The sequence below is a fragment of the Ceratotherium simum genome, chromosome 16, assembly GCF_057802395.1.
Source record: "Ceratotherium simum simum isolate JZ-2026a chromosome 16, ASM5780239v1, whole genome shotgun sequence".
NCBI classification, from domain to species: domain Eukaryota; kingdom Metazoa; phylum Chordata; class Mammalia; order Perissodactyla; family Rhinocerotidae; genus Ceratotherium; species Ceratotherium simum.
Window position 1 is genome coordinate 58,843,155 of NC_141915.1, and position 107,727 is coordinate 58,950,881.

The 107,727-nt window shown below is 53.2% G+C and overlaps 3 protein-coding genes and 1 long non-coding RNA gene across 5 annotated transcripts; all 4 read right to left on the minus strand.

The window, feature by feature from the left end:
• Window positions 1–7,341: 7,341 nt before the first annotated feature.
• Window positions 7,342–58,720, minus strand: TIMP2 (TIMP metallopeptidase inhibitor 2). Its single transcript, XM_004432830.3, has 5 exons — window positions 58,289–58,720; window positions 23,498–23,598; window positions 21,319–21,427; window positions 11,704–11,828; window positions 7,342–10,261 (listed from the first exon to the last, which is right to left on the minus strand). The coding sequence occupies exons 1-5, from the start codon at window positions 58,416–58,418 to the stop codon at window positions 10,064–10,066; spliced, it is 663 nt and encodes a 220-aa protein (XP_004432887.1). The 5' UTR covers window positions 58,419–58,720; the 3' UTR covers window positions 7,342–10,063.
• CEP295NL (CEP295 N-terminal like) lies at window positions 35,841–42,542 on the minus strand. The gene has a single exon (XM_087441711.1). The coding sequence runs from the start codon at window positions 38,108–38,110 to the stop codon at window positions 36,422–36,424; it is 1,689 nt and encodes a 562-aa protein (XP_087297837.1). The 5' UTR covers window positions 38,111–42,542; the 3' UTR covers window positions 35,841–36,421.
• Window positions 58,721–66,654: 7,934 nt separating the features above from the next.
• LOC147915084 (uncharacterized) lies at window positions 66,655–69,245 on the minus strand. 2 transcript variants are annotated; one of them, XR_015554601.1, is made up of 4 exons: window positions 69,098–69,245; window positions 67,216–67,322; window positions 66,929–67,047; window positions 66,655–66,853 (listed from the first exon to the last, which is right to left on the minus strand). It is a non-coding gene; the product is annotated as an uncharacterized LOC147915084 (long non-coding RNA). The 2 variants fall into 2 exon arrangements; XR_015554600.1 differs by having other exon boundaries at window positions 66,655–66,856.
• A 21,314-nt stretch (window positions 69,246–90,559) lies between these two features.
• LGALS3BP (galectin 3 binding protein) lies at window positions 90,560–102,327 on the minus strand. Its single transcript, XM_004432831.3, has 6 exons — window positions 102,200–102,327; window positions 100,167–100,242; window positions 98,909–99,100; window positions 97,752–97,883; window positions 95,932–96,184; window positions 90,560–91,964 (listed from the first exon to the last, which is right to left on the minus strand). Exons 1-6 carry the CDS (start codon window positions 102,218–102,220, stop codon window positions 90,911–90,913), a joined length of 1,728 nt encoding a protein of 575 aa, XP_004432888.1. The 5' UTR covers window positions 102,221–102,327; the 3' UTR covers window positions 90,560–90,910.
• Window positions 102,328–107,727: the final 5,400 nt, after the last annotated feature.

Genomic DNA, 107,727 nt, shown 5'->3' on the forward strand with positions numbered 1-107,727 from the left:
ACAGATAAAAAAACTGAGTCTGCAAGATCCCAGCCAGCAAGTGGTGATGTGAGGTTTTAGATCCAGGTTTGTCAGGCTCCACGTTCACACCTTTAGCTCAGGGCCTCAGAGATAACTGGGAAATTCTTGTGAGATGACAAAGGAATTGCCTGAAAGGCCTGCTTGAGAATGTAATCTGAGACCTAGATGTCGGGAGGAGCCTTGGGGCACCCACATTCCCACGTCCTCCCCTACGGGGGGCCAATATAAAAGTCGTCCCTAAGGTGCTCAGTCACAAAAGTCACCAGAGAAATGTAAATTAAAATCACAGTGAGGTACATTTCACACCCTCTGGAACAGCTAAAATTAAAAAGATCACGTGTTGGAGTGAATGTGGAGCAAAATAGACTCTTTGTAAGACCCCTGGGAGTGTAAAATGATGCAACCATTTTGGAAAACAATTTGAATGTTTCTTTTAAGTAACACGAACACTCACCCTGTGCGTGCATCCACTGCTCTGGCACTGCAGCTACTGCCTGTAGGCTGGTCAGTTCCAAATGTACAGATGCAGATGGCTCTCCCCCTGGTCTTTGGAATCATGGGTCCAGTATGTGCCTCCTGGACATCTCTCCCTGCAGGTCCCATGAGCACCTCAAACTCCCCATGCCCAGAAACGGGTGCATCCGCACTCTCCCCTAAGCTGCCTCTCCATTTCTGCCCACTTGGGTTGGTGTGCTGGAGCTCAGACCTAATTCTTGTCCTTTTCAGCTCTTTCCAGACTCCCTTGTGAACTGGTTTCCCCATGGGGCTGGCCCCAGGGGGGCACTGGCGAGACTGGAGGGCAGGAGAAAGGAGAGGTGGGCCTTTCTCCCCCTCCCTCTCTGTTTTGAATGGAGTTGCTGGCAGTGGCTCAGCTCCATCCAGAGAGGCGCACTGTGGCTCCAGCCTCCCTGTGTGTCCTCTCCTGGGCTCTTGTAGGGCAGGCAGACTCCTGCCTCTGCCCCTCCACCCTAGAGGTGCTAACAGCTTCCTGCTGTTCCCTACTTGGCTTCTCTGGAAGTTTCTTCCATCAGGATGTAACCAGTCCCTCCATTAATCTCCTCTGGTTTAAAGGCTCTGCGGAGTGGTTTTGGGGTTCCTGGTTGGACCTGGACTGATACAGACAGTAACCCCCACATCCACCTGCCTGCCCGGCATCCTGGGCTCCTCTCTCTCCCTCACCCCATGTAAATCATCAATCAACAAATTTTGCTGATTTTACCTCTCAAATATTCCTCAAACCATTCCCTGCCTCCATCCAGCTGCCCAAGTGAAGCCCCTCGCCATCTTCACCTGCATTATTGGAATAGCCAAACCCACTGCTCAAACTGCCAAATAGAATTGGGCACCTGCCTGAAACTCTTCCCTGCCCCCCAAGGCGGATGGGAAAGCCAAGTTCCTTAGCATGGTCTCTATTGGCCCCTGGGGGCTGGCTCCTGCCTGCCTTTCCGCCCTCAACTACAGCCACTGCCTGCCCTGGGTCCTGCAGCAGAGCTAAATCTGAGTGCCCCCCAGACCACAATCAGGCTGTCTTTGCTCCAGGTTCAAGCTGGTCTTGGCCTAAAATTCCCTTTCCCACTTGCTTTTCAACCACCTCCACTGGCACCACCTCCTCCGAGAAGTCTTCTTGAATTCCCTCCATTCCTGCCATTAGGTTGCTGCTGCCTTGGGCAGACCTGTACATTCCACTTATACATTAATTGGAATGTTTTCTGGACTTCTCCCTCCCCCACCATGACTCTTCAGAGCCAGCACTATGTCTCATTCATCTGTGTGTCCCTGGGCCTGGTGCATTGGAGGTACACTGTGGATAAATGATTGTGAAACCCAACCAAATGGAAAATGAAATGCTCAAGATGAGACAATTGAATAATCTCTAAATCCTGAAAGAGAAAAGTAGAGAAACACTGAAGATGAAAGGATAAAATATTCTCAATTTAAAAAAGGAAAAAAGCTGTAACTAAAAATCAATCAAATTAGGGGCCGGTCTGGTGGCATAGCAGTTAAGTGCGCGCGCTCCACTGCGGCAGCCCGAGGGTCTGTAGGTTCGGACCCCAGGCGCACACCGCCACACCGCTTGTCAAGCCGTGCTGTGGCAGCGTCCCATATAAAGTAGAGGAAGATGGGCACAGATGTTAGCCCAGGGCCAATCTTCCTCAGCAAAAAAGAGGAGGCTTGGCATCAGATGTTAGCTCAGGGCTAATCTTCCTCACACACACAAAAAAATCAATCAAATTAGAATTTACCTTAAGAAAAAAGGTACATTGACAGATTAACAGTATTGTTGCCCAGAAGAGGTCTGGGGCCTCCTTGCCTCGGAGGTCGAGGTAAAATGGACTCAACTCCTCCCCTAGTTTCATAGCCGGTAGATGGCCAGAGATTTGTGCTAATTTCCTGAGAGACCTACATGGCATTTCTAATTGTAAATTAACAATTCTTCTGACTTTCTATGTCAGTCCTTCTGAGTTTTGGTTCCTGTGAGCTGCTCCTGCTGGACCTGTGCAACCCTAACAATTTCCACTTCCTAGAAACTGCCAAATTAAGATCCAAACCCTGTCTTGTTGGACTCACCGAGGAAAAGCCACGTGGTCGGGCGCCCGAGCTGTGTTTGAGACCTTCTCTCCTCTGCATGTAAATGCCTACAGTGGAACTGGGCCCGTGAGGATCTTACTTTTTCATGGATGTGTTGGTGGTTTGGCCGAAAAGTAGCCAACAGGCCTTAAATGCCTGTGCTGGCCGTGGTCACTTGCCCGCCTCCTCCTTCCCCTCCCAGGCGAAGTTTCCTCTCTGAAGAGACTAAGCCAAACATAAATGCCACAGGACTGTGCTTTCCTTGTGTGTTTAGGAAGAGCTACCCCCAGCTGCTGACCCTGAATCCGGCTTGAATCTCTACAGAGCCATTTGTTTCCCGTGGTCCTCAGAACACCTCCCCCAAAACTCTCCCACAGTGCTGCTCCCTTTATTCTTTTGGATTTTATTCATGCTGCTGGGTTTGGTTTGGTTTGGTTCCCTTCCTCTTAGGCCTCTCTGGTTCTCCTTTGTAACACAATGTTACTTTGCACTGCCCTGTTACTGCTCTTTTCAAAGCACCCCATGTGTCGATGTTTGGCCTCAGGACTAGGTTATATAAGCTTTTCAAGAATGTTCAAGACCCTGTCTTTTAAGTCCTAGCACCACTTTGCTTTTGGACGCTCCGCCCTCCACTGCTACCCAGGGTGGTACAAGTGCTAGGCCAATTAAACTTCCGCTCCTTGCCGTGTCTGGGCCTGCCTGAGAATGAGGTGGGTAGAGGCAGGGGGCCATGCCGGAAGCTGCCTGTAGTGAGCTGAATGGTGCCTAAGCCAGTCCAGTGCCTGGGAGAGGAGCTGAGAGACAAAGAGGCTGAGAATTTGCCGTGCCTCCTTCCCTCCTCTTTATGGCTGAAAACAAAGGACTCGGAGGCTCCAGAAGGCAGTGGGGACGGAGGGAGAGAGCGAGGGTCCTTGAATCACCAGTGGGAGGTCACCCACTGAACGTCCCCGTTGGTCTTGGCAAGAAATGAACTTGGTTTGTGTTAGCCCCTGAGATGTTGGGTTTATTTGCTACAGCGTCCAGTGCTACCTCAGCTGGTACTTCTTTGTGCCTAGATCACAGGAAGGCAGGATTGTGGGGGCTGTGGAGGTTGTGGGGGTGCTGTGTCCTACGATGAGCCCTGGCATCTGGGACAACAGCAGAGGGGGATCTGATCTACCTGGTGTTGTTGGGGAAGGGGGTCCCACAATGACACCACATCTTGGTTTGCTTGGGACAGTCCTGGTTTACCCCTATTGACCCCACTAATTGTTAATAGCAGCCCTTTTCTCTCTCAAAAGTGTCCCAGTGTGGAAGATAATTATATAGAGATGAATTTTCCAGATAGTTGAACTTTACCCTTTTTTAAGTTTAGAAATGACAACTTGTAACAAGGTATCTTGGTGTGATAGGTGTCTTAACCAAGACTAGGATTTTGTTGTTCTTGTTACTTTAAATCTCACGAAAGGGAGATGAATTTGCCTTTGGTCTGAAAACAAACACACAAAACAAAAACAAACCACTACAAGGCTCTTGGTGTGAATGTGAGGCAAGGGTCCCACCTGCTGCTGGGTGGGAGACAACCTGCGGGAGGGCCACCTGCTTCCACCTGAGCCACATCTTTGTACAACTCCTTGGTCCTTAGAGGTGCTGAGGAAGGAGGGCGGGAATGTGCGCTACTAAAGAGCTGAGCCCGGGAGTCCGCCTCCACAGGGCTTCAAATCCCAGCGCCAGTGTTTGGTGGCGGGGGGCCCCGGTAACTCAACATCCCTAGACCTCGGTTACCTTATCCATCAAATGGGAAGGTGAGAAGACCGACTTCTCAGAGTTGGCAAGCATTAAATGGAATAATGTATGTGCAACCCTTAGCACAAATCCTGGCGGGGGTAAAGGTTAGCTATACCTGGAATTATTAGATTTACTGAAATGATTTCCTAAGCAGTTGCCCTTGGGAGTTTAGGAGCCGAGTCTCTGGAGCCGGGGGAAAGATCATGAAAAGGAAACAGACAGGACTTGTATGTGACAGAGTTACCGCAGCGGGCCCCAGCCTGCTCTCCTTAGGAAGGCCCGCTGACGAGGTCGGTGTCTGGGAACTTGGATTTTGGGAGAGTTTCCCTATTCCCTGATGAGAATTGCTCATGTGCCTCAACTATTTGTTGATGCTGAATACCTGCCTTCCTTCCAGGGGTCTGGGATTGTGCTATGTAACGGGCAGAGGGTGCCTGCAAGACCAGCACCCAGTGAAAACCCTGGAGACTCAGCCTCTAAAGAGCTTCCCTGGCTGGAATCTTGCTCCTGGTCCCCCTACCCCAGCCCCAACTTCGCTTGAAGGGGCAAAGCAAGACATGTAGATTGGCCTAAAAATGAAACTTAAACTTTCAGCTTTCTTTATGTCTAGGTAATGTATGCAGCGCTACACCCCATCTTGGATCCCATCCTCAAATCCTCCTTGACACTTGCCCTTTCTCTGATTCTGATCCCCACCTGATGACACCCCACCATTCTGCAGACTCCAACTGGATCTGTCTCATGTTTTTGTTTCGTTTAGTTGGAAGGAATATTCCTCCCTGTTGTTACAGAATGAAAATGGGCAGTTATCTCATGTTTCTGAATGTCTTTTTTTTCAACCATCAATTTGTTTCTCGGAGGAGAAAATCTGCTATTAGAGCTAACTGCTTCCCCCAAATCAAAGCACCGCCTTTCACTGCAAGATGATTCGAGGCAAGTGTGTGCGACAAGGTGAGCTGTGGGTCACCTTGAACCTCGGCTAGACAAAGACCTGTTCATGAACTTGAGTCTTCATGCAAAACCTATGGTAACAGCAAATTGCCCGTAATAAAATTGATCCTAGTAAAATACCTGTAACTCCACTGTTTAGATTTTTCTTTAAGTTAGATCAGGCAAACATATCCGTCAATAATTAGGTGCCACTCAAACTTCTAAAGTATTTTAACCAGTCCTGGTAGCTCTTCCCCACCCCCCGCCCCCACCTCCCATGGGCTCCTGCAGTGTCTGTGGCTGCCTTTCCATTTTGAACCCACATGTGGTTGCCCTCAGTTGTCCCTGTTCTCTTTCCTTTCACAGAATGAGCAAGCTGAAGGGAAAAATGGCGGCTGGTAAAATCCCTAACAATCTGGTTACCCCATATGTAAGTCTTCAAACTGGCTTAAAATTGTTTGCAAAAATCAAGAAAATGTGGATAACTGTTGAAACTGGATCATGGGTGCATGGAGTTTATTATATCATTCTCTGCATTTTTGTATACGTTTGAAAATTCCCATACAGAGAAGTGTTTTTAAAATGTCACATTTGACCTAAATACATAAAATAAATGAAATGGGTAGCAATTGTGTGGTGTGTTGTTTGCTAAAACCCCAACTGTGACCTACAGATCAGGACGGGCACAAATGCCAAGTCAGGTCCTTTGTAGGACACGGGAAGCTTTTGTATTCTTACTCTATATGCCGCTGAACCATCTTCCCCATAGATGTCACCATATGGAAAAAATAATACAGATATTTCTGCAGAAGGTGATATTAAAGGGATGGCATTTAATGTTTTGTGACAGCCTTCAGGTGCAAACTTTGTCCCACTACCTCCTTCCTGCTTCAGAACGGCATCAGTAAGTTTGTTCCTGCTGAGTAGTGCCAGCTGCACAAAATGGGAAATATGGATCTTCCGGCTTGTCCCTGGAATAAGAAATTCTACATGTGGGCCAGAGGTCGGGCAAGTGTTCAAATACACTATTAAAGAATTTTCATGTGATGACTTGAAGTAATATGAGACTTGGATACAGTTTAAATTATGATGGGACCATCTTTCCCAGCATAGGAGAAAGGAAGGGGGAGAGGAGGGAGGAAGGCAGAGAAAGGTGGGGGGATCCTGTAGAATAAGAGACTTGAGGGAGCCACTGCAATGTATGGACCTTATTTGGATCCTGATTCAAACCAATAAACCATAAAAAAGCATTTATGAGACCATCAGAGATGCCTTAACAGTGATTACATGTTCAATGACATTAATGGATTTTTTTTTTATAATTTTATTTATTTATTTTTTCCCCCAAAGCCCCAGTAGATAGTTGTATGTCATAGTTGCACATCCTTCTAGTTGCTGTATGTGGGACGCAGCCTCAGCATGGCCGGACAAGCAGTGCCTCGGTGAGTACCCGGGATCCGAACCCGGGCCACCAGCAGTGGAGCGCGCACACTTAACTGCTAAGCCATGGGGCCGGCCCACATTAATGGATTCTAATTAAGTTTTTAAGGTGTGACAAAAGCATTTTGGAAATGTTTTTTAAATCATTCTTATTTTTTAGAGATCTGTACTGAAACATTTACAGATGAACCTGTTTGATGGCTGGATTTTTCCCTTCCTGATAATCTCAGGCAGGGTGGTTGGGGAGTGGCTTCGGGCAGAGAAGGAAGAAGACCATGAATTGCTGTCGAAGATGCAAGATGGGTACAGGGCTCTGCTTTTCTGTGTGTGTGTGTGTGTGTGTGTGTTGGAAAGGCTCCATAATGGAAAGGGAGACAGATGTATGTGCTGAATGAATGAAGGGGCCCCTGTCCTGTGCTCCTGCCTCTTCGCCAATTTAACAAAACCACGTTCACAGTCGTCTGCCCCAGTTTCTGCCACATCCCATGTAGGCCTCCATCACCCAGGCCTCGGTTCCCAAGGGGACAAAGCGACCCACCCCCACCTCCCACTCCCCCTCCTTCAGCTAGAGATCGGCAGCTCTGAACATCGGCTACAAGCACACGGAGAGCCAGGTTCTCTTTGATAATACTGTTTATTGTCCACTGACCGAGCGATCACTCAAGAATGATACAAAGCATCGGAGACATGCGCAGTCTGCTTGTCAACTTTCAACAACTCTCACGTGTTCCCAGCACAGGGAGGTCTCAGATGTCATATTCCAGCAAAAACACATTGCCCGAAAGTTAAAAAAAACAAAAAAAATCCAAATAAAAACAAAATCAACAAAGCTTTAAATTACGGCAGCAAGTCTGATATTTCTTAATACTTATCAAGCAAAGATTTGAAAATAACTACAATGTAAACTTTATTTTAAATATTTTGCTTGCATGAAGAGAGGGAGCAAAGAGCAGTTGAGAATATAACATAAATTAATGCCAAATGGAGAGCCTTCTTAAACTATATATATACTGCAATTATTTACCGTGAAGGTATTTGAGTGGCTGCTTCTGTCGGCTGCCACTGGGTGGTACTTCTTGATTTTTTTGTTTTTTCCTCCTCAGCATGGCTACAAGACCAATGTGTGTGGATTGAATATAAAGGCCATCTTTTAGAACCAACCTACTCAAAGATCCTTGACTTTGTAATAATTTGAACCAGAGAACAAAAGATGGGAGATGGAAAAGCAACAATATTCAAAGAACTGAAGAAAAGATCTGAAGGAATCCACCCTCATAGGCTAGCTACATGCCATGCTCTCCACTCTGGGTCAAATGCTTCCACGATGCAGAGACCTTAAAAAAAAAAAGTGCAAGTCTAACACCTACCAAGGGTAATAAAAGACACAGCACAGGAATGATTACAACCGATGTCAGAAACAAACCAAAACATTAAAAACGTCAGCAGAAACAGGAGTAAATGTTACATATGATAACACCGTACAGGAAGCAAATGGGGGTGGGGTGTTATATTGATTGGAGGGGTCTGGTGCTCTTGTATATACTGAAATCACATGGACTGGTCCATTATGACATCTTACGAGCTTTACAACACTGTACAGCATGAAAGTGCCCTTGGAGCAGGGGCTGGTTTCTGGATATTCTCCTAGTCTGCCCTAGAAAGGGAAGTCATCAAAATCTACGCTGACCAGGTCCCGGGCGGGCATGGGGCTGCGTGCCACTTGGGGGTCAGGAGTCTTACAGGTGCTTTGGGGTCACGAAAGAATAGAGCAGGCTTAGAAGATGGTGACTTTGGAAGCATTTTGCAGAAGGACCACTCGCAGGCTGACAGACTTCAGTTTCATTGTGTGTGTGTGTGTGTGCACATGTGCATATATGTATGTCTGCATAACGTGCGTGATGGAACAGTTTATCTTTACAACAAAGTAGGAAGAAAAAGGAGATTATCTTTACTGTTATTGAGAAATTTCTGCCTACATTAACCCCCATTTTACTGGCATCAGAAAACTATTTTTACGGAAAAGTTTCCCTATGAAGTTTATTAACTGAGAGATCTTTGTAATGTAAGAAAATAAAAGCAGAGGCTGGTATACCTGCAACTTGGGGAGAATTCATCTTTAGAAAAATGAGATGTCTCAAAGTTGGCCACAGTGTCTTGGAGGCCCAGAAAGAAATGCGAGTTTCACTGAAGCCACCTATCTCCCAAATTCATCTTTTCCCAGGTAGGACTACATGATACGCTTAGCTCGCCTCACTCGCGGAAATCCAGGTACAGCACAGTGCCTGACAGCCCTGGAGGGAGGCCATGCTAAACCTGCGGCACCTGCTCAGGTGGGGCTCCGAGGTGTGTTGGGGGACACAGTGGGACCCAGCTTCTGCTGTCCTCAGAATGTGCAAACAGAGAGCACAGCCAGCTCACGCCACTGCCACACACAACCCCGTGCAAAGCCAACCGTGCAACTCCATCCAGATGCCAGGGGCCAGAATGAGGAGGAAGCTCGAGTGATTTCAGAAGCTCAGGAATAAACAAGGGCAGCCAAGTGCCCCCCAAACGTCTGCCCTCAGGGCAGAATGTCATGGACTCCCCCCAATCTTTGGGGTGTGTGCGGGCAGGGTGGGAGGATGGGGCTAAAATGACTTGGCTAAAGCTGAAGCTTGTCACTCCCCATCTCTGCGTGGCCCCGGAGGGGGGCTCCCGCTGGAACTCTGCAAACTAATAGAATCGGGGCTCCTTCAAGAACAAGCCACCGGTCCAGGGCTGCTCCTGGACTTACAGGAGTCACAGGGGCTAGGAGTCCATGGTGGGCCCAAGGGAGATGAGGTGGGGGGGTGCACTTGCAAGGGGCAGGGACTGCACCCTGGGGCCAGAGGTGTGGAAGCTGCAGGAAACGAGGGACATGCCCCTCTCAAGATGAAAGGGACCTGGTAGGCCTGCTACACAGTCTTGCAACGACCCTCAAAAGTTTCTGCAAAATGCACATTTCCAGGCTCTGCTCTGACCAGGTCGGGGGGACCCCTAAGTGCTGCCTGCTCAGCGTCTGTGACAGTGTCAAGGCTGGGCCTGGGAGGGAAGCCTGTGTCCCCCATCCCCCACACCCCAGGTTTGAAGACTGAGATGCACAGTGCCCAGGCTGGTGGATGGAATGTGGGACCCACCTCCCCTCTAGACCCACAACCATGTTTAAAAGGAAAATGGGGGCGGGGAGGAGAATCACACTAATTTAGACCCACTTAGATGACTGTTTTATTCATGCTGTTTCCAGGAAGGGATGTCAGAGCTGGACCAGTCTAAACTCTTGGAGGCATTTCAGTTGGCCACAGGGGTCCTGTTGGCCTACTTATGGGTCCTCGATGTCGAGAAACTCCTGCTTGGGGGGGGCCGCTCCGCGGTACCACGCACAGGAGCCATCACTTCTCTTGATGCAGGCGAAGAACTTGGCCTGGTGCCCATTGATGTTCTTCTCCGTGACCCAGTCCATCCAGAGGCACTCGTCCGGAGAGGAGATGTAACATGGGATCATGGGGCAGCGTGTGATCTAGGAAGAGGGACACGGAGAGGAATGCAGTCAGAGACCGTGGCCGCTCATCTCCAGAACCTAGCAGTGCACCTGGCAAAGGCGTTCAAGGGCAGTGTATTGAATGAATGACTAGTAAGTCCAGCAGGGAGGGAGGGAGCTGGGCCTGAGTTGAACCTGCTCCCCATCAGTAGCCTTTCCTGAGTCCCACAGTCTCCAAACAGCAGCAGGCAGCCTGCCCCAGGAGGCTGGGGTCTGGGGGAAGCCTGTGCACACAACCTCTGTGTCCCCAGCTATTGCAAGGGAGCCTCTGCTGTGGGCCATCTGGTCTACCTTCTCTGAGCATGACAAAATGGCATCAGCTTAGCCCTGCCCTCCTGGGAGTATCATAACAACAATAAAGGATGTCAAATTTCCTGGAGATAGGTTCAAGTCAAATAAAAAGGCTGGTGTCTTGCTCTCAAGCATGCATGGGCTTTGTGGGGATCAACAAGCAGCATTTTGGTGAAGAAACCTGAGTCTACAAGAGGGTAAAAACCTTCACAGCCATGTAAAGAAAAAAGGAAGAACGTGCTTTTGATTTCACATGGGGCACAGAGGAGTTTGCTCAACATCCACGACATCTACGCATAGCTGTAGGTTGGAATTCATGTTCCAGTGAGCTTGGGGACAGGCTAGTGACACTCTATCAGGTCGGGCAGGAGGGCTGCACAAATAGTGCTGACAGGCACAGGCCAAACCCTGCAGCCTCACCACAGCGCCACGCTTGGCCCAGCATCACTTCTGGTGACACAGAGGGGCGTCTGGTCCCCAGCAGTGCTTCCTGTGCTAGGGCCAGAGGGAGGGGCAGTGGGGATGGGAGGGGGTTAGGAGACACCAGGATCCAAGCCAAGGAGCCGAGGAGGAGATCGCACCTTCTAGGGCTGCATGGAAATGTTAGCGCTTCCGTAACTGCTTGGCACCACCTCTGGGCCGCTTGTAAGAAGGGGGGCTGGTGTTTCAGGCGTTCTCGACATACAGACCCCACACTTACAAGGACCCGTGCATGGAAATGGCCAGAATGTTGGCAGAAGTGTAACACCTGGGACGTGCCGTCACAAGACACTCAAGTCCTTGCACTTGTACCTTTGTAGAAAAAGACTCATAGGACCATGTCCTCCCCACAAAATTCTTCCTCCTAGAAGGCTTCCCTTCTAGAAGCTACAGGCCACATAGCCCGATTCCCCTTACCTCCCAAGTATCCCTCAGCAGAGGTGGGCCTCAGGGATCTGCAGGGACCGGGGCCCAATGGCTCTGTCCCCAGCCAAATAGCCTCACTCCTGGGGAGGCCACATCTCCCCAGAGCCCTGTCCTAAGGACCCCGTGAACTGAGAGGCCCTGGAAAGCCCCGGATCAAACCCCGGCTGTCCACGTGGAGGCAGCAGTGATGAGGTGAAGCCCTGAAGGAGGTGGCACGGGCTTACCTTGCACTCACAGCCCATCTGGTACCTGTGGTTCAGGCTCTTCTTCTGGGTGGTGCTCAGAGTATCCCAGGGCACGATGAAGTCACAGAGGGTGATGTGCATCTTACCATTCCCCTCGGCCTTTCCTGAGTAGAGACAGGGATCACAGGCTCAGGGGCAGTTACGGGTCCTCCTCCTTCTGCCCACCTCCCGCATCTGGATGTGGGTCGGGCGTGTGGAGATTTAGTTCTAACACCACCATATATTGTGGGCTGAGCTGTGTCCCCTCCACAATTCACATGTTGACGCCCTGACCCCCAGCACTCAGGATGTGACTGTACAGTCATGTGCCATAGAATGACATTTTGGCCAAGGACACACTGCATATGACGGTGGTCCTACAAGATTAGTACCATAGAGCCTAGGTGTGTAGCAGGCTGTGCCATCTAGGTGTGTGTAAGTATACTCTGTGACATTTGCACAATGACAACATTGCCTAACGACGCATTTCTCAGCCCGTCATTAAGCGATGCACGACTGTATTAGGAGACAGGGTCTTTAAAGAGGTGATTAAGTTAAAATGAGGTTGTTAGGGTGGGCCCTGATCCAACAGGACTGGTGTCCTAATAAGAGGAGATCAGGACACAGACACACACAGAGGAAAGACCACGTGAGGACACAGGGGCAAGACAGCCATCTGCAAGCTGAGAAGAGAGGCTTCAGGAAAACCAGCCCTGCTGATGACACCTTGATCTGCGACTTCCAACCTCCAGAACTGTGAGGAAATAAACTTCTGTTGTTAAAGCCCCTCAGCCTGTGGTATTTTGTTATAGCAGCCTGAGCTAATACACCGTGGATTGTTTATTCTGAGTGTAAAAACAACGCATGCAGGAAAGAATAGACAAAAAACCTCCCTGTTTTCGTTACCTAGAGCTAATGTTTTGATGCATTTCCTTCCAATATTCTTTTATGCACGTGTATTTGCACACAAAAGATCATGTGGTATGTAGATTATATTGTTTCCTGTTGTATTTTTCACCAAATATTTATTCACAGGCATTTCCTCCATTTGATGTTGAACTTGTAATTCTGATTTTCCCATTATGAAGAGCAAAAACCTGGAATTTTATAAATTTGGAGATGTGCCCTGAAGTCCTTTCCTTGGGGACGATGAGGCGCTGTTTGTCTCTCGTACTGTAGGCTCCTGACTCAGCTGCCTGCCTTCCTTTGCTGAAGAGCTCACATTGGTGACAGGCTTGGCGCTAGCCAAGCAGGAGAGAAAGACAAACGTGTGTATTCTGGTGAATGACAGAACCTAACGAGGGCTGGGGAGGTCAGCGCAAGTCTCATTCCTTCTGCCACAATGGCACCTTGTCAAGAGAGACAAATGCCCAGTGATGAGCCCTGGAGCCTGGCAGAGAGTGACAGGCGATTCCCCAAGAGGCAGACAGGAGCCTCGGGCTGCACCTGGAGCACCTCCACTGGACAAAGCTCCAGTCTATCCAACTCGATGATCTCGGGCACAGCGCTGGCTGTGGAGAATTCACTGATGGAAACGTAGCTCCGTGAAATAATAATGCAGCCTGGTGACTCATCCTCGTCATGAATAAATGAATCTGCCATCTATGGCCAGGGGAATCGGCTTGCCTGAGGCTGTGAGCAGGCACAAGTGATGCCCTTTGTGCTGGGCAGGTTGCGGGAAGCACTCCCTGGACGTGAATTCTTGTTCTCTTACTCCTGTTCTGATCGCTCCTCTCACCTCCGGGAGCTCTGTGTGTCCTTATACCTGTTTGGACTTGTATAACACTCCAGGTGAAGAAAAGGATCAAGGAGCAGGATCACTACCGTAGCATTTATTCTGAATCCTAATAACTAAAACAGATAAGTGTTCAGGTAGCCTTAAACACTTCAAAAATAGATATCTGACTTTTTTTTCTAGTCCTGTAGCCATTTCCTGTGTGTTCACAGGAGCTAAGGAAGGAGCATAATTGACAGATGGCAAGTAACTCATTCCTCTATCCTGGTTTCTGCTGGCATTAACCACCCTGTACAGGTGGACCGCAGCCCCTCCCCTGCTCAGCTGGTCACGCACCACAGACAGGCGGAGCGCCTGCCAGTTGCGCCCTCCAAATTGTATGGCGAAGTCCACTGTATCACTTCACTGGCATCAACGTCGTGCTGTATGCTGCTCTTTGCCTTTCTTATGAACCTTGATCCTGAACCAGATCAGAAGCAGGAAGGGTAAGGGCTGTGTCTTAATCCTTTTTTTATCTACAGTTCCCTGCACATAGTAATTGCCTGACATTGGTATTTGTTCTAACAATTTGCTTCATTACCTGTCTTTTTCTGCTGTCTTCCCCTTTGACCTTGTCACCACCCAATTCAAGTTTCCGCAGAGAGTAGGCAAAGGCAGGATGTAGAGATGAAATGCAAATTGCATCTTTTCAACGGCCCTAGTAACTGGGCTAACGTGAACCCTGGACGTCATGTATAAGCGGTGCAGCATCTCAGAATGTTGAAAGGAGACCCTGTTCAGTAGCAATAATCAGGACTTGGTTGGGCATGCATGACGTGAGCATCTCTTACAACATTCTACTTATGCCTGCCTTGGAAAAAAGCAGTCTTTCTTGAAAAACAGGAATTAATTAAAATTTGTAACTGAGGGTTGGGTGTTTATTTTTCCTTTTAGAGGAAAGGACTGTAGAAGAAAATTACAGGGCCAATTCTCTAAGAGCTCCCGAACATGAGCGTCTCATAGTGCCCAGCTCGACATGTGACGCTGAGTCATCCACCCGAGAGGAGGTGGGCTGCCTCGGGCCGTGTGGTCACTCATGGGGCCGCAGCCGATGCTGCCTGAGTGGTTTCCTGTGCCCCGTGATTCTGGTTAGCCCGTCCTGGCTCCAGAGAACAAGATCTACATTCTGTGCTTCAGGAAGTAAACACCAGATTTGTTCCGGAGCAGGCTCAGTGAGCCTGGGGAAAGAAGTTGGATTAGCGAGGTTCCTCTGTACCGCCTGGCATGAGTCAGCCACCGCTGGAAGTGCCTTTTATCGATCTCATGCTCCATGGCCAGTTAGGAAACTAAAACGTGCCCCATGCCACTTGCTTGCTTCCAATATCTAATGTGAAGGAGGCTAAGACGGCAGGCACAGTTACCAAGTGCATGTCCCTTCAACGTCTTTAATTTTTATTACATGTGGAGCTACGGCTTGGCTGGTTTCAGCTGTGGTGAGCTGACAAATGTGCGTCCTGTATACTTGTCTTCTCATTCAGACTGGGGACAATTTAGTGGGCCTGCGTGGAGGAACAGCACAGGACACACACGTGTCATGTGTTAAATAACCTTTGATGGCAAATATGAACGACTGAGCTTCTGCCCGAGAGAAAACATCAGCGTCAACAGAGAGTCACGGAGAGTATTCGGCTTTCTGCGTTTGACCCACAGGGCTTCATGTGGACACAGGAGCCTCTCTCTTTCAGGGGCTGAGCAAAATAGATTCTCCTGCCACGTCCCCCAAAAGAAAGAAAACAAAGCAACCACCAGCAAAATAATCAAAGTCGTGGTGCAGCCTCCGCCCGTGGCTCTTGCTCTGGGCCAACGCCTTCTAAACAGCCCTGTGGTCCCCTCAGGCTCTTCTGGGCAAGTGTGACAGGGACAGAACTGGAGCCACGCCGGGGCTCCTGCTAGACCTGCCCGCCTCCTGGGCTGTCTTGCCCCAGGACCCACTAAAGGGCACTGTGACCTGGACTGTCCACCTCAGGGAATAGAGAGCAGTGCCAAGGTCCTCAGGCTATCAGGGCAAGAGGCAGGTCTGACTGACCATTACGTGGCCCCAGAAGCGAAAGTAACGTCCAGAGAGTCCCTTCGCAAGGGAGGTGACTAACCTCAGCTGCTGGGCACAGCCCTCCTGAGGGTGTGCTGACCTGCTGCATGCTGTCTCTGCAACAAAAGGTCTCAGACTTGACCTCAGACTTGACTTGGACCAGGAAAGTTCCAGTTAGACACTGGTTCTCAGTCATAGCTGCACACTGGACTCTCCTGTGGAGCTTTAAAAATGCTGATGCCTGGGTCCTACCCCCAAAGTCTGCTTGAATTGGTCTGGGGTGCCGCCTGGGCATCAGGATTTTTACAAACTCCCCGTGGAATTCCAATGAGCAGTGCAGGTGGAGGACCACCGGGTTAGACGCTGGGGCAGGGAGACTTCTAAAACCTGGACAAAATGAAGCAGCAGAATGTCATGGACCCAGGAGTCAGGAAGACCAGGGTCCAAATTCTGGCTGCACCCCTCCCTGGCAGGGTGACCCAGGCAGAGGTGTGCTGAGAAACGTCTAACAGCCGGCTTTCCTGGGAGGAAAAGCTCCAGTGTGTGCATTTGCGATTTCTATGGTGTAAATACTCCCACGCTGTCTGATTTCAGGCTACTAACATGTCAACCAAAATTTAACAACTGGCTTGTGAAAGTGCATTCAGGCACACACCACCAGACCTCGGGCACACTGCTCCATCTCTGTTCCTCAGTTTTCCTCATCAGTAACATGGGGGTCACAACAGCACCTTCGTCACTGGGGGCTGCGAGGATTAAATGGAGAACGTCAGCACCGGGACAAGGGCACTCCATTTCTGTTAACAGGGAGACGCCGAGGCTGGTTGTAGAAGCCTTGAAGACAGAGCGAGTCCCAGTTTGGACAAGGATTCAGCTGTGTGTGTCTGGAAACAGGTGCCGGCCCAGACCAAGGTCACTTTACCACCCAGGAGCCCACTGGTGATGGGAACCCAGCCCTCCCTCCTTAATAAGCGCTTCTGCAGCTCTGCAGTTTGGCCAGACAGCCGCTAGAGGGCGGTGTGAGGAGCCTGAGCAGAGGGCCGAGGCTCTCTTTTTTTTTTTTAAAGATAACTTTTTTTAATTGATGTCTTAACAGTTTATAACATTGTGAAATTTTTATTGTACATTATTGTTTGTCAGTCCCCATATAAATGGCCTCCCTTCACCCCTTGTGCCCACCCCTCAACCCCCTAGCCCCTGGTAACCACCATACAGTTTTCTCTGTCTGTGTGTTGGTTTATATTCCACATATGAGTGAAATCATGTGGTGTTTGTCTTTCTCTCTCTGGCTTATTTCACTTAACATAATACCCTCCATGTCCATCCATGTTGTTGCAAATGGGATGATTTTCTTTTTTTATGGCTGAGTAATATTCCATTGTGTATATACACCACATCTTCTTTATCCAGTCATCAGTTGAGGGACACTTGGGTTGCTTCCACTTCTTGGCTATAGTGGATAATGCTGCAATGAACATAGGGGTGCATAAGCCTCTTTGGATTGTTGATTTCAGGTTCGTTGGATAGATTCCCAGTAGTGCGAGAGCTGGATCATAAGGTATTTCTATTTTTAATTTTTTGAGGAATCTCCATACTGTTTTCCATAGAGGCTGCGCCTGTTTGCATTCCCACCAGCAGTGAATGAGGGTTCCCGTTTCTCCACAGCCTCTCCAGCATTTATTGTTTTGTGTCTTGGTGATTATAGCCATTCTAACAGGCGTAAGGCGATATCTTAGTGTATTTTTTTTTTAGTTTTTTTATCTTATTTTTTATTTTGTGAGGGAGATCAGCCCTGAGCTAACATCCGTGCTAATCCTCCTCTCTTTGCTGAGGAAGACCGGCTCTGAGCTAACATCTATTGCCAATCCTCCTCCTTTTTTTCCTTCCCCAAAGCCCCAGTGGATAGTTGTATGTCATAGTTGCACATCCTTCTAGCTGCTGTATGTGGGACGCGGCCTCAGCATGGCCGGAGAAGCAGTGCATCGGTGCGCACCCGGCATCCAAACCCGGGCCACCAGTAGCGGAGCGCGTGCACTTAACCGCTAAGCCACTGGGCCGGCCCCTTAGTGTAGTTTTGATTTGCATTTCCCTGATGATTAGCGATGTTGAACATCGTTTCATGTGCCTGTTGGCCATCTGTATATCTTCTTTGGAGAAGTGTCTGTTCATTTCATCTGCCCATTTTTTTTTTTTTTTTTAAAGATTTTATTTATTTTATTTTTCCCCCCAAAGCCCCAGTGGATAGTTGTGTGTCGTAGCTGCACATCCTTCTAGTTGCTGTATGTGGGACTCGGCCTCAGGATGAACGGAGAAGTGGTGCCTCGATGCGCACCCGGGATCCGAACCCGGGCCACCAGCATCGCAGCGCACGCACTTAACCACCAAGCCACAGGGCCGGCCCTCCTCTGCCCATTTTTTGATCGGGTTGCTTTTTTGGTTGTTCAGATGTGTGAGTTCTTTATATATTATAGAGATTAACCCCTTGTGGGACACACGGTTTGCAAATATTTTCTCCCAGCTGGTGTGTTGTCTATTCATTTTGATCCTGGTTTCATTTGCCTCGTAGAAGCTCTTGAATCTGATGAAGTCCCACTTGTTTCTTTTTTCTTTAGTTTCCCTTGTCTGAGTAGACAGGGAATTCGAGAAGATTCCTTCATGACCAACGTCAAATAGCGTATTGCCAAGGCTCTCATTTTAACGGGCGGTGCCTCATGGACCAGCATAAAAAGAGGATGCAGAAAGCTGGAAAGCTGGAAGTCGTCGATTTGTCAGGGTAACAGGTTCCCTGCACCATGGGAGGTTTTGTTTCCTTTCTCTTCTCTCCAGATTTTTCTGATCATAAAAGTAATAGATGTCATAATTTGTATAATTTAGCAAATATAGGAAAGTAAGAAAAAAGAGACATAACCAGCGCTAACATGCCGGCAAGTTTCCTTCCACACTTCCATGCACACACTAAAGTGGGCCTCCAGCCCCTCACCGGCGCCTGCACCACCGGCCATGCACCACGCGCCCTCCACCTTTGCCGTCTCTGGTGTTACTGTGATGGCGCAGTCAGGCTGTAAGTCCTCTGCATCGTGGATGTTGTCTCCTTACCCCTCTCTCCAGTTGATTTTATCTTCCTTATTGTCAAAATGGTAGATATTGCAAATGTAAAATGGTGTGGCTGCTTTGGAAAACAGTCTGGTAGTTCCTCCAATGATTAAACATAGTGTCACCATATGTCTGGCAATTCTACTCCCGGGTGGCTACCCAAGAGAAACGAAAACACACGCTGACGCAACAACGCAGACACAGCTTTCACAGCAGCATTATTCACAACAGCAAAAGGTAGAAACAACCCCAGTGTCCGTGACACGATGAATGGGTACACAAGATGTAGTCTATCGATTCAACAGATTACCATTTGCCATAAAAAGAGCAAAGTTCTGACATGTGCTACCACAGGATGAACTTGAAAAACATTATGCTGAGTGAAGAGGCCAGACACAAAGGGCCACATGTTATATGCTTCCATTAATATCAAAGTCTGGAGTAGGAAAACCTATAGAGTCAGAAAGTAGATCAGCGGTTGCTGGGAGCTGTGGGTGGGGGGAGAAGTGGGGTCAGGAAGGTGCTAGCTAAAGGGTCTAGGGTTTCTTTTTGGCTGTGGTGATGGCTGCACATCCCTATGAAGATACCAAAACCACTGAATTATACACTTTAAATGGGTGAATTGTACGCTGCGTGAATTATATCTCAATAAAACTGTTAAAAAATAATAGATGTTCATAACAAAACATTTAGGAAGTTCAGAAGTGCCCATAAAAGAAAAAAATCTCCCATCACCCCCAAGGAGAGGGACACAAGTCCTGATGTAGCAACACAGAAGCCAGGGAAGCAGATGCTGGGGTTGAGCGTCTTGAGGAAGGGAGGGAGGGATTCCCCAACGGGAGATTACAGGAGCCTCCTCCGACCCACCCACTCCGTTGCGTCTCCCTCCCTGTGACGACCTCCCATGCACAGCCAAGGCCAGCGCCTTCTCCTGCCACTGTGTCTCCTGGACCCTCACACCTGCTCGGGGCTCTTCTTCTTTGTACCTCTCCTGAGCATTCACTCAGTATTCACCTCTCCCTGAACACAAAACCTATCTTATTTTCTCTAATTTCTTCTCCTGCCCCCCTACCGCACTGTGCGAATGTGTGCGGCTTCTTGAGAGCAGGACTCCAGGGCTTGGCACCTAACGGGCACTCGCTAAATATGTGTTGATTTTGAAGATTCTCAAGGGAAGGGAAGAAAAGGTACAAATAACCTAAACGGAAGAAAATACCCCAAATCATGGAGATTTGGATTCAGAATTTATTTTCATGATTAAATTTGGATTGTGGAACAAAATATAATGTCAGTCTAGTGGAGCTGTCCTTCCTATCTCTTCTTTTTTCTTAAGTTAGGAAGAGGGCAGTAATGTTCCTTAACTGACCGAGACAGCACAGGCCAGTCCCGTGGCCGCCAGCCACATGTAGCTGCTTACATTTACATCCATTGATTAGAGCTCCCGTCCTCAGTTGCACCGGCCACATCTCGACTGCTTGGTAGCCACATGTGGCAGGCGGCTGCCACACTGGACAGCACAGATGAGAGCATTTCTATCATCGCTGCAAGTTCTATGAGACTAGTGAGTCTCAACTGGGGGCAGTTCTGCCCTCCAGGGGACATGTGGTGATGTGTGGAGACCCCACAACTGGGGGGAGGATGTTATGGCGATTAGTGGGTCGAGGCCAGGGATGTGGTTCAATATCCCTGAATGCAGAGGACAGCCCCCACCACCAAGCATGATCTGGTCCCAAGTGTCAGTAGTGCTGAGGTTGAGAAACCCTGCTCTGGACTCCTGGGGTGCAGCTTAGCTTGGCAGGCAGAGGAGGGAGGAGACAGAAGTAAAGGGAAATAGTTTATTTAAGAATGAAGCATTCAAAAAGCAACGCAACAATAAACAAAAGGTGCTCTATCCACACAATGCAATGTTAGTCAGCCTTTAAAAGAAGGGAAATTGTGACACCTCCTACAACATGGATGAACCCTGAGGACAGTATGCTAAATGAAATCAGCCAGCCACAAAAGGACAAATACTGTGTGATTCCACTTAGATGAGGTTCCTAGAGTGGTCAATTCCATAGAGACAGAAAGTAGGATGGCGGTTTCCAGGGGTTGGGGGAGGAATATGGGGAGTTAGTGTTTAACGAGGACAGAGTTTCAGTTTGGGAAGATGCACGAGTTCTGGAGGCGGATGGTGGTGATGGTTGTGCAATAAGAATGTGCTCAATGCCACTGAACTGTACTCTTAAAAATGGTTAAAACTTTATGTTATATATATTTTACCTTAATAATTAAGGGAGAGATGATGAACAAAGAAAGGAGCCGGGTGAGTAGCGTGCATAATAATATCAACAGATTTACAACAAGGTTTCAACTCTCCTTCCCGCCTCCTGCCCAGCCTTGAGCGTTCCCAGCATCCTGCCCTCTCCTCCCTTTCAAGAACAAAAGGCAAAAATTTTCACCTCTTTGTATCCACCTGACCTCAAATTTCCCATGAATACTGGCTTACTTTGTTTCCTCCCATCAGGTCACAGTGGTTCCATTGTTCTAACCAGGAAGAGTGTCACCAACAGGTAGGTGACAATTCACTAGGAATTCTCGGCCAGGAGAAGGCAGAGAAGCCCTAGACTCCCAGCAGCACCCTTGTGGCGTCAGGGCCCTGCTCCGCCTCCCACCCCAGAGCCGGAGACAGACCCGGACAGATTCCCAGAATGTTCCACGCCCACGCCCAAAGACACACCTGCGATGAGGTACTCCTTCTTCCCTCCAACATCCAGTGAGACCCCGCACACGGCCGAGGAGGGGGCCGTGTAGATAAACTCGATGTCTTTGTCAGGTCCTTTGAACATCTGGCAAGACAAAGATGAAGAAACATAAGTGGAGATGGGCTGCACAGCCACGGATTCTGTTCCCACTCAGAACACCCCAGGACAGCCCAACCTACACCGTGGCACTGCCAGCACAGGACAGGGGGACAGAAATGTAGCAATGAGACAGATGAGAAGATGACCATTCCTACTGCAAAGTCCTTCTCTGGAGGTATTCATCGCTTAGTGTGGCAGCTGTCAGCAGGCTGGACACAACGTTGTCACCTGGAGGGAACTGTCTCGGACAACATCTGCTCTCCCTACTGCCAACGAGCTCATTTCAGAATCTCTGGGGAGGGACCTGTATATCGCCAGGTCATTCTGACCCATCGTGGAGGACCACCACCTCTGTACATTTCCAGGAATTTTGATCAAGCATTGGCTACTTGACAGGGACCAGGGCAGAGGCACCCCTGCAATTAGGAGGTAGCTCCATGGGCAAGTGGGGTTTGCCTTCTCAACTTCTGATTTACTTACAGCCTTCCGGGAACACACCTGCTGCCCAGGTGAAGGGATGTGTTGTTCCAGCGCCCTGGCAGGAAGTGAGAAAGCTGCAGCCCGGGAGTGCCTGCTGCCCCAGTGGGGATGGGAGTGTAGACTGAGAACAGCCCTCCAGCCCAGTTTTGGGGGCAGGGGAGAGTGGGAAGGGGAAAGCCCACACATGCTCCAGGACCACATGACAAGGAGCTTGAGCGGGGGGTGTGAACGTAGACACCTTCGGGCTCTGCCATCCTACATGAGCCTCACAGGACTCTTGCAGTGGCTAAACCAAGGTTAATGGTGTTGCAGTTTTTTTTTTGGAATTTCAATAAACAAACCCAAATGGAATGGGGTCATCTGCAATGTCACGATGCACCAGCTTCCTAAAAGCTACACTCCCACCCATACCAAGACAGGTCGCGCTGATGGCGACAACGTGCTGGGTTAAGTGACTTCTTACACCAGAGGGCTAAAAGTGCTTGCTTGGTGTTAACACCGGCCTTTTCCAGACCCCTTAATGAGGTCGTGAGAACAGAGAGATTGTCTGCCCCACTTCACAGAGACTTAGGCACTGAGAGGCTGGGTCAGCTCCTTACATGACACAGATGCAATGAATAAGCATTTCATTGACCTTCTGATAACATTTATCTTCCACTACTTTTTTCTTTCGTAACAAAATGAAATACAGATGGCTACAACTACCACCGTGTGACAAGGCTGTCCCTCCAGCCAGAGCCTAGAATCTTCTCTCTTGTAGACCAAGTTAGTATTGTCAACAACTTTCTGCCAGCGCTGGTCCTGTCCTTCCAACCTCCCCCGTGTCCTTCCTTCCTCTGTCTCCCTCTCAAACATGGGCTCCTTGCCACACGCCCTTGAACAGGAACAACCTTCTGAACAAACTAACACCCCACCACCTCTCCTCGGTCTGCAGTCCCTGACGTCTGCCCGTCCCTCTCCCACTTGGCGAATCATCTTCTCCGGCACCGGCCAGGCTGCCATCTCCATTTCTTTCCTCGCTCCCCTATTCCAGAAAGTGGCCCCCAACCACGCCTCTTCACAGCATCCTCCTTTCCCCAAGTCCCTCTTCCTCGTAGAATTTAAAGCTAACCGGCCAAGACTAAACCCCACACCACTGTTTGGGGGAATTAGGGCTCCCAGAGGGAACAACCAAGTTCTTGGTGCCTTTGAACCTCACAACAGCTCAGCCACCGACAGGTGCTCACGGAATATTCCATAGAAGCTATGGTGAACTTGGTAACTTAACGCTGAGGCTATGCCACCAATTTATTATCCATTGAAAGGAAGATAACACATTTCTGAACTAAGTTAGTTGATGGGAACACATCCTGTCCACACAACTTTTCAGGCATTTCAGATGCATCAAGGAAAATTGCATCGACTTGTGGCTTGATGTCCTTACTGTCTGCTCCATGGATGGTTGGACCACGCCCCGGGACCCAGTAGCACCTCAAGACAGCGGGATGCTCCCTCATGGTCTCTGTCCCCTGGAGGACCCAGTCTCACTCCCGACCCTCCTGCAGCTCTGCCCCACGGAGGAAAGGTCACTGTTACCTTTATCTGCTTGATCTCATACTGAATCCGCTTGATGGGGTTGCCGTAGATGTCGTTCCCAGAGTCCACCTCCTTCTCACTCACCGCTTTGGCCCTAATCACTGCCAAACAAAGACACAGAGATGAGCAAGCTCCCCGTGAGACCGCCCTGGCTCCGAGGAGGAGGCAAGGGGCAAGATGATCCAGCCCCCAACACGGCGTCAGATTCCACACAAGCCGAAGGGGCTGACCAGGAAGTGAAGCTCCAGGACTCCCCCCAGTTCCAGGATTCTTCCCCAAGAATCCTCTGTGGACGTCTGAACAAAGCTCCCTGTAGAGGTCAAGCCTGCGTGTTTGAGGCTGTTTTCACTCTCTCCGGTGTGTATGTACCAGTGGCTGGGGAACAGATAAGCCCACCAACCGGCCTGCCGTCCTGACTCACGCAGTTGAGGACGGGCAGACGGATGCCCGCCACCGCCCTCCATCCATAGCCTGTCGGCAAACAGCTTTACAGGCTGAAGGCAGAGGGGTAGGTACCCGCCTTAAGGAGGCCCCATCATATTTAGGTTTGGGGTCTTACATCTAACAGGTCCATCCTGCTACCCTCCTCTCTGTCCTAACAGTTTCCCTGGAAAATGTCCTGTGGATGATTCTTTGCAACAATACATATTCTCTCAGGGGCTGACAGAGGACAGGTCAGGGCACTTTAACCCAAAGCTCACGGAATCAGGTGAGGAAACGCCCCTATGGCAGAACTGCGGGACAGATGCTGAGGGAGGAGGTCAAACAGAAAGAAAGATGATTCCAGATGGCGATGCAAGATGAAGCAGAGGGGAAGAGGTCGGGCTGAGAAGGTTCCAGAACGTTCAACGAAGCCTGAGGCTCTCAAGGGCCATGCACCACAGGGCCTCCTACTAGCAATTAAGCCAGGACTCGGCTCCGCCCTGTAACCTGTCAAGGCGCAGATCAGCGGTTCACTCTGTCACTTGGGCAGAACCCTCCCTTTTTTCATTTCCAGGCTTGTCAGCTGCTGGCACGGCCTGTCTTAATGGCTTTAAAAGCTTTGCCCTCCAAAATTCAGCCGTGCAGGGTCGCTCTGGGTGTCGTGTTAGTGTGGATGTGAGCAAAATAGAGAAAGAAGGAGCAAACAGTGCCAGGCTCACAGGAGCCTCCCACCTCCACCCTGAGTGGGCAGCTCGAATCTTAGAAACCTCTGGACAGGGCTGTTTTCTCCCACAGAGCAGAAGGGCCTAGGCACACGGATCCCCCATTGGTGCCCATCCCCTTGGACCCCAGAAATGCTCTCTAGATCCCAGCCTGGCACCAGGGCCCCGCACCACAGCCCCACCGCCCCACCCCGGCCCAAACCCCATTCTTGTCTCTTCTTCTGTTGGAGCTGAGTCATGACTGGCAGAGGCCACAGGTTCCTATTTCCCAGGCTAAGCCAGGCCCTAACCTGCAAGGCCATATCTAGGAAATGCCACCTGGTGGGCTACCCCAGAACAGAGGATGTGCCCTTGGTTTCCAGCGTCTCCTCCCATCCTCAGCACCAGTTGTCTTTTTATAGGCCCATCCCGTCCAGCTCAAACATCTTCCTTGGCCACCCACTTCCCTCGTCTGAAACAGGAGACTCCTTGCGAGCTGGTGCCAACCAGCGGCTATTTCAGTTGCCTTAGTTGCTCCTGCTCTTGCTGTTCCACCAGTCCATAATAATCCCCTGAACCTGAACCTGTCCAGGGTTGTCCCCGCTTCTGGACAGGCAAGTTCCTTCTGCCCCAAATGCCATCTCCCCCTCCCTGCCTGGAGAACTTCTATTCATCCTTCAAGACCCAGCTAAAATACCCCTTTACCGTCTTGTTCTGGGAAATCCTGTCCTCCTGTAGCACTTGGTACATTCCACATCTCTTGTCCATTACACCATACAGGTGTAAACACCTGTACACCTGGGGCCCTGGGAGCTTCTAACGGCAAAGGCTACATTTTAACCACAGAACAGTCAGTGTTCTCTAAGTGTTTCCCAGGTGGAACTGAGCTGCACCTGAGAAACTTGGGATGGCAGCCCAGGCGAGGTTGACTTTGGTCCCTTTTACTACCTGCCTAAGCTACACTTGATCGCAATGCTGCAGAGAAAAAGCGTTTATGCCAATCAGTAACCGTGCCAGATCAACCCTGGCGTAAGTCTGCTCTTCTGTAGTATCGTCCTCAGTCACGATATGAGACGAACCAGGAACATCTAAAGGAGACAACGGTTCTAGAAGGGGCAATGCTGCCAGGTTTTACTACAGTACGCCCAATTCTGCGTGCTTTTGGGACCTGCTTTTCAGAGGTCCACTACTCTGCAGTGTTTAATGCACAACAGGTGCTCCATAAACACACCGCTGGTGATCAGAAAAGCAGCAGCAACTACCCCCAAACAGGATTCCAAAAGGTTCCATTCCATTCCACATGTTAAGGTCCATGCATTTTTCTCTTACAAAAGCCCCTAAGGCTCCCAGGCAGCCTGAGTCCTTATTTGAAAGGGGCAGCAGGGGGGCGACATCCTGCTGTAGGCCCCTCCGGCGTAGTCTCAGGGAAGTTCCCGGACCTCGCTGAGACACAGCTGCTCACATCTGACACGGAGATACCCCCCGCAGTACCTGCGCCCTTGTCAGGTGTGGTGAGGACTGAGAGCTGTTGTGTGTGTGCCGTGCAGCGCCTCGCACACGACGTACGGGGTCTGGGTCAGGACGCCAGAACCAAAGCAGCACTGCTGAGAGGTGTGGCACCAACTCCCCGACCCCGGGGGTGAGGGGCTTGGAGAGCTGCATCCCGCTGACTGCTGGCTCCTCAGGGCCTGTCCCGGTCAGTGTGATCCCCGAGTCTGGGTCTCATGCAGCTTCTGGACGTGTCTGCTTAGCTCTGGGACTACAGACTATACAACGTCCTTTTTAAAACTGTCCGAAAAGAAGAGAATGGTTGAATCCAGGGTCCAGGGTGGACCTGTGGGGTTAAGACTAGACCATTAACGGGTACTGAGGCCGCCAGTGGCGTGCTGGGAAGTGGGGGTGGGGAGCCGGGAGGCTCTCCAACGGGGCTTGTCCATGCAGAACAAGAACTCAGATTCTTCAGGGTCTCTCTGAATTCTGGGGGGAACCTCCTCCCCACTTTGTAAAATGAGAGATAATTCGAAGGAAAGAAAAGTGAGAATCAAGAGAGGCAGAGAAGGGCCAGTTCTACAGAAACCTTCCCCAAAGCATCAACACCCTCCGAACGTGAAGGAGAGATGCTGGGCATACACCTGCCCACGAAGATGCGAGGATCAACACCGCCGACCTGCTCAGGGCAGCGGGTACTGTCTGGGCTCAGCACTCTGCAGAGGGGAGGGCACACGCAAAACTTTGGCGAATGAACTCATCACTGCCAGAGGATCCCACGGGCAAGCTGAAGGCAGGAGACCTGAGGGGAAACAGGACGGATGGGCCCCATGAGGAGGGCAGGCTGGGGTGGTGTCACAGTGGACCCCAGCCAGCTCTGGCTGCAGATGTTTAGACCCTCAGCCTTCTGCCCCGGCACCAGGCCAGAGTGGGGACTGTCTTACATGCCAAACTCAGAGCTCAGGGTTAGGCTGCCTTTCAAGCGCGAACCCTAAAAGCATGGGGCTCCTCCTGTTGCCTAAAGGAAGAAAGAAGTAAGGTGTGGGAGGGTCTTCAGTAGCAGATCTTGCCAACGTGGGCACGAAGACAGATGATGGACAGGAAAGCGGAAGCACACAGTTTTCCAACTGCCAGTGGCGGACAGGGAGGAGGCAGGGAGGGCTCTCCAGAAACGCGTCTCCTGCACCCACGGCAATGGGCATCACCCTGGGCCAGAATGGAGGCCACTCCAAGGGAGGGATGGGCCTCTCTCAGTCCCCAGCCAGCAAAAGAACAGGGCTGAGGAAAAACAATGAGACCCAAAGAATCTGGGAAGAAAATAAAATCCAGGCACGGACACACTTTACCAAACACCTACACTGTGCTGGGCCTGGTGTTTGGCCCCGGGGAGGGGAATCAGCCCAGCCCTGTCCATCCCCTAGGAGTGGGCTGCTCTGCTCCACTACCCCGCCCCTCACAGTAGGAACCAGGGGCAGCGGCAGGAGGGAGAGTCTTCATAAAGAGTCTTGTTCTAACTTCTTTGCGCCCAAAAGTGATGGCCTCTCCCCAGGCTGCTCAGATTGTTTTTCCTTCTTTCCCTTCTGCCGTTAACACAACATCTGGGTTTGAGATCAAGGGTGATACGCTGCCTGATGAATTCACCGCCAGATGTTGGCTACTGGAATGCACAACTGTAGACTTAATTCAAAGCACACGCAACCACAGAGCCCCCGCCCCCACCCCTCAGCCATGGACACCACATGATGTCACTTCCCCCTGCTAGGAGCCTGCAAAAACAATCCCTAGGACACCCAGCCAGATTTGGGATGGAAAAGAACTGGGCGGGTGGAAAGTCAAGGTCACGGACAATGATCCAAGGAACACAGGCTGCGTTCAGACTGGGAGGGATGACAACCTCCCAGGGAAAGCCAGTGGAGGCCAGACTGTCCCGCTGCTGTCCTGGGGGAGGGGACAGAGAAGGGCCTTGCGGGAAACCTTGGATGTCCCCAGCACACGACGTGGCCTGGGCCAGCCAGGAGGTGCAACACACTCCATCAGCCTAGGCTGAGGTTCAAGTCCCCTCCCACACTCCACCAACATCTTCTGAGCCCTACTGTGTCCATGGATGTTCCTGGGGAAGCAAGGGAGGAGAAAAAGCCGTGCACATAATCTATGGGGGAGCCAGACCCTGAAAGAGAACTGCCTCTGAGAAGTTCATTTATTTCACACTCACTGAATTATCTTTATTACCTTGTCACGGGTCCAGCTGCTCTCTGGAGGAATCCCATATCCATATACAGCCACGGCTGCATCATGACATTTCAGTCAATGAGGAACCAAATATACTGTGGTGGTCCTGTAAGATCAGTACCACAGAGCCTGGGTGCGTAGGAGGCTGTACCAGCTAGGTTTGTGTGAGTACACTCTGTGACGTTTGCACGACGACGAAATCACCTAATGATGCATTGCTCAGAATGTATCCTTGTCATCAAGCGATGCGTGACTGTATATGAATATATCCTATAGGACCTTCCCCAATGGGGCTGCTCTGCCTGGGCATGGGCTCCAACTCCGGAGCACAGGTAAGTCTGTGGATATTGAAATGTGACTTTTAGACATTTACAGCCTTGTCCCAGTGCACTCGACACACTCTAAGTCCCGAGCCCCCAGTGTCTGCTGAGGCAGAACTTCTGGCTTAGGAAAAGATCACCCGTTTGCCCGGAAGAGGTGTGGGAATCGCCAGGATTCAGAAAAACATCCGTCAACATGTGAGGTCAAAATCCAGTCCTGAATCATCTGAGCCTTACGTGTGCACTGACTCAGACTGGCAGGGGTGGCTGGCAGTGGCAGTGTCAGCAGAGGTCACTGTCCCCTCCCAGCCCAGTCCACCTATTGCAGCCTCCAGCTGGGACCTGGGAGGGGCCTAGGGAGACGGGCATTGGCAGGGACAGTGCTGCTCTGTTCTTCGATCTTGCTCACAGCCCTATGGAAAACGCCCAGTGGTCCCTCCAATTAGGGGCACAGCTCCCAATGCCATTCACGGGGGAGAGGGGAGATGGGGGCCTTCGACTGGCTAGCACATTTGCCAAAGACCCTACTGGCCTCAATCAAGAGTGGGTGGGGTTGCTCTACTGCTCTGACTGGAATGGGGGTGACCCAAGAGCACTGTGGTCACTGGTGTGAGAGCAGCAGCAGCTGCAGGCGGTTACAGGGGACTAGCCGCAGAGACGGATGTTTCTTAGATGCAAAGGGGGTGGCTACAGCCTGAGCTGCAAACGTCCTCCACGGGTCACTGGGTCCATTTCCTCGTCTCTGGGTAGAATTACATGCCAATCATTTCAGAGGAAGCCCAGCCCCCACTTACTCCGGGACGGGCCAGGCCAGGCTGGGCGAGGATGGACAGGCTCTCTAGGTGTGTTCGGTGGCCCCCTGGGGCAATCAGGGAGGGCTGCAGGGTTCGATGCTTTTGTCTACGCTCTCCAAAAAAGGGGGCACCCTGGGTTTAGACGTTTACGCCCTCACATCACAGATCTACTAAAGTGCCCACTAATGCTTGCAACTACAGCCTGCGGCTGCCACTTGGGCTGAGAGCTTCTTGTCCCTTTTGGGTGGACGGAGTGACGCCAGATGGCTGGTCGACCTGGCCGAGGCCACTTGACCTTTGGATTTTGATGAACTTGTCCAAAACCCTGAATGAGGGTGGACCCAGGGCACCTCCATCCCAGCCACCCATTAACCTTCAAGGTTAGAGTCAGGAAAGTGAAGGGGTGCCCCACTTCCCATGTCTACACTTGACATATGCCCACCATGTCTATACCCGTGTTTATACCCAACAGAGCCTGCAGCTCTGCCCTACGAAAGCTGCAATGAGTTTTTTTTTTTTTTTTTGCTGAGGAAGATTCACCCTGAGCTAACATCTGTTGTCAACCTTCCTCTTTTGTTGCTTGAGGAAGATTAGCCCTGAGCTAACATATATGGCAAACTTCCTCTAGTTGGTATGTGGGTCCCTGCCACAGCACAGCTGATGAGTGGTGTAGGTCCGCCCCCAGGATCTGAACCTGTGAACTCGGGCTGCCAAAGCGGAGCACGCCAAACTCAACCACTAGCCACGGGGCCAGCCCCAAAAGCTGAGATGAAATGATTATATTTTTCAGGGCCTTGCCCCCAATTACTGTGGATCCCTAACTGCTTGTGTCTAACTAAACCATCCCAGTGGGCTTGGGGGGCAGAGTAAAGACGGTTTTGAATGTCTCCAATGGGACTGCATCTGCTTCTTTAGCAGGTGGGCTGATCTCACCAGCTGGAGGGGCAGGTGCATGCAGACGGTGATCTAGAAAGTGGATTGTGCTCACATGGACTGCAGACTTGCTCTGATGTCCCAGGTACCGAGGCCACGCCCCTCCCCACAGAGCTGTACATGGAAACGGGGTGTGGTTGAACAGCCTGGGAGATGTCACAAGGAACGCATGGCGTCAGCGCTGGCTCTGCACCTGGACGTCCATGGGAGTGTTCAGCACCACCTGCCCCTCCGGCCTCACTGTCTGCCCAGCCCCCACTTTCCAAGGTGCCCCTCAGTGGACACGGTCATGGGGGCTTTTCCCTAAACACTAGCTCTGCCTGCCTGGCCTCAATGCCTGGCCCCTTTCGGTCAGTGGTTGAGCAGACCTCCTCCAAGTTCGCTCCTTTTAGGGAAATGAGAAAAAAAAAAAAGGGCCTGTCATTTAGTAATTAAAAACAGCCCTGTGGTGCTGGGAGGGAACCCAGGGCTTCTTCCGTCCCTGCAGCAGCTGTGAGAGACCAGACGCACCCTCAGGTCCCTCCAAGCCTCCCCATCCCCAGCTCTGGAGCGGGGCTGTGCCTGTCCAGGGTGAGGGCAAGATTTGGCCAGCATGACTCAGGCCAGGGTTAGAAATGCCTGGAATGACAAGTGCTCAGAGCAGATGTGTTTTGTGGGAGGCTGTGGGTGGGGCAGGGAGACCGATGGGGTGCAGCTCCCATGCTGCACCATGAGCCTGGTCCCTGGGGATTTGCCAGCCCTGCCCAGTGCTGTTCAAGATTCAAGCACATACACGTGAGCTGCTGTCCGCTGGATGCCCCGTCTCCATGGAGACCAGCTCTCCCATCTCTGTTTCCTGTCCATTCGCTGCGGCTCCCCTCGGGAGCACGAAGGAAACAACACCTTTGAGAGCTTCAGCTGTGCAGAGAAAAGCTGCAGCACTAGCTGCCCAGCTTCCCAGCTGCCCTCCTCAACCCCCAGGACCCCCAATTCACGCCCTGCCACCCTTCCTCCCTTCTCCCTGTGGGCCCAGTGGGATCTCATGCCAGAGGCCTTGGTCACGGTTCCCGAAGCCTTGGGCTCGGCCCTTCCCATTCACGTGCTGCTGAATCATTTGAAAAAAATGCATCCCGATCCTGGGAGGATTTGCTGAGAACAGTGCGGCTTTGTGGAGGGAACTGCTGCTCTGCACTTTCTCCGCCAAGACCCTGAGGAGGAGCCAAGCTCAGCCCTGCAAACCCCAAGCCTGGAGCCCAGAGTGGGGACAGGAGCAGGAGTGGGGCAGGGCAGGAGGCAGAGGGAGCTTGGAGAGGTGCCGAGGGAACACCCAGCCACCCCTCGCAATCCCTTCCCACCCACAGGCTGAGACGGACACAGAGCGGCCAGAAGGACAGCACAGAAGCGAGGGGCAGCAGACGAGGGTCCTGTCCTCACGCTGCCGCTGGTGGACTGTGACCTCGGGCAGGTCTCTGTTCCTCTCCAGACTGCCTCCTTTTCGGGAGCAAATACACAAGGGCTGGGCCCACGGCCCTGGCCCCCGTCAGTGTGGACAGTGCAGCAGCAGTGGCCCTTGCGTGGGACTCAGAGGCATGTGGTCTGAGGGCTGACCCCAACCCACTGCATTTCTCAGGAGACAGAAACAGGGATGTAAAGGCTGGAATCCTAGGGCCCACACACCCAGCTTCCAACATGGAGAGAGCCCAAGCAGTAGCGCTGGGCAGTTCATGCCCCTCCTCTTTCTCGCTAGCTTAGCCTGGCAAATAAGACCCGAGGTCAGCCTACCTGCCCCTCGAAGCTGGTAGCAAGTGGTGGTGTGCAGTCAACCCAGCCCTCAGTTCCCGCCTGGGACGTGTCCTGGGCCGTCAAAGGACCTGTGACACTGCTACATCAACCCTCCAACACGTTAGAGAGTGAGGAGGGCAGAGGCAAGATGCCGTCCACGTATCGTGGCCACCTTCCGCTCACTGGAAGAACTACTGCAGATCAGAGGGGGTCCTCTGTGCCCCCAACTTTAAAAATCTTATTTTTGCCGTTATTTTACATTTCTGAGGTTCTGGATGTTATCACACACACTATGGCCATGCACCTGGCTGGCGGGGGAGGGGAGAGGAGTGAGGACCCTCAGAGCAGCACACATGGAATATGGGGCCACGTCCAAAACCAACGACGCCTGCTGGCCCAGCAAGTGCAGGAGCGGGTCACACCATCACGGGGTGAACTGCTGGTCCTGCTGCTCTCGTCCAGGCAATTGTCAGACACTGCCGGCCTGCCCCCGCCCATGGACAGGGGACCTCGGCAGCACACATGACCAGTGCTGCTACTCCCCTGCAAACCCCTGGGGCACACACGGGGACCTGTCCACCACCAGGGTGGCCATGGAGGTCTTACCAAGTCCCTGCGGTCTGGGTGGGGAGAAAGACTCACAGGCAGGGCTGCAAGGAAGTGACCAGATGATGATGGTTCTAGTAAATGCAGAGTCAAGACGAGAACAGGGAAGCTGCCCCCAAATGTGGGGGCAGAAGCACAAACCCAGTGGAAAACTCCCGAAGACAGTGTTCAGAGCGGGAGAACCTCTAGGGGAGAGAGGGAGGCCCCCTGGGGGAGGACACCAGAAGTGCTATAGGAGGATGAAGGCACACACAGCCATGGTGGCAGGCGTCCTTACTGCCACCTGGCAATACTTCATGGAAACCTTCCAGGAGCCCCATGCCCTTCCAGGTGGTGCTGTCCTAGGGCACTACAGTCCAGCTGTGTCAAAGTGACCAAGAAGACAGGGTCTGCCGGGACCCCAGCCCACCCTTTGGCTACCACTGAGAGATGGACGATACCCATGACATCTCCACAGGGAATCATTGGAGGGTCATCTTTTTAGGGTGGGGAGGGGTCCTGGAGGGCTATTTCCCCGCTACTGGCCTGGGCAAAGAAGTACCTCATCCCCCTTTCACCTTCTGCAGGACAGGTGGGAAAGGGCAGGATGTCTTGTCCTGCTGCCAGGGGACAGTGTAGGTATGACCATCTAGGCAGAGATGAGTCACCCTCCACCATGTCTCGCTGCCCATCCCCTACACTTACTTTAGCTCAAGTGTAGCCAAGAAGGAGCAATTCCTCACCTAGAACACATGGAACACAAATACTACCTTTGAAGGTGGAAACAAAAATAACCCACTCAAAGGCAGGCTCGTCCATTCATCAGACTATGGCTTCCAGGCCGAGTCAGGACAACCTCATTACTCAGGGTTTGGGTCCTACCGTGGCCACGGCTCTAAACCTGGTGATCCCACAGCCCTCTCTCCAACCTCCCCGACCAAGGTGACCCTTCAGTGGCAGACAGGAGCTCTCCAGATGATCTCCTTGTGACACACAATGCTGAGCATCTACAAAAAGCCAGAGCCCCTCCCCCCATAATCCTCAAGTGGCCTGGGAGTGGCACTGTCCCCCTGGCCACAGAACTTCTTTCTTATACATGTTGGGCTTGGATCAAATTGTTGAGTTGCTTTGCAGCCTGACCCATGACATTCCGGAAGCAGATGCCAGAAAGAAACCTGGCTGGGAGCAAACATTCTCTCTACCTCAAGTAGAAAAGCCACAGACAGACGATGGAGACCCATAGGCTGAAAACGTGAGATGGGAGAAGGCTCCTCACCCAAGCTACTGATGATTTAAAAATGAAACCAACGGGACTGGCCTGGTGGTGTAGTGGTTAAGTTTGCGCGCTCTGCTTTGGCGGCCCCGAGGCTTGCAGGTTCGGATCCCAGGTGTGGACCTATGCACCGCTTATCAAGCCAAGCTGTGGCGGTGTCCCACATAAAGTAGAGGAAGATGGGCACGGATGTTAGCCCAGGGCCCCTCTTCCTCAGCAAAAAGAGGAGGATTGGCGAACGGATGTTAGCTCAGGGTGAATCTTCCTCGCCAAAAAATAAATAAATAAAAAAAATTAAAACAAAACCAGCAAGACTCGTTGAACTTTATAAAAAAGTTCAACACTGACATTACTGCCCCATACAAATGGCACGTTTGGGGTTCTGTGAGCTCCAGGGAAGCTCTCCAGGGAAGCTCTCCAGGGAAGCCTGGCTCAGGGCTCTCAGGGACATGTAACTGGGCGTCACTCAACATCTCCGGGGAATCCCACCATTGCCACCTGTCACTGCACATTTACCTATTACCTGTATCCTCCACTAGAACGTAAGCCCTGTGATTCCCAGGTGTGTTGTCCACTGTTCATGTCCAGTAACTGGGGCAGTGTGTCTCACTCAGTATTTGTCAAGGAAAAATAGTATAAGATTACGTCAACATTTTCCAGGGCAAAAACAGAAAAGGTGAAAATGGGAAAGAGAAGGAGTGACAGGACCTTTCCCACACTGACATCCCACTTAGTGTTCAAACTTTTTGATGCCTGGCCTTTTGATCCAAATGCACTAAGGACGTAGTTCTCTTTTTGGGAACAGGCATAAAACAGAGAAGAAGCTATGATCCTGGAAAGAAGGCTCTGATAGTCACATGATGATATGACGCTGCAGCGAAAATAAACAAATCACACCTATGTGTGACATGGAGGAATTAACTATGCCAAGTCCAAAAAAAGCTTCCAAAAGACCACACACGGTATAACATCTTTTTTATAAAGTTCAAACTCAAGTAAAACTAAATAGTGTTGTGTATATAAATTTTTACACACACGCACACACACTTGAACATATAATGAAAGGTAGGGACCACCCCCAGGTTCGGCAGGCATATAGCTAAGGAGGAAGAGGGTGCAGAAAGGGGAAGCAGCACACAGGACACAGACAGAAGCTGGCGTTCAGCAAATATCCCAGATTTTGGGTTTGGGTGGTGGGCTCACAGTTGTTCATTACGTTGTCTAAAACGTATATCTAAGATAAAAAAGGCCATTCAGGGACCAATGATACAAATGTGTCATGACCGAAAACGGTTGATCCAACTCAGTGTATCTGAGTCCTCGGAAGGGAGGGAAGGAGGCAGGAACCATCTCCTTGATATGCTAGTCCAGGGTCAGCTAACTATGGCCCAGGGGCCAAATCCAGCCCCCACCTATTTTTGTAAATCAAGTCTTGTCGGATCTCGGCCACGCCATTCATTCCTGTGTTGTCCATGGCTGCGTTGAGCTGCAACAGCAGGGGTGAGCAGTTGCCACGGAAACCGTATGGCCGGCAAAGCCTAAAATATGTGCCATCTGGCTTTTTGCAGAAAAAGTTTGTCCACCCCTGTCCCAGTCCCTAAGTATGCAATTGGCAGATAAAACCCAACCCAGTGTAGGGTCTCCACGGCTGCCGAGTCAGAGGTAAAGCTGGGGGGTAGGAAACTAACCAGACACCCAGGTTCCCCCCACCACTGCCAGCCCTGAGGGAGTCACCTATCAGGGCTGGGTTGCTGGGAACCATTTCCCCTCTTCTCTCTCTCTCCTTCTGTCTTTCTTCCTCTCCCTCCTCCTTCCCTCTCCCTCCCTTCCCCTTTCTCTCTCTCTCCCTCCTGCTTTCTAATATTAAAGCTACAAGAGTGTTACTAAGTGATGTCCTATTTAGTGATGTTGGTTTGAAAGACTGGAAGAGGTTTTTGTTAAATCTCTCCATTTATGTCTCAGCCAGTGGCTAAGCAACAGCGATGTCTCTTTTGACACTGTGCCTGTCTGACCTTGGATGCCCGAAAGTCTAGTGTTTATTTGGCTAAAACATCTGAAGTGCTTAATTTACCTGGAGTTTCCATCTGTGCTTGTGCACATGAAAACAGCTTGGCTCTGGGAGACCCCTCTGTGCTACGCTGGCCAGACCCACTTACTGCATCCCACACGGGCTCCTGTTTTTGTGCTAAGAAGCCTTCCTGAAGAGGACTTAGTTTTAAAGGCAAGATTAGAGAATAGTACAATTCCTGCAGAGGAACTTGCTCCAAAGCATGGCAGAACGATAGATGACCCATTTTAAAGAGGCCTATCAGTTTCCCAATAGACGACGCAAAGACAGATCTCACAGACTCAAGGACCAGTTCAGCATAACGCAGTCATCAGCGATGTATTTATCACGGATGGGACTTTCCCTTTTATCATATTCTCTGAAACTCTCGCAAGCGCTTCCTGGCTTCTTCAAGAAACTGCTTGTGCAACTGGTTCGCCTCTAAAATTTGCTGCTGAAGGTCACAGATCATCTGACTGTGCCCGTCATCGTCGGTGGTGCTGGCGGCCGAGGCGGAAGCAGCATCGGGCCCACACCCTCCTCCCTCCTCCCGGTCTCGAGGGGAGGAAGACTGCAGACGAGCCAGGCGAGCTCTTGTCTGCTCCGGTCTCTCATCCTCACGCTCTGTCTGGGAGTGGGCTTCCAAGCTCATCTGCGGGGGTTCAGCTTGTTCAATCAATTCCAGCTCCTTTCCTCTTCTCGCTTCCATCTCCATTTCCTGCTGTTGCTTTGACACCACCAAGCCGACCCTGCCCGCCTGTCCTTGTGGGTGAGGCCACGTGTCCAGCGTGTCGGGTCTGGGCAGTTCTCGTCCAGGTTCCGTGCTGTGCAGGAGCGGGTTCTCATCATTGACAAATGTTCCTGCCTCAGGAGACAACAACCTTCTCTCATTCTGAAATGTGGGCTTGGCCATCCGACGATATTTTTGGTTCTCAAGCTTGCTTAGTAACTTTTCCAAACTGGTTCTGGATGGTGTCTGGTGGGCGTCCACCTCCGCTGGACTTGCGGATTCCCGGGCAGGCACCATTTCCATTTCTGCATCTAGGGTTTTCTTCTCTCGTTGGGTCTCACCTCTCCGTTCTTGCCTCTCTGAGAAGCCCTGTTCTTCACTGGGGTTCTGATCCATCCCGGGCCTAGCTTCAAGGTACAAGCTCAGGTGTTTTTTCAGCTTCCTGTTTGTGTTAAACAACTCTTCGAAGGCAAACTCGAGCTCTCTCTGCCACTTGCTCTTGTCACCGCGCTCGCACTGAGATGCCTGCGGCGCAGCTCTCCTTCTGCAAGTCGAGCCGACTGGCCACAGCTGTTCCAGGTCTCTCGCTCTGCCCTCGGGACTCTGATGCAGAGAGGTGTTTCTCAGGCCTTGAACAAGATGAGCTGACCCCTTTCCCAGCTGCCTCCTCCCCTCCCGGGTGATTTCTTTCTCCCTTTCCTCCAGGTCCTTGGTCTTTCCTGCCACAACCAAGAGCTTTTCCACATCCAGGCCCTTGCTCACTCGAGGGTCCACAGGACGATGGCCACCGCTGGTCTTTGTGGAAGGCGCTCGTTTCCCCTTATGCTTCTCGGGCGGGCTCGGGGGCGGAGGAGTCGGGCCCACAGCCTTGGTCGCTCCCTGCTTCTCCAAACCCGCTGCTCTCCTCTGAGGCCTGGTGTGCCAGGGCTGCTGTCTCATCAGCTCTTCTTTGCAACTCTTCTCTTCTCTGACGGCTGCTCTGTGCTTCTCCCTGGCCCTTGGTGGCCGGGCTGCTCCTCGCTGGGCTGGCAGCTCCAGGTCAGGTTCATGATCCTTAGGCTGTCCTCCTCCCAAACCTAAGAGATGCATTAAATACAGCCTCTCCAGACCTCGGACTCGCTGGCTGGGGGCCCCCTGCCACTCTGTCCTCAACTCCTTGGCCAAGTGCTGGAGCTGCTGGCTTTTCCACCACTTGAGATCTTGTCTTCTCTGCAGAGCAAGGTCTCCTTTTTCTCTGACTTGTAGCAATTTGTGCTTCTGCCTCAAAAGCAAGGCTTCATCGTCAGGGCTAGGACTCAGCCAAGCAGCTCTGTGTGTGTTTCTTTTCATGTTGGAGACCTCTGCAGACACAGCTTCGGAGGGAAGATGGTGTGAGCCAAGAACGGAGGTTCAAGGGCACCAGGGGCTGAGGAGCCACAGATGCCACGGCTGTTCCAAGTCAAGCCTACAAGGGCAGGACACGTGCTGCTCAGAGCGTCCCGAGGAGAGTGAGCAAGCCCCTGGAGACAAGGCACGTGGGGCTCTGAATGGATAAGTTCTACAACGTGTCCCTCCAGCTCTCTCCCCCGTCACTTGCCCGTGAAGGCCCACTCTGTCCCCGGATTTCTGTCTTGCTCACCTTTAACAAGATCCTGTAGGGCAGCTGTTTTCAACAGGGTGTGGTTTTGCTTCCCAGGGGACATATGGCAATGTCTGGAGACATTTTTTATTGTCATACTGGAGGGAGGTGGTGCTACTGGCATCTAGTGAGTGGAGGCCAGGGATGATGCTCAACATCCTGGAGCACACAGGACAGCCCCATGACGAAGAGGGATCCAGCCCCGATATCAGGAGGGCCGAGGTTGAGAGCCCCACCCTAGGAGACATGCTAGGGTTCAGGTGGGGGGGACGGGTGCAAATGCTTTGCCCTCTGGAGGGAGAGCGCCTTATAAATGAGAGGAGGAAGGGGTGGAGAAGGAGAAGCCTGCCAGGCAGGGGTGTGTGGGGAGGGTTGCAGGGGGAGGTGTGCACGTATGTGTGTGCAGCAAGTGTGCGTGTGTGTGCATGTTTGATACTACAACCCAATGCAAACCAATCAGAGAGGAGGATAAGCCGGTGGTACTTCTTTTTTCATGATTCCCAAATCCTTCCTCATGTAAACTATCAGAAGGGGACCCTCTGGCATCAGGAAGGGACATGTGCTCTGCCAGGCCTTCCCGGGGAGGAGGTGTGTTTACACCAGGAGTGTGGAGTCACGTCTGTTGGCATCTGCAGCTGATGTCAACAGCAGCCAGATCCGTGGCTGGAGGAGCTGCTTCGTGGTCAGCGGCCGTCCGTGTGGAGCACCCCTCAACTGCCACCTCCCTTCTTCCAGTTCAGTCTGTGTGGAGCCAGGCCAAGCACTTTGAGCCCAAGGTAATCACAGGATCAGAAAACACCACTGGGTCAGCTATGGAACAGCTAATGTTACCCGTGCAGGCTCCTCCCAGGCCCTTACACGTATTTACTCATCTCTTTTACAGCAACCTTTGAGGTAAGGAGCTATTATCACCCCTGGTTCACAGGGCGGGAAACTAAGGCAGAGAGCAATTAAGAAACTTGACCCAGATCACACAGCTGGTGAGTGGCAGACAGGCCTCTGCTGCTCAGGCAGACCACAGTGCCTTTGACCAACCTCGGCTGGTCAACCTGCTGCTGGCTTTTGTAAATTTGATTGTGCAGTTATACACTTAGAATAGTGGCTAACATTACATTCTACCAGTCTGCCAACCACCATGATGAGCAAGAGGAGAGGGAGAGAAAGTTGGGGGCATGAACCACAATGATTGAGATTTTCAACAAAGATGCCACCGCAATTCAAGGGGGGAAAGAATTGTTTGTTTGCTTGTTTTGTCCCCTAACAAATGGTGCTGGACAGCTGGATATTCCACATGCAAAAAAGACGAATTTAGATCCTAATCTCACCATGCACAAAATTATATACCACGTACAAAAATTAACTCGAAATGGATCATCAAACTTAATGTAAGGTCTAAAACTACACATGCCTAGAAGGAAACATAAGTGTATCTTCATGCCCTTGGGTTAGGCAAAGATTTCTTAGATACAACACCAAAAGTGCAAGCAATAAAAGAAATTGATACACTTGGCACCATCAACATTAAAAACCTTTGCACTTCAAAAGACATCATTAATAAGAGAAAACACAAGGCACAGACTGGAAGGCGATGCCTGCACATCATATTGCCAACAACAGACCTGAGTCCAGATGATATTAACAACCCTGACAACTCAATAGGATGACAAATAATCCCATTTAAAAATGGGCAAAAGAATGAAATAGACACTTCACCAAAGACGACACTGTATGGCTAATAAAGCACATAAAAAGACAACCAACCTCAACGGTCATCAGGGAAATACAAAATGGAAGCTACAATGAGACACTACTTCACACCCACTGGAATGGCCATAATTCAAAAGACTGACAATAACAAGCGTTGGCGACGATGTGGAGAAACTGGAGCCCTCAGACACTGCTGGAGGGACTGCAAAATGGTGTGGCCACTTTGGAGAACTGTTTGGCGGTAAATGGTAAAGGCAGATTTACCATATGACCCGGCAACTGCATTCCGAAGCATATGCCCTAGAGAACGGGAAGCACGTGCCACACAGACACAGAGGCTCAGAGGGACTGAATAACTTTCCCAGCTCACACGGAGGAACCGGGTTCGAATCTGAGTCTCAAACGCCAAAGACTGAGCTCTTTCCACCCCTGGGAATGGCCACAGAGTGTCCACCAGGTGGGGAGAGGTCTGGGCAGCTGTGAATGTCCCTTTATCTGTCTGAGAAGACACCTGGAGAGAACGGAGATAATCGCACCCCAAGATCCAATGTCTATTTCAGTGCCTGGAGCCACTGGCTCACACCCTTGGTTAACCAGCAATGATCAGTAAATGTGGACGAGCCTCTCCCACTCCAGAGGGCCCCACCGTCCACCCTGCTACATCCTGAGCCAGGCCCACTACGGTGGGCACCCCAAAACTGCCGAGTTGGTTTTCCTGGAGACACGCAAATGGATGAAAACTCAAAACATCTGAACAGAGATCTTGGGGATAAAGTCCAGAAATTAGTCAGCTCCATAGTTCAGAAACTGAAAATCCTGTGACACCCGGCACACCCTCCGCCCACATCTGGTTCCTCCATGCTGTCACCTCCCAGCCCTTCCCTGCTTGCTAACTTGAGACCAGAGTGTTCTGGGCATCCCATCTCCCTCTGGTCTTCTCACCCTGTTCCCCCAGAGCTGAACGGGCTGCCCCACGCCGGCTGCCTTCAACCACTGGGGAAAACCACAGCCCTGTCCCCACAGAAGCCCCACTCAGCACAGCAGACAGGAAGGTGAGGTGGACACCCGTCTGGCCTCCAGTAGCACTAGGCGGACACTGGGCCCATTTTCCTTGCTCACCTCTGCAGCGGCCATGTTGGGCAGTCGCTCAGACAGCTTTCCAGCAGAAGCAGACCCTGTCCCAGGCCACCAGAGACGGACCCTCCCCACGGGCAGCAGGGAAGCGCCAGGCCCTCGGCAGCCCTCCTGCCTTCTCGCCCCCCAAGGAGACTCCCGGGTGCCCCACGTCCCGCGAGGAGAAACGGCAGTGAGCGCCACTATCGGAGGCCGTGGTTCCAGTCGCAGACAGCAGGTCCTGCCGTGACCCCTTGTGACCTCACGTGTACAAGAGGCATAATGCTGCCCACCCAGGGCCACTAAGGCATGACCTGCCCACAGCCAGTCCTCATGGGCCTGTCAGCACAGTGGGCGGTCACACAGCTAACAGGTGGTGGTTGTGACAAGGACCAGGCTCTCTAACGGTTGGGGTCTGTTGTGGCAATGCCGCAAGAGCTGGCGGTGCTGCCAGATCCCCCGGTAACCACGCCGCCCACCGCGGTGGTCAGGATGATGCGAACCTCATGCCCTGGATTCCCAGGTGACCAACACACAGATGTCACGCCCTCGGGGAACTTGGGGTCTAGGGCCTCACACACCTCGTATTCTTGGCTGGACCAGCACGTCATCGGAGGCATCATCTGAGCCCCTGAGACTGGGTGTGATTTCACAGACATTTAACCAAATGAGGTAAAATACGTGAAGAAAACAGTAAAACGGAGCTTGCCGAGGGACGTGACACTGATTACCATGTAGACCTAGCTGCTAGCAGAGCCCTGTGACTCAGGGTATTCACACACTTTGCACATGCCATCTCACCATGTCTATTCCTATCTCCATTTTCTGATGGGGAGACAGACTCAGAGACGTTAAGTAATTTGCCTAAGGCCACACAGCTCACAAGCTGTGCAGCAAGGATTCAAATCTGAGCAGGCAGACCCCTGATCCCAGTCTCCTACCCTGAAGCTGAGGGTGGTCAGAGTTGAGAGCCAGGACTCTGTCCTAGGTTGAGTTTTGTTCTTATCTGACCTCTGACCTCCCATGACTGAGAGGGGCTTGGCCTCTGGTGCTGAGACAGGCCTTCACGTGTTCTGTGTGTATTTACCTAAGTTCATCAAATGGACTACCCTCCCCCTTTCCATTCAAGTTTTTTGCTTGAACATTGAAAGGCAAGATCTAGCACACTGCTTCCTGAATCTTGCTGAAAGTCGGGTCCTGATGCAGCAGGTCTGGGTTAGGCCCGAGATGCTGATGTCTAAGGAGCTCCCAGGGATGCGATGCTGCAGGAAATGGTCTCCACCCAGTATGTGTGTCTCAATCCACCCCTCATCACTGGCCTCCTACCCTACAGAAGCTGAGCCCCTCTAAAAGCCCGCTAATCAGCTTGTCCCCCCCTTCCCCCACTCCCATGCCTGACCCCTCCTCCCCCCCACTGGGCTAGAGCTGCCATTCTTCTTCAGCCAGCTGCAGGACTTGCAGCATCTACAATGGCTCCCTGTTGTCCACACCAGCTAGTCTCCAAACACAGTCACAGGCCACCTGCACCACGGTCACCTGAGCTGCTAGCTAAAACGCAGATTCTTGGGCCCTGACCCAGACTGATCCTATCCCAGCCTCTGTGGGGAGGGGCCCAGGAATGTGCTCAGTTAACCATCTCATCAAAGTCGGTTGGGCAATCCCTGGCCTGCAGGCTTGAGAATGTTCCAGCAGCTCATGATCCAGCTCCCCTTCCCCAGCTGGGCATGGCTGTCCAGGCTCCTTGCCATCCCCAAATGCCCCCCACCCAGGCCCAGCACCACAACTGTGCTCATGCTCATGTGGGTTCTTCTTCCTCAAACGGACACCTTCCCCCCATCCTACCCACATTTCCCAGCCCAGATCCAGTTCCTTTTTCCTCGGAGGACGTCCCCTGGCCTCCAGAGCAACAAGGAAAATGCTCCTGCCTTTCTCCAAAGGCGCACAGACTCGGCGCCTGGGTGACGCGGTGTAGCACTCTTTCTTTGAAACATGTAAAAGTAGATATAGAAGGGCTCCCATTAGCTGGCATGGCCAGAGAGAGGCTATTTCCATATAATTAAAGCTTACTCTTTCATATGTAAAATTAATCATTTCTCTGTCTTCTGAGAGTACACAGAATAGATACAATTTGACCTTTTTTTTTGAAAACTCTGGATAATCTTCAGGACTAGAATACAGGGAGTCCCTCAAGGGCTTTTAAGATGTATAGGACCAAAAAAAAAAAAGAGAGAGAGATGTGTAAGACAGAGTTCCTTAAATGAAATGACCCCAGAATAGGTTTTTCAAGTCATCTTTTTATAGCTTCCTAAGTCCCCCTCCTTGGTTGTAACTTTCTGTGTGTCTGATGGCCTCCTATCTTCCTTTTCCATATGGCTTCTAAACTGCCATGGGCTGGCACCCACACAAAGCAGCTTGTTAGAACTGCGTCTGAAGTGAGGGTGAATAAGTCTGGGGCACAGACAGGCTCTTCTAAGTACTGAGCGTTTGAATCTAAGCTTATCGATTCTAGATGTCATCCTCCCCTGCACACCATCACCCATGGGGAGATGAACCAGCCGCGATGCTGGAATGCCACCCTCCAGCTCAGAAGACCTGTAACAGGCTGGAACATCTGGCCAAACCTAACAAGACAAAACGTATTGGGAACACATCTACAACCCCATGTAGGTCCCCAAATCCAACTGTCACAGTGCAAAGTAGGGGAACGTAGTTCTGAAGCAGCAATGCTGGAGACAAAGGGCTTGAGCTGGCTGTGAGCTACGAGTCAGCAGAGACACGCGGCCGCTGAGAGAGCCAATGTGACCTTCACTTGACAGGAACTCCTAGAACAAGTGGGGTCATGGTCCAGCCCAGCCTCGCGCTGGTCAGACCTTGCCTGGACGATCCAGGCCCCAGCGTGAAAGAGGCACTGGGATCAACCGTGGGGAACGTGGCCAAGGCATGCCAACATCCCAGGAGCACCCACCCTGCCGCCGTGCTGTGGGACACCGTGAGGATCATTGAGAGCCCGGGAAGCACTCAGAATAACGCCTGGCTTGCAGGAAGGCCCAGCAACCATCTAAGCGCTGCAGAGACGTAAAGACAGACAGTTGGTCCTACGCACAAGGAGCTGATGGTCAGACATGTATCTAAATAACTGTAAAAAGGTAAGAGGCGTCTATATCCAGCAATGGCTAACTAGACAATGTCATGGGAAAAAGTTTCAAAATCAAAATATAACTACTGAAATGCTTAGAAATTAATATAATAAGAAATATACACCAAATGAGAACTACAACTTTACTAAATAAGGGGAAAATCTGAATAACGGAGAGATGTGTCTTCTCAGACGGGATTCCGACAAGGTCGAGTGATAAGGATGGAGAGAAGAGCTGGAACCTCAGAGTTCAGGAGAAGAACGAAAAAACAAACAAGAAGGGTCATAGGAAGAAAAGTCCTAAGCAACCAAGAATGTTTGGAGGGGGGCTTGCAGTGATAGAAAAGTCTAGAACAGCATAATGTGGTGGTTAAGAGTACGACCTAACTGTATGACCTAGTGCAAGTTTCTTAATTCCGGGTGCCTCAGTTTGCTCCTCTGTAAAATGGGGATAGTAATAGCAGCACCATCTATACAGATGCTAGCGCTCATCACCATTTGAAACACCCAAATGCTTGGCGAGCTGTTCGGGGAAGAGGGTGGTACTTACTGTGTATATCTCCAGCTGACTGAACTAGACCACCGAGGACACGTTACAGGGAGGCAGAAATTGGTGGGGCGGTAAGAAGCACTTTCTAATCAGTTGTCTTGAGATCATTGGGCTGACTTGGTAGGTAGTGAGACACCCATCACTGGAGGCATCCAAGCCAAGCCCAGATAAAACAAACATCAGAAACATTTTTAACTCCATTTCTCTTGAGTTTTAACCTCTAAAAATACACCCTGTGACACCCAGTGTGCTGCCCAGAACCTCAGTTTTTGCCCACTTCATGACTCTCAGCTGAGTTCCAGAGGGGTGGTTCCTACAGCTGGCTAGGTTTTGGATTGGCTGCATCAGAATCACCTGGAGGGCATGGGGGGCATAGTCGTGGTAGAATGCGAGTCCTGGCCAGATCCCTTAGTAGGTTTTTTCACCCAAATGCTGGAGGTGGGGCTTGTGAATCTGTATGTTGCACCATCTCCCTGACGCACAGCCAGGACTGGAACAGTTCTAGAAGGCAGAGATGGCTGGGGAACAAGCTGCAGGGGAACAAGCTCAGGCCCATCATGTCTCCATTATCTCCTCAAACAGCTTCACACAGACAGACATGAAGCCCAGACTCTTCCAAACTTACAGGAGACATCAGGCTCGCCAGGTGGGCCACTTATGGCTCCTACTACCAGCTTATTAAATGTCTCTGGACAATGTTAATCATCGGGTTTCCCTCAAACCTTACCGATTCCAGGTACCAGCCTAGGTCAGGGGTCTCCACTACCAACAGCTATTCTTGCCGCACGACAACCTCTTCCCCCACCCGCCACAGAACCACATTTATCCCCAAGCCTGTCCCACCAGCTTCCGCCACCCATCCTTCCGGATCAAACTGTCTACGGACAGCTCCATGTTGCAGCGACTTGCGTGCGGACATGTGGCCTGGAGACCCAGACTGCTCGCTTTCCAAGGCCCTCTTAGGAGCCTCACCAAATAGCAGGGCCCAGAAAGAACCCCACCCCACGATGGATCTAGGGGGGACACAACAAAAACCTTGGCCCTGGATGGTCTGAATGGGGTCTCTGGGGCCCACTGACCAAAGCTGGCTGGAACCGCAGCTCCCCACCTCCACCAGTGTCTGCCCAGCTGGTGAACCAGGGCAGGCCGCTGCCACGGGAACGACAGAGCTGCTGTGCTGTGACATCAGAGCAGGGGTGAAGTCAGGGACAGTGACGAGCCAGCCAGAGGGTGAGCACCTGTCAGGACACTTGTGGGTCCACCAATCATAAAGACTCGGCTCAAACAGCTGGGGTGATGCGCAGAGGGACGGCCACCATGGGGCGTTCTGAAGGTATTTAAGGAGGGCGTCCACAGCGTTGGACGCCCCTCCCTCCCCAGCCTGGCAGCACGGCGATGGCGCTCCTCATCCGGGTGTCGCTCTTCTCCCAGGGCCACTGCACTCCAAGGTCACGGCTCCCCGTCGACGCCTGCCACCCCTTCTCCCGCAGGGGGAGTGTCTGCTCCCACTCGGGTCGGGGACACATGCTCCTCCAGGATGCCACTGCTGAGCTGAGCCGACTGGAGGCGGGGCAGAGGGAATCCTGGCCCGGGCCCGTGTCACCCACCCACCCGCACAAAATAAGAAAGCAGACATGCCGGACCTCATTTCTAGGGCTATGGACACCCTCCACAGACATGACAATTAAGAAATTTCGTTTGGGGTACGTGATTTTGGCCCCAAGAAGTCAAAGCAACTGATTCTTGGGGTTTGGGTTGTTGAGAGAAGAAAGTCAACAGCAGAAACTTGGCTGAAATGTGGGAATCTCAGGGAGGTTACGTCTCAGGAGAGCCGATCCTGGGACAAAAGCCTTTGTTTGGGGCTGGAAGTGTCCTTGGAGAGGTCGTCTGGTCCCTGACCTGGCGTGGGGCAGAAGGAATTCTCCCCACGGGAAAATTCTCAACCACAGTCCCCACCCACCCACTTTTTTGAGTCCCTCTCCTTGGCCCTATAGATACAAAGCTTCGCGTCTACTCCTCCTCACCAGAGAATACTGCCCAGTCCTCAGCCTCGAAGCATGGTCTTGTATAGCCACCCAAGCAAGGGACAAGTTTTATGGAAGGGGGAAATAACATGGTGGCCAAAAACTACAGCTTATGGGGCCTCTGATGGCCTTCCAGAATGTTCCAGCACAGCCACCACTGCCATCCTCTCCAGGCTGTTTCTGGATTGAAGATATTTCTCCCCAGCCTGAGCTCTCCTGACAATATATGTTTGTGATTCCTAGAATGCAGCACCCACCCTCTGCAGTAACCTGCTCTGCTCAGCGGCCCCTCCCTCCGGGTCCCTCCACCAACGTAGGACCAACCCAGCTTTAAGTGTCTGGTCCCGTACTACCATTGACTGAATTAAACCCATACTTTAGCAAACTCTGAAAATGACACATATCATTGAAGTTCATCATAGAAAAACTGGAAAACATACACTTGCACGAGAAAGTCTAATTTCCTCTCATTTATCTGAACATCTTACATTTCAATAAAAAATAAAAATCCTACGCCATTTGGTCCCGCAGAGCATCCAAAGCTGTGATTTATTTAACCACTCCCTGCTGCTGTATGCACAGGTGTTTCTAACATTTCCCTAAAATAAACGAGACTGTGATGGATAGCCCCATGACTAAATACTAGCATGTGTCCCTAACTACTTCCTGCAGAAAAATTCCTAGATATAGAGTTGGGGGATCAAAGGGAGACTTATTTTTAAAGCCCTTGATTGTGCTGCCAAAATGCCCTTCCAAGCCTCTACACTGCTCAGGTTAAGAGGAAACACACCTAGAGTCACGTCGTTCCAAGGACAACACGCCTCTTGGCCAGATGGAACAGAGCAATGAAAAGTCCAACCCTGTGGCGTCCAATCCCATTTCCAGTGACTGAGCCAGGATCCAGCTCCTGAGACTCCGGGCACCACCCCTCAGCTGTGCGACCTTGGGCAAGTCAAGCTGCTCCCCATTCAGACAGAAGGGGACACCTGCCCTACCAACCTCACCGAGTCCTTGTAGATAAGAAGAGCTGTAAAGTCCTCGTGCCCTGGAAAGCCTGGACAATTCATATTTTTATCTAAGAGACTTATGACTGGTGACTACTCGTCTGGTGGTTTTATCCCGCTTTCCAGAACCCGTGCACAAAACGCAAAGACCACCCTAGGTCTGCTCCTCCATTCCCTGTCCTGGAGCCAACTGGGCGAAGTGGACGAGACGTGACGCTGAGAATCTGGGACCGGTGATGCTCATTACAGGTCTGCTCTGAGCCCGTTCCTCCTGCAGTACTTGGTTCTGCCTGGGCAGGCCCAGGCTGGTCCTCTCCTCCCAGGGACTTCTGAGGATGGAAGGTTAAATACTAGGAGGGCTGTCGAGAAAACACCCCAGGAGAGAACTGTGTGTGTGTGCGTCCACGTAAGCCTTTGTCCAGAAAGCACGGAGCCTGTGAGCCTCTAGAGCCGCCCTGCCACAGGGACGGCCAGCACACTCCTTCTGCAGACAGACACGCTCCTCTGGACAGGGCAATCCAGCACGGACCTGAAGCCCACAAGTGACCCCAGTCCTTTCTCCCGTGACAGGGAGTGCCGTCTCTTGAAAGCACCTGGACTCCTGCCCCGGGCTATGGCTGCAGCCGGGACTGCTGCAGCCGCATGCCCGTGGGCAAATGGATTGGGGAATCTTCCTCAGCGTTAGAGCCTGGTGGTGAGAGCCATCGTGAGCCGATTTCATGGAGTATGTGCACACACTCCAGAGACACAGCCTAAGAGCATCGTTACTCAAGTCTCCACGTCTAACGCCTCCACTGCACTCTCGGCTTTCTTCTGACCCCTGCCCTTCTCTTCCACTCCTTCTCATGGGGGAGGGTCAACCAACTCAGCACCGTGAATTCTCACCTGCCTGGCGTGACCAGGATGTGGCGGCATGGAAAAGGGCAGAGCGGCAGACCGTCAACGCTGAAATTCCTACCTAGTGTCGTGATCCAGCGTGATCAGGAAGAAGCACTCGGTCCTCCTCCTGGCATCTGGCCTGCCCTGAGAATCCACGCTCCCTGAACTCCTGATCTGGACGGAAGGCAGAGGGCAGCAGAAGCGAGCTGGGCAGCAGAGAAGCCGGGCTGGGCTTAAGCATGTTGCAGAAGGAAGAGAGAAAACAGAGCCACCACAGACGTAAAGGGGAGGCTTATGTTCCTGCTCCACATACATGACTTGCTTCTTAAAGAGCTCCAGGGACAGAGACCACAAGGTTTCTCAGAAGCATCATCCAGGGTCTCAAAATTCTAGATGGGGGTGGGTGTGACTAACCTCTATGGAGCCCCTTCAATGCTTTTGCATACTTTACCCATCCATCAGAAATTTACAGTGTCTACGATGGCACAACTCTGAGAAGTTTAATCCTGCTTTTATAGAAGAGGAATCTGAGGCTCAGAGAGGCCCCGAGTCAGGATTCGGAACCAGTTCTAGCTGGCTCCGAAGTCCAGGCTTTTTCTCCCACTGCCTTCCACTTGGTCTTGTTTCTCTATAATGTGGTCCATTTCCTCATTCTGTCCTCGGTTAAGCTAAGAATCAGCTGTTGAAGTGTTTTCTAACCAGGGCCTCTGACTATAATCAGCGGGGCCTCGGTAAAGCCTGCAGCAAGGCCCACGTGCTTATTAGCCAAGTCTATAAAGGTGGCCCCAACCAAGATCTCCAGACTACAGATCAGAAAGGGCCAAATAAAGTCTCCACCCAAGCCAGGTTCTGGATGCACCGATAGATCTCAGAGTCTCTTCACCCATGGAACATTCCACAACAGAAATCCAAGTTTTTGCCTTGAAGCTCATCTCTCCCTCTTCTAGGCCACTTTGCTCACAGGCTCAAGAGCCCAGAAAAGGTGGGTGGATTCACTGTATCTTTGGGGTCAGTTCAGTGAATAATACCCCCAGGCATCATTTCTTCTCAAGTCACTCTGCTCCTGGAAAGCAGAGAGCAGGCAACCAGGTGAGAGGTGAGCCAGCACCAGAAGTTCACACCTGTGCAGTCGCCCTCCTGACTCAGCCCCAGTCCGGCCCGGAAGTTTTTCTAAAGGGCCAGATAGTAACTGCTTGAGGCTCTGCCGGCCATGTGGTCTGTGTTGCAATCACTCAACTCTGCTGCCGTAGCTCAAAGCAGCTGTGGACGCTGCACTACAAATGGGCGTGGCCGCATCCCAGTACGACCCTATTTACAACAACAGGCGTTCCTGCGGCAGTGGGTGTAGTTCGCCCAGCCCAGAAAGGCCAGCAGTTTTAGGAGGCCTACTGCCATCACGTGCTCCCGCTGTGAGGATGAGAAGCATGCAGCCTCCCTGCAGCAGTACCCAGGCAGAAACACACTGCCTGTCTTATCTGGGAAACACCAGATGAACCCAGCTCCAGGGCCCTCCCGATGCTGTACAATATAAACTCTTCGTGTAATCTCCTCCCCGGAGGACCCGAGGCAGAGCTGGGCAGCCCCCAGTGGTGAGCCCCACTCCAGGCTCAGGTTCTCCCTCCCTCCCCTGGGCCTTCTCTTCCGCCCCTCCCACCCTGAAGAATCCCTCCACCCCGCCTCTCCTTCCCCAATGCCTTTTAACCTTTCAATAATTACACAACTATTACATTTAACCACAGAAAACTCAGGAAATGCAGATAAGAAAAATAAAAATCACCCTTGATCTCACCCACTGCCTAGAATTTTGATGGACATCCTTCTAGATTTTTCTCAATACATGCATTTAAATGTGTGCACTTTTTTAAAAATGAGATAAAGATACACACAGAAATAGTAAAACTACATAAAGAAAAGCCAGGGAATTTTCACCATAGAAACCAGGGCAGTGGTTGTCTCTAAGGGAAAGGAGGGGGGTTTGGGACCAGGAGGGATAAACAGAGATTTCAGGATGGCAGCAATGTTCTGTTTCTTGACCTGGGTGTTCACTTGATAACTTTTTGTTAAAATGTACACTTAAATGTTGTGTGTTTTAAAAAATGTATGTTACACCTGACGGTGTTTAAAATGTAAAAGCATATCAACTGTAACCGGGCTTTGAAATTCAATACACTCTAAACATTCTTCTAGGTCATAAACACGAATCCAAAATACCATGTAAAATGACTGTGTAATATTTTGCTGTCAGGGTGGAGCTTAATTCATTTAGCTCATCTCCAGGTGACGGGCAAACCTCACACACAAGGTCAGCCCTCAGGAGCTTCTCTCCCTCCATGGTCCTCCATCCTTCACCCATCTGAGCGGCAGCACTGCTCCCCAGAGACCACCCCCTCCAAGCCAACATGGATCCAAACCGCTGCATTCAGCCTTTTCTTGTTTTAAACCCTCTCTTCTTACTCGGCTATTTCCTAGGTGTGTAATTGGCCTGTGCCTCAGTTTGATCACCTGTAAAATGGGGATAACAGGCATTAAAGCAGGAACATGCAGAATACAGTTCCAAGCACCCTGCACTTACCAATGACAGCTGCTGTCACTGTTCTCACCACCACTCTCCTCACAGAACTGGCACGATGCCCTCCCAGCACCCTGGCTGCTCCCCGCCTTCCATCTTGGAGGCACCAGAGCCTAGCTGTGTCTCTATCTCTGCCCTACCTGAGTGATAACCATGGCCGGCCACAGAAAGAGCCAGTGCCCCCAACCTCGAGAGCCCCGGTGGGCACTGCCCTAAGCACTTTACCTCTGCCTTTTCTTGTGATCTTCAGCCCACAACCCTAGGAGGAAGACAAATTAGCATCTCCTTTTCAGAGATGGAGAAACTGAGGCAGAGGGCACCTGTCCAGGATCACTGTGCTGGGCCAAGTCATGGGGCTGCAGAGTGGCCTCCTCACCACGGTCGCTATAAATGGAAGTTCCCTGCTGCCTGGGCCTCTCCTTCCCCTCCATGTTTCACGTGTTCCACTTCCCCTTCTCTCCAAGGTCCCCTCACACATTTCCACTGCCTGCTGTGGCTACAGCTGGAGACCTTCCTGTTCAGACCCCAATATCACTGTCCCCCGCACAACCCAACAGGAATGCAACCCCGCCTGACCACGTTAGTGGACACCTGGCCCCCAGGCACTGAGGTCAAACCCCAGAGGCAACGCCCTCTCCCCTCACGAGCCCTTCGACCCACCCCCCCACCCCCGACAGGTGCACAACCTGCCTTCTGTCCCCCGAGTCCTTCCCCAGTGCAGGTACCTGCTCTGCTCACCTGTGTGACTACAAGCCCCTTAAATTGCTCTCCTGCCCACAGCTTCATTCCCACCCCACGCCACATCTCACAGCCCTCAGGGGCCACAAAACCCTCCCATGGGTCCCACTCTGGGACTCCAGGCTCTGCTGCTGCGCCTGGGCTCAAGGCTGCCCACGCTTCGGTTCCAGTGACCCTGCCCACTGTGTCTTCCACTCTCCCCTACAAGCCATAAAAAGACTTTTTAAATGGCAGCGACTAGCCTTTTAGGGGTCATACACCCCTTTGAGAATCTGGTGGAAGCCACGACCCGTTCACAGAAAGACACGGGCACGAACGCGCACGCACACACACACAGCTTTGCTTATAGTTTCAGGGCTCAAGACTCCCCCAGGCCCATCTCTGGACAGAGGTCCATATGCCCAAGGTTGAGACCCTTCCTTATAAGGACTACATCTCGATTGGCGTTTTAGAGCCAACACTTGCCCAGTCCGTCCTTCTGGGGTGTCCAGAAGCTTAACCTAGGATGCTACTGGGACATAGCTGACCCAGGGAGCAGCTCAATTTGTGACCCACAAAATGGGACTCCCCTGGGTCTCGGTCATTTTTCCATTGGAGCTGCTTATCCACACAGGGATTCCGATTCCAGCCAGCCCAGACCTCAGGGGTCCAGCGGGGTGGGCCCTGAGGGGTCCCAGGTCTGGACTGAGGGAGCCAGCTTCATCCACCTGCCCCGAGACACTGGCCCTCCTGACCAGTCCTCAGTCTGGACGTCTCCCTTCCCCCCCCCCCGCCCCCTTGCTGCCTCTCCTCCTGGCATTCTGGGGCATCTTCTCTACCCCTCCGCCCCGACACCCTGTGGTCCCTGCAGTCTCCACTTCTTGTTCAGACCCTCTAGCAACAAAACAGAACCTTGGCCAAGCACTCTCAACACCTCTCTGTTCATTTAAAATTATGTACAAGTGCAGCTGTCAATCTGTGTACTAAATATCTGTAACATTCTCTACTTGAACCAAAATTGTCTTGGGGACCCCACTTTGGAGACAACAGCTCTGTGAAAACTTTGGTGGGTGTCAGAAGCACCTGCATAGTCTTAGAAATACCAATACCCACGCCCCAGGGCCCCAAGGCTCCAACTCAGGACGCCAGTTCAGGCGTCTGCCTTGCAGCAAATGCCCATGGCGATGCCTGCTGTCATCCACAGGTGCACATCCTCAATGGCTTGCCTTGGGTCCTCCGCATGGAATGCAGACTCCACGTGATAAGCCAGAGTGGCAACATTTGGTTCCCATCTCCCTTTCAGGTGCTCCTGCCCCTAAGCCCCCTGCTCTATACCCAGAACTCTCTCTCACCTTTGCCCAGGCAGTTGGATCCTTTGCTTAGCACACCCGTGCACGCCCTCACCCCCCACCACTAATGATGCACTTAACAATGCTTGGGGAAAATGTCACCTCGCCCTGTCCTCCAATTCAGGATTCTTCAGGCTCCTCAACCTTGATTTCCTAACTCTGCTTTCTCTTTCCAGAAAGACCATCCTAACGACAGGACCACCTGCCCTTGGTCCTTTGTTTGTCAGCGTGTACACATTGTGGGGTGGAGGGAGTGTCCGGGGCAGGTGCTCCTATCAGATCAGTGGCTCTGCATCGGGACTAGGGTGGCTGTGTGCCCCCCTCCCTGCCCCATAAGCCTGGGAGCCGTCTGTACCCCTGTTCTCCATGCCCTCACACGTCACCAAAGGATTTGGACTGCAGAGCCCATACCAGTGGGATCTGCCTGGCAACCCAGCTGAGACGGTGGAGAGGAGAGGCAGGACCCAAGCCTGCTTGCAGCTTGTGGGCACTGGCCAGGACTGCACACTCCAGAGGACCGAGCAGGTCCCAGGCTGCAGGCCAGCACCGTGTCCTAAGATCCCAGAGGAGGAGGAACGCACCGTGTCCGGTGAGCTCCCTTCCATCCACCTGCCATACCCACAGAGCAGCCTCCGTGCCCTTCACACCTCTCTTCCCGTCTCCCAAGGCAGGTTCAGTCACTCCCCTGGAGAACATATCCTTCCAGGGACACTGTCCAAAACCAAGCCCAGGAACTCCAGTCCCCTTGCCCACCCCCCAACCTCCATCAGAACCCTCTATCTTCAGATGCTGCAAATGCATTTCACCTTGCCACACAGTGACTTAATTATGTGCCCAAAGCACATGGAGTCTGACCGATGTTATAACACGCCCTGGCGGTCGGGGTGGGGTCTGCAGGGCTTCTGCACACCCTGACCCACGGGTTTAGACCTACTTCCACACTGCCTAGCACTGGTGTCTAGCGCGCCCCTCCTGGGGACAGGATGACGCCTTGCTTCTCCCTTACCCACCCAAGGGGGAGCCAGCCACTCCATAACTGCCTCTTGAAACATAGACAAACCCAATATGAAAACCAGGATGTAACCCAAAACAATTATGCACTCTGCAGGAGTCACCAATAGTTCCTTTGAAGGGTGCCACCCCCACCCTGGCCCCCATGCACCTAAGGCCTGATTCAATTTATAGGAATCTCATCTGCCTTGTCTCCCCTGAGCACACATGTCTGGTGAAGACAGAGCCATTTCTAAGGGCCTGCTGCATGTTTTCTGGGGTGGCCACTATCTGGGTCCCACCACTGGGTGCACAAGGCCGGCCCATTCACCCTGCCAATCAGCACGTGGCCTTGGCTGTGGGCCCGTCTCCACCTGGTGATCAGTCCATCAGAGGGTCTGCAGAAAGCAGTGTCTGGAGATGGGAAAGACAGCATCACGGGAGTGCTTCTGGAGTCATATGGCTTTGGGCACTGCCCCCCAGGCCGGAGGGAAGAGTTTCTTCTCTGAATCCAGAGGGTTCCTGGGTTTACCCGTGACTCCAGAAAACTGCCCAGCAGCCCTGGTCTGCCAAGACGCTCAGTGGCTGAGTCCAGGCTCCCGGCACCACGGCACTGCCTGAAGAGCACGGCCAGAGCTGGCACCCAGCAGATTACTGGGGCTGCGCAGGCTTGCAGGAGATGGCGCAGGGCTCCATTAGGCGAGATGAGAGGAGGTGAGGCCAGCAGCACAACGGAGGGGTGCTGAGACATGAGATGCTCCCCGCTTGTCCTCACTTTCCTGGAAAGAACGGGGAGCGGGGCTTCGGGAAGAGCCCAGATCCCCTCTTGCCCACCGTCCCCTTCATCCTAAATCTCCTAACCGCGTGACCAAATCTTTATGCCGACCACAGTTCCAACTCTACCAGCTGCAAGAGCTGGGGAGATGCCTCCCCGAAATCCTCACACTGGCACACAGAAATCTGCTTCTTAAGCCAACTGCCTCTTGCAGGCACCAAGCCATTTAACAAGCCTGCATCCAGTCAGCAATTAAAGGAGCCAGTACACCACATTAAAGGTCAGCCTTTAGTAACTCCCAATGTGCACCAGGCCAGCACTCTTCCCCTGACCCCTGGGTCATGGCCCTGGTGCACAAAATCACCTGTGGGGCTTTTAAAACTACAAAAGCCAAGGCCTGAGCCAGATTCCCGGTGTCTGTAAAGGGACCCAGACCGGAGTGACCTTTAAAAGACCCCAAGCAGATCTGCTTTCGGCCAGAGTGGAGGATTGCTGTCAAGGAAGTCAGCAACCTGCACCACGTAAAGGAGAAGCAATGGGAAAGGGCCACTGCTTCGCTGGGAGGTTTACTCCAGGGCCACCCGGGGCCCACCCTGAAATGTCTCGGCTCTGGATCCCGAGTTGACCGAGCACAGAAGGGCTAACTGTGAAATGAGATCAGGCAGCTGGCTTGAATAGCATCCCCCTAAAATTCATGTCCAGCTAGAACCTGTGAATGTCACCTTATTTGGAAAGGGTCTTTGCAGATGTGATCAAATTAAGATGAGGTCATACTGGATTAGGGTGGGCCCTAAATCCAATGATTCGTCTCCTTATAAGAAGAGGGAAATTTAGACACAGACACACACGGAAAAGGCCGTGTGAAGACGAAGCAGAGATGGGAGTGAGGTGTCTACCAGTCAAGGCGCCTGGAGCCACCAGGAGCTGGGAGAGAGGCCTAGAACAGACTCTCCCTCAGAGCCCCCAGAAGGAACCAACACTGCCCAGCCCTTGATGTGGGGCTCTGGGTCTCCTAAACTGAGAGAGAACCAACTCCTGCTGTTGTAAGCCCCCCAGTCTGTGGTAATCCATCACAGCAGCCCCAGGGAGCTACTGCACTGGGCTCTGCAGTCAACTCCGGCATCAGCAGGCCTGAGGGGGCCTCCAAGCTGGGATGGGGTTAAAAGTTTTGGCTCTCCAATGATTCTGATGCAGGGAATTGGACACAAATGCCAGAAGATCCAGACAGAGGAGAGAGGAGGTGAGAGGAGGAGAGAGTAACGTGCAAACCTCAAGACATACTGAAGCTTCTTGAACCTGACCCTTTGCTGCCCTTGATCCAAACCCAAAGCAGAAACAGCCCCAACCTTAGCTGACGCTGCGCAAGCACGGGAGTGGCCAGCTGCATGTTTTCCCCACGCAGCTGAGGAGTATGGGGTGGCCTCGAGGCCCAGCCCCTTCCCACTCAGCTCCTGCAAACCAAGCCTCGGAGTCTTAACGAGCCACGGATTCCTCCCGGGCCTGGGCCTGATTCTGCCCCATGACTCGCTAGTCAGAAGCACAGCCTGTCTCTTAGCAAAGGGGCCTAGACAGGCCCGGACTCCCAGGGGACACCCCTAGGGAAGGCCAATCTGGGCTCCCCCATTGGGAGGAGCCTCTCCTTCCCCCTCAAATCTTGCTGAGCAGCAAAGCCAACGGGAGAACAGTTCTTACCTCCCCCAACTCAGGTTTCGTATAAAGTACTCCGAAGCACGCACTGCGCTCCAAGCCAGGTGGCCTGAGTCACGGGATGCCCACTGATAGGAGCACCTAAAGACTCCCTGGCTAGGCAGCCAACTAGGGTGTGGCCAGGAGCCGCGGGGGGGGGGGTGGTGGGGTGTGGGGAGATCAGGAAGGCATGGCTGACAACAGAAGAAACCCAGAGACCCTGGCTTTGAGACTGCAAAGGTCAGGGGAGCCCAGCCTCACCACATCTGGCCTGGCAACAGGATGCTCAGCTGGCACAGATGCAGGACCAGAAAATAAACCTGTTGAGAAGTCAGAGGGGGCTGCAGAGGCCCACCTGCTACACATCTGTCCTTTTGGTTAAACTGAACTTGCCCCAGGAAAACCTGTCTGACCATCACCAGGGAGGCAGAGGCCTGCAAGTGTCAGACCTGGATGGAAACCTCCAGGGCCCAGCTGGTTCCTCCCAGTTCTGCTGCGTTCTCCCTGCTTCTGTCTCCTGCCTCTCTGTGAATCAGAACAAACAAGTGGGCTCCTCCCTCCCTCGCTAGCTCCCATCTTTGGGGGACAAGGAGTCCTGAGGGTGACAAGATATTTTCTGGCGATTCCAAGCAACCACACAACCTCAGGTGCCCCAAAGTCTCCAGTTGCTGTGAATGTCCTGAAAAAGCAGTCACGGGCACCAAATCACTCAAGGACCATCCTCTCTGTCTGGCCCTGGGCACGCTGCCTCCTGGGCAGGGTGTAGAGCAAAGAGCTGGCCCTGCAGCCCTTTCTCAGCTGCCCGTCCAAGCCCAGGAACCTGCCCAGGGGAGAGAAACTTCCATTGTACCCAGGCTTAATCCAGTGAGCCCCCAAATGGTGCTGGTGGGAGAGGCCCAGGCAGAGAAGCCCTTCCCCACCGAGCCCCAAGTCCAGAGGAGCCCAACTCCCATCTCACCTGTTGAGCTTCTTCCTGGGGCCCCCAGTCCTCCAGCCCACCGAGGCCGTGACCACCCCCCCCCCCCCCGCGCCCCACGGTATGTCCCCCACTCTCCCCGCCCCCGCCCTGGCATCCCAGGGTCCTCCGCCTGCCAAAACCCAATCCGTTCCCTGGCTCCCTTTTCCGGGGCTGGAGCTGCAGCGGAATTTCGGTGGAATTTTGAGGTTGAGAACATCTCAGCAGAGAAGGAAGGAAAGGGAGAAAAGGAAGGGAAAAAGAAAGTGCAATTTTGGCGTCCACTTGCAGGATTCCAGAAGGCGCCGAGGGCCGGGAGGCGGGCGCTGGGTCCTCTGCAAAATGCGGCGGGCGGGGCGCCTGAGGAACATCAGGGGTCCCGCGCGCCCCGCGGGGGAGATGGGCACCGGGCCGGGGCGCGGTCGCCGTCCTTACCTACATCTGCATTGCAAAACGCCTGTTGCGGGTGCACCGGGGAGCAGCTGCAGGCGTCGGTCGGACGGAGCAGCGTCCCCAGCAGCAGCAGGCCGAGCGCGAGCGGCAGGCTGCGGGCCGCGGCGCCCATGGCGAGCGGGGGGCGCGGGCCGGGGGCGCGGGCTCGGGGCTCGGCCGCCGCCGCCTGGGCTCGGGGTGCTCCCCTCTCGGCGGGCGGGGGCTGCGCGGGTCTCCGCTGCGCTCCGCGGGCGCGCCCTCCGCACCCGGCCCGCACTCGCCGCACAAACTTTCTCGGGTCTCTGTCGCCGGGGCGGCGAGGGGCCAGCGGGAGCCGGGCAGCGGGTTACGCGGCGGAGAAGAAAGCGGGTGAGGGGCGGCGGGGCGAGGTAGCGCGCGCGGCCCGAGACCCGGCTACCTCCACTGCCTTCTATGGATGTGTGTGTGCGCTGCGGGCTCGCGCCGGGCCGGCCATTTATTGCGCTGCAAGGATTTGCGGCTCCGCCTCCCGGTGGCGGGCGGCCAATGCAGGCTCCGGGAGCTCCCGGCGCCCCCTCCTCGCGCGCCTCCCGCGCCTCCCCGGCCCTCTCCCAAACCAGGGCTTTTGTTGTGCCGGGCCTGGTACGTCTGGAGCCCGCCGTTGCGCACCTGGCTTCCCACCGCCCGGGGCCGCACCCCACAGCCGCCCAAATCGCCAGAGATGGGGGGCGGGAGCGCTGCGGGGCGGACAGCGCCCAGTGGGCCCTGACTCAGCACTTGGGACTGGCGGCCCACCCCTCTAGGGCACCAGGCGGCGTCCCCCAAACCCCTTCCCCTCCAGCTTGGCACGGGAGGTGTACACTGCCTGATTCCCTTCCACCCCGGGTTCCCTTCGATTCTAGCCAGGGATTGAGCAAAACAGATGTGCGATGTGGAGCAGGGGTCATTCCCTGCCGCCCCCTCCCCATGCCCTCTGTGGGTGGGTGGCCTCCTGAAGCTTACTGAGGATTCCTTTTTCATATGGAGGCCTTAGAATTTTAAGTGCGCTTGGCCAGTCTGGTGGAAGGGGGAGGGGGCGTGGTTACTATGAACAAAACAGGATTTTATCTAAACTGGCCATATTTTTGACCAGTCAACGAGAGCCAGGAGGGTGGGCCCAGGAGCCCAGCAGGCGGTAGGATTGGATGAAGGCCTTTGCTGGGCTCTGCTCACAGTTCCCTCCCTTAGCCCACAAATGTGGGAGCTGAAGGACTTTTCCCAAAACAGTGTGTTCCAGGAAAGGCAGAGGACCTTAGAGGTGTGAACCACATGTGAAGTGTGACCACCGGGGTCGCTGTCTACCTGTCGCTGAGCCTGCCCCCAGCCCTCTGCATGGGCGCTGGTACACAGAGGACCTCACTGCTGCCCGCAGGGCGTTTGTCATCTAGTAGGGGAGAAGTAAATGGAGGAAAATGACACAATTAAAGAATAATTGCCTGCTGCATGGTGTGGTGCTGACTTGAGATACGAAACTGGAAAATATTGAAAGAATGGAAAAACAGTGTCTTTTTGTTTACGTGTGCTTTGAAACAGACAACTTGGAGAAAAGTTAAATAGGCAGAGCAGTTATTTTTAGCACCCTGACAAACCCAAAGTCACTTTTTCAGCTTTTGTGCATATAAAATCGAGTTATGTCGTTTGTGAAATGATGTTTGATGCTAACTTTTTAAAGTACAGTGTATTCGGGAAATTATAACATGTTGGCCACCTGTAGGCTTTTTCTTTCTTCCTTTCTTTTTTATTACAAGTGGAACAAAATGCTGTTGAACTTTACAGAATCTAAAATCAATTTGTCAGTTTATGAGAGAAACAGATAACTTAGGGGCTGTTAGTCTTGTAGGAAAGATATGCAGGGAGCGATCAAGTGTATGTGAGGGTCAGAAATACGTTACAATGGTGGCGAGAAAGGGGAGCTGCACAGGGGTGGAAATAAGGAGCCTGGACTTGCTCCTTCCCTCCCTCCCCTCCTTCCTTCCTCCCCCCCCCGCCCCTCCCTCCCTCCCTTCCTTCCTTCCATCCATCAGCAATGCTTACTTGAGCATCTACAGTGGACACTGTCCGAAGAGCAGGACATTCAGAAGTCCATAGGACAGGGCTGGCCCCGTGGCTTAGCGGTTAAGTGCACGTGCTCCGGTACGGGTGGCCCGGGTTCGGATCCCGGACGCGCACCGACGCACCGCTTCTCCGGCCATGCTGAGGCCGCGTCCCGCATACAGCAACTAGAAGGATGTGCAACTATGACACACAACTATCTACTGGGGCTTTGGGGCAAAAAAAAAAAAAACAAGGAGGACTGGCAATAGATGTTAGCTCAGAGCTGGTCTTCCTCAGCAAAAAGAGGAGGATTAGCATGGATGTTAGCTCAGGGCTGATCTTCCTCACCAAAAAAAAAAAAAAAAAGTCCATAGGACAGCCAAATTCCTGGGGACAGTGAGGGGAAAGCCCCCTGAGCCAGTGAAGGAGGAAAGTGAGGGAAGAGGAGGCAGGGAGAGGGGCTGGGAGGGGATGAGCATTTTATTCTGAGTGTGAAGTCAGAGCTCTTGGAGGGTTTGGAGCAGATGGGCAGAGTGGGCCCCTCTGCAAGCACACAGCTCTGTGGTGGGGTCGATAGGAATGGGGGCAGAGGGCTCCGGCGTGACTGGGAGACTCACAGCCCAACTGCCTTGATGGCCTCGCCAAGCCCCTGCCTCCACATCGACAAAATGGTGATAAAAAGTCCCTTCCTAGTGCATTGCTGTGAATGGCTGACCTAAGGCTCTAAAATCTGGTGCACGTGGTGGCTGTTGTCACGAGGCATGAGGCGTCAAGTGTCAAATGACTCTCAGAGGGCAGAGCAGGTGAAGGGACAGAGCAGTCCCTGAAACCTCCATGTCTTCCCAGCTCAGTGTCCCCCACCACACCCCGACCTGCCCCAGCCATTACTGCCGGCCCGTGCCCACGGTGGCCTTGGCTCCCGGGAGCCCAGCCTCAGTCCCACTGACCTCTCCTTCCTCTCCATCATCCTCTTCCAGTTAGAATCTTCCCATGTCAAAACCAAGGGACCTGAGACCTCGGATACAGAAGCTACTGAAGATGGGAATAGGTGAGAACCTGGCTACCGGCATCAACAAGATGCTCTTTCTGCGCTCTCTGCTCCACCGCCAAGAGGGCAACACAGCACAGGAGGAATGCAGGGGACCGGCTGCAGGTCTGACCTCTGCCCCGGGAGAGAGGACAGGGTCAGGACACTGCACTCAGGCAGGAGAGGGAATGGGGAAGGAGGCCCCTGGGGCTGGTAGCTCCCTCTGTCACCCCCTCTCCTGACCAGCCTCCTCTGCCTCGATATTGGGCTTAGAGAGGAGCCATGTAGGAGACCCTGGCCCGGGCCCCCGTGTGCGTTCTGACCACAGCCTGCTGGACCTCAGCTTTTATCTGTGGCTCCCAGCAGGACTCAGGATAGACAGGAGGGGGCAGCACCTACCAGGCCAGTGGGGAGGGGGCTTCCAGGACCCTCAGACCACACTCCCTGGGCCACCACTTCCCACCAGGAACACTCACCTTGCCCCTGCCTCCCCCTCAAAGACTTTCCCATCACAGGACCCAGCAGAGCTGTCGGCCCAACCCAGCATGTGACATGAGTACACCCAGCAAACATGTCCTGGGCTTGGCTTGGCAGAGTAAATGTTGTCCAGGGCCAGGAGGAAGTGCCAATGCCTCCTCACTCCCACTCCCCTCAGGTAAACAGAGTCAGAATGACCTCACAGGCCTCAGGCAGGAGGCCCTCTGAACCAGGCTCTGTCCACCCAGCACGAGGACGGTCATTGGAAGCGCCTCTTCTTGTAGAGTCAGTCTCCCAGTTTGGAGAAGATCCATTTCCTCCTGAGCCTGGAACATTCTCTCCCTAGAGACAGCTGGAGTGGAGCTGAAGCCCCCACACTCCTTCCAGCAGGTTCCGGAGAGCCAGACGCTCTATAGTGTATGGGCATTAAAATTGGCCCCACACACTCAGGAAGTGTGCCTGGCAGTCCGGCAAGTTTCTGCAGTTTGTGATGTGTGGCCTTCAGAGAAGAAGGGGCAGCTGGCATCAGGGTCACGACGGGCTCCCCGTCAACTCTGGACATCAGACTCATGGCCCCAGTAGGTGCGTGGTGCCACCCAGCCCAGACATCTCTCCCCAACGTTCCCTGTTTACCACGGGACATCCCGAAGATGACAGGAAGGTGAGTCAAGAATGATTGGGCCGTCTGTGGCATGAACTGACCCACAGTTCACTGCACAGTCAACATAAGCATCTTCTTGTTCAGCAGCGGACACTCTAAAGGACGTTTCGATTTTCGTTTCCTTTCATTAATTCCATGACTTGTCCTCTTCAGCTTGGGCCAGCTTCTCAGCCTCGGCCCTGCTGACCTTCGGGCCAGGCATTCTCTGGCAGGGCCGTCCTGTGCACTGAGGAGTGTTGAGCAACATCCCTGGCCTCCACCTTCTAGATGCCAATAGCACCCCCCCCCCAGGTTGTGACAACCCAACATGTCTCCAGACATTGCCTAATGTCCCCTGGGGGGCAAAACCGCCTTGGTCAATAATCCCTAACCTAGCAAAACTAATAAAAATCTTTGGCCGTGAAAAAAGCAAAATATAGAGATGTAAACAGCAAGGTCCCATTTCTGTCGAGCAAATAATAATGCATATGGGAGAGTCAGTGTATCAAGGTGTGACCAGAGAGCGGGGGGGATGACACACCAGCCGGTCCACACTGGTTCTCAGGGGAGAGAGGGGAGGCAAGGGATATTAGAAAGGTTGTGTTTAAAAACTGTCCATGAGTAAACAGCATGCATAATATTTCATTTATATGAAATTATACATATGCATGGATGTAGACAGATGTATAAACGGTGTTCACTGAAAAGGCAGTGGAGTGTCTCCAGTGGTGGGAGCTTAGGTGACGGGATGGGTGTCATATCCGCTCCTTGTGCAGAGAAAGCAGTTTTCAACCCTAAAATGGACAGCTCCTGGGGCAGAAATACGGATACTTTTCTCTACTGTCTGTACAGCATTATTAGAGCCTGCCAGGGCTGTCAGCTCCTCAAGGCACTTACTTTCAAATGACCCCTCTGTCGTCCACACTGCTCTTGGCTCACGTCTTCCACTGGGATTTCTTGTGCTGCGTCTGTGGCTGTATTTTATGCCACCCCATAGGGCATCTTTAAGGAGGTGGGGCTTGGCCCTTCTCCTTCATTCTTCACCTACACCTCTGTCACTCCCTCTTCCTCCCCTCCCAAAGGCAGCCTTGGGCCAGGGCACCCACCTTGCAAACCTGCCTGGGTCTGCACCCCTGCTCCCTGCTATGCAGAGCACAGCCTTCACAGACCGGGCAGCGGTCTCAACACCAACCCTTGTGGCTCTGGTCCAGTCTAGAATCACTCCAGAAAGAAAGGAGGGAGGGACGGTTGCTGTCCTGGGGGTGGCTGGGAAGCTCAGGAGGGCATTGGCTTGAGGAGACTGCCACATCTACAACGTCTGGGATCACGTGCGTGGACTAGAAGCACATAACCCCTTCCTCCAAGGGGGCGGCTCTGGCACAGCAACGATGTCACCCCTGTGCCTGGACGCCTCTGCAGACCTTGTCCCACATGGACTCTGAAACGGCACTGCCTCTCCTCCTTGTGGCCATGTTTTACCTCTCTGACTCAGAAGGGTCTCCCGTCCTGCCAGGTGGGTTCAAGCAGGGCCCCGTGCCCTCCTTCGAGGAGTGAGGGAGGGTTCTGGGAGCAGCTCCTGCATTAATCTGCACCCCAGGATTCCCAGGAGTCCACACACCTGAGCTCTACCTTCCTCTTCCACTGCCCACTCGCCCACCTGTCTGCCTCCCACGTCTCCCTGCACGGGCTCTCCTGGGTCCTCGCTTAGACTTGGTTCCTGTGAAAAACAAAGGACTGAGAGAGATGGTGAGCGTGGCTCTCCATCAGGCCTGCTGCTCTGCATTTTCTCCTGCCCAGGCTCTTTCCTTTTGGCCCTGGGCATGTGGTCATGTGCTTCCTTTCATGGGCGGGTTAGGGAGCAGGGCCAGGGAGCAGAGATGGGAACCCAGTGCTCCTCCATCCCGGGCTTTCTCCAGGACACAGCCTCAGCTGGCGTTCCAGGACCAGGGGCTGGCCAGGAGCAAGGGGCGGGGACACCTCGGGAACTGGCTGCCCAGCTCAGCAGGGGTTTGTTGAGGCTGAGTTTTCGTGGTTTCAGGTTCCCTCCCTGGAAGCCCAGAGGCGAGGCCCAGGTTTCCCGCGGCAGCGCCGTCCTCCTCTTCCTTTGGTGTCGGGAGTGACGGCCCATGGCCATGATGTCATCGCCTAATCCAAACAGAAGGGGGGCTGGTTTGAGGCGCTGGCTGGCGTCCCATGCTGAGTGCAGCAGTAAATTTCATTTCAAGGCTATGATTAGGACTGTGCCCAAGAATTTCCTCTCTCTCTCCTTCCCTCTCCCCAATCCTATTTTTCTTTCTATGTTGCTGCCTTGTCTTCTTTTTTTCTCCTTCTCCCGCCCCCGACTCTCTTCTCCAGGGATGCTTCAGGTTCTCAGTGAGGTCAGCCCTATGGTCACCAGCACCAAGCACCTCTGTCCCCAGTCCAGCGTCTTGTCACCTTCAGATTCCAACCTGCCTCCATCCCTCTGTGACCGGCTTTGGAGCATATGGGATAGGTCTCGGTCCCTAGACGTCACCCTGTGGAGTACAGGGTGAGGGTGAGAGACAGAATTCCTCAAGGCCCTCACTCAGCCTTGAAATGCCAGACGACAGAAAGAGCTGGCTTTGGGGTGGCTCTGGTCACCAACAAAGAGATCAGAAGGCCACGGAGCTGTGATAAAGGCCGAGAGAAGCCCGGTTCCTTGGGAAGTGATTCATCAAGTCCTTGCTGCCATTTCCAGCTGGTTTCTGGAGTTTGGGGTCTGGCTCGCTGGCCCTCTGTGTTTGGCACTCTCATCCTCTCCTCAGCTAGGAGAGAGCTGCCCAGCTCCACAGGCAAGAGGGGCTGACAGACAGGGGCTTGCTCTGGTCCCGTGTCTCCCTGGGCTTGCCCAGCCCCTGGGTAGAAGTGGGCTCGTGTGAGCAGTCCTACCCCAAATGCCGCTGCTTCTCTCATCTTCCCGTGTCACCCTGGCTCTGTGCTGGCATTCCCTCGCCTGGAACAAGGCTGCCAGCTAGTCATTGCTCACTGCCCCTTCTGTTCAGCTCCTGCTCAGCCTCCCCTCACAGGTGTCACCTGACCCCAGATCCATGTTGCATGGATGCCCACAGGGAAGGCACTGGGGTCTGGGCAGGCAATGTCTCCCAGCACCCAAGCTGCGCTGGGCTTCCTGAAGACGTGGAGGATGCTCTGGGTCCCCCTCGGTGCTCCCCATCAAGTCGGACTGTGGTCTGACTCCTCAGGACAGGTAAGGGGATGCCCCGACGTGGCCTCATGTCTGGCAAGTAGCCCACAGGCATTCCCTTCTTGGCCCTCCCCGCGCCCCGACCCCCCAGTCCCCACCAGACACAGGTGGCTCTAGCCCTCCTTCCCCATGCAGCCTGGAAGTGGCCTCAGATCCCTCCTCACCCTGCTCCAGGGAGCCAGCCCAGCCAGCCCAGCCAGCTGATGGTGGCAGGTGATTGATTTCCACCCTAGGGAGATGCCCATCTGGGGTTGTGTGGAGAGCGGGTTGCCCTGAGGAGGGGCAGAGATGGAAACTGCCCTTCTGTAGCCCATGACCTGGACTCCTTAGTTTCCTTGTGTTTTCTCTCATGGGTTCCTTGTCTTCATGTCTGTCTCCCCATGACACCCTACTTCTTAAGGTTATAGCTCATTCATTCATTCAACATGTTTGGGCGCCAGCTGTGTGCCAGGCATGTGCAGAGCTGGGGACGGGGATGGAACTAAAGCAGTCTCTTCCCTCCTCCAGCACAAACCACCCTTTAGTAGAAACACAGACAGAGACGATTGCCAAGCGGGTGTAGGGTGCTAGATGGTGGAGCAAGGCCGCCAGTGAGGTCGGGGTGGTCTGGAGAGGCTGCCTGGGATAAATGAGCCCTGGAGGTTGGTAAGAGTTATCCAGATAAAGCGGGGAGGCATGGTTCTAGATGGGGAAACTGGCCTGCATGAAGATGGAAGATGGAAGATCTGGATGTTCTAGATGGAAGGACTCGCCTGAGTGAAGGCCCAGAGGTAGGAGGACGCGGGAGCTCCGAGGGGGTCAGGCGGGCTGAGCACAGAGCTGGGGCGGGGGCAGGGCCTGGGCTGTCAGCATGGCGGAGCTGAAGGTGAGTGGTGGGAGACGCAGACAGGCAGCAGCTGTTGGTGGTGACTCACCGCTGAGAAGAATGATTGAAAACACATGTCCCGCCGAGAGGCGCATTTATTACTCAGAGCCGAGGGTTCTTGGATGACATGGGAGTCAACAGGGAGAGGGGTGGGGAGGGAGTATGGTTGGCGGCGGGGCCACAGGGAGGGCTTCCGGGCTCCTTACGTGTGTGTCGGGGCTCACTGCCTGCACCCTGACATCTGTTGCCGGATCACTCCTCAGTTCTGGCCGGGTTCCTACTTGCTGCTTTTAAAAAAACGTTTTATTATGAAAACTTCCAAGCATATTCACAAGGAGAGAGAACGGTATAATGCTCACCTGCTTACCAATGCCCAGCCTCGAAAGTGATCAGCTCATCCAATTCTGTTTCATCAGAACGCCCGCCCCAATGGATTATTTTGAAGCAAATCCCAGACATTGAAGTTCCTGTGTAAATACTGGAAGAACATTTTTTTGGAAGGTTTACCTTCTCTTCTTCTTGGTAGAGAAGCGTGTTAACTTAATTTTATGAGGGTTTATCTTAGCACAGACTTTTTTCTCTTAGGGCAAAACCAGCTCCCGAGAGTCAGGTAAACCAGGTGTGTGACTTGAGTACGATTGCTCACCTCTCCCGGCTCTGCATCCTTGTTTGGAAAATGGGATCCCAAAGCAGTGCTGTTAGAGAGGCTCATAGGAAGGCGTCCAGCACACGGCAAATCCTGGGTGACATTGGCTACGATGGGGCCAAGAAACAAAAGCAGGTCACACAGCCAGAGTCAGGAGTCCAACCCCAATCCACCAGACTCCAAAACCTGTTACCTTTACCCACCAGCCGGCGTGTCCAAACAGCGTGCTTTTTACGGTCTACCGAACCACAGCCACCTGGTGACTTTTGGTCATGATCTGGAAGGTCCCTCTGCCCTCAACCCACCCCTTGGACACCAGGGTTTGGGGAAGTGTCTAGTTCCAGGGAAGCACTTTCTTCAAGAACTCAAGGCCCTTGGGAATGAGCAGCAAAGGGAAGGAAGGAGGAAGGAAAGGAGGCCATCTCCCTCCTCCTGGAGGCAGGCGAGGAGCATCTTCCCAGCTGGGGACAGAGACTCTTAGTGTAAGCAGGTCTGGATCTTTGGGTTGTAGGGAATAAACACCAGATGAGACAGTTGAACTCAAGTGGGCTTTATTCAAAGGATGCAGGGAATGTCGTGTAACTTACAAGCAGAAAGTACAGTTGGACAGCAGGAATCGGGAGAGCCCTCAGGGTACTTTCTCCCTTTGCTCCTCTACTTCCCCTGAATGGCTCATCTCAACTACTTGCCTCTCAGGCTCCTTTATCTCCCTGGCTTTCTCTGCTCCACTCTGCTGCCCTATCAGTTCAAATACTCTCATCCAGTTCATTCTTCTTTAGGGTCACATTCTTCTGCACGAGGGTCTGAAGAGCCGGCCGGGGTCAGGTGACTACCCACACCAGGCTTGATGACTGTGGCCACCGGCACCAACTGGAGAGTCCGGGCCTGGGGTCTGAAGGACAGACCTTCTCAGAAGGGGAGCGGGAGTGGACACCTCTCTGGAGAGAGGGCAGGGCCCCCACAAGGAGACACGCAGGCTAGGGGGACAGTTGGGCCCTTGACTGCTTGCCTGTGAGACCCTTCAGCAGTGGGAGAAGGCAGTCAGGATTTGGGCCTCTGGAGGGCCATCCACACCCCCTGGCAGGATGGACTTGTGCCATCGGCTGGAGAGAGGTTTGATCCACTAGAAAGGTCCTGTGGGGCCCCATCTCCCAGGCCTTGTGGTCTCTCAAACCATGATGGGGGAAGAGCCCTATTCAAGGCAATGAGGTCTGAACCCTGGCCTTGTCCATGACCGTGTCTCCTGGCAGCCGGGGAGGGCAGCGGCCGCTCCAGGCTCGGACGTCACCTGGAAGGCATGTCTGGGGCTGCTACTCTCTAATTGGCTGCCAAGGAAAATATTTTTTGCAGGTTCCTTGTAAGCTGAGAATGAAAACACAACACCCTGCAGGATGAGTGGGGGGAGGGAGGTCTGGCTTTCTCTAGGAGTCCGGAAGACACGGGGGGATGACGTCACTCAGGAACAGCCGGGACTGCAGGTCCTGGTGGCCGAGGGGGGCCCAGGTGAGCAGAGCGGCCAAGGGTGGGGAAGACCCAGGACCAGGGCAGATAATTGGGTGTTGGAAAAGTGTGTGCTTTAAAAACGCAAACGAGAGGACTCAGGCTGAACGAAATCCTCCCCAAGAGAAATGCACCAGAAATGACTTCTTGAGGGTGACTGCATGAGCTCTCCTTAAGATAAAAAAAACAGAAAAACAACAAAAGCTTCTAAAAAGTACAGAATTCAGGCTGAGTTTTGAAATTTCAGACAAACAAAAAGAAAAAATATAACCAATATTCGTACAGAGAGAACTACTGTTAATATTTTGGCATCTATCATCCATTTTGTTATTTGCACATGTATATATATGAACACATATATAGCAAGTAATAGTGTACGTACTGTTTTGTAGCCTCCTTTTTCTAAACCCAAGGATGTATCGTGGATATCTCTCCATGTCATTAAATATTTTCCTGCAATGCCAGTTTTAACATCTGCATGGCATTCTCATGCAGGCTCTCCCCAGGAGGCAGGATGAAGTTGCCAATGGCAGTTCCAGGCTTGATGGTCCTTATAGCTCCCAGTCCCAAGAGGAAGCAGGTGTCCTCAGCTGTTACTATGGCAAAATAAAGAGGAAGGCTCTGATTGGCCTGGCGTGGATCCTATGTCCATCCTTGAGCCAATCACCGCAGCCAGTGCGATTGAGGGCTTTGATTGGCCAGGCCTGAGCCACATGCCCATCCTGTAGCCAGGAAGAAGCTAAGGGGAGGGATGCTGAGCAGACGAAAAGCACAGAGCCCCCACAGACTGCAAACCAACAGGAACTCTACAGATATGTGTGGAAGGAATGTCCAATAACGTAGTGGATCTAAGACTAAAGGACCATGAGACATGGTCCTTACCCTAAAGAGGCTTACAATTTTGAGGAGACTCCAAAATACGAAAAACCCAATTAACGAAGGATTAAATGCCAAAAATGAGATAAACACAACAGGAGGACTTTGTTGCAGTACAGACCTGGGTTCGAGTGCAATTTCTACTATGATGTTGGCCAATCTCTTTACTTCTCTGGACTTGAGCTTCCTCATCCATAGAGTGGAAATAACAATACCTACTGTGCGCATTGGGGATGGCGGGCCTTCCCCTGTTGACACAACAAGCGCCCAGTTTGGAACCTGGCACGTGGTTGGTGCTTGGTAGATTGTGGTTATTGGTAGAAATACTTGTGTAGGGAAGAGATTATGATGCACAGAGCTGCTGCTTGGAAAAGGCTTAAGTGTGGGCGGTGGATTCATCATAGCAAAAAGTAGAAACAACCCAAATGTCCATCGAATGATGAACGAATAAATAAAATGGATAAACGAAATGTGCTGATCAGCCATCAAAAAGAATGAAGGACTGACACATGTTACATCAGGGATGAACCTCAAAAACATGCTAAGTGAAAGAAACCAGACACAAACGACCACATATTATATGATTCCATTCATCTGAAATGTCCAGAATAGGCAAACCTATAAAAACAGAATGTAGATTAGTGGTTGCTTAGGGCTGAGGGAGGGGGGAGGGGAGATGGGGGGTTTCTTTTAGAAGTGATGAAAATGTTTTAAAATTAACTGTGGAGATGGTTGCATAACTGTGAATATGCTAAAAACTATAGAATTGTACACTTTAAATGGTGAATTGTATAGTATTTGAATTATGTCTCAAAACAACTGTTTAAAAAAAAAAAAAGACATGTGGATGGTGGAATTTGGGCCTTGAAGGTAGTGGAGTTTAGAGAGTCAGGGAAAAGAGGCTTTCCAGGTGGAGAGGCTGGCTTTCCCGAGGCACAGAGGGGAGCCAGCCTGGCTTGTGGGCATGGGCCTGGTGAGGACAGGCCGGCTGGAGCAGAGGGCATCTGCGGGGATGTTGGCAGGGAGGGAGAGGCGGGGCGGACGACAGGAGAGGCCCCCCTCCCAGAGGAGCCTGGGGCTGAGGCTTCTCCTTCAGGCCAGAGAGTGCTGAGACAAACAGGGATGGCTCCCCGGCTTGTCAGGGGGACCCCGGGAATAGGGTGGGAAGACGAGGCAAAGGCTCAGACCACACACTCCCAGGAAGAGAGCTTCGGTGGCACGCGGCTACCTCTGCTTGCTCGGACTCTGTCCTCTGCAGAAGAATGGCCCCTGCCCTCCTTGACAGCCCTGCATGTTTTCCAGCCAGCTGTCACCCTTCTCGACTCTAAGCCAGCCCCGCAGAACCAAGCTCGTCCACTGTGATCTAATCAGTAAGGCACGGGGCTCCCCACAGCGTCACCACCAGCTTCTCCATCGTCATTGTCTCCTTTTGGGCAGGACCACCCCCCAAAATGTGAGTATTTACTGCCGCCCGGCACCCACCCTGGGCCCCAGAACCATGGGGTCTGCTGGCTTGGCTCCTGGCCTTGGGACCCGGGTCCTCTGAGTGGCGTCGTGGGTGAGAGGGAAAGCAGAAGAAGGTGAGAGTAGCTTCGCATTCTTGGGCTGGCAGAGGCAGAGCTTCGGGCAAAACAGCAAGTGAAGTCGACAGAGCCGTCCGGAAGACAGGAGGGGAAGGAGGGGAGTGAAACACGGGGGCTGGGATGGAGTGACAGCTTTGGGGACACCGGTGGAGGGGGAGGGGCCCTGGGGTGTGATGTAAGGAAAGCAGGGAAAAGAGGGATCAGGGAAGTTCTGCTGAGTATCTGAATGTGATGCCTTCATTAAAAGGCTTCATTAAATATTCAGATTGCTTTTAAATCACTTTTTAAATTATTATTAATTTTTTTACTGGAATAATTTTTTTTTTTTTTTTGCTGAATAGACTTTAATTTTTAAGATAGTTTTAGGTTTATAGAAAATTGAACAGACAGTACAGAGAGTTCCCATATATCCCCCCACCCTGTTTTCCCTATTCCCTGCAATAACAAAATCCCACAGACTGGGGGCCTTAAACAATAGAAATTTGTTTCTCACAGTCTGGAGGCTGGAAGTCCAAGATCAAGGTGCTGGCCGACTTGGTGTCTGGTGAGAGCCATCTGCTTGGTTCACAGACGGTGTCTTCTCGCTGTGTCCTGTGAACACAGGGCAGAAGGGACAAGGGAGCTCTCTGGGGTCCCTTTTATAGGAACACTAATCCCACTCACGAGGCTCCACCCTCATGACCTACTCACCTCCTGAAGCCCCCCCCAACACCACCTTAACAGCACCCTGGGGGTTAGGTTTCCACATATGAATTTTGAGGGGACATAAGCACTTGGTCCATTGCACAGTTGAACCAATATTGATACATTATTGTCAACTAGAGTCTACAGTTTACATTAGGGTGCACCTTGGTGTTGTACAGTCTGTGGTTTGGGCAAATGTGTAATGACGTGTACCCGCTATTACAGTATCCTGCAGGGTATTGCACTGCCCTAAAAATCCCCTGTGCTCCACCTGTTCATTCCACCTCGTATGTCTGGTGTTTCCCTGAAAGTGACCTTTGCTGAGAAAGGACCACAAGTAGCCCGGCCTGAGCATCACCCACCAGACGGCATCTTGTCCCCGTGGGGTACGGGGGTCCTCACGTGGCCTGGTGATTTCAGCACCAGGTGCCCACCTTGTGTGACAGCACCACGCCTCCCTTGCTGTTGTCTGGGGTCTGGACGGGCTAGCTGCTCCCCTGCCATGTGTGAGAGGAACAGAGCCTCTTTGTTTTAGGGTTATGGGGGAAAACAGGCAGCCTGTATGGAACGAGGCTAGGTCTGGGCCATCCTACCAATGCTGCTCAATCCTCCATCCACTCGGCACCTGCCCTGCAGCCGCACAGGTGAAAGAGCCAGGCCAGGCACTGCTGAGGGTCGTCGGCTTGCAGGAAGCACTGGCGTGGGCGGATTTTAAGCCCAGAAGGTCTCCCTTAGAGTTTTACTCTGCGCATATGTTATGAAATAATGTGGTTGCTTTGCTCTCTGCGATTGCGATGTGTTTGAGGGGAGACTTGGGGCTCAAGGAAGGGGCAGCCCTGATATCTTGGGCGATTTTGACACATTAAGCCATCTACTGAGGGTTGGTGTGACGGTGGCAAGTCCGAAGCCCGGTGTGACAACCTCTGAAAGGCAGAGAGTTCCAGGACCAGCTCAGGTCCCAGAAGAGGGCACTCAGCACAGCCATCCCCAGACCTGTGACCAGACAATTGGCCTCCCCAGCGCTGCTCAAGAGCGTCACCCACCAGGGCCGGGTGCCCCTGCCCCTTGCCCTCACCCATGGAGCTGCATGCAGGACAGGCAGTTCACCCACAGATCGAGGGTTGGCTGCGTGACTTTCACTTGGTGCTCAGATCTCAAACCTCTGCCAGTCTCCTCTCGCTGGGGCATCTTGACAGGTGTGATCCTCTGCGATTCTTCCCTCCACAGGTGACCTGTAGGCCTCAGCTGCCTGGGAGACAAGTGCCTACCTCTGACCCGCCCCCTAGAGGGAGCATCATGGGCCCCTGGCTAGAGAGATGCCGACAGCCACGTTTTACTTCAGCACAACATACATACAGAGAAGTGCACGGATCTGAAGGGTCGAACCTGGTACATCCCTGCAAAGTGAACACACCCCTGTGACCACTGTCCAGGACAAGAAATGGCACGTTGCTGGCACCCGGAACACCACCACCTGAGTGTCCCCTCTGGTCACTCCTCTGACTTAGACCTCAGTCCTGACTGCTAGCTCTGGGGACTCACTTTGCCAGGCTTCTATTCTAGGTCAGACCATCCCAAACACACATCCCAACTTTTCAAAAACCTGTCCAGTCATTTTTGCAAAGACGATTTTATTTATATAGAAAACACAGTCACTGCTTAGTTGGGTTAAACTTGCAATTTCTTGCCAACAGTTAGTCTGCATTTATCTGTACTGGGTTGACCATCTTAGAGGAAAAGTTACGAGGTGGCAGGAATTGTTTCTGTCGAAATTGCTCCATATCCGAGGAACATCCAGAATTTGGTCCAAAAATCCCCTTCCCTTTCTGGGGAAGCAACCCAGAACAGAACTAAGAGACAGGCAAAATAGAAAGGAAATTTCCACTGCTATTAGGACAGAGAGAAGATGTCAAACACCGAGGATGCCAGCGGGTAAGACAACCACAGTCGACCGACAGCGGTGCGCATGGCTGTGCCGAGCCCCGGAGTGAACACGCCCTGGGATCCCTTGATTCTGGGTTCTCGTAGGTGAGATTTCTAGACCATTCTTCTTGCTCACATCTGTTGAGTTGGAGTTTTCTTTTATTTGCGATGGAAAGCAAGCCAAATCGAGACCCAGTGTCTGAACAGGAGCCAGTTCCATTGGCTGAAGAAGCCCGTTTCCTGAAAAGGTGGCTGTGTCTTCCCTGTTCCGCTCATTCCTCGCAGATGGGTGGAGATGGGTGACCACCACTCTGGGACCAGCCTTTAGACTGATCAACCAGGTGGCTCTGAGGGAAGTGCTGTGGGCGGGGGACAGACCCTGGGCACCCACATCGAGGCGGGAAGGGTGCAGAACCAGCTGGCTGGGCACACTTTTCCCAGAAACATTCTCGGAACACACATCTATTTTTTTTTTTTTTTTGAGGCTTTTGTTTATCATGCTCAGCAAAGCTCCATGTGCCAAAGCTCCTGACGGGGCTGGGTGAGTGGGAGGAAATCTGATTTGTGTAAAGTTAACCTTGAGCAAAGAAACCAAGAAAGGCCGCACGTCTTGGGCTGAAGCCTTTTACAGTAATGAGGCCGAGTTGATTGTCAGGAAATGTGCTGATGGCGTAAAAGCACCGAGGCTCGCCTCCTTCCGGCCGCACCCCTGCTTCCCACGAAGGGTCTTCACGGTCCCTCTGCCCTTTCCACCAAGGGCCACGCCACGGCCCGGCTGCTCTGGGAAAAGGTGCCTACTTGCCCTTCTTCTTGCCTTTCTTTCACCAAGTCACGCCTGGGGGACTCAGTTGCAATGCGGGTTCTGTGTTTGGGCTTTGAAAACAAGAGGCAGTGAATGAACACCACCAGGTACGGAAGCAAAGAGCGGGGGTTATGACATAAACACCTAAAAATTCTGGAAGACTATCTACACCTGTTCTCATTTATTTTTTCTCCAAATATGGTTCAAAAAATGAAGTGTCACTTGCTGTGCTAGGCACTGGGGACAGAGAAGTGCTTGAGGCCTGTCCCTTCTCCAATCCACTTGTCCAATCACATAGACAGACACTCAGACAATTCCTACAATGAAATAGGAAAAATATTACAAGAGCCTCCTGTATTGGTTAAGATGCACTCAATTATAAATAACTATGCACCAAACTCATACAGTCTTAAACAGTAAAGTAGATTTGCTGGCTCACTTTACTGAAGAGTCCCCAGGGAGAGCAGACATTGCCATGTTTGATCAAGGTTCTCCCCTCCTCTGTGCATCTGCTTCTTTCTCAGAGTGGATTGCCTCATGGTCACAAAATGGCTGCCAGTGCAACTGGGCTATATGCTTCCACATTCAAGTTGCTTTCTTTGGCCGCGGACCAGAAGTCTTGAACTTTGCTATGGAGTGGTTAGTAGTGTAGACTCAGAGCCATACGGACCTGATCTTTAACTGCCGCTGCTGTCTTCTGGCCTTGTGACCATGGGCAGGTTACAGACCTCAGTTTCTGTAAATTGCAGAGAACAGCAGCACCATTCTTGTTGGCTGTGGTGAGAACTCATCGGGTAAATGAGCGTCAAGCACTTGGCACAGCCCCTATGTGGGGTAAGTGCTCAACGAGCGTGGCCGTAGAGGACACTTTGATTGCGTCCCGGGCTTCTCTTTCCTTCCCCTGGGGACCCTGCTGGTTTTGTTGGGATCCACACCTCCCCCACACAGCCCGGACCCTCGGGGAAGGCTGGGTCTCCCCGGCTCCAGTGGTGCCGCACGGCCCCTCCCCTGGCCCCAGCTATCAGTTTAGTGCTGGGCACGTGCCCCACACGGGCTCCACGAGAGTGGAGAAGACGTCTTCCGGGCTTGTGGCAGGTCGTATTTTCTAAGGTGGCCACGACCATAGCCCCACCCACATGCTCCTCTATCAGTGTGACCTTGACTCTACTCCCGTGAGCCGTGGGATCTGCGGCCCCGCCCTTGAATCCTGCAGGCCTTTGTGACCACGCAACCAATAGAGCACAGCAGAGGTGATGCTGCGTGACTTGCCAGCCAGGTCACAACAGCGCTGTGCACCTCTGCCTGGTTCTCTCGGACTCCAGCTGCCGTGCTGTCAGGAAGCCCAAGCAGCTCTCCCTGGGGAGGAACCGAGGCCCCCCGTCCACAGCCCCGGCTGAGCTCCCGGTCAGCAGAGCACCCACTTGTCAGCCATGTGCGTGAGCCATCCTGAAACGGATTCCCTAGGGCCCAGTTGAGTTGCCCCCACGGATGCCATGTGGAAAAAGGATGAACTATTCTTCCTGAGCCCTGCCCAAATCACAGATGTATGAGCAAAATAAAAGATTTAGTTACTAAGTTTGGGGGTGATTTTTTATACAGAAATAGATAACCAGAACAGGAGTTCTGGAAAAGAGGTTCACTCTGCCTTTTAAATGTCATGGTATAGAGCTGGAGCCACCGCAGCTGTTTTGGCACCATGAGGGAAGCCAGTGTGAGGATACAGTTGCTGCTACAGAAGGTAGAAAGGAGAGGTGGACCTGAACCTTGTCCTTTGGACATGGCTGAACTGCTGGCTCAACCATCCGTGAAGCCTACCCAGCTTCCGTCCTTCCCTGTTAATATGAACAAAAACATCCTCTCCAAAGTTTAAGCCTTTCTGAATTGGATTTGTTACCCATAAGCAAAAGCATCCTAACATTTCCTAACAGGGATCATCATCTGGGTTTAAGCAGAGGGGAATGTCTCCATCAGGCACTTGAGAACAATAACTACGGTGGCTCTAGGGGGCTGGCTGGGAGAGAGCTGGGAGGCAGGGAGGCCACTCAGGAGGCTGCAGCAAAGCTTCCAGGCAGGAGAAGGTGACGGTCCAGGTGATGGGTCTGGAGAAGGGCATTGCTGAGTGACAAGTCACAGGTGCTGTGCTTGGTACCTGATATGACACAAAGAGATACTAAACCACCCCCCCTGCCGGATGAAGAACAGACAGGCAGTGGAACTATTCGGAGTGACTTGAAGAAAGCCGCACCAGCTCTCCATCCCCTCCCCTCCTCCTCCCTTCCCTCCAGCAGGACTGGACCAAGCCTCCCTCCCCCTCCTCCTCACTGGCTGTGAGGAGAAGCTAGAAATCTCCGGGAAAGATTCGGGAAAGATTCGAGGAACAGGCCTCGAAGGAAGTGGAAGATTCTAGGCCCAGGTGCCTCAGCCGCTTCGCAGCTCACCACTGTCCCCGCCCTTGAACAAGCCAGTCTCCCCGTTTCAGCCCACTGTCCTCCCTGCATTTCTTCTTGGTCGGTTCCCACCCAGACTGACCTCAGCCCATCCCACCCTCCAGCCGAGCAGGCCGGCCCTCGCCCCGCCCCCCCAGCGCCCCTGCACAGCTGGTAGTTGTTACCGCTGCCCTCAGATGTTTACCAAACCGCTGGCTCTGCATTTTCTCTCCTCTGGCAACACAGATTCTTAAAGGGGCCCAGCCAGTTTCCTCCTCTGGGCCTCGGGGGCCCTTCTCCCTCCGGATTCTTCCCCGGGGTGCCCTCTTGAGCTTGTGTGGGGAGCAGGTGCCAGGGTGGGCCAGCTAGAGCCAGCAGGCTGGACAGCCCCCTTGGTGGTCAGCCCGTGGGCCGTGGTGGCCAGGCCACCCTGAGTGTCGGGGCGGAAAGGCACCTAACTGGCCCCTTTCCTCCTCGGCAGAGGGCATTCACTCCCACTCGAGGAAGCTCAGGGCAAGTCCCCAAGACCCACTTCTCCGCGCCAGCACCACGCCACTCCCCTCTCAGCCAGGCCTCCTCCCTGACTGGATGAATGAATGCAGGCGCCCCAGGGTTTACACAGCCCACAGCCCAGAAGCACCTCACTGTGCCAAAATGAAGAGAATCCTTCTTAAAAGAGCTGAAGCTTTTAGGCATTTTCAGAAATCTTCTGACCTTGCATGAGACCAGGCAGGCTGCCTGTGCATCTAGCCAGCAGACCCTGCCAAGGGCAGAGGGAGGTACCCAGCCCAGTGGTGGTGGGCAGGGGCGGGAGCTGGCCTGGCCGGCCATGTGGTCAGTGGGGAGCCCTCCTCGCTGTTCCTGGGCCCTGGCCTCCGCGGGGGCTGCCCGGCTGCACCGTGGGCTCAAGGCCAGCAGGGGCCAGCTCTCCTCCTGCTCCCGGAACCCCAGTCAACGCAAAGCCTTTGAGTGTCTGCAAGCCTGAACCCCAAAGTGCAGCATTCCCTGGAATCCGAAGGGGGTGGGGGAAAGCTTCTGGCGGGGCCTGGCGGGCACTGGGGTCTAACCCGGGCTCTAAAGGAGTGAAGGCTCCTGGGGGGCCTAGCACAGAGCTGGACCTCCACAAGTGTCTGGACAGACGATGCATCAACATCCGGCCATGGACTGAATGTTGTGTCCCCCCAGTTCACATGCTGAAAACTAAGCCCCAACGTGATGGTGTTCAGAGGTGCCGCCTCTGGGGGGTGATCAGGCCACGAGGGTGGAGCCTCACGATGGCATTAGTGCCCTCATAAAAGAGACCCAGAGAGCTCCCTTGACCCTTCCGCCCTGTGAAGACATAGCAAAAAAGAGGGCCTTCTATGAACCAGGAAGAGGACCCCCACCAGACCCCCGAATCTGCCGGCACCTTGATCTCTGGCTCCAGCCTCCAGAGCTGAGGAATAACTTTCTGCTGCTTATAAAGTACCCAGTCTGCGGCGTTCTGTTATAGCAGCCCGAGCAGACTAAGACGCACCCTCGCCATCATAAGAGGGACTGTGGCCCCTGGGAGCCTTCAGAGGCCCTTCTATGTAATACTGACCATGGCCCCAGGAGAGAGGCCGTCTGTCAGCACCCGCTTTACAGAGATCAAGCTAAGGCTCAGAGAGGTGAAGCCTTCTGCCTAAGGTCACACAGCTAAGAGACAGGGGTCAAGCCTGGAGATGTGACTTTGAGGCTGCGTTTCATCATCTTTTGTGTTGGATCCACCTGGAACTCAGAGGTCGCCTTGCTTGTCTGGTTATAGCTGCAGTGAGTAGCGGGTGTGGCCCATCGAAGCTACAGGGTAAGTCTGGGGCAAGCAGGGGCCCAGCTTTGGTTTAGGTCCTCTCAAACGGGCACAGGATTCCTCTGCACCTCCTGGTGAAATTTATTTCAGAGGCAACTGCCCTCTCAGATGAGAGGGTGGGAGGGAGTGGTCGCCAAAGTCCTCCCCTGAGAATCGTGTCTCAGCACAGGCTGGGGAACAGCCCCAGTGGCAGAGCAGGGAGATGAGAAAGCCACCAGCCACAGGAGACGGCCGAGGTCAAAAGCAGCCCTGGTTACCATCGCCACCCCTGAGTCTTTGTGTTGCCAAGGCAACGCTCCTTCCGTCCACAGCCTGGGGTCTGCTGTGACGGAGCAAAAGTCTCTGCACACAGCTCCTTAGAAGGGGCTTGAGGCGGCTCTGATGGGGACAACTGCTCCCACAGCACATGCGGAATGACCCAGAGCTGCTGTGGTCACCACCCCCGCCCAGCATCCCTGCTCATGGGCAAGGCTCTGGGGGAAGAGGCCCACCGGGCCCCCCTCTCCCCACCTTTGACAGCCTCCCCGTGTGTTGGGCAGTCTGCCCGGACGCCTGGCTGGCCTTGCCTTCTCCTGTCCAGTCCCCTCCTCCACCCTTCATGGCAGCAAAAAGGAGAGGGAGCCTGGGGAGCCAGAGGAGTCGAACCAATCAGAACAAGGCCGGGGTGGGGGTGATATTGTGATGTAATAGGAAATGTGTGTTAGGTCTTTGTCCTGGTTCCTGGCACAAGAGCTTCTAAACCCTTGGAATTACCTGAGTGACTGGGGACAGAGGAGCATCTTTTGGTCTTCATCACAAGCGCCTTAAGACCATACTTGAGTTTATGCTAATGAGGCGACTCTTGGAGGAAGGGGGCTGGTTTTCAGAGGACTCAACTATGTGATTGGAAGCTTGGAATTTCCAGCCCCATCCCCTGATCTCCTGGAGGTTGAGTTAATCCCCAGTGGCCAATGGTTTAACCAATCCTGCCTACTTAATGAAGCCTCCATAAAAACCCCTAAATGCTGGGGCTCGGGGAGCTTGCCGGCTGGTGAACCTGTGGAGGTGTTGGGAGGGTGGTGCACCCGGAGACAACATGGAAGCTCCTCCCCCTTCCCCATGCCTTGCCCTCTGCATCTCCTGCATCTGGCTGTTCCTACGTTGTATCCTTTCATAATAAAGCAGTAATAGTGTTTCCCTGAGTTCTGTGGGCCGTTCTAACAAATTATGAAACCTGAGGAGAGGGTGGTGGGAACCCGCTTTGGGACTCGCGATTGGCGTCTGAAGTGGCGGCCAGTCTGGCGGGAGTGAGCCCTCACCGCGTGGGGTCTGTGCTGACGCCAGGGGGTCGGTGTCAGAGTTGGAGAAGTGTCCTGGGAAAGACACCACCTATCAGGTGTCAGGAGGGAAAAAGCCTCTCATTTGTGTCAGAGTGTTGTGAGTGACAACAGCTCGGAGGCGCAGCGGCATCGGGAGCTTTCAACCTCCACCCCGGCTGACCCCTGCGCAGCCAGCAGTGGCTGACACCGGGTCAGGCCCCGGGCTCTGCCCCAGAATCCCTGGAGGGCTCTGCAAACCCAGATCGAAGCCCCTTCCCCAGGGTTTCTGACTTGGGAGGACGGGGCAGTCCGAGAATTCACATTGCAAACACGTTTCCCAGGCCACGCTGCTGCTGCCGCCTCCGAGGGACCCCATTTTGAGAACCATGGTTGAGACGATCTGATCTGAAGCTGACCTAGGCTGGCCCCGTGTTTCACAGCTTTTCACGTCCTCTACTTAGGGCTCTAAACAAGATTCACGTCGTGTGTGTGGGTTTCTTTCCCCAGGTGGTAGATGGGGTAGGGAAAGGCAGGCACAGGTCTGCACTGACCTTGTGTTTCAATACACGGGCTGATTCATTCATTCAACCCAGTGTTACGGCTGCCCATGTGCCCGCTCTGTGCTGGGCATTCCTGGGATCCGATGGGGGACAAGATGAGTTCAGGCTAGTGGGGGCAGAGACACAGTGGGGATCGTCCATGCCCCGTGAGGGACTACTGCAGGGGGACACAGGGCATGTCCGGGCATGGGGTGGGGCAGCTGACTCAACGCTGAAGACAGAGAGGCGTTGCCAGAGCCGTGCCGCCAAGCCCTGGTCCCCAGAGTGTGGCCAAGGACCAGCAGCACCGGCACTACTGGGAGCCGGTAAGAAACACAGACACTCAGGCCCCTTTTAGCAAGAGTCCCGTGATCTGAGGTTGAGAGGCCCCCAGACCTGAAGGATGCATAGGAATTAACCTTGTGAAGGGAGGAGAAAGAATGTTCCAGAAAAATAAGTTGTCTGTGTGTATTCTAAGAAGGAAAAGAATTTTCGTGGCCCAGAGCCAGGATTCCGGGTGAGAGGTGGTGAGGAAGCTTCTTTCCTCGTGAAGGCACCACCATTAGGGGCCCTCCGGCTGCTCTCCGCCGGTAAGTGGGGTGACCAACCCTCCTGGTTTGCAGGGTTGGGGGTCTTCCAGCAGGTCACCCTACCTTTAACTGCCCGGGGGTGGGGGACACTTCTCACTGGAAAGACTGGGGCCTTGTTTTGAAAATTCCAAGAGCAGGTTCGCTCTTTGGACAGTCAGCTCCAGCTTCCCTGTGAAGCCTGGATGGGAGCCCGGGGCGTGGCGGTGCCCAGGTGGGCTCTTCAAACAGACGATGGCCGAGCGGTGTCACTGGGATTCTCTGGAAAGACGAGGCAGGAAGAGGACAGTTTGTCTCTAGGCCTCCTTTGGAGAGGCTGGTCCCTCTGGGTCCAGGGAGGGGACTTGAGAGATGAAAGCCCAGAAGCCGGCGGGGTCCCCATTTTACAGAAGAGGAGCCTGGAGATGGGGTCAAAGGGCCCCAGTCTGCTCAGCTCCACAGCCAAGGACTGGAACTCAGGTCCCAGGTCCCGGGTCCAGTGTCAGCTGGCGGCCTCCGTGACCGTCCCTGACAAACGCTGGCCATCCGTCCCCGTCCCCCTCTGACCATTAGAAGGTGCCTCCTCACAGTAAGCCAAAACCTGTCTCTCAGCGGTTTCCCTGCCTCAGGCTCTTGGGTCTTTGAAAGGAGTCAGGATCCATGATCCATTCAAACCCCCTCGCCAGTCCCCCCGGAGCACTGCAGATGGATCTGATTCAGCGTCAGTGTCTAAGTGTCATCTTCGCAGTCCCCTCCCGAGGCCGTCTACCACGGTCAGCACCAGTCCCCCGCGTGCTGAGCTGGCGGAGGCCAAGACACTCCTCAGACACGGGGGATGTGGTGAAGTGGGTGAGTGCGTCCGGGTCTCAAGGTGAGCTGACGCCCGGGAACAGCGAGATGTTCAGAGTCTGAACGTCAGTCCTCAGCCAGCAGGAGGGGGTGAGAGCTTGTCGTTTTGAGGTGAGAGAAAAAGAGCTGGAGGGCTCTGTGTAGCTCTGGGCAACCAAGGGGTCCCGTGGTGGGAATGGGGACTCTACTCCTCGGCACTGGCATCTGCCTGGCTGCCAGCAGGGTTCAGAGCAGAGAATGCACGTGCAGCCTGAGCAATCTCTGCCCTGGAACTCTGAACAGCCCCAGAGTGGGGTGAATGGTGTTCCCCAAAAAGATATGCCCAAGCTCTAACCCCTAGTACCCGTCAATGTGACTTTGTTTGGGAAAAGGGTCTTTGCAGATGTAATCAAGTTAAGGACTTCAAGAGGAGATCGTCCTGGATTTAGGGTGGGCCCGAAATCCAATGGCTGGTGTCCTTATAGGAAAGAGCAGAGGGAGATTTGACACAGCGGGACAGAGAGAAGAGGGCCATGTGAAGACAGAGCAGAGATGGGAGTGCTGTCTAGCAGCCAAGGACGCCCAAGGTCTCCTGCAGCCACCAGGTCTCCTCTCACCAGGGAGAGAGGCTGGAACAGACTCCCTCAGAGCCTCCGGAAGGAACCAACTCTGCCAGCACCTTGATTTCAGACTTCTGGCCTCCAGAACTGTGAGAGAATACATTTGTGCTGTTTTAAGCCCCAGTTTGCTGCAATTTGGGACGTCAGCCCCAGGAAACTAACATAAGCCCGGAATTCCTGCCCCTCCCAGGGAGTCAGGCCTGGGCATCCGTGCAGCCCCCTGGATCTGAGGTGGGCAGGCCAGGCTGGGGACCCGCGCCCCTTGCTCCAGCGGGGTTTGAGGTCACCTCTAGGAGGCGTGTGGAGGTCGGGGTGCTGGCAAGCTCAGGTGAGGCAGAGATCCACAGGCCTGCTCCTGGCTGCCCTGCTTGAGCAAGTTCTGATAAGGAGACGGAGCAGGGCAGCTGGGACTCAGGCCCTGCATGCTCCCTGCCTCACCCTGGGCAGTGCGATGATGCCCCGGTCCTGACCTGGCTGACCTGGCCTCCCCAAGACACTCCTTGGTCCCACTCCTCCGCAAAGTTGCCTTTGCTCAGACCATCGCCGGGACACCTCCCTCCTTTTCTCTCTTTAGACTGCGGCCCGAGGTGGTCTCCTCCGTCAATGCTGGGCTGCATTCCTCCAACCCGCTTCCAGCTCTTCCTTGCTGCCTCAGTGCAGTTGTGTCATTCTTTAGGTCTCTGTGGGTGTGTTTACCTCCTGCAGGCGAGACCCCAGTCCTCAGGATCCTCCCTCAGCTCAGTCCGAGGGGCCTCCGTAAGTCCTCCTGCCCCGATGGCCTGAGCGCACCCGTGTGATTGCACACGTCTGGTGCGGGCATACGTGCAGACTGAGGCAGCCTGTGATGCGCAGCGATGGTGTGAGGGAGAGGAAGCCGGGCAAGCGAGCCCTGCATTCTTTCCCTGACATTTTGCAACTACCACATGCTTGGCTCCAAGCTCCTGGCGTCCCCCCAGCGACATTCCTGCAGAAGATCAGCTGCTGCCACATCAAACCGTTTCTGTCCAGCTCTCACTGAGGCCCAAGGGTCTGTCACCTTTGCCAGGGACGTCATGGGTGGGGCACAAGGAAGTCATCATAAATTCCAGGCATTTCAGGGAGTCGTGAGCATATTTGTGCAAAGCTGTGGCCAAAACCCGGGGTGTGAGGGCCTGAAGAGCGGAGAGACTGCTCTTAAAAATCCTTTCATTATGTCATATATATCTCGATAAAAAATTTTTAAAAAATTGAAAAAGCAAACAAAAACCTTTCATTGCCCGAGGGATACGCAAGTGTTTTCAAGGTGAAGGAGTCGCCCGTGAATCCCCTCCCCCGCAGAAGCACTAACACAGGGCACATGCTCCTTGCCTCCAACCGAGTGCGCCCCAAACCAATAATGGTGGCAGAGCGGCTGGGGTTCCCCTGGGCCCTCCCAGGGATCTGCCCAGTGTGGGAGGGGTAGTTCCTGGAAGGAACATCTAGATCATTTTGGGAAGGGTAAGGTTGGGACACAGAGACTCAATAGACAACCCGTGAATGTTTAATTCTGGAATGTTCTGCAACTTGTTTGTTTGTCTAACTTGACACTGTGTCTTAAAGATCTTTCACGTTGGTACATATGGGGCCACAAAGTCCTTTTGCACAGCTGTGTAATATTCCACTCTACAGAGGGCCCGTAGTGGATTTAGTCCTCAGTGCATCTGAATCTCCTTCCTGCATTTGGGAAACCTGGCCTGTGAAACCTGAAAATCCCAGGTCGCTGCTCTCAGATGGCCTCTCAGGGCCTCAAGCCTGCAGCACGTGGCTCAGCGAGGCAGGAATGGTTCAGAATGTTCGCTGGGGGTGCGGAATAGCAGCAGCAGCAGCCAAATCCAGGGTCCCATGGGACAGTGACACGGCAATGGCAGGGATGTCGGTGGTTTCAATTCCAATCTGACTGTCTGGGTCCGGCCATCCTCAGCCTCCTGGCTCTGGCTGATCTCACATGGCAGCTCCTCCTGTCAGGAGGTGGAGTCTATTTTCCCAACCCCTGGATCTGTGCTGGCCTGGTGGTGTGGGGGTGCGTTCCAAGCCCGGGCCTCAGGAGGCCTTGCCTCTCACAACATGGAACACTGCCACCACGCCACCAGGCCTGGGTTAGTGTCCACCGGGAGGAGAGACCAAATGGAGCCCGCCGTCCCACTAGTCCAGCCGTCCCGGGACACGAGTGAGCCCAGCCACACTGTGTGGAGCAAAGATGAGCCATCCAAGCTGCGCCCAGAGTACAACTCGCTGGTCACACACAAGTGACTGGCGGTGGCAGTAAGCCACTCAGTTTTGGAGGGATTAGTTAACTAACTGGTGAAAGTTAACTGGAACGCTAACCTACCTTCTTTAATTCCTGCTCGGTTCCTCAGCCTGGTTTTCTACTCTTTCCATCCATTCTGCGATCTTCGTAATTCCTTCCATAAATCCCTTTTCTGCTTAACACCAGAGTTGGTTCCGTTGTTTGCAACGAAGAACATTGGCTGGTATAGAAATTGGTGCTGGAAATGACCGCAGGTAATCGACCCTCAGAGAAACGGTGGACTGAGAAAACCCCCTTTGTACACACCCACCAGAACAGCTGCAGTGAGAGAGATTGACGGGATGAGGTGTCGGTGACGGTGTGGGGCAGCTGGCGCTTGCACACCACGCGGGGAGCAGGCACCGGCACAGTCGCTGAGAAGAGTGTCCAGCGATATCCACCACAGCTCACTGTGCGGCCATCACCTCCACTCCTGGGCGTACGCCCAAGAAAAGTGAGTCCACATGTCCACCAAAGGACATACGCAAAAAGGTTCGTAGAAGCTTTATTCAAAAAACCAAAACACGGGAAACAACCCCAATGCCCAATGCCGTAGACCAGGTGGGTAAGTTGTGGCAAATCCATGTAATGGAATTCTGCTTTGCTGCATGGAACAACATGCATGAATCTCATAGACAAAATAGTGAGAAAGGCTGACACTGAAGGCTGTGTAATGTAGGATCCATTTATATGAAGTTCCAGAGAGGGAAAGACTAATCTATGCTGACAGAAGCCAGAATAGTGGTTATGCTGGGAGTGGGGTTGGTACTAACCAGGAAGAGGCACGAGGGAGTCTTCTGGGGGTGAGGGATATGTTCAATAGCTAGATTGGCGCGGTGGGCACGTGGTAGATACGGATGCAATGTAACAACTAATTGACTCTCTACTTTATACTTGTCTGGGTATGTACATACATGTGCACATAGATAGAGATATGCATCCATGGCATACACCAGGAAAGTCGTTCCTCAGAATCCCACTGGCATCCAGGGGTAGGAACCTGGCCTGCACACAGTGGTGAACCAGCTGATCAGTTATTGCCCGTGGTCACCTGGAATGAAGTGCCCACCAGAGGCAAAATGTGGGGGACCCCATTGCTGCCCATAAAATAGTGTGAAGAACAAAAGGTATCCAAGCATTGCAGGAGTGGGGGCAGTTGCTTCTAACGGGACTGAAGCAAAGATGAAGCAATTCCCGCATCTTAGCTGCAACGTAGGCAGACATGGCAGCCGGAATCCCAGCAGCCATTATGGACCATCAAGAAACTTTGAAGACGGCAGTCGCATGCTAAGAGAGTGGTGTAGAAAGAGAAGGAGCCTACCTCCAGAAAGCCTGCCTTCTCTCTTCTACGTGAGAGAAAAATAAAGTATCTCCTATAAGCCACTGCTATTTTAGGTTTTCATTATATGAGGCCGAGGCTAAAAATACCTAGTACAGGTGCATCCATCAGAGACCCGGCCTCATAGCTAGCTTGAGCTAGCTTGAGCAGCTGCGAGTGGTGCTAACTCCTTGATGACTGACTAAAAGCTGGACTCCCTGGTGGTCCACGAATTCCTCGGTATGATGTAGAGAAGGGAATCCAGGAGCCAGGACCTCTGAAGTGTGTACTGTGTGCAGTTAATCTCTAGCCCCTAATCTGGACAGACCCAGACAGCTCTCTTCCTCCAGGGCCCAGGGAAGGAAGGCCCCAGCCTCTTAGAAAGTGCCCTGTGGCTCCTCTCTAGGTCAGAGAGAGCCCCCACCTTGAAACAATGCAGTTACAAGGGCTTCCTGAATGCAGCGGGGATGCGGCTGGCTGCCCATGAGGTGCTTGGGACCAAAACAGGGGGGCAGCTTGCAAAATTCTTACTTGATTTGTGTCATTGAAAAAACTCAAGAAATGGTGAGCAGAGATGATGGAGCCACAAAGAGTCACAGCCCCTTCCCAGTTCCCAGTCACCTTCAGAGGCCCTCAGAGGCAAGTGGTCAAATGTCTCAGGGCAAAGGCCGTTTAACAAAATGACAAGTATGTGCAGTACCTGGAACATTCCTCCCAGCCACTAACCAGGCACTGAGCACCCCAGGGAAAGGCTTTGTAGGCTGTCGTAAACCCTCGGTAGGTAGAGCATCCTGAACGACACCAGGTAAAGATTCCAATGGGCTCTGCTGCTCCCCAGATGCAGTCTAATCAGAGCAAACAAATACAGCCCAGCCCTGGGAATGCGGCTACTGCCGTGAGCAATTCTCGCTCTCTCTCATTCTGTGTCCGCTTCCTGCCATCGCATCATGCCACGGTCATCGCCCTGGACCGAAGTGAAGACAAGTGGTCCCTGCCCGCTCTGAAAACAGCGCAACCTCAATAAGGTCTCTTTAGACTTTGGAGGTGACAGGTACCACACTGGGTGCTGCTCAGCCCCTTACTGGTGACCTGAAGACTGGAGTCAGAGCACGAGGCAGCTGGTGGGCTGGCGCAGGCTGCAGTGCACAGGCCGTCATGAGCTGCTCACCTAGGGGTGCTCAAGACGCACAAAGGCCCACGGAGGCCCATGGGGCCAGAGGGGAGGACTGCCCAGGAAGTGTCCAGGGCTCTTCAGCAGGGAACCTCTCTCCCTCCAAGCCACAACCAGCCTTTGGCCCCAACACCTGAACGCGAGTCCTGAGCTGCCCTCCAGGAGCGGGACGTGATCTGAGCTATCTGGCCATGAGCACACGGCAGCAGGAGGGAGTGGGACCTCCAGAGTGGCCCAATCCATCCCTGGAGGCACAGGTGGTTTGCACCTCCAGGTGCTGGAGTCCTGCATCCCAGCCCCTACAGCCTCCTGGGGAGTCCTCAGTGTCAGCGATGGAGGAGGGGAACACAAGCCTTGTTTCAGATGGCACCACAGGCTAAGACCAGACGGGAGAGGCTTGCTGTGGCATTGTCACCCTGGCGGGAAGGGGACGTCCCTTTGGGCAGAAGGTTGAGCAGATGTCTCATTCTCCGTTTGGGTGGAGGGAAGAGGGCCTGGGGCCACCTTACTGCAGAAGTGGCTAACGGTTTGGTCAGAGTCTGGGCTGGAACGAGTTAGATGGAGGATGAGTGACAGTGAGCTTTGGGAAGAGGACGACGACAGACGTCTGGAATGGTCACAGAGGATGAGGACCTTTATGTCCCCCCTGCAGCACAGGCTCTCACCCGCGGGGCTCAGGTAGGCTGCTCTGGGGTGTCACTCTGCCTCTTCCCCAGCCACAAGGGCCTGCTCTGCTGGCTCTCCAGGTGGCCTTGGTGGCAGGGAGGGAGGCTTTGCATGGGCTCATCTTGGCCTCGTCACCAGGCTGATGTGATCCGTCATTTGCTCGTGAGCCCTCAGCTGGCACCTTGCAGTGCCCAGGTGGAGCGGCTGGCTCCTTGACGGCAGTTGCTCACGGCGACACCTTCCACCCAAGGAGTCGACATTTATTCTCGATTTGGCTTGGCCCTCCCGCCCATCACACTGCCCTTAGTGCTACTGACCCTGGACTGACCAAAGAGTGCGAGGGCTGCCCCCAGGTCACGCAGGTGCCGAGGCCCAGGGCTCACTGTCTATGAATAGCTCATGACACATAAGTGGCTTACGAAGAGGAAGGCTGGGATGAACCCTGAGGCTCAGGACAACAGTGATGAAAGATGGAAGAACCTGGGTCTGATGACATGTTGACAACACATTACCTAATCCTGGAGCCACCCCACTTCCAGATGCCTTAATAAATCCTCTTCTCATTTACTGCTCCAATAAAACCAAAACCTGAAAAAAAAGCAAGCCTGCCCTGCAGTGCCTGCCCTGTGGCACACTCTGAGCTCGTGGGCGATACGTGGTTCTCCCTTACCTGGAACACCAGTGCGGGAGGGACCAGGGGTGACTGGGCAGCACAGCTGGTCTCCCGGGGGAAAATGTCTTGCTTCTGGCCCCTGAAACTCGGGGCTCTGCTGGTTTAGAGGTCTTACACTCAAGAGAGGAATGTTTCCACCAAGAGACCCCTCCACAGTCCACTGAACTGGAACCTAAGTCTGGCATCTAGCCTGTGGGACTTCTCGTGCCCGTGGGCAAATCAAATGGGTGAAGAAAGAAGGCAGGAGGCCTGCGCTGGGCTGGTTGGCCCTGTCAGGGGAACAGGGCTGCCACTCAAAAGTGCAAGGAGGATGGAAGGAACTGGAGTGATTCTTCAGGGTGTCCCCTCAAACGGCCGATCTACTGGCACCATGTCGGGCTGCAGGTGTCCTTAAAGGCAGGAGCCCCAAGGGCCCAGAGCTCTGGAAGGAAGAGCCTCGCTACCTGACCAGGCCAGTACCTTCACTACTGAGGTGCTGGCTGCGGGCAGAGGGACCACGGAACAGGGAGAGGAGCGATGCCACGGACTCCGGGCTACCTGCTGCAACGGGGCTCTAATTCCACCCGTGGCGTCTCCTCTGCTGGGGCTGGTGCATTTTATACATTTCCTTCCTCTCTTCCTTCACCCGCTGTTGCCCCCGATGGTAGTGATGATGCTGGTGAACAGCGTGGTTTAAATAAATTGATAGATGTTTAAAATATCAGGGGACTGCCATAGAAGTGGCCAAAATGGCAGGCCTGGAGCTGGGTGCGGAACCTGGAGCCCGGGGGTCTGGGGGCTCCCTTTGGGGAAGGGAGAAGCTGCGTTGCGCCAGGCAGAGGATGTGTCCCTGCTTTTGTTTTCGAAGCGCCAGTGGGGAAGAAGAGTGTGTGGCGGGGTCACTGCTGTCTTGGCTGCCCAGTGCCTGAACCCTCCCATTGGGTGAGCTTTGTGCCGCCTCCCCTTCCCGAGGCCAAAACAGTCCAGATGCTAGTTCTCTCAGACCCTGGCCAAGAGCGGTGGGCACGTGGCCTGAGCTCGGCCAACCAGATGCTTCCACTGGGGGCCCTGTGCCTGGAGCATGTATCACAGCGAGTCAGGGACAGTGTAGAATTCCTGCCCCTGCTCATCATGGGGTGGCCTTCAGGGGCCAGAACCCAGGGGTGGTATCCTAACAGGATGTCCCCACAGGACCCCAGGCCCCGTCCTCCTGCCTTCCCTTAGATTCTGTGGGTCTCCCAGTATTCTCCCAGTACATCCTTCTTCTGCCTGACCTACCCCATCGTGGGTGTCTTTTATTTGTGGTCAAGCATCCTTCCGATGGGTATTTAGCTTGTTTCCAGATTTTCTTTCTTACAGACAATGCTCAGCTGAGAACCTTCGGCCCTCACCCTGTGCACATGTGCAAGGATTTCAGAGGGAATCTTCTGAGCACGTGCTGTTCCTTCTACCTGGAACACACTCCCCTCCCGTTTTCCACACATCTGCTGCTCCTTGTTCTTCATTTCTTCACGGAGACCCAGTCTAAAGCAGGTCCGGCCTGTACCTCCCACCTCGCACCCTGTGGTTTCCATCACACATTGTGCGATTTGTAATCACCGAGGTGTTTGTCTACCTGCCAGGGCCCCTCTCACCCGGAGACCGCGGCTTCATGAGGACAGGGACAGCGTCTGCTTGTTCGCTGTACCCAGGGCCCAGCACACCCAACGTCTGAATGCAGAATGGACTCAACAGCCCTTTTTGCACGAACTAGAGGACCTGGGAACCACAATGCAACTTTAATGCTCTCAGACAAAGGACAACAGAGGATCGAGACAGTGAAAGGCAGCGTGGATAGTCCTGCAGTGCCGTGCCCCTGCCTGTCGCTTCTCGACCCACCGGCCAGGCAGCAGGAGAACAGGAATTCTCAGCACCCATGGTGCGCACTAGTGGAAACCTTCCAGTAATTTCTCTAAGCTCAGCAAGCTCACTGGGAGCAGGGGGGACATCTGGTGGCAGTTGCTGGAGGTGGCTGCAGAGGAAGGAAAGATGGGGAAGGCTCAGCTTGGGCACCCCGGGAGGCGCCCAGCTTCTCTGTGCTCCCGCCCCCTCGGCTCCCCCGGCCTCCTGTCTAGTCCACGGCCGAGGAGTTGGTCAGGTAGAATGGGCGGATGACCGCCTGGAAGTAGCTGAAGGACCCTGCTGGGCAAGGGAAGAAGGAAGCGATCCTGGAACTGTTGGTGCCCAGGGCGCTGGGGACCATGGCCTTCGAGCCCTTGAAATCGGTGACGTGAGCGACGAAGCGCCCCCCACAGAGCATCAGCGCTTTATTTTCGTAGCCAATGGTGGGATCCGAGTAGTCAGACTTGGAGAGGCCTAGGATGGGGGGCTCATCAGAGGAGCAGGAGAACCCGTAGTTCCAGCAGCTCTGGACGGTGGGCAGGTAGACAAGAGACCAGGACACAAGCCTGTCCCGGAAGAGGAAGCTGGGGTGCTGTGGGGTCTGGAAGGACCGGTAGGGCTCACACCTATAGCAGGAGGACTTTGGGGGACTGCCTGTGATGGAGGCGCTCCAGGTGGGTGAGGTGTAAAGCCGGGGCTTGTAGGCGTCCTCGGTGAGGTTCAGGCTTCTGTACTGGGCCAGCAGCCGGAAGGGCACGGTGTGGAACTCCAGGGCCTGCAGAATCTTCTCCTGGAAGAGTGCCTCATGACTCCAGTACAGGGACAGGTTAAACTGCAGCTCGAAGAGGTCCTGGGGCAGCATCATGGGGAAGCGGACCTTCTCCACCAAGCCTGCCACCTCGTCGCGGGAGGCGCGCTTCTCCCGGCTCCAGACGTCCACGGCCGTCAGCAGGGCCAGCTCGCTGGGCACGGCCAGCTCGCTCCTGGAGAGCAGCACTTGGAGCAGGGCCTCGGGGACGCTCAACCAGGCCTCGGCCTGTGTCAGGGCCTCGAAGTTCCAGGCCAGGAACTGTACGCAGACCTCCTCCAGCACGGGGTCCTGGGTGGCCAGCGCATAGGCGTAGAGGTCCAGGGGCATCTGGAAAGAGGGGTCCTGGGGGAGGAGGATGGCAAAGAGGCGCCCGCAGTAGCTCTGCAGCTGCTCGGCCCCGTAGGCAGAGGCGAGCTTGTGGTAGCACTTCACGGACGACAGGGAGATGTCGATCCTGCGGGAGTACAAGTACCTGGAGGGGGAGAGAGAGCTGAGCGCCTGATTACACCCCTCCCCGCAGGACAACAGGTGGGCCCAGGTGTGTGCCGGGCCCGCTGCTCTGACAGGACCCTCTATGATCTGTTGGCCATTGACCCATGAGCACCCCCAGGGGTGTTAGCAATTTCAAGAGGCGTTCAGTCCCCCCAATTGATCTCTTGGGTCGACCCACATTCTGAATCTCACGTTTGCTTAGAGTGATGTGTACTGACAACTGGGCAGATCCCAGGGTTGTGAGGGGGCAGCTCCATCCCTCCTGTGGGAGAAGCGGCCCCACCACCTCCTGGTCTCCGCCTCCTCCCTCATCGCCATCACCCTCGTTGGTGGGCCTGAGCCAGGCCTATGCAGGCCCCAGGTGCCAGGACCTGCGGGCCACCCTGGGCATCAGCATTGCACTGCCCCTCCCTTCCTGCTGCCACGCCCCTGGCCAGACCCCTTCAGTCCCCTGCTAGATGCCCCTGGGCACCCTCTGGCCCTGGCGCTTGTCAAGTGCCCCCATGACATGGGCATTGCCCTTGGCTGCTTCCTGTCTGCCTTCCCTGACAACTGAGAGCCCAGGCAGGCAACACCCAGTCTGCCATTCGTCACGTGACTCAGTGCACCATCAGGAGCTTCGTGAAAACATGCATGGAGGGAGAACGCCAGGCCATGTCTGCCACTGTCCCCTGGACACGGTGAGTGAAGTCCTGCTCTGAGGAAGAGCAAATTCTCCCCACGGCCACAGGGCACTCAGGGCCGGGCGGCTCCTCTCGAGTGCTGAGCTTTCCAGGAAGCCAGGACCTGCTGCCTGCCGTGTCCTCCTGAAAACAGCAGGTGCGCCCAGCACCCCAGGCGGCAGGGCGGGCCCTGATCCCAGAGAGGACTGGGGACCCTGCCGTGAGCAATGACGGGGCACAGGCACGTCCCCGCTCCTTTGTCCCTTTCTGCACTCATCATTCACTCAACACTGTGCGATTCCTGCGGCTGGCCCTGAACTCTGGGCAAACAAGGGCATCTCCGCCCTCTGGCTCGTCGCCCACTGACTGGATATCTGCCTGACCGCGGCCTGAAGCCCGGGAGCCTCTCCCCAGGGACGGCACCAGCACAGGGGACGGGGTGCAGACCTCTGGGCACCGCGCTTTCATCAGCAGTAAGTGCCCCCGAGGGCCCCCAAATGGCGGTTGATGAAGCGAGGGAGGATACTGCAGAATGTTTTGTCATCGCCTCTTAATTCTCATTTCAGGCTGTGAGGGACAGTTCCCAGGCTGGTGGCTGCACAACCCCAAAGCCAAGTGAGGCCCCAGCCGCAGCCGGTTCTCCCACCTCCCTGCCCGCCTGCCCCACAGCCTCTGGCAGCTCCCAGAGAGGGTGGGAACAGGGGGTCACAATCGGTCCCTCGGCCCTGCCCCGCCATCAGGGAAGAAAACACCCTAAAAGACAAAAAGACCAAAGGCCAGGAGTGTTAGTGACCCTCAGATACCACAGAAACTGGCAGGAGCCGGACAACTGACAGGAGGCCCTCCCTGGACGTCAGGTGCTGTGTGGTGGGGGCAAAGGGAGGGGGAGAGTCTGTGGGTGGCCCCAATGAGGAGAGGTCTCCTTTGGCCTTCTGGAGCCTGGCCAGGGCCAAGAGGCCAGGGGCATCCAGCTCACTGCAGCCTCTCTGCCTTGGGGGAGGCAGAGAGACAGATGGAGAGAGAAAGGAAGAGAGAGGGAGGGAGAGAGAGACACAGAGAGAGAGACAGAGTGAGGGAGACAGAGAGCTAGAGCTAGAGAGACAGACAGAGAGATAGGCAGGCAGAGAGACAGGGAGACAGAGAGAGATAGTTAGAGAGAGACAGAGAGAGATAGGGAGACAGAGGGAGACAGAGAGACAGGGAGACAGAGACAGAGAGAGAAAGGTAGAGAGAGAGAGGAGAGAGAGCCAGAAAGAGGGAGAGAGAGACAGAGAGAGAGCCAGAGAGAGATGGGGAGACAGGGAGAGAAGAGAGAGAGAGAGACAGAGAGAGAGATATGGAGGGAGATATAGGGAGACAGAGAGAGAGATAGGGAGTCAGAGAGAGATAGGGAGTCAGAGAGAGACAGGGAGACAGGGAGAGACAGAGACAGAGAGAGAGAGAGAGAGAGAGGGCCAGACACTCGAAAGAATCACTGAGCTCTGCCCACCGGCAGTGATTCCAGCCAGCCGGGAAGGTAGGGGCGAGCACCTGCCCTCATTCGCAAACGTTATAGAAACTAGGAGGGGCACAGGATAGCTACCAAGTTCTTATACTTGGCTGGAAAGAAACCATTTTAATTGCCATTTGTTGTTTTCTCTTAAATACCACTTTCAGCTATATAAAGCAGGGGGTCATAGAATGAGAGAAACAGGTTTTTTTTTTGTGAGGAAGATTAGCCCTGAGCTAACATCCGTCGCCAATCCTCCTCTTTTTGCTGAGGAAGATTGGTCTTGGGCTAACATCCGTGCCTGTCTTCCTCTACTTTGTACGTGGGATGCAGCCACATCATGGCTTGATAAGCAGTGTGTAGTCTGCACCCGGGATCCGAACCCGCGAATCCCGGGCCCCGGAAGCAGGGCGTGCAAACTTAACCACTACACCACTGGGCTGGGCCCCCAAGAGAGAACAGTTTTTAATATATGCAGTTGTTTTTTTAAATTGATGCTTTCAAAATTCAAGTCCCTAGGAGGCCCCTGAGTGGTGACAGAGTGGACACCCCCTCCCAGGGTGGTCTGGAGGGAAAGGCAATAGCCCAGGTTCAGGACGGGGGCCGACCCCTCCGTTTCTCACTTTCCTCACCTGGGAAATGGGCTCACGAGCGCTGGCTGAGCCTGCTGGTTGCAACATGCAGGCACGTGCGGAAGCCTTTGGGAGGCATTGTGAGGGCCCCTCTTGCGGGGCTCCCCCACCCCGCTTACTGCGTGGACAGATTGGGAGTTGTAGGCTTTCTATCTTGCACATGAGCAAGTAAGGTGCAGAGAGGGAGAACGATTTTCATAATTATTTCTTAGGTACTTGGGAACCTTAGATTGCACCCTTATGATACCTCAGACAGAGAGAGTTGTGTGTGGGTTTCAGAGCTACCTAATTTCTCGCAGCACACACAGTGTCTGTGCCTTCTGGGGGCCGTGCGGTGTGCTCTGGGGGTCTGTGTTCGCAGCCCCGCCGGCAGGTCACCCAGCCTGGCCACCTCGAATGTGAAAGAATAGGATGGACCGCTAAGACACTCTCCTGTCCGGCTGTGTCCCACCCTCCCTCCTGCAGCCTCTTCACACAATGAATCCAGGCTTCTTGTTCGCGGTAAACTCATAATCCACAAAGCGTTTTATAACTTCTTATAAGAGGGAGCGGTTACCCAGGGAGATTTTTTTATACAGTGTTTTGTGAAAGTTGATAGATTTGTGTGTGACTGTATGTGAGTGGGTGAGAGTGTGCGTGTGTGCATGTGTGTTGAGTGTGTGCATGTGACAGATTGCATATGTGTGTGCGAGTGTGCACACGACTGTTGGTGTACACGTGAGTGTGACAGTTCATGTGGGTGTACACATGTAAGAGTGTGTGTGCACGCATGAGTGTGAATGTGAATGGGAGAATGTGAATATGTGTATGTATGTATAACAGTGTGAGTGTGCACAGATGTGAGTGTGTATGAGAGTGTGAAAATGCAGATGACTGTAAGAGTGGGTGTGAATGTGCATACACAAGAGTGCACATGTGTGAGCGTGCATGTGTGCAAGAGCATGTGGGTGTGAGTGTGAGTGTGTATGCATGTGTGAGTATGCAAAACACATGCGAATGTACAAGAGGGAGTGTGCACACATGTGAGCTGTGGGTTGTGAGGAGCATGTGTGCACATGTGTGTCAATGAAAGCACTGTTCTGGCCAGTGCTGGTCTGCTTTTGGAGGGGAGGGTGAGCCAGGGACACTGCCCAGTACCCTGGCCCCGGTCCTGAGGATGCTCACCTGATGAAGTCTCTGACGACAGGCACACACTCGGCATCCACCTCCATGGTGACTGCGCTGCCCGGCTCCCTCAACAGGGCCTGGGCCTCGGGGTTGGCAGACAGGATCAGCGTGTGGGCACAGAGGCCCAGGTCTTCCTCCTCCTTTGCCTTCACCCTGATGGACAGGTCGCAGCCCCTCTGGCTGTCGAAGATCTGCTCCAGAGCCACGGGGAGCGCGCTGGACAGGTCAAGGGTGTAGACGCCTCTGGTTTCTAAGAAGGGGCACAAGGGAAAGTGCCAGGAGGCAAACGATGTGGCCTGCACCGGACCCTGTCACTCACCTGCTCTGTGACCCGGGAAACACTTCCGTTTCCTGGAGTCCATTTCTTCCCTGAACTTGCGGCCTCAGTCCCTGCCTGATCTACTCAGAATGGCCCTGGGAAGACGAGGAAAGAAGAGCCCTGGGAGACAGGGTGCTCCTGCCCCCATTGCCAGAGCCCCTCCTGCACCCGTCAGACTCCCTGGTTAGCTCATCTGCGCCCCCCAATTCAGGCAGCACCTCCAGGTGGGGTATTTGGAGGCACTGACTTCCAGAGCCCGAGGCCCCATCCTTTTCAAGTCCCAGTCAATCAGTCGCTTGATCTATGGATCACCTAGATGTTACCTTCTAAAACCCAAACCTTTTCCCTGGTTTGACAGTTGGAAGAGTGAGGGTCTTATGGCAACTCGATGTTAGAGCTTTGGGGTCCTCAGCAGCCTCCTTCAGAGGACCGAGGCCTAGAGAAGCTACTCGAGGCCCCCAGTGTGGTTCAGGGGGTGATGCACCCCCTCCCTGGACCCCTCCCAAAGCCTACCAGGAACTAAATCCCATTTCTTCCTTTTTTGCCACAAATAGGTTTGAATCAATTCCCACATTTAAACCAGGTGGGTTCAGCTCCCGCATGCCTTCTTGCACCCCAGACTCTCAGGAGCCTCCTCCGGCCTCTACTCTTGCCAAAGGGCTCCCCGCCAGAGGCTCTTCCTGCCCTGCACCCCCGGCCCCACAGCCCAGGTGCGTCTCCTGTGCCCTCCCCAGCGCGGCCCTCCATCCGGCCACTTTCTCCTTGCGTGAACACCCTGGCTTCCTGTGGTATAGCCCCCTCACCCCAAGCCTTAGGGGCCGCAGGTTGGCCATCTGGCACCCCGGCTCAGGGCCATGGGAATAGGCAGGGAGTGCCCCCAGGCTGTGTGTGCAAGCCCAGGGAGAAGGACAAGTGGCTGTGAGAGAGCGAAGTACAATGGTACAACTCAAGTCAAGGACTCAAACACGCAGAGCAGCCTGGGTCGTCAGGTCTGATGGAGTCGGGGGAGGGGAGGGTTGGGCGGTTTGTAAGCAGGCCTCCCCACCGTCAGGAAATGTTGACAGCACCTTCGGCATGCTGTCTCAGCACTCGGGGTGCTGGGTAATGTGTTTCAGAAGGAAAACCACCAAGAATCAAACATTGGCGGTTAAAGAGATAGGCTTGCAATATGCAGACATTGTGTGTATTCGGATGTGCCTCATTGCCCGATAACCAGGTTGAACGGAGCATTTCTGAGCAGGTCCTGGAGAGGCCGGTGAGGAATTTGGGATTCGTTTTTGTGGAGTGGTGGGATTGGTGGGCTTTCTCACCTTGTCCTGGAGAGGGGGAATCACCTGCCAACCTTTGCACAGGTGTGTGATCTGCATGGGGGGCGTGTATGCTGAGAGGGCAGGGAGTGGGCAGGACCTCCACTCCTGGGATCCATAGGCTCGGGCCTCCGTGGCAGCCAGGGGACCCCAGCACTTCGGGGGGCTTGGGATGGGGCGTGCCCGCTCACCGTTGGTGCAGATCACGCCAGCGTCCCTCTCGTGCCTGCAGTTGCTCTTCAGCCAGCCCAGGGATTTGCAGTTGGCCAGCGAGGGCTCTGTCCCTGTGCACTGTACCTCGTCCAACATAATAGGGCCCGTTCCTGGAGGCACAGCAAGGAGGAAAGAGGCTGGAGCGGGACTGGGGCTCTCAGCCCCTGGGGAAGGCCCTGCGAACAGGGCTCCTCCCCTGAGAAGCCTCACCAAGAACAGTCACATTTAGTGCACAAAGAGGGAACAACACCCTGCCAGCCTCCTGGTGCACTAAAGCAGCTCTTTGTCATTCACACTCCTCTTGAGAGCATGTCCACGTGTATATGTCGTCTACCAGGTATGAGCTGCTGACTATTCGAATGTGGGTTCGGATTTACTATTGTGACATTGTACCAAAATGAATAATTTTTTTATACAATTCTGTATTGAGTGACACGTTTATAAAACGTGTTCCTTTTTTTTTTTAATTTTAAACAAAGTTCATCAATCTCTCATAGAAACAGTGTTGTGAGTTTTTGTTTTGTTTTGTTTTCACCGTTAGAGGACATGAACCTGACAGAGTTGCTCACAGGTCTGCTAACTTTAAATACAATAGGATTTCTGTGTTCAAAAGACTATACTAAGTGCTTATTCAAATCCCATCACACAAAAGCCAGGTTTAGGTTTCTAAGAATCGTAGCCTTCCTTCTCACAGTCTGTCTGCTTCATAGACATCGAATTAGTATCCCACAATTTGTGCATCTTCCCTGTCACTGAATATCTAGATTATTTCCCTTTCTTCAGAATCGCAGCCACTGTGTCAGTGACAATCTTCCTGCACATGGACTTTTCTTTTGGGGGAAATTGTTCCAACAAGATAAATTCCCAGGAGTGGAGCTCCTGGGCTGAAGGGAACAAACACAGCTGAGCTCCTGAATGAGGTGCCCAAGAGCCCTGTCACCAAAAATCACATCACAGCATGAGCGAGCCAGGCCCGGGGGCTTCACCAGCACAGGGCTTCAGGGTTAGCTCCAGTGCTTGCCAGGGCTAACTGATAGGAATGCCATTTGCATGTCGTAGGTGACGGGCCCTTCCTGGGACTGGCTGCCTGGCAGCGTGTCTCAGCTTTGGCAGACCCGGGTACCGGCAGGCCTACCTGGCCCAAAGGCGGCTCTGCCCAGAGCCTCAGTGGCGTTCTCAAAGCCCAGGGCCCGGCAGACAACGCTGGCGTCTGTCAGGTCCCACAGGTTGTCACACACTGTTCCCCACTGGCCTCTGTAGAAGATCTCCACGCGGCCCTCATTGGCGGTGTCCCCATTGGCCAGCCGCATGTCACCATCTTTCACACCTGCAGGGCTCCCAAGGGAAAGCAAAGGTCAGCGGGAGGAAGGTTGGGTGGCTGGGTCTCCATCCAGGCTGGCAGCACTGACCGCCCCACACTTCTGCAGGACTGTGTGCTTTTGTGGGGGCAGTAAAGTTCCCCCCAGCTGGGGTGACCACTGGACAATTAGCTTTAAAGTCCCCCATCCAACCTCGAGGGGGTTGCCCATGGGGGAGGAGTGGAAGATGTGCATAGCCCCCCCAACCAACACACAGAAGGTAAACTTGCCTTGTCTTGTCTTCGAGGTCTCAGCCCTTTGCTCCGTTGATAGAAAAGGGGCAGAAGGGATGCTTGGTGCACAGCACTGAGAGTAGGGGTGCAGGACCCCAGGGAAGAGTGGGGAGGGGGAAGGGGCCCATGCTGATCTCACCTGAGGGTGTCTGGGCCTGGGGGGGCAGCCTGTGCACCACAGCAAGGATTGCTGGGAGGTGTCTGGGGGAATGCCGGGGGGCAGCAGGCCCAGGGACCCCCAGAAACACAGGCACAGAGAGAAAGCGGGGTCCTGGCCCCATATTCGTTCTTCTAGGACTCAGCTCACTGACATCCCCAGCCAGCCCCTCCCGGTGCTGACAGGGTCAGGCAGGAGCTGGGTGCCATGTCAAAGGGCAATTCCCAGTTAGGGGTGCAGCAGGCCACTGTGGGGTCACTAGGATGAGGAAGGGGCTCCTGGGCCTTGAGGTGTAAAGAGCAGGAGGACAGATGTCTAGGAGTCTGGAAGGCTGACTGTGTCCAAAGGGCACTGACCTCATGACCCCCAGCATTTGGCTTGTCCAATGTGCCCCTCCTACTGCGTCCCTCTGGTTCCCACTAGGTGGAATGGAGAAGCACTTGGTATCCACCTCCAAGATACAATCCACCATGACTCGGGACAACTAGGGTCAAGCAGGAGAGAAGACCCAGGCTGGTCCCGGTGACCCAGGCACTGGACAGCACATTGCCTAGACTTTCTGCAAGGAGAGGGTCAACCCCGTAGAGCTAGGGAGCAGGGGCTTCTCCAACTGTTGCTTCTGGCATTCCCCAGGGCTCGGCTCACCTTGAGTCCCTGTGACCAGCAGCCACATCCAGAGGAGCCGTGGGAGGGCCATGGCCTTGCCTGGGAGCCCCTCGTCCTGCAGCAAGAGGCGGCAGAGTGAGACAGTGGAGCTGGACAGCCCTCAGGACCAGGCCCAGTCTGTCCATCCATCCTTCAGACCCTACTTGTGGAGGACAGCTGATGGGCGCGGTCTCTGCTCCCGCAGAGCCGTGAGTATGAGGAATGCCCGCTGCTCTGGGCACCCCAGTGGGAGTCCCTCACCTCATCTGAAGGGTGGTCCTCCAAGAACGAGTAAGACTTGCCCAGATGAAGGGGGGCGAGCAGGGGGTGTCTCGAGCAGTGAGGACAGTGGAAACAGGAGCCCATCTCAGAAAACAAGGCCCTGGGTGTGGCTGTCAGTGGTGACGGTGAGGAGGGTGGAGAGGGAGGAGATGGGAGTGTGCAGGGCCCAGATGGGGAGAGGCCTGGTGAGCCTTGCTAAGCCGTATCTTCAGGCAACGGACCCCTGGGGGAGTGCCCAAGGTCTGCAGCAGATAAAGAACATTCTGGAGTTCTGGACCATGTGAGCCCTGGAAGGGAGGGGAGTGAGAGCAGAGCAGGGGGACACATCAGGAGGAGGCCACAGTAACCCAGGCCAGGAGCGACAGAGGGACAGGCAGCAGTGAGAGATGTCAGGCTTGGTGGGGGGGTTCGGGGGTGGGGGAGGTCAGAGCTGAGTGCTGAGTCTCTGTGCAGCTGGTTGGGGGGGTGGGGGCTAGACTGGGGCTACCGGGACCAGGATGGGGAGGAAATGCTGAGTGGGCTTGGTGTGGACCTGGCGCTGCCACCTGTGAGGTCAGTGTCCCCAAGAAACAGAAGCTTGAAGAGGCTGGGGCCACCAGGGCCACACAGCCATCTGGTGTGGGGGAACCCAGGCCTCCCAGGTTTTGCCTGGAGTCCTCGCCTCTCTGTAATTCTTGCTGCTTGCTCTTCCTCTTCATTCCCACCCTGCCCCTCACCTGCCTCCCTCCCCCCGTACCCCGGACCTGGAAGAGCCAGTCATTGTTTCCCTGGCTCAGTAAGAATCCTGTGACCGTCCCCACCCCCCGAGGTCCAGCAAGTGGGGGATGAGGCCGCTGTTGTGAGAGTCCCTACAAGTCAGGGCTGGTCACCTTGAAGCAGCACCCTAGTTCTGCATTAACAAGACCCCTGGGCTCCTAGGCACACTGATCTGTTAACTGGCCTTGAATGGGCATCCCCTGTGCCAGGGCTACTCACACGCACCAGCTCAGGGAACCCTTACCACGACCCCTGAGAAAGGCCTTGTTAACCCTACCTGACAAGTGAAGGAGCTGAAGCCCAGAGAGGTAACTGGCTCCGCATCACACAGCTGGTAAGTGCAGGTTGGGGCCTGCATTGCATTGAGCTCAGCAGACGGCTGGAGGGGCCAGGGTGACCACCATCCAGTGTGCCAGGGACTGCGCTGGTTTTAGCACTGGAAGTCCTGTGTCCTGGGACATGCTGTCAGTCCCAGGCAAACCAGGATGGTTGGTCAACCTCTACACTCCCTGGAGAGCCGCTGCCACTGGGTTTGTTTGTCCTGGGACAGGAACTCAGGGTCCTGGAAGATGGCCAATCAGATACCTGGTGCACGGCATGCAAATGTCGCTGCCCTTGGGGTGGCAGGGGACACCTGTTATTGCCTGACTCCCTCATATGGGAAGTTGGATGGGGCTGCCCTTGACCCATACGGTGCCTTTGTGCCAATTAGAAAAAGGGGCTCTTCCTTCGGGTGAAGGGAGGCCTGGGCCAGAATGCACAGACAGGTGAGAGGGCCGTGGGCTGAATTCCAAGCCTTTTTGCCCCTTTGGCTGGTGTCCCTTTGCAGTGAACAACCTGCCCAACTGTACACAGAGGCCCTACAGATCTGGGAGAAGCAATGATGGTCCCTGGGCTCAGGAGGAGCACCAGATCCCCCGCTGGGTGGTGCAAACAGGGAGACTTGGCCCCCACTAGATGATGCTGTGTAGAGAGAGCAAGAGGCCTGAGCTTACCTGCCAGAGGCAACTGCTCATGGTGGTCCTGGGCCTCCCACCTCCTGCTGCAGGAGCCCTCTGCAGACTGTCCTTCAACCCAGGAAACCCTCCCAGTGCAGAGCGTGGTCAGGCTGGTCCCTTCAGGAAATGCTTCAGAAAACTGATTCTAGTTTCGATTTTCAGAAACCACGTGACAGATTTCTCCTGGGGCTGGCTGCTGACAAGGCTCCCTGGCGCCCCCCTCCTTCCTCTCATCCCTGACTGTGGGTGTCGGGGATGGCAGCTGCCCAAGGCAGCCATCCGGCTGACTTGATAACCAGAGCACGACAGCTGACAGCCACATTTGAATTTAAACCCTCTTCCAAACTGGACCAGCGCCAGGGGCTGGCATCGGGGAGGGGAGGGGAGGGGAGGGGAAGCAGGGGACAGCGAGAAGAGCAGAGGGTGGGCACAGACAGGCCGGGTTTGCATCCAGTGACCGAGGGGTCTTAGTATATGCTCCGATCTGTTTCCTGGTCTCACACATTGCCACAGGGTGGACAGCGCTGGAGTGGCCACTCATTCCCAAGTCCACCCTGCTCTAAGCACCTGACATGCCTGACGTCACAGAAAGGGCCACACCCCGCGAAGCTGCACAGTGTCGTCCCCCTTAATGGGGGAGGGAGACCCTGAGACATGAGACAACATCCCCAGAGTATGCCACCCACCCCAATAATGGTCATTCTCCCAGCGTCTCACCCCCAGTGGGGCAGGAGACAGAACCTCTGGAGTGGACATAAATTGTTCTACCCACCTCACCCCCATTCTCTGTCCTCCAGCAGAAAGCCAGCACCTCGATTTTCCCTTGGATAAGCCCTCCTCTCTCACTCCCAGACTGTGTGGTTCTGAGGGCCCCAGGCTGCCCTGGGATCTGACCAGGGCCTGGCTGGTCAGAGCCCTGTGGGCCCCTTGGCCACACAATGGTGTCAGGGACAGGCCATGATCCCAGCCAGCCCAGCGAGAGTCGGCCTCACATTCATGGAGAGCGACCCTATGGGGGCATGTGGCCTGGAGCTGCTGTGCCGTGTGCCCCAGCCTGTGCCCGAGGAAAGCCCAGCTGAGGCAGCAGGTGGGGCAGAGCTGCGAGATGGAGGAAACTAGGTTCCTGGGTCCAGCTGGCCTGAAGCCAAGGTCAAGCCCAGGGCTTCACAGTTAAATGAGGCAATCAACGCCCTCGGTTTCTGTCACTGGCATCCCAAGGTTCTGGACGAGAGTTATCCCTTTGTAATGTCCCCAGGTCTCTCTAACCCAGTGGCTGTCGACCTGGTCTGCATGTGAGAATCATCCAGAAGTTTTACAAACTCCCAATGCCCAGACCCATTAAGTCACAACCTCTGGGTGGGGACAGACATTGGCATTTAAAAGCCTTCCAGGTGGCTCCAACGTGCAGCCAGGGCTGAGAACCACCGGGTGAGACACACTGGCAGCCTGCAGTCCAAGAGGGCGAGCGCCCAGGTCAAACATTCAATGTATATTTGCCCAAGAAGTGAGGTTTTGGGGGACTCCACAGTTCATCTAGTCCCCTCCAAAGAAACTAAAGATGCAGGGGGCGAGGCAGCTGGAAATAGAACTGGCAAAACAAGACACTGGAGTGAGTTTTAAAATCCCATCCAGATCAAGAGCCTCAGTTCTCGCTGACACAGGAACTCCAGCATTGTCACTTCTCATGGTCTCCGTTGATTTTATCTCAAATAAGTGGCCAGTCAAGGCCCGGAATGCAGAGGAAGTCCTTTGGCAGGTGGTGGTGGAAATGTTTAAAAACTCAAGTTGCTGAATCTTTAGCCAAGAGTCCTGGAAAGTCCTTCAGGTCCAGGCAAATAAAATGTAAGATGGAGGCCTCAGCACAGCATCACAGCACGGTATCTGCTCCCCAGGCTCTCAAGGCTGTTCCAGCCTTAGGTTCCCATAAAGGGAACGTGGAACGGGAGCTTGAAATGATCTGCTCCAGAGAGGAGGGGCTCAGTTCTGATAGAGAGACTGGGAAAGCCCCGGACACTGCAAACAATCGGGCCCAACTGTGACAGTGTGGACGATGCTGCTGTAATCTGGAAGCCACTGCCAAGACGTGGCAGGGAGAGTGCTGGGGGCTTTCAGAGACAGAACTCTTAGCTGGTTTACAAGATATTTTTTGTGCCTCTACTCCACCTCCCCTGCAGAATACAGGAACATTACCTATAATGCTAATATTGATGCAGCCAGGCACTACTGTAAACCTGTGACATGAACTGACCCATTTAATACTCCCAACCACTATGGGAAGTCGCTGCTCTTATTAACCCCTTTTATAGATGAGAAAACAGAGAGGTGAAATCTGCCCAAAGTCACACAGCTGGAAGGGAGAGAGCTGGGATTCAAACCCACACACTTCTCTCTTTCTTTTTTTTTAATTGGCTTGAAATATAATTTACACACAGTAAAATGCATCAATTTAATGAGTTTTGATAAATGTATACAGATGGTAACCATGACCATCATAATATACAGAACATTTTCATCATCCCCAAATGTTCTCTTCTGTCTCTTTGCAGTCAGTCCCCTCCACCAGCCCTGACCCTGGCAACCACCGATCTGCTTATTGCCATGCAGCTTTGCCTATTCTAGAATTTCATAAAAAGGGAAACATACTGTATGTAATCTTTTGTAAGCTTTTGAGATTCATTCCATCACTGTGAATATCAGTAATTGGTTCATTTTTTTGCTGAGTAGTAGTCCACTGTATGGAAAGACTATAATTTGTTTACGCATTTATGCATTGACAGACATTTGGGTCGTTCCCAGTTTTTGACTATTATGAATAAAGCTGTTAGGAACATTTGGAGACAAGTCACACAAGTCTTTGCATGAACGTAAGTTTTTATTTTTTGTGTGTAAATACCTATAGATAGGATTACTGGGTCATATGGTAGATGTAGATTTAACTTTTTAAGAAAATGTCAACCTGTTTTCCAAAGTGGCTGAACCATTTTGCATTCCTACTAGCAATTTTATGACCCTTCCAGTGACTCTAAATCCTCACCAATGCTTGGGATTGCCAGCTTTTTAATTTTATCCATTCTAGTGGGTATATAGTGGAATCTCATTGTGGTTTTAATGACTACTGATGTTGAGCATCTTTTCATATGCTTATTTGTCATTCGTACATCCTCTTTGGTGAAGCGTCTATTTAAATCTTATGCACATTTTAAATTGGGTTGTTTATCTTATTACTGAGTTGTATAAGTTCTTTATATATCCCGATACAAGTCCTTTAGCAGATATATGATTTGCAAATTTTGTTTTGTTTTGTGTTCTGAAGAGCAAACGTTTTGAATTTGGTTAAAGCTCAATTTATTATTCTTTTGGTGTCATATCTAAGAAATCTTTGCCTAACAAAGATTTTCTCCTATGTCGTCATCTTCTAGGAGTTTCGTCGTTTCAGCTCTTACATTTAGGTCTATGATCTATTCTGAGTTAACTTTGTGTATGATGGGAGATAAGGGTTTCAATCATTTATTTCCATATAGATTAGACTTGTCCCAACACCACTTATGGAGACAATCTGTTTCCCACTGAATAGCCCTGGTACCTTTGTCAAAAATCAACTGACCACATACATATGGGTCTGTTTCTGGACCCTCTTCTATTTCATTGATTTATATGTCTATGTTTCTTATGCCAATATTACAGTTTTGATTACTTATAGCCTTATATTAACTCTTGGAGTCAGATAGTATAAGTCCTTCAACTTTGTTTTTCTTTCTCAAAATTGAGTCTTCCCATCTGTGAAGACAGTATATTGTTTCACTTGAGTCTCCTTTAATTTCTTTCATCAGTGTTTTGTAGTTTCAGCATACAGATCTTCCACGTTTTGTTAGATTTATATCTATTTCACGTTTTTTGGTGCTACTGTAAATGACACTGTATTTAAAAATTTCCATTTCCAATTGTTCACTGCAGCTATATAGAAATAAAATTAATCTCTATATGTGGACTGTGTATCCTGCAGCTTTGTTAAACTCAACTGTTAGTTCTAACAGTTATTTTTGAAGATTTCTGAGGCTTTTCTACCTAGTTGGTCTTGCCATTAGCAAATAAAGATAGTTTTACTCTTTCTTTTCCAATCTTTATGACTTTCCTCTTTCTTGCCTAATTGCACTCTCTGGGACCTCCAATAAGATGGTTGGTGAATAAAACTGATGACAGCAATGCCAGTTTCCTGGGCTGTATAATTGTGCTATGGTAACGTAAGGTGTTACCACTGGAGAAAGCTGTGTGAAGGGAACATAGCAACACTATACTTCTAGGTGGTTTAAAATAATTTCAAGATAAAAAGTTTAGTGGGGGAGAAAATACTGGTGAAAGCAGACATTCTTGCCTTGTTCCCAGACTTAGGAGGAAAACATTCAGTCTTTCACAGTGAAGTATGATGTTAGCTGTATGTTTTTCACAGATGCCCTTTATCAGGTTAAAGAAGTTCCTTTTATTCCTAGTTGGCTAAGAGTTTGTTTTGTTTTTGTTTCACTTTTTTTTAAATCATGAGTGGGTGTTGGATTTTGCCAAATGCTTTTTCTGTATCTTTTGATATGATCATATGGTTTCCTCTTTAGTCCGTTAATATGCTGAATTACATCGATTGATTTTAGAATATTAAACCAACCTTGCATTCTGGGCAGAAACCACACTTTGTCATGAAGTGTTTTCATTTTTCTATATTGCTGGATTCAACTTGCTAAATTTTTGCTAAGGATTTTTGCATCTATGTTCATGAGGGATACTGGTCTGTATTTTTTTTTTTCTTGTAAACATTTGTCTGGTTTTGGTATCAGGGTAGTGGTGCCCTCATAAAATGAGCTGGGAAGTGTTCCCAATTCCCCAAATCATGGAAGATTTTGTGTTGGTTTGTATTATTTTTTCCTTAAATGTTTGGTACAATTCACCAGTGAAGCCATCTGGGCCTGGAATTTTCTTTGTGTGAAGGCATTTTATTTTTGCTTTATTTAAATCTTTTAACAATTTTATTAAGGTATAAGTTACCTTAACATTTACCAATTTAAAGTGCATAAGAGGACAGAATTAACATTTGGAAAGAAACTGATCTCATTTTTTCCACTAAGTCCCGAGATGACTTTTGGGAGTTTCTTTTTGCTGACGAGTTGCACACTGGACACACAAGAGTGCCACACAGGCACGAGTCACTGCCTGCGTGAGTCCAGCCATCAGGACCTCTTAAAGAGAGGCTCAAGACCTGATTTTCAGTTCCTTGCCCCTCCACTTGCAGTTCCTCACCTCGTTCCCGCCTCGCCTGAGGCGCTCTGGCTTCTCCCCCTCCCCCTCCTGGAACTGCCCTCACGAGGATCGCCAAGAACACCGAGTCCTCCTTGTTTCTCGGTCCCTGGCTACTCTCCAGACCTTCTTACTGACGGCCCTGCAGTGTGTGATGGTTGACTCTCCTCCCTGGCTGCACTGCTCAGGTTCCCAGCAGGAAACAGATGGCTCCAAATGAGGATAATCTACGGAGGCTTGAAGAA

Bases quoted from the DNA above. Each gene is read 5' to 3' on its own strand.
- CEP295NL (XM_087441711.1), bottom strand. From the start codon at position 38,110: ATGAAAAGAAACACACACAGAGCTGCTTGGCTGAGTCCTAGCCCTGAC.
- LGALS3BP (XM_004432831.3), bottom strand. From the start codon at position 102,220: ATGAGCAGTTGCCTCTGGCAG. The intron at 99,101-100,166 runs GTGAGCCGAGCC...GGAGCCCTGCAG, and splicing joins GCTGGTCACAGGGACTCAAG to GTGTGAAAGATGGTGACATG. The intron at 96,185-97,751 runs GTGAGCGGGCAC...GCCCCTTCTTAG, and splicing joins TGGCGTGATCTGCACCAACG to AAACCAGAGGCGTCTACACC.
- TIMP2 (XM_004432830.3), bottom strand. From the start codon at position 58,418: ATGGGCGCCGCGGCCCGCAGCCTGCCGCTCGCGCTCGGCCTGCTGCTG. The intron at 23,599-58,288 runs GTAAGGACGGCG...TTTGTTTGGCAG, and splicing joins GTTTTGCAATGCAGATGTAG to TGATTAGGGCCAAAGCGGTG. The intron at 21,428-23,497 runs GTAACAGTGACC...TTGTCTTGCCAG, and splicing joins ATGAGATCAAGCAGATAAAG to ATGTTCAAAGGACCTGACAA.